The following is a 122,630-nucleotide window of genomic DNA, read 5'->3' as shown; positions in this document are numbered from 1 at the left end:
GGCCGAGTGGGACGACTGCTGTGGCGGATGCGATCATCCCCAACAGCCGCTGGACCAGAACCATCTCGACACGCGTGCCGAGACGGAAGTGGCGCAGGAGTGTTTGGATCCGTAGAACCCTCTCCGGGGACAGAGAGACCACCATGGTCACTGAATTGAGACACAGGCCGAGAAACCCTGTCTGTTGCCTGGGTTCGAGGTTGCTTTTCTTTAGGTTCACTCGGAAACCCAAGGACCGGACATGAGACAACACCTGCTCTGTGTCTGCCGCAACCTGGCTGCGAGACGGTGCGGCGATCAGCCAGTCGTCGAGATAAGGGAGGACCTTCATGCCTGAAAGCTGAAGAGGGTACAGAGCGGCCGCCACTACCCTTGTGAACACCCTCGGAGACAATGACAGCCCGAATGGGAGCACTCTGAACTGGTAGGCCTGCCCTTGAACGGCAAAGCGGAGAAAGGGCCTGTGACCCGGCCAAATGCGGACATGGAAGTACGCGTCTTTCAGGTCGAGAGTGGCGAACCACTCTCCCTGACCAATGGACTGGCGTATGTGTTTTGTCTGTAACATCTTGAAAGGTAGGACCTTCATGTACCTGTTTAGCCACCTGAGATCGAGGACGGGCCGAAACCCGCCGTCCTTTTTTGGCACCAGAAAATATGTTGAGTAAAAACCTGCTTTCTGATCGGTTGAACTCACCTTTGTAATTGCGCCTTTCTGCAGCAGGGTGGAAACTTCCTCCGCCAGCGCGCGTGCTTGGACAGGGTCCCTGACCAGAGTCATACGGACCCTTGAAAAGCGGGGGGGGACGCCGTCGAAATTGGAGTTTGTAGCCCCTGGCGACTGTCTCCAGTACCCAGGGGTCTGATGTACGCTCTACCCAGCTGTCCAAGCAAAGCCGGGAGAGACGTTCGACGGCCGGCCCCGAACTCTCATGCAGAGCCCCCTTGGCGCCCTGTGCCCTTGCGGGGGCGACGCCCTTGAGGGCCACCTCTGTTAGTGGCTCGGGATCTAGAACCTTGCTGCCAGTGAGGCTGCTGCCGGGCGGCCGAACTGGGGGCCCGAAACGCCTCATCCTGGTGCCTGCCACGCCCCCAGGACCCTTGGTGGGGCCCTGAGCCTTGATAGGAACGCCGTGGTCCGAGTCTGGAGGTAACAGACCGGCGAAACCGTTGAACGCTCTCCCGTGTCTGAGCACAGCGTTCAGTTCTGTCCAGCGTCTCCTGGAAGTCTGGATGGAACACATGGCCCGGCACAACTGCTTTCTCCCGCAGCTCTTTCTTGATGTTCTCAGGGAGACGCATCTGAGCCAGCCAGACCTGACGACGAGCCAACATGGCTGATGACATGGTGGCGCCAATGTCCCGCGTGAGCTGAGAATGAGCCAACACCGCGGAATCTATCAGGGACCGGGAGTCTGTGTCCTCCGCCCCCATTGTCTTACTTAGAGCAGCCAAGAGGAGGACCAATGCATTCCCCGAGCGAGCTGCACGGGTTGCTGAATTGTACGTGCGACACACCAGACGATCCGTCTTTTCGCACTGTTTACTGGGGCAACGTGGGACAGTGGTAACTCGGTCAGGGCCAAGATCGGTCAATGCGGCCATGCCCTGCTCGACCGGTGGCATGTCTCCCAAGCCGGACTCGGGAGGATAAGCCATCTTTGCTAGGCCCCTGCACCCAGCATTAAATAAGGAGTCACTATCAGGCTTCCCCCAGTTAGTCATTAGCATCCCAGAATACCCCTCTGCTTCTGGAACAGTAGGGGACAAGCGAGCCTGGGACACCGCACTGAAGACACCCACCGAAGAGGCAGACTTCGGGGCTGTAAGTGTCATACCCAATAGTTTAGCTGCCGATAACACATGCGACACCAGCGTCTCACTAGCCGAGACGTCTGGAGCGGACTCTGCCACCTCCTCCTCGTAGAGCGCAGATCTGGTGCTGCCTGAGACTGAAGCGTGGTCCGAACGTAGACCACTGCCAGTAAGGGAGCCAGGCGCATGGATGTAAAGCACATCTGGGTCATCCTCCGGGCCAGGCACCCCCCTGAAGGGAGATGCCTGCGAGGACACAGTCTCATGTGACACCGCAGTTGAGGAGCATTCAGTTTCAAACCTCCCCATCCGCTCACTGAGGGACTGAATAGCAGCCAAAATCTCCCTCTGAGTGGCACCCTGCGTCTCCCCGACCTCCTGGGGGTGAGCAGAACGCTTAGGGGCCCGAGAGGTGTGCTCACGAGACCTCCTATAATCATGGTCACCTGAGCGACGCCGATGGCGTTTTCTAGAAAGCCTGTCACTCCGGCCAAGCACCGGTTCCTGGGCAGGGGGAGCCAACTCCCCCCCCAGCGCTGCCCGCCGAGCCCTCTCGGCATAGGGCAAGTCGATGGCAGCATTACAGGGGTCCTCAACGTCCCGCCGCACATGGGCTCTGCCCAAACAAACGGGACATTCCCGGTGGCCATCACGGGGGTCCATGGCTGCCTGACAACAGCAGCAGACGTAGGATGCCATAGTAGCTCAATTACCGCCCTACTCACAGTACGCGAACGCACCCGAGGGATATGCAGGAACCCCACCAGCTGCGAACAGCGGTATCAGGGGCCGCAATATACAAGGAAAACAACCCTACTCACCGTACGCGCACGTACTTGAGGGAACAGAAAAACGCAAACCCCAACCCGCTGCGAACAGTGTGGTAACAGGGGTAATAATATGCGAAACTCAAAACACCCACTCACTACACATAAACGTATGAGAGGGGATTAGCATAACAAAAACAACCCTGCCAGCTGCGGACAGCGTAGCACCAGGGATAGCGAATAGCAGTATGCACAATGTATAACAGTATTAATCAAAAACATCCACTCACTATACACGAACGTATGAGAGGGAATAACTAACGCAACAAAAATAAACCCTGCCAGCTGCGGACAGCGTAGCACCAGGGGTAGTAAATAGCAGTAGGCCTATGCACAAAATAATAACAATGTTAATCAAAACGTCTACTCACTATACGCGAACGTATGAGAGGGAATAGCAGAATAGCAAGTAACAAAAACAAATCCCACCTGCTGCGCACAGCGGTCTGAGGGAACTCACGTGACTGAAGCAAACAGCTTCTTCTCACCTACTCACAATACACTCGGTATGGAGTTAAAGAAAAATATCACTTTGTGACTCTACTAGAAATACTAGTGTGGATAACTACATCGCATGCGAACCCACGCGGAGTTGACAGGACTACCACCAACTTGGATGGAGCCTCCACTTAACCCCCGCAGCTGTGGACAGCGCAACAACGGGTACAACAATAACAAAAAAATAAGTAGCCGTATCCCGGCCGTTCCGCAACAAACGGAACTCTTAAGGCAGCCTAACTGAAGGGAAAAACCCTGTAGGCCAAACAACACAAGTATACACAACAACAACGTGTTTAGCTTTAGCAAACAATCACAGTAGGCTATAAAGTCACACAACACTGCAACCCACAGGGACGCAAGGCGCCTGCACCGAAGTGTACGGGTTACCAAAGCAGTGAGTGTAGAAAAGACTACTAGCGAAAACCAAGCAGTCCGCATTAACAGTATATATATATATCTCAAAGATACGATACCATTCACCTACCGTACAGGTCTCATGAGGCGAGAGAGGCAAAGAGGCGGAGCCGCCCTCACCGGGCATAATTTATACGGTGAGACCGCCTCCCCGGGTCATGTGGGCATGACATTTTTGATATATTGGTCTCGAGAAGAGGAAGATGAGGGCATCATTCGTTGTTATGACCGTAGTGACGGTCAGAGTGAGGTCGATATAGATCCATTGGCGCACATGTTTATGATCATGTTTGTATGTCAGAAACTGAACAATGTGTGATGTCTGTGTGCATTATTTTTCTGATATTTAATTGTGTTGTGGGTCTGAAATAAAGATTGAATTCATATACATTGTGATCTTGTGGATCTGCTATTTTCACTAGTTTGGGTTCCGGGCAAACTTATTTCTCTTTTGGGATGAGCTAAAAAGTTTGGGAACCACTGCAATATAGACACGTTGTTTTGTTTTGTTTTGTTTTGTCTTGAAAATCCAGTTTATTTGTGTTGTGGGAACTTTGGGAAGATACAGTTACAGTAACTGAAACCATTTTTACCAGCTGCTTCGTAGTGTTTACCTGGGTAGACGGACACCGCTAGTCTTTCTGCTGAGTGTTGCCAAGTCTGCATATTTCCAGCCTAAAGTGGATTCATTCACAGTTGCTTGCCTGGTTTGGTTTTTGGAGGCTGCTTAGCTTATTTCTGTCACGACAGTTGCCACCACTGGCAACAACCCATAACATCCCATCGTCTGCACGGCATGGCTAGTCGAGCAGTTCTGATTGGCGGCCTCGTCTCCAGCCATGTTGCCTCAGAATTCCTTAGGGTCACTAATTTGAGCATAACAGCGGAGCACAGCTAAAAAGTGGCATAACGTCAGCAGCAGACCCACACAGATAATAATAATGCAGCTGGTAATTCATTGATTTAATCAATTTGGGTGACCAATGTTGGTATTGTGGGTGCTCAAAGTGCAGTCCCGGGTCCCATAGGGTTCCCTTAGGCAGCCTTAGGGAGTTCCAAATAGAAGCTTAGTGTCGCTTAAAGATCTAAATGGAACCAAATTCAATTGGGTCAATAATTAACTGTGGGTCCATTTAGTTGCTATAGTGTTTTTAATTTCGTAAACTGTATTCTCCTGATTGGATGAAATTGGCATCCCAACATGAACAAATACTTTCTGTTTATTAAAGAGCTGGAGAGCAGGAGACATTCATTTTAACAAAACAATTATGTGACTTCTAAAAAACATAAAAAGATCATACAGATTGGGGTTGCAGAGATTAAAACGGTATCAGATGGGGGGTCTGTGCTGTAATGCATATCAAACTGGGGGTCCTCAAAATGTAAAAGGTTGACGATCACTGCTCCAAAGTCATAATAAAAATAAAATAAAAACTATTCATTTTCAAAGGTCACCATTTTTCAAAATCTTTCTGCACACATGTACTCATGGATTTCATGATTTGTCATACGCCAAAAATGTATAGTTTTCCTAATCTCCCAAAAATGTCAACAAACCTTCCTATTTGGACATACTGTAGAACTGGACTATAGGGTTGGTAAGAGTGATTTGGTCATCTTTAGTCCGTATAGTGCTGGTGTCTCCAACAGCTTCTGAGTGTATGCTCAGTATTCACAGACAGTATGTGTCGGGCATCTGAGTCAGTAAATGACATCATCATCAGTGTCATAATGGACCCGGTCAGGTTCTCATCTAGCCCATTCAGGCCTGACCTCAAAATGTAAAAACATTATTCTAAATCCTCCAGTTTTCTGAAATAAATATTTTCACGATCTTTCTAAAATAGCAGACCTACAAGCTTGTAGATCTGCTATTTTTCAATAGCTAAATTATAACAATGTTTAAAACACCAAAAGGGGTTCCCGCCCAAAATGGGCTAGACAGAACCATTGGCGCACATGTTTATGATCATGTTTGTATGTCAGAAACTGAACAATGTGTGATGTCTGTGTGCATTATTTTTCTGATATTTAATTGTGTTGTGGGTCTGAAATAAAGATTGAATTCATATACATTGTGATCTTGTGGATCTGCTATTTTCACTAGTTTGGGTTCCGGGCAAACTTATTTCTCTTTTGGGATGAGCTAAAAAGTTTGGGAACCACTGCAATATAGACACGTTGTTTTGTCTTGTCTTGAAAATCCAGTTTATTTGTGTTGTGGGAACTTTGGGAAGATACAGTTACAGTAACTGAAACACCATTTTTACCAGCTGCTTCGTAGTGTTTACCTGGGAAACTTGCGACCGGTAGACGGACACCGCTAGTCTTTCTGCTGAGTGTTGCCAAGTCTGCATATTTCCAGCCTAAAGTGGATTCATTCACAGTTGCTTGCCTGGTTTGGTTTTTGGAGGCTGCTTAGCTTATTTCTGTCACGACAGTTGCCACCACTGGCAACAACCCATAACATCCCATCGTCTGCACGGCATGGCTAGTCGAGCAGTTCTGATTGGCGGCCTCGTCTCCAGCCATGTTGCCTCAGAATTCTTTAGGGTCACTAATTTGAGCATAACAGCGGAGCACAGCTAAAAAGTGGCATAACGTCAGCAGCAGACCCACAGATAATAATAATGCAGCTGGTAATTAATTGATTTAATCAATTTGGGCTTGTTTATTCACAGACAATTATTTGCAGGTGACCAATGTTGGTATTGTGGGTGCTCAAAGTGCAGTCCCGGGTCCCATATAGGGTTCCCTTAGGCTTAGGGAGTTCCAAATAGAAGCTTAGTGTCGCTTAAAGATCTAAATGGAACCAAATGTAATAATTCAATTGGGTCAATAATTAACTGTGGGTCCATTTAGTTGCTATAGTGTTTTTAATTTCGTAAACTGTATTCTCCTGATTGGATGAAATTGGCATCCCAAAATGAACAAATACTTTCTGTTTATTAAAGAGCTGGAGAGCAGGCGACATTCATTTTAACAAAACAATGATGTGACTTCTAAAAAACATAAAAAGATCATACAGATTGGGGTTGCAGAGATTAAAACGGTATCAGATGGGGGGTCTGTGCTGTAATGCATATCAAACTGGGGGTCCTCAAAATGTAAAAGGTTGACGATCACTGCTCCAAAGTCATAATAAAAAAAAAAAAAACTTGGAACCAATTGGGCTCATGAAAATATAAATACATACAAATAAATCAACCTCTTAATCCAATTCTCCATGCATCGATTCAGGACTGTCCATTTGTTTATTTTTTATTATATATATTTTTCGCCGCTGTACCATATATGGTCAGTGTGACATGTGACACCGGCTGGCGTGCAGCAGTCAGTGCATCATGGGGCCGACGTGGGCGGGGGTCTGTTTGGATGGGCGTGGCATCGTGGTGGGGGGCGGGGTATGTTTGGATGGGCGTGGTGGTGCGGTGGGTGGCGGGGTCTGTTTGGATGGGCGTGGTGGTGCGGTGGGGGGCGGGGTCTGTTTGGATGGGCGTGACGGCGCGTTGGGGGGAGGGGTCTGTTTGGAGGGGTGTGTCGGCACGGTAGGGGGAGGCGGCGGTCTGTGGCGTGACGACGACTGGACCCTCCCTTCCCCCCCCGTGCCGAGGATCATCTCCATGGCGACCGCCTCCACATGGGCGGGGCTGACGTCGAGCGCCTCGCTGAGCTCCATCTTGGTGGTACAAACAAACCGCCGGTCGTCGGCCAGCTCCGCCAGACCGCCATTTATCAGTGCCTGTTGGTGGTGGTAATAAATTCATTCAAGAGTCATTGTGGTATTGATTAATTTCATGTAGGCTACTTGTCGATTCTAAGTTGAGTAGCTTGCAAGCAACTCTCCAGGAGGTTGGGAACATGTACTTAAAACACCATTATACTGTGCCCACACAAACAAACAAACAATATAGGAACTGTGTAAAGTAACTAAGTGCTTTTACTACTGCACTTAACACATTGGATCCTAAGGACAGACTCGGACAATTTATAGGACTCGTCCTATAAATTAATTATGCGGGGAGCGCATAACGAGTATAGGCTCGTCTTAAGGCGTTTGATATCGCTATAATAAGAAAGCCCAGCCGTGTTTCATCTTTGGAATCGTTCCGGTTGCTACGGAGGCTTGCTAAGGCCTCGCCAGCACTGCTTCCGCGGGACGCCTTTGCAGTTGCACGCTCCTTTCTCGGAAACTACGGCACTGTCCGTCACTGTCACTCACCTCCCGGATGAGCCTGTCAGCTGCCCCCTGGCTCTCTCCCTGTTCCTGGGTTTGTCCCTGCATGGTGTGGGTCTGTCCCGGTCCCTGCAGGGTGTGGATGTGTAGCTGTCCTTCTGTGCTGACAGGATGCTGGGTGTCCAGTAATGCATGGGCAGAGCTGCAACTGCAAACGAGAAAACATGTACTGACAATTTGGTTCTGTATATATATGTCTCTGTCGGGTGGAAACCTCATTGGGTCCAACACTGTTACTTAATGACCCATTTTGGGTGGGAACCCCTTTTGGTGTTAGCATTATGTTATGTTTTAGCTATTGAAAAATACTAGATCTACAAGCTCATAGCGCCACCGAGTCAAAATGGGTTAAAGGAGTCGACAGACCTGTATGTTGTGTTCATGCTGTTGTTGTTGTTGTGGCTGTCATTCATCTGCAGGGGGCGGTGGTGGGTGGTGTGAGAGCTGTTCAGTTCATTCTCCGTGGAGAAGGGCTCCACGTGGTTCCCAAACAATCCACCCTGCCTCTAGAGGGCAGCAGAGACACCATGTTACCATAACATGTTACCATGTTACAATTTACAACTTAATCCATTGTGATTTACAGTAAGCAAGAACAAAAACATGGAAATATAACGTGAAAAAAAGTAAATCAGTGGGATCATGGGATTTTACTCCTGGTTAAATAAATAATTGTGTGCGTGCCGTTATCTCATCACCCTGTAGATGGCGTCCTCGTTGGCCTCATCCAGGCCTCTGTCCATCTCCCCGTCATTCATCAGGTCTCCTGAGATGGCTCTGTGAAGCATGTCCACGGCCTCCTCTTCTATGTTCCTTAGACCAGCCTGATAGAGAGAGAGACACCATGAATGAATGAATGAATGAATGAATGAATGAATGAATGATGGATGGAGAATTAATGGATAGATGGGTGGCATGTTCTATGTTCCTTAAACCAACCAGAGAGACACCAGCATGGAATGAGAGAGAGAGAGAGAGAGAGAGAGAGAGAGAGAGAGAGAGAGAGACAGGGCTGAACCTGGATCTCGTTGGTCTTCTTGGTTGCTCTGCAGCCGTAGTATTCCTCCTGTCTCTTCTTCATCTTCCTGAAGTAGTCCTGGATCAGGAAGGTTGCGTAGAACTTCCCCACCGTGACCTCATCGTCTACGCACGCACGCGCGCGCACGCACGCACGCACGCACGCACGCACGCACGCACGCACGCACGCACGCACGCACGCACGCACGCACGCACGCACGCACGCACACACGCACACACACACACACACACACACACACACACACACACACACACACACACACACACACACACACACACACACTGAATCTCCATGAATTCAAGGCTTCATGGGGTGTGTAATTGAAAATAAGTCATTCTTGGGGAAACTACTCCTTTGAGATGCATTTTACATGAAGTGAATTGTAAGATTACATTCTATGGTGTGAGTTGTAATAAAGCTCACCTCCTATTGGTGGAATGACCTGGTCCAATAGCTTCATGCTGGTTCGTTTCCAGATCTTCTTGATGATGGCCCGCAGCTCCTCATTGGCCTGTTCAAAATTGCCTGACCAATAGAGAGGGTGGATCTAGTCAGACATGAGCGATATTATGAACCACTATTCTAACTCAAACTACAGTAAATGGAATTACATGTAAAATCATCTTGGTTTAAGTTTTTTCACCATCATAATGGCATGTCATGCTTTCATCCAAAAAGAAATAAAGCTTCTATAAATCAAGACTTTCCTCATAATACCTGAAAAAGTAAAACTAAATATCCTGAAAGTAAAACAAAAACAAATTACACACACCTTCAGTTTTGATCTTCAGAGCGGTCCTGACCAGAGCGAACAGGGTGGCATTGAAGGTGACAGTTCCATCACTGTTGAGTGGCATGTTCATAGACACCAACCTCTGTGTAACACACACGCACGCACGCACGCACGCACGCACACACACACGCACGCACGCAGGCACGCACGCACGCACGCACGCACGCACGCACGCACGCACGCACGCACGCACGCACATGGGGGCACAATAAAATGGGTGTCCGTGGGCTAATGAGTGTCATTTTAGGGGTCCTTGACATGAAAATGTTTGGGAACCACTGCTATAAAGTATCAATGTCATTCAAGGGTGCCTTGAGCCAAAAGAGTGTGAGAAACACTGGTCTTCTAGCTCACCTTGCAGGCGATGCGATGTGGGCAGAATTTACCAAAACCCAACGGAGGAGCGATTCTGCGCAGGAGTGTCACCACATCCAGATGCTTAATACGCCCCCTGTAGGATGGGGAAGAGAAAAAACATTTATTCGTCCAAATTCGCTTAACCACTAAACCAGTTACATTTATATTAAAGTTATTAGTTAACCTGTTACATCGTAAAAAGTATTAGTTTACCACTTAAGGTGGTCTTACACTAGCCGATTTTTTCCAATATGAAATCTGATAGCACCACACACTACAGGATAATCGGAGCGGGCAGAGCAAATATCAAACATTCTTGATGTTGATCGGGCTGATCCCGATCGCACTTTGAGCGGCCCCGAGCAGATCGATTGAGTCGGGCACCCCCCGAGCGTCAAAAAATGCCCGATTATCGGCTAGTGTAAGGCCACCTTTACGTCATAAACAGTAGCTAGACACATCCACGTTATTTTACAGAAGAGTCCCTCACACATATTTTGCACCACATATCCTTCTATCTGCAGGATAGATGTGTCTGATACCAGTATTGTTTTCGTCGACTAAAACTAAAACGAAAAGCTTTCGTCGACTACCTTTTTCCACTGACGAAAACTAAATGAAAACTAAGCTAGGATGACTAAAACTAAGAGTAAATATACTGACAATTTCGTCAACAAATAAAAACTAGACTAAAATGTTAGGGAGGAACTAGTGGACAAGAGATCCAGTATAAGTCATTTTACACTTGGTTGCATGCTGAAAATAGCTGATCTACAAGCTCACAACACGGTGGGCTTGCAGATCAGCTATTTTCAGCAAGTGACAGCAAGTGATTTCAGCAAGTTATTTCAGCAAGTCATTACGACGGCATCAAGTCCCGCCAAAACACATTTTCTGCGACTAAATCAGCTGTAGATTTAGTCGACTACAATCATATGATATTTAGTTGACTAAAACTGGACTAACACTAAACATTCCAGGTGACTAAGATGTGACTAAAACTAAAGGAAAACTATTGAAAAGACTATGACTAAAACTAAAATAAAAAATTGCTGCCAAAAACAACACTGTCTGACACCAGTGCATGTTGATTCGGCGGCTTTGGGCACATCGCTGCTTGGTTATCTCCTCAGTGTCACTGGGGTGGTCTTGCCTGCTCTGTTCTCAGCAGCTGTTCTGGCCCTTAAAGCATGCATTCTGTCCACAGTAGTGCTATGTTGTGTCTGACATCAGTGCATGTTTATCTCCATTATAGTATACGGTATGCACATTTGACCTGATATTATGTGCATTTAACGGGGGCCTATATTGTATACTTTGCATTTGACTCCATATATGCATTTATGTGCATTTTGACTCCATATGTGCATTTTTTGGGGGGGGTGGGCTATGTGTCTATGTTATTAAAACCCATTTTGGGCGGGAACCCCTTTTGGTGTTAGCATTATGTTATGCTTTAGCTATTGAAAAATAGCAGATCTACAAGCTCATAGCGCGCCACTGAGTGGCGCGCTACGAGCTTGTAGGTCTGCTATTTTTGAAAAATCGAAGAACGACTGACAGAAACATAGCTTTTTCAGAAAACTGTCGGGATGTAGAAGACATTTTTAGAATCTGATCTCAGGTCAAAATGGGTTAAACTCCATTGTGTGCATCTGGATTATGTAGTGTGACTAGTGTCTCTGTGATTAGTGCATGTTGATCTCCATAATACGTGTCTTTGTGTATTTGACTCAACATACTTGCATTTGACGGCCGGGGGGCCACAGACCATCGATCTGTGGGGGCCACGGACCATCGACCGACCGACGGTCCACCCACGCATTAGGCAATTTTGACTGATGGAGAGTTGGCAACCAAATGGACCGCTATAGATTTTTAACTCTTGAGAGTGTCAAATGAAACCAAAAGTGGACCCGTACGGTTTCATTTTACGCTCTCAAGAGTTACATTATTGTTAAACACCTGCATTACTTCATTTACAAGAAGTCTACACAGGGCCTTTCTCGGCCCCACCTCTCTCCCTGTGTTTTAGGATCCAAGATGGCCGCAGCACCAGGAGGGGGTGGGGCAGAGGTGAGCGGGCGGGGTCGACATATGACCTTACTGGGCTGCATTCAAGACACTTGCCTTGTGTCTGACACCTGACTTGTGTCTGAACACAGCTTTGATGGATGTGTTCTGCGCCCCTCCCCCCCATCAAACAAAATGTTTGGTCAAACCATATGGGGTTCCATTGGAAATGCATTGGAGTGGCCATTAAACACAGACACAAGACAAACGCAAGACAGGTGTCTTGAATTTGTGAACGCAGCCCAGTAAGGCCACCACCTCCTGGTGCTGCGGCCATCTTGGATCCTAAAACACAGGGAGAGAGGTGGGGCCGAGAAAGGCCCTTCAGAATAATTGTTATTTTGATAAACGTTTGCCAAAAGCATGGAATTGTAGACAAAGTCCTATCCAACGACAACAAAATATTCTTTAGTTTAAAGGACCACTTCACCACTCTTCTCTTCCTATAATTGGTCCTCACTAATGATCATGATAAAATACCGCAATTTTTTTCTACTCGATCTGTGTCTCATAGGAGGGCTGTGGGCAGTTCAGAAACCTGTCCTTCAGTGACATCATCGATGGGGATTCCAAGCCAATAGAAACTACAGGCTTTCTTTTCCTGAAAAGTTGCAAAAAAATCTAAATATATCAACAAAAAATCTGCCTAACGATGATGTCACTGGTGGACGGATATCTGAACTGCCCACAGCCCTCCTATGAGACACAGACCTATGAGACACAGTGGTGTTTTATCATGAACATTAGTGAGGACCAATTATATGAAGAGATGTTGAAAAGTGGTGAAGTGGTCCTTCAATTGAAATGAAACAGGTTGAAAACCACTGCCCTACAACATGCTCATCAGCGCTAGCATGACGTGCGGCGACTCACGTAGCTTCGGGGTCGTACTCGGCCCAGATCTTCTTTAACTCGTCCAGGTGCTGGGGGCCCAGGATGGACCAATCAAGCGTCAGGTAGTCAAAGTTGTCCATGATGACAGCCACAAACAGGTTGATGATCTGATGGGAGACATTTATAAAAGAAAGACGACTGTGATTTGTTTGTAAGGACAGATTCATGCTGGGCTCTCCACAGTAAACTTCAGTTAAGGAGTTCCCAAACTTGCTCATTCCAAGGACCCCAAATATTTCAATTGAAATACATATGTGTATATAACAATATGCATCATCATCATCATCCTTCTGGCTCCAAAACTATGGAATGCACTTCCCATCACAATCAGAACTGCAGCCCAATCTTCCGCCGTAGTCTGAAAACCCACCTCTTCAGACTCCACCATGGCCCATAGCACTTGCCCTAGCCCCTTAGCTAGCACTTTATGTAGACTTAGATAGTATTTTAAACAGACTTATAGCTTGTTACGTAGACAGCACTAGAATGCATTTTATGTAGTCATAGCACTTTATAGTACACATGTATAATATATAATATAGTATAGTATGTATAGTTTACATAGATACTCCACTGTTACGTTCTTAGTTTACGCATGATTCATGATAACTACTTTTTATATATGTGATGTACTGTATGCCATGCTTTTGTTATTGCTTAATGTAAGTCGCTCTGGATTAAGAGCGTCTGCTAAATGCCTAAATTGTAAATTGTAAATTGTAAATCATCATCATCATCATCATCATATTTTTGAGGGGCGCTAGCCCCTCCTAGGTTTAATGTTTGTTTTTTTAACTTGCGCAAGCAGAGCGTGCAAGTAAAGTTGTTTGTCCGGTTCTCCGATGCGTATGCCGTGGCTGCATGATTTGAGAGTGACGTAACGAAGATATGTACCAATGCCAGGGTATAACTGGCTCTCAATGGTGACATAATAAAGGTAGGTTTTAGATTACATACATGTATACATAGAGGCATTACCTTTAATCCACCCGACACTGAAACATATCTTTATTACGTCACCATCGAGAGCTAGTTATACCCTGGCATTGGTACATATCTTCATTACGTCACTCTCAGAATCATGCAGCCACGGCATACGCATAAAACAACCCAAGTAACCACAGTATAACAATTTACAATTTAGGCATTTAGCAGACGCTCTTAATCCAGAGCGATTTACAATAAGCAAGAACAAAAAGCATGGGAATACATCACATATGTAAAAATGCATTTATCGCGAAACATGCGTAAGCTAAGAACGTGACTAGAACATATCTATATAATGACACTATACATATAAACTATAACTAGAACATATCTATATAATGACACTATACATATAAACTACACATATATGCTATACTATGCTGTACATATATACTATGAAGTGCTATGACTACATACAATGCACTTATTGTGCTGTCTACATGACATGCTATAAGTCTGTTTCAAATGCTATATAAGTCTAAGAAGTGCTGTCTAAGGGGGGTAGGGTAAGTGCTATGGGCCATGATGGAGTCTGAAAAGGTGGGTTTTCAGACTACGGCGGAAGATCGGGAGTGATGCTGCAGTTCTGATTGCAACGTGAGTATACTACTCATCAACTTACAAATTACATATACATATATACAATGTACATATACAATACATACATGTATATATGTAAGTAATACTGTTTATATGAAGATATGTACCAATGCCAGGGTATAACTGGCTCTCGATGGTGACGTAATAAAGGTAGGTTTCAGATTACATACATGTATACATAGAGACTCTCAGAATCATGCAGCCACGGCATACGCATAAAACAACTTATTTTCCTACTGAAATTTCTCGGATCCTTCTAAAGGCCCAATGCCCCATTGATTGGACAGACCTAGGATAGAAAAAAAAAAAAACTATGTCTACATGTGAATGGGCTCGAGGCATGTGCAATACTGTGGCTGTCTTGGTTTGCTTTCCTTTTTTGCTTGTTTTTCTTTCTGTTTTGCTTCTTATGGTGTGGATGATGGCATAGATGAACTGGAGGACCCCCCCCCCCCCCTGTCCCAATGTTTGTTTTGTCTGCCTGTAAAGTATGTCTTTTGTAAAGTAAGTAACTGTACGTGAATTTTTTTAAAAACAATCAAAATATTAAAACTAAAAAAACAACCCAAGTAACCACAGTATACAAGTAAGACGCGCGAACGCGGGAAGCGAACGCAGCTCGTAAATTGCAAAAACAACAATTAGAATAAATTACGTAATTTTTTAAGGTTTTTTTTAAGTTCTCTTTTTTTGTGTTTTTTAAGTTTTTTTTAAGTTAAGTTTTTTTTTAAGTTAAGTTTTTTTTAAGTTAAGTTTTGTGTGTGCGTGTGTGCGTGCGTGTTTTTCCTTTAAGTTTTTTTTTTAAGTTAGGTTTTTTTTTAAGTTACGTTTTTTTTAAGTTAAGTTTTGTGTGTGTGTGCGTGCGTGCGTGCGTGCGTGCGTGTGTGTGTGTGTGTGTGCGTGCATGTGTGTGTGTGTGTGTGTTTTTGTGTGTGATACAGCTGCGCCCTCTGGTGGTGGGCGGGTGGTGTTACAGCGTGACACACACACACACACACAGACGTGATCTGCTGGGTCTCATAGTAAATGCTCACTGCGTTCGCAATCACTGCGTTCGCAATCACTGCGTTCGCAACTACTCATCAACTTACAAATTACATATACATATAATACAACTTAAATTAAATTACATATACATACATGTATATATATGTAAGTTGTATGCTGTTTATATGAAGACAAAGTCTAAGTCTGACATCATAAACTATATCTGGGCGTGGTTGATCTAGACAGAGCTCCATATATGGAGCTATCAAGACATCTATTTTCTGACATCATGCTAATATAGAAATCCATGTAAGGATATAGCTGACTCATGACATCAGTGAAATGTCATGAGCATCCAGCCAAACACTCTAAAGGGAGACCGTCACCTCTCCATATGATTTAAAAAAAAAAAACCTGGGTACCGAGGCTATGTCATCACCAACGCCCCTGTCGGCAGCATGCAACACATTTTCCCTGTGTCTGTTCAAACAGCTGTCAGACGACAACAACACTGGCAACGTATGGAACAAGGAGGGACGATCCGGACACTCCAATACTAGAAAGCTTATGAGCCTCATCAGAGGAATGTTCAAAAAGGGAGGAATTAACCCTGGCAACGTGTTCTACTCTCCTCTCGGCATCTCCTCTGCTCTGGCCACGGTGCTGCTGGGGGCCCGCGGCTCCACAGCCACACAGATGGCAGAGGTCCTGCACTTTGAGGACGACGTCCACATGGACTTCTCTAAGCTCGTGGGTGACCTGAACAAGTCGGGGAAGTCCTACGCCCTCAGGCTGGCCAACCGCCTGTATGGAGAGCAGTCCTGCCAGTTTGTCGAGGAGTTCCTGAGTGCCACCAGAGAACACTGTGACGCACAGCTGGAGCCTGTGGACTTCATTGGCAACGCAGAAAAAGCCAGGCTGAACATGAACAGCTGGGTGGAGAAACAGACACAAGATAAAATCAAGGGCTTGCTTGCCCCGGGTGCGGTGGACGGACATACCAGACTGGTGTTGGTCAATGCCGTCTACTTCAATGCCAAGTGGAAGGAGCCATTCCAAACGTTCAGGAATGGTGCAAAGTTCAGACTTAGCAAGACTAAAAGCAAGCGGGTGAAGATGATGTACCAGTCTAATGAATTCCCCTTTGCCTCGATTCGGGAAGTCAGATGTGACATCCTGGAGCTGCCCTACATGGAGGAAGACCTCGGCATGCTCATCTTTCTGCCCAATGGGATGGAGGATGATACGACCGGCCTGGAGAAGCTAGAAAAGGAGCTAACCTATGAAAGGTTTATGGACTGGACCAATCCAGGCAAGATGAGGTGGACAACGGTTGAGCTGGGCATGCCTTGTTTCAAGATGGATGCGACATATGACATGAAAGACATCCTGATCAAGATGGGCATGGTGGACGCCTTTGACATCATAAAGAGTGACTTCTCCGGCATGTCTCCAGTAACCGACATGGTGCTTTCCAAGGTGGTGCACAAGGCTTTTGTGGAGGTGAACGAGGAGGGAACTGAGGCAGCTGCTGCCACTGAATTTGAAGGAGGGCAAATGTGTGATAATGATAGTGACAGTCCTGAGAGTCCTCCCATCTTCATTGCTGACCATCCCTTCCTCTTCTTCATTCGGCACAACCCCACCATGAACATCCTCTTTGCAGGCCGATACTGCTCCCCCCCTTGAATTGGACTCTGGTCCGGTTACCTGACCACAGTTTTTTAAAAGCTCATTCATACCAGCCTCAATACATTATCATCTCCAGGATTGAAGGCCGAAGGCCGCAGGATATGTTTTCTCTAATATTCATCCGTTTGTCAACAGCTAATCTCTCTCTCTCTCTGTTTCTGGCACAACAGCGCCCCTATGTACTTAAAGTCACATAGGTTAAAGTCACATAGGTTTACACGGACATTGCTAGCCTGTTCCTTGGAGTGGTTGCACCACTCAAAAAGAGAGGACAAAAACAAGACCTGAGAACTATTAGAGGACAGCGGATTTGGCCGTTGCGCGCAGTGCGTGACCCTCGAATGCAAATGCATGCCTTTCAGCCTGTGATTGTGCACGGGGGGGGGGGGGGGGGGATGACGGGGGACGACGACGACAATTAAAGGTGATTCCAGACCGAGGAAACTTGTCCAGACCAGTCAAAGACTACTTAAAACTCTCATATTGCAACAGACTAGCACTTTTTATCTACACAATAATCTGCCGACAAAAGATTATTTTCCACCATGCAAATTGCAGAAAGCGCTGGTTTGCAGTGTTGCCAGGTCTGCTTATTATAAGCGACTTTGGGCTAGTTGTCCTGTAACATAGCTTAATATTCATAGTTGCCTGTTGCTTTATAGTTTGTGCTTATCTCTGAAGTGTAGTTGCTTATTTGCGCTTGCTTTCATGATTCATTTAAAAAGTAGCTGATGTAAAAGGGCTCAAGTAGTGAAACTGGTTGCTTCTTTTGGATTTGTTTTCATCGACCTGGTCGCTTGTTAGTTCAATGTTTGTTTTAAAAACGCCATTGACAATGAAGGGAAAATTTACGTCATCTTGTCCCTAACACAAACATTAAATGCCATTAACAATAAAGAGAATTTAATGTTTGTTTTGTCACCATTTGTTTTACACCACCATTACATCACCTATAAGTTAGACTTTAATTAGTTTAATATATTAGCACCCCTCACTTCACACGGGTGTGATTTTTGTCTTAGGGCTCCATCTTGTGCCACGATACGATTTTTCACGATATTTTCAACACAATTATTTTCCAGACAAATGACCGAAAAATATATTTTTTTATTTTTTATTTTGATCTTTCCCCCAAGCTTTTTTCACAATTTTTATTTAACTACATTGCAAAAGTAGCATTACTTTTCATGTAAAATTACTTAATTTCTGTGCAACAACACTGTAAACATGCTTTCATGTTTAAACCTAGCTCGAGTTTCCTTGATGTAATAATGAGCATCAATAACGACCATTTTGCAACTCCTGTGGCGGTGGCTGTGTGTCAGGATATCACGTAAAGATGTACTCAGCGACGTAGTCTACTACCGGCGACCACGCTGCCTGACGGCCCCTCCCGTGAACAGGTGCCGGGAGGAGAGGCAGTGTGACCCGGTGACTTCCCTGCGGTGTGTCGGTCCGCCATCGGGGCAGCGGTGCCCATGAGAGCGGCTGTGGAGTGTGGAGGGCGCAGCGTCACCGGGAGAGACCCGGTGAGTCGGCAACTTTCCTACGGCGCATACGTCCGCTGTTGGAGCAGACGCGGAGGACGCCGCGTGTTGTCACCGGGCGGCGGCGTGCGACTGCTGGCTCCGTTCTCTCTATGGTCCAGCCTGGGACCATCAGAGAGATGGTCTGTCCACAGACAGTTGTGGGAGCGTTTCGAACTCTCGACAGCTTGGAGTGTCCAGAGGATGAGGCAGAAGGACTTGCGAGGTGTTGTACTGTCCCTGTTGTACTGTCTATGCCACCATATGAGACCAAGTCCTGAGCACCGTCGTGTGAACGAATATGGCTATCAGAGACACTGCTGAGTGACATTCTTGCTGTATCATGATTCCAAGACATGTGTTATAGGCTTGTGATTGTAACATAACGGCACCCATAATGTTTGTGTCCTTGTGCATTTTCCTTTGTGTGGACATAAATAAATTCTTAAAATGTGTGTGTGTGTGTGTGTGTGTGTGTGTGTGTGTGTGTGTGTGTGTGTGTGTGTGTGTGTGTGTGTGTGTGTGTGTGTGTGTGTGTGTGTGTGCGTACCAGGAAAGCACAGAGCATGTAGAAGCTCATGAAGTAGATGACGGCGAAGTTGGCTCCGCAGGTGAACTCCTCCCCAGGCAGGTAGTCTGACTTGGGGTCACATCTCTTCCCGTAACAACAAGCCAACATCACCTCATGCCACGCCTCTCCCGTTGCACACCTGTTGACCAGAGGAAGCGATCAGTCCAGGACAATAAAACACAACAATAACAATACTAAACACTTATTAACTAGATCAATCATAAACACCTGCCAAGGAACTTATAGAACAATCATAAAGCCAAATTCCAACACCCGAGATCTCTCGCTCACTCACACTCGGTCACTCCAGCATGGCGGTGCTATGGTGAAATGGGTGACCATCTTGTGGACTTCAAACAACTTACGTGCTAGCTTGAACTCTGCTAATAAACAAATTGCAACGGTTTACATTCGGACACTGACATTATGTGATTGTCCACATATTTCAGCAGGTCACCCATTTCACCCTAACACTGGAGTGAGCGAGTGGCCGGGATCTTGGGTATCCCGGCCACTAAAAAAAAAAAAAAAGGAATTAAATAAATAAAACACTTGATAATATTCCTAATCTGGGGTGAACATTCGCAGAAAGGCGGGAATCGCTTCTAATGAAGGGTGAGAGGGAATCGCTTCTAATGAAGGGTGAGAGGGAATCGCTTCTAATGAAGGGTGAAAGGGAATCGCTTCTAATGAAGGGTGAGAGGGAATCGCTTCTAATGAAGGGTGAGAGGGAATCGCTTCTAATGAAGGGTGAAAGGGAATCGCTTCTAATGAAGGGTGAGAGGGAATCGCTTCTAATGAAGGGTGAGAGGGAATCGCTTCTAATGAAGGGTGAAAGGGAATCGCTTCTAATGAAGGGTGAAAGGGAATCGCTTCTAATGAAGGGTGAGAGGGAATCGCTTCTAATGAAGGGTGAAAGGGAATCGCTTCTAATGAAGGGTGAAAGGGAATCACTTCTAATGAAGGGTGAAAGGGAATCGCTTCTAATGAAGGGTGAAAGGGAATCGCTTCTAATGAAGGGTGAAAGGGAATCACTTCTAATGAAGGGTGAGAGGGAGTGAATAAAGGAGAACATTTTGTGAAATAATGTGAGTGGTGCAGTCATTGTCGTCCATCAGTCACCTGAACAGCAGCAGCACAGCTTGTGGGAATGTCTGGAAGTTGTTGTTCCTGTTGATGTAGGTCCCATCTACCAGAGCTATTTTACCAAAGATCTGCAGGAGAACACATATACATTATGTTGATGTAGGTCCCATCTACCAGAGCTATTTTACCAAAGATCTACAGGAGAACACATATACATTATGTTGATGTAGGTCCCGTCTACCAGAGCTATTTTACCAAATATCTACAGGAGAACATATACATTATGTTCATGTAGGTCCCGTCTACCAGAGCTATTTTACCAAAGATCTACAGGAGAACATATACATTATGTTGATGTAGGTCCCGTCTACCAGAGCTATTTTACCAAAGATCTACAGGAGAACATATACATTATGTTGATGTAGGTCCCATCTACCAGAGCTATTTTACCAAAGATCTACAGGAGAACATATACATTATGTTGATGTAGGTCCCATCTACCAGAGCTATTTTACCAAAGATCTACAGGAGAACATATACATTATGTTGATGTAGGTCCCATCTACCAGAGCTATTTTACCAAAGATCTACAGGAGAACACATATACATTATGTTGATGTAGGTCCCATCTACCAGAGCTATTTTACCAAAGATCTACAGGAGAACACATATACATTATGTTGATGTAGGTCCCATCTACCAGAGCTATTTTACCAAAGATCTACAGGAGAACATGTACATTATGTTCATGTAGGTCCCATCTACCAGAGCTATTTTACCAAAGATCTACAGGAGAACATATACATTATGTTGATGTAGGTCCCGTCTACCAGAGCTATTTTACCAAAGATCTACAGGAGAACACATATACATTATGTTGATGTAGGTCCCGTCTACCAGAGCTATTTTACCAAAGATCTACAGGAGAACACATATACATTATGTTGATGTAGGTCCCATCTACCAGAGCTATTTTACCAAAGATCTACAGGAGAACACATATACATTATGTTGATGTAGGTCCCGTCTACCAGAGCTATTTTACCAAAGATCTACAGGAGAACACATACATTATGTTGATGTAGGTCCCGTCTACCAGAGCTATTTTACCAAAGATCTACAGGAGAACATATACATTATGTTGATGTAGGTCCCATCTACCAGAGCTATTTTACCAAAGATCTACAGGAGAACATATACATTATGTTGATGTAGGTCCCATCTACCAGAGCTATTTTACCAAAGATCTACAGGAGAACATATACATTATGTTGATGTAGGTCCCGTCTACCAGAGCTATTTTACCAAAGATCTACAGGAGAACATATACATTATGTTGATGTAGGTCCCGTCTACCAGAGCTATTTTACCAAAGATCTACAGGAGAACATATACATTATGTTGATGTAGGTCCCATCTACCAGAGCTATTTTACCAAAGATCTACAGGAGAACATGTACATTATGTTGATGTAGGTCCCGTCTACCAGAGCTATTTTACCAAAGATCTACAGGAGAACATATACATTATGTTGATGTAGGTCCCATCTACCAGAGCTATTTTACCAAAGATCTACAGGAGAACATATACATTATGTTGATGTAGGTCCCATCTACCAGAGCTATTTTACCAAAGATCTACAGGAGAACATATACATTATGTTGATGTAGGTCCCGTCTACCAGAGCTATTTTACCAAAGATCTACAGGAGAACATGTACATTATGTTGATGTAGGTCCCGTCTACCAGAGCTATTTTACCAAAGATCTACAGGAGAACATGTACATTATGTTGATGTAGGTCCCGTCTACCAGAGCTATTTTACCAAAGATCTACAGGAGAACACATATACATTATGTTGATGTAGGTCCCATCTACCAGAGCTATTTTACCAAAGATCTACAGGAGAACACATATACATTATGTTGATGTAGGTCCCGTCTACCAGAGCTATTTTACCAAAGATCTACAGGAGAACACATATACATTATGTTGATGTAGGTCCCATCTACCAGAGCTATTTTACCAAAGATCTACAGGAGAACATGTACATTATGTTCATGTAGGTCCCATCTACCAGAGCTATTTTACCAAAGATCTACAGGAGAACATATACATTATGTTGATGTAGGTCCCGTCTACCAGAGCTATTTTACCAAAGATCTACAGGAGAACACATATACATTATGTTGATGTAGGTCCCGTCTACCAGAGCTATTTTACCAAAGATCTACAGGAGAACATGTACATTATGTTGATGTAGGTCCCGTCTACCAGAGCTATTTTACCAAAGATCTACAGGAGAACATGTACATTATGTTGATGTAGGTCCCGTCTACCAGAGCTATTTTACCAAAGATCTACAGGAGAACACATATACATTATGTTGATGTAGGTCCCATCTACCAGAGCTATTTTACCAAAGATCTGCAGGAGAACATATACATTATGTTCATGTATGTTCTATCAGGGCTTTTCTATTAGATTAGAACAACACAATACTGCCTCATCAAAGTCAGTATGGTATACAGTACATTGTCAGATACTTGAGTTAGGATGTTTCATCAGCAGCACTTTTTAATACTTTGGCATTGGTTTAATATTTGTTAAACCCACACAGACGGTAAGGAGTGTTCAAAAGGCACTGATTCATTAAATAAAAAGTTGAAACCAAACCAAATTTTACCAAAGATCTGTACGAGAACAAATAATCTTAATGTCGGTTCTATAGCAGGGCTATTTTATTATAATGGAGGTTCTAGCAGGGCTTGTGTATTAGTGTGTGTGTGTGTGTGTGTGTGTGTGTGTGTGTGTGTGTGTGTGTGTGTGTGTGTGTGTGTGTGTGTGTGTGCGTGCGTGCGTGCGTGCGTGCGTGCGTGCGTGCGTGCGTGCGTGCGTGCGTGCGTGCGTGCGTGCGTGTGCATGCGTGCGTGTGTGTGTGCGTGCGTGCGTGTGCATGCGTGCGTGCGTGTGCATGCGTGTGTGTACAGTACCTGCATGCCAACCACAGCATAGATGAAGAAGAGCATCAGGATGAGCAGAGCTACGTATGGAAGAGCCTGAAGACACAACAACAAAAACGGATGTCATTGTCACATCAGCAGTAAAGGGAAAAGGCCATTACTGTATCAAAAGTACTGTTGGGCGTTTAAAAGGAACCGGGTGGCAAGAGCATCAAATTGTCTTCTAAATCTAGTCAACCAGGCCTGCAGTAAGCTATGCACTGACTGGACAAATTTGCATGACATTATTTAAATAAACTAGAAATACGAGGAAATGACAGAGGAAGAAATCGACTTTTAACGACCACCCGACAAGAGTTTTCATGTTGCACGGTAAGACTACGGCCATTAGTATTATTGCCATCACCTGGGTGGGTCAGTCGTGTAACTTTCTTGACGTTAAGCCGTGTAAATGTTCAACAACACAGCCATGCAAAATAACATTGACAGCTATGAGGTGGCGAAAGCTTGACCTGCATAGCAACAGTTGCTAAACTATTTGAATTGGCTTTTTGGGGTGGGATTTAGCATAGGGATAATTTGAGGCAGGGCTACTATTTGGAAATATATACGATAGTTTTTTCATACAGTAATGGTCTTTTTCTTTTCTTTCGTCTTTTTTTTGTATTAAAAGTCCTTAAAATGTCACTTCACTGTCACCAGGGACACCCCCCTTTTTTATAATAAATAAAATAAAAATGTGGGGACCCCCGGCCTGGGAGCCCCGTCGAGCCCAAGGGGCCAGTGAGGCTATTCAACGTTGAAGGTCTGGGCCCTAGTGGTAGGAGGAGGGACTACAGGCGGACCCGTGGATTCATGACCGGGAAACCCCGTGCAGCTGGGCTTTAACATTGAGCGCTCGGTTGCATACGTCACCCCGGACCTCAAATTTGAGGTCCGGAGGAGGTACTTCCGGCAGTCTTCCGGGTGCTTCAAAACGCCACTGAGCAACTTCATAGAAATGAATAGCTTGGGGGCGGGGCTAGTGCTCCAGTTCGGTCTCTATCCTTTATATACTCTATGGTCGAGCCACGAGCTAGACAGACAGCAGTGACCTATGACCTGGAAGGACTTGACGAAGGTCCACAGCAGGTTTTTGATGCCCTCGGAGCGGTTGAGCAGCTTGACCAGCCTCATGACGCGGAACAGTCTGAAGAATGTGATGGACACGCTCATGTTCTCTGCAGACTGAAGAGCAGAACAAAACGTTTTACATGTAGCAGAATGTGATGGACACGCTCGATGTTCTCGGAAGACTGAAGACCAGAAGTGTATGTAATTTCAAATGCACGTATACTTATATTAACTCTAACTTAAATACAAATACATTGGACATAAGACACATACAATATAATTCAATACAATGTAGGCTACTGTGGTAATTAAAACAGGTAAAATCAGTATTTGGATATTGACCTGTGAAGTTGGTGCCTCATGTATGATCTAGCATACTAGTACAAAGAAGACAAAAGAATATCATTTGATTTAAACTTACTGCAATCGCTTCCATGGGATCCACTTCCTGGAATAATGAAATGATAAAGATGTTATTTGTCGGCAATTTGTTTCCTGGTGTTAAAACCATAGCTTATATACTGTCACTTTTCATTACTGGCCAAGCAGTCAAACGTAACTGTAAGTTTGTGAGAGTCAACAGAGCATTATTATTATTATCATTAGTATTAGTCAACAGAGCATTTAGCAAACTACACATGTATATATCACATTACATTTCCATGCAATTAAAGTCTATCTACAACAATGCCAACTTAGTCTCGGTCAACCCCCGACGGTGGTCTGGGGAGGGTGTGTAGACAACCTCATGTCTCCTCTTCTTTTTTCTATAATTTTTATCCCACGATTTTGTAACCCATTTTTCACCCCTGTGTCAATTATCTAATGTTATCCTGGGCTCTACACACCCTCCGCCAACCTGGGGAGAGCAACGGACTTGAACTCATGCTTCTTTCATGCACGAGTGTCCAGGTTGCTCCTTTACAGCTGACAGGGGGGAGTTTCCCTGGTTGGACGTAGCGCGTGGAAGGAACACGTTATTCCAACCAGTTCCTTTCCCCTCCATCAGGCGCCCCGGCTGGCCAGGGGGAGGCAGTTTAGAGACCAGGATTACTGCATGTTTTTGTGAGGGTATACCACTACCTACCCTAGGGCCTAGGGGACACGGGGAGAACATGCAAACTCCACACAGAAATGCCATTTCGCCAAACCCCGCCTCGGGTTGTCTCCTCTTCTGACCTCCAGTTTGACTCGGGAATCGTTTGAGTTTCCCACCCAAATATTAATTTGCTTTTTTTGAAGGAGCCGAGAGTGAGGAGAGAGGAGAGAGGAGAGGAGGCTCCATGAGCCACTTAGAGCGAGGATCAGCGAGGAGACATTAAGTCAGAATGTGTGTGACATATACAGTCTCCTCGTCCACATGACAAGCCTCTGCAGGGATCTGGAGCAGCGGCAAGCTTTACATCTTGAGAACCACTGGTTTACAATCTTAGCCTGGCTCCAGCCCCTGAATCACTAGCCTTGCATTCAGGCTGTAGAAAAGGCAGGGTTTTCTCGATTGAAAATCTAACCGGCCCAATCGAGATCAGCAAGTAAGAACCAATCGCCAAAAAGTCCCACTTTTGCCACGCCTGCATCTCAGAGGGCTAAGAGGGCTTTCAGACTGAACATAATTAAAATATTGTCAAACTAACACAATCTACAAATCCTTTTGTGGTTAAGGGTGACAAACATGTTAACATTGAGCAAACCGTCATTCAGTTGCACTACATATAGTTACAGCGCATCCTTGCAGACAGTAGAGGCCGCCAGAGGACTCCAACGCCGCCTGTAAGAGAGGAGAAAAAGGACATTATGGTAAAGGAAGTGATGTCAGACAGGGAGTGACATCACAGACGTGAGGAGGAGGAGGGAGGGGAGGCCGCAGCCATGTAATGGTGTAGCGTCAAGTAGCAGCGGGGATGTTTACATGACTCCCATTTTGCTTTTAGAGCCCACTCGGGGTGGGAAACCCCCATAGACATATAAAGGTAGACGCCTCTTCCGGCTCTGGGGCGTCTGTATCTCAGGGGAAGGCAACATTGAGACAACGGGAGGCGATTTTGGCCACAGCTTTCCCGAGATTCCTTGCGAAGCATAGCGGAAAGAACGGAAGGGGACGTTCGGTAGGCCAATCAGAGGCGGAACTCCCTCTTTCCCAGCAGCACTTGCTTTGGCAATGTCCCGGGAAAAGACGCGCTGCGATTGGCCAGTAGTCACTTGAGAGGCAGCGCCGCAGCAGCGTGCCTTCGGGATTCCGCTTGACTTCCTCCTCCCGTTGCAGACAGGTCGCTCCAACGAACTGCAGCGACCAATGAGGCATCTATATATTTTTTTAAATCTATGGGAAACCCTGCCTGACTTCTAAGAGCAAAATGGCCGCCATGTGAACATGGTCAGTTGACAAGAACTTAAGACAGTGTAAAAGGAACACAAAGGAGACAAAACAAAAAGCCAAAAATACATACTAGTACAAACATGACGATTTCAGCTAGTAATACAAAATCAAGTTTGAATTTTGACCACTTTTCGGACCTGTGTACGCATTCTTCATGCTAAATCTGCTCATCACAAAATCACGAAAATGTTGAAACAATGATGGGGTGATGGGTTGAGATGGATGGAACATTTGGATTATTTTCTGCCCATATCTACCAATCTGTTATTCAAATTGGCAATTGATGTTTGCATACATACATTAGGTGTTCCGTAACAGTTTGTCAAGCAATAAAAAAAGAAAGGTGTCACTGTTTTACAGTTGAGCAACGTGATTCTACAGTAAAGAATACTTTGGTTATGATCTCACCTGGCGATGAGATCATGATTAATCTGTCACGGGCATAAAATAACCCATGGCTTGGCATTAGGGCTGGGCAATACATTGATATTATATCATATTATATCCATATTGTGGTATGAGACTAGACATCATCACGTAATATATAGTAATAGCCTAATAACAATAATAATGGATTTAATTTCATAGCGCTTTTCTATACAGAGAGTGCCAGTGGCGTGCACAGACATTTAGAGGGGCAGGTGCTCAAGTTAAAAAAGGGCACCTTGTGCAGCGCGTAGAACCGGCCGGTTGCCTTAATCCATTTTGGGCGGGAACCCCTTTTGGTGTTAGCATTATGTTATGCTTTAGCTATTGAAAAATAGCAGATCTACAAGCTCATAGCGCGCCACCGAGTGGCGCGCTACGAGCTTGTAGGTCTGCTATTTTTTTATTTTTTATTTTTTCAAAAGGGCACATTGCCAAAAGGGCAGGGGGTGCTCTAGCACCCCCTAGTGTCTATCTGTGCACGCCACTGGAGAGTGCTTACTCATAGCACTTACAATGGTCCATTCATTCATACATTTGGAGGTGAAGAAGCGGTGAACAGTCAACGCAGCGTCCTCACTTCCCACATTCACACCATGCGAGGCATCAACCGACTCATTGGAGGCAACGTGGGGTTCAGTGTCTTGCCCAAGGACACGTCGACATGTGGACAGGAGGAGCCGGGATTCGAACCGCCGACCCACTGATCATTGGACGACCTGCTGTACCTCCTGAGCCACAGCTGCCCCAAATAAAACAAATGCCCTTATTTGAAACATAAAAGAATGTAAAAACAAATCCATCCATCCATCCATCTTCAACCGCTTATCCATAGTCAGATCACGGGGACAACAGCTCCACCAGAGAGCTCCAGACTTCCCTCTCCAGAGCAACATTAGTGACTTCCTCCTTGGGATCACGAGACGTTCCAAGGCCAGTTAGTCGATGTGTTTCCTCCAACTGCGCCTTGGTCTGCCTCGGGGTCTCCTCCCAGTAGGACGTGCCTCGAGGACCTCCCTATAGGGAGACGCCCGAGAGGCATCCTAACCAGATGCCCGAACCACCTAAGCTGGCTCCTTTCCAGGCGAAGAAGCAGCGACTCTACTCTGTGAGTCTCTCTCGCGTGACTGAACTTCTCACCCTATCTCTAAGGTAGATGCCAGCCACCCTTCGAAGAAAACTCATTTAAAATGCTCATGTAAAAAAAATGAATTGATAATATCGTCGCAATGCAATATTATTGTCACATATCAGTATCGAGGTATTTGGTCAATAACTTGGTTCTTTCCATATCACCCAGCCCTACATGGTGTTCAAGGGCGTGGCAGAAGGGTGTGGTGGTGCTCTGGGACTGGGTAGCCTACAGGTTGTGGGTTTACGTACATCAAGACAATAACCGAGCCAAACGTTCAAGACCCACGTCTTCCCTTCTGACTCACCCTTGTGACACATCAACAACAAGCAGTGACGATGAGGAGGAAAGGCTGTGGCTGGCTTTAGGAAAGATGGAGGGTCTTTTTGAGGTATTGGTGCGGGAGAGGTTTATTAAAGCCCAATGCATATTACAGCTGAACAGCTGACATTGCTTTGTGTAGTTCATTCAGAGGTTCAAGTGGGCTGATTAGAAATGTATTTTGGGTGTTCGGTGCCTCCGTCATGTTGTGACTACCCAAATTAGTTTGGCTACTTTGTCCGAATTGTTTCGATATTCATTGTGAGCCCAGGCGGAGGGGTTGGTTCGGGGGAGCCCAGCCGAATCGAACTGACGTCGGTTGTTCTGGTGAAGTAAGTATGCATCAGGCTTTAGGCTGGAGGTTGGGTGGTGGTGCAGCCTGGAGGTTGGGTGGAGCAGCAGCAGCAGCAGTGGATCAGGTGGAGGTTTTTATCGTCATACTGACCGTGTCACCCAGGCTGCTACCTGCTGGAGCCAACAGTGAAGCGTGGCTTGTATGTTTCTACGCGGGGATCGTACAAGGTGCATCAGGTATGGGAACAATATAATGTTATTGAAGGAGCCCCCCAAAAAAATACTTACAAAAACAAAATCAATTACAAACCTTGAATTCATGGAGAGTTTTCGTATTTTATCGCTTTCTTGAGCAACGATTCGATGACCTGGTCATCTGAGCCATGTGGTGGCTGGTAAGTTGGAGACGTCTCCTACCTAGACTCAGTTGAATCTCCTCTGTTCATCAGCATCTCTGTAACGAAGACTCTCACTTCCTTCCATTCACATTATGGGATCTGGGAGAGTTTCTCATTGAATATTTAGTCTCCATACATGGGGATATCCGACTAGGACGTTGGGCTATATGTTTAGTATGATGATCCCTATATTTAGTCCGGGCTGACCTATAGTGCCGACATCAGATAGATGTGGTAGAACCTTAGAGTATATTATGAATAGAGACGGCACCCGGAGGAAACCCTGAGGAGAAATGGACATAGTTGCCGAATTTGGTATTGCAGCGCTGGGCCAATTCTGGTCCGTTGACTATCATTGCGCACGTTCATGATGACACGTGAACGCTCTTTCATACGTGAACGCGTGCAATGATAGTCAACGGACCAGCGCGTTCACGATTTGGCTCAATTCTTCCCAGAATGCACTCTGTTCCTAGCCGGAAGGAGGAGTGAAATCGCCTCATGCGCTTTTGAGGAACTTAATGCAAGTGGATGAGAGGAGAAATCCGGTGCCGTCTCTATTCATATATACTCTAAGGGTAGAACCCATATACGGGTAGATCTGATTGGATTAGTCATCGTGACAAAGCATAGTCGTATAATACTATATATATATTAAAAAAATATATATATATATTTGATTATATTGTGGCATATCCAATATCACCCAGCCCTACATGGTGTCCAAGGCGTGGCAGATGGCTGCAGCAGGGTGTGGTGGTGCTCTGGGTACTTGGGTAGCCCACATGTTGTGGGTTTTTGTACAAGACATGCCGCGCCAAACGTTGAAGAAGACCCTCGTTCCTCCCTTCTGACTTACCATTGTTGTGACACATCAACAACAGGCAGTGATGATGAGCAGTTAAAAGGCTATGGCTGGCTTTAGGAAACATAAGCCCAGAATGTGCTTTCTTTCCACCACATTGTTCACTCCTAGGCCTCACTCAGACCTTTACTGCATTGCTGTATGCTTGTTGGATGAATGTTGTGTAGTGTCATGGCCGCCCCAATGCATTTCCAATGGGAGTCACATGGTTTGACACAACATTGTGTTGTATGAGGGGGAGGGGCGCAGTCGAAACACAGCTGAAAGCCATACAACAGCTTGTAGTCCAAAATGTAGTCCAAAAACCATGTGACTCCCATTGGAAATGCATTGGGGCGGCCATGACACTCACAACATTGACAGCGGCCATGACACTCACAACATTCACAATGCAGTAAAGGTCTGAGTGAGGCCCTAGTCTGTAGATTACAGTTACTTTCTTGCCTGATGACAACGTCCGCAGAAAAAACACTGTTTCGTCTGCCAAGTCAGTCCTGGACTAAATTTGTATTCAGGCGTTTAAACGTGTTGCGTACCCCCAGATGGTGTGTGTACCGCAATCACAATAGGCCGGGCAATACTACTTCCTGCCATCTTGCCGAATGCTCTTGGTATGATCTACAGAGGTGGGTGATACCACCGCACCATGCATGATGGTTGCTTGTCTCCGATTATTATCTCCATGAATTCATGGCTTCATGGGGTGTGTAATTGATAGAAAATAAGTACTTTTTTGGGGTGAACTACTGCTCTAAAGACCTGCTCCTCAGAAAGAAAAGTATTTTTTTTCCCCTTTGGTTAATGTCTTCTTGAAGCTTACCTGTGAAAAGTCTGGAGGTTTATCTAGCGCTCTGCATAATATTTCCAAATCATTAACATCAAATTTTGACCAGAAAACTCTGGTCTTAAGACCAACAGTCACTGACATGCTCCGCTTGGGACACTATTGTGGGAGGGCTCTGCATGGCCTTTCCAAACTCCATGCTACTTTGCAGAGCCATTATTTGATACTTTCCTAGTATCAGTATCTGCAATTGTTTCCCCCATAGGCTATATTGGAAGTTACAAATATACTTCATTCACATTTTTTCTTTATTTGTGTTTATTTTGATTTCTTTAGTTTGCTTAATAAGTTAAATGTTCTCAAATAGGAACTTTAAATCAAGGTTTTTGAAATGTATTAGAAAACGTGACACCTTTTGCTAAAAGAAAATCATTCAATATGGGTGGGTAATGGATGGTCTGGGTCGTACGACCGTTTAAAGGGATCGTGACATTAAATAGTTTTTGTAGTTTTCTGAGCTGAATTGCACTAAAAAAACCTGAACTTTTAACATTCAGTAGAGTTTCTGTGGTCTGGGGTTTTCTGGCTCAAACAAGTGCTCTGATTCTCCCGTGGACTGTGATGTAAGAGTCCACAAATCCCATATATGACATAACAATTTGTCAGCAGATGTCACTGTTTTCACTGTTTTGCCTGTTTTCATTGCAGCTCAAAAAGGCTTCATAACACACAGGGAAAACCCCCAGACCACAGAAAATCCACTGAATGTTCAGAGTTCAGGTCGTGTGGGTGAAATTGAGGTCATGAAACCCAAAAGAAAAAGGTGCCAACAGGGTACTTACATTAACCTCGCTGAGCGTCACATCCACCACGCTGCCAATGACGATGACAAAGTCAAAGACGTTCCACGGATCTCCAAAGTAGCCCTGAACAAGTGGACAGGTGTTATTGAACAAGTTGACACGGGACAGGTGTTACTGAACAAGTTGACAGGGGACAGGTGTTATTGAACAAGTTGACACGGGACAGGTGTTATTGAACAAGTTGACACGGGACAGGTGTTATTGAACAAGTTGACACGGGACAGGTGTTACTGAACAAGTTGACAGGGGACAGGTGTTATTGAACAAGTTGACACGGGACAGGTGTTATTGAACAAGTTGACACGGGACAGGTGTTATTGAACAAGTTGACACGGGACAGGTGTTATTGAACAAGTTGACACGGGACAGGTGTTATTGAACAAGTTGACACGGGACAGGTGTTATTGAACAAGTTGACACGGGACAGGTGTTACTAAACAAGTTGACACGGGACAGGTGTTATTGAACAAGTTGACACGGGACAGGTGTTACTAAACAAGTTGACACGGGACAGGTGTTATTGAACAAGTTGACACGGGACAGGTGTTACTGAACAAGTTGACACGGGACAGGTGTTACTAAACAAGTTGACTAGGGACAGGTGTTACTGAACAAGTTGACACGGGACAGGTGTTACTGAACAAGTTGACACGGGACAGGTGTTACTGAACAAGTTGACACGGGACAGGTGTTATTGAACAAGTTGACACGGGACAGGTGTTACTAAACAAGTTGACACGGGACAGGTGTTACTAAACAAGTTGACACGGGACAGGTGTTACTGAACAAGTTGACACGGGACAGGTGTTATTGAACAAGTTGACACGGGACAGGTGTTACTAAACAAGTTGACACGGGACAGGTGTTATTGAACAAGTTGACACGGGACAGGTGTTACTGAACAAGTTGACACGGGACAGGTGTTATTGAACAAGTTGACACGGGACAGGTGTTACTGAACAAGTTGACACGGGACAGGTGTTATTGAACAAGTTGACACGGGACAGGTGTTACTAAACAAGTTGACACGGGACAGGTGTTACTAAACAAGTTGACACGGGACAGCTGTTACTGAACAAGTTGACACGGGACAGGTGTTATTGAACAAGTTGACACGGGACAGGTGTTATTGAACAAGTTGACACGGGACAGGTGTTACTGAACAAGTTGACACGGGACAGGTGTTACTAAACAAGTTGACACGGGACAGGTGTTACTGAACAAGTTGACACGGGACAGGTGTTACTGAACAAGTTGACACGGGACAGGTGTTACTAAACAAGTTGACACGGGACAGGTGTTACTGAACAAGTTGACACGGGACAGGTGTTACTGAACAAGTTGACACGGGACAGGTGTTACTAAACAAGTTGACACGGGACAGGTGTTATTGAACAAGTTGACAGGGGACAGGTGTTATTGAACAAGTTGACACGGGACAGGTGTTACTGAACAAGTTGACACGGGACAGGTGTTACTAAACAAGTTGACACGGGACAGGTGTTATTGAACAAGTTGACACGGGACAGGTGTTACTGAACAAGTTGACACGGGACAGGTGTTACTAAACAAGTTGACACGGGACAGGTGTTATTGAACAAGTTGACACGGGACAGGTGTTATTGAACAAGTTGACACGGGACAGGTGTTATTGAACAAGTTGACACGGGACAGGTGTTACTGAACAAGTTGACACGGGACAGGTGTTACTGAACAAGTTGACACGGGACAGGTGTTACTGAACAAGTTGACACGGGACAGGTGTTATTGAACAAGTTGACACGGGACAGGTGTTACTGAACAAGTTGACACGGGACAGGTGTTACTAAACAAGTTGACACGGGACAGGTGTTATTGAACAAGTTGACACGGGACAGGTGTTACTAAACAAGTTGACACGGGACAGGTGTTACTAAACAAGTTGACACGGGACAGGTGTTACTAAACAAGTTGACACGGGACAGGTGTTACTAAACAAGTTGACACGGGACAGGAGTTACTAAACAAGTTGACACGGGACAGGTGTTATTGAACAAGTTGACACGGGACAGGTGTTACTAAACAAGTTGACACGGGACAGGTGTTACTAAACAAGTTGACACGGGACAGGTGTTATTGAACAAGTTGACACGGGACAGGTGTTACTGAACAAGTTGACACGGGACAGGTGTTATTGAACAAGTTGACACGGGACAGGTGTTACTAAACAAGTTGACACGGGACAGGTGTTACTGAACAAGTTGACACGGGACAGGTGTTACTGAACAAGTTGACACGGGACAGGTGTTACTAAACAAGTTGACACGGGACAGGTGTTACTGAACAAGTTGACACGGGACAGGTGTTACTAAACAAGTTGACACGGGACAGGTGTTATTGAACAAGTTGACACGGGACAGGTGTTACTAAACAAGTTGACACGGGACAGGTGTTATTGAACAAGTTGACACGGGACAGGTGTTATTGAACAAGTTGACACGGGACAGGTGTTACTGAACAAGTTGACACGGGACAGGTGTTACTGAACAAGTTGACACGGGACAGGTGTTACTAAACAAGTTGACACGGGACAGGTGTTACTAAACAAGTTGACACGGGACAGGTGTTACTAAACAAGTTGACACGGGACAGGTGTTATTGAACAAGTTGACACGGGACAGGTGTTACTAAACAAGTTGACACGGGACAGGTGTTATTGAACAAGTTGACACGGGACAGGTGTTATTGAACAAGTTGACACGGGACAGGTGTTACTGAACAAGTTGACACGGGACAGGTGTTATTGAACAAGTTGACACGGGACAGGTGTTACTAAACAAGTTGACACGGGACAGGTGTTACTGAACAAGTTGACACGGGACAGGTGTTACTAAACAAGTTGACACGGGACAGGTGTTACTAAACAAGTTGACACGGGACAGGTGTTACTGAACAAGTTGACACGGGACAGGTGTTACTAAACAAGTTGACACGGGACAGGTGTTACTAAACAAGTTGACACGGGACAGGTGTTACTAAACAAGTTGACACGGGACAGGTGTTACTAAACAAGTTGACACGGGACAGGTGTTACTAAACAAGTTGACACGGGACAGGTGTTACTAAACAAGTTGACACGGGACAGGTGTTACTAAACAAGTTGACACGGGACAGGTGTTACTAAACAAGTTGACACGGGACAGGTGTTACTGAACAAGTTGACACGGGACAGGTGTTACTGAACAAGTTGACACGGGACAGGTGTTACTGAACAAGTTGACACGGGACAGGTGTTACTGAACAAGTTGACACGGGACAGGTGTTACTAAACAAGTTGACACGGGACAGGTGTTACTGAACAAGTTGACACGGGACAGGTGTTATTGAACAAGTTGACACGGGACAGGTGTTACTGAACAAGTTGACACGGGACAGGTGTTACTGAACAAGTTGACACGGGACAGGTGTTATTGAACAAGTTGACACGGGACAGGTGTTATTGAACAAGTTGACACGGGACAGGTGTTACTAAACAAGTTGACACGGGACAGGTGTTACTGAACAAGTTGACACGGGACAGGTGTTACTAAACAAGTTGACACGGGACAGGTGTTACTGAACAAGTTGACACGGGACAGGTGTTACTCAACAAGTTGACACGGGACAGGTGTTACTGAACAAGTTGACACGGGACAGGTGTTACTGAACAAGTTGACACGGGACAGGTGTTACTGAACAAGTTGACACGGGACAGGTGTTACTGAACAAGTTGACACGGGACAGGTGTTACTGAACAAGTTGACACGGGACAGGTGTTATTGAACAAGTTGACACGGGACAGGTGTTACTGAACAAGTTGACAGGGGACAGGTGTTACTGAACAAGTTGACACGGGACAGGTGTTATTGAACAAGTTGACACGGGACAGGTGTTACTGAACAAGTTGACACGGGACAGGTGTTACTGAACAAGTTGACACGGGACAGGTGTTATTGAACAAGTTGACACGGGACAGGTGTTACTGAACAAGTTGACACGGGACAGGTGTTACTGAACAAGTTGACACGGGACAGGTGTTATTGTATGCATACGGTAGTTATTTGTTTGTGTCCAGCATGCTTATCCAGAAAGGACCAATCACAAACACATTTTTAAATATGTAGAAATGTAGAAAGTATATATAAGGCTGAAAGGGTTTATGTAAAGGCCTACTAGTAACTAAAGACGCCAAATAATTGCAGTAGAGTAAAAAGTACAATATTGTCTCTGAGATGTATAGTGGAGTAGAAGTAAGTACTGATATTTGGAAATAAATACTCCAGTAAAGTAAAAAAAAAAGAAAATATCTCAAAATTGTACCACACTGTTTAAAATCAGGTACGTGTGAAGAGGTCGGCTGTCTTCTCTATCGTAATTTATAATTTTCAACAAAGATCTCATATTACCCACAATACCACAATACAATTGATGCTAAATTGTGGTTAAAAAGAAACCTGTATGTGCCCCGACTATATAGTATGGTTGTCAGCTATATGCTTCCATATAATACGGTTCAAACTGGAAAACAATTTAAAAAATGTTGACATAATTGGGTTCCCTGCAGAACCAGATATTCTCAAGCCAAATAATCAGTGGCGGGGGTCCATGCAGCTCTGTGGAGGCGTGCGTCACAAGCCCCCAGTAAGGCTATCCAACGTTGAAGCTGTCACTACCTACTGGCGAAATGTGGAATTGCAGCCCGTTCATGGAGGTGGACGGACGTTCATGATGTCACGTGCGTAAGCCCGGACCTCAAATGTGAGGTCCGGGGCTAGGCTAGGCTAAACTTCCGCTCTCTCGAGCCATTGAGTTATAATTATTATACTTCCGGCAGTCTTCCGGGTGCTTCAAAACACCACTGAGCAACTTCTATTGAAAGGAATAGCGGGGGGCGGGGCTAACGCTCCGGTTCGGTCGCTATGCTTTTATTACTCTATGGTACGTCACCTTGGCTTTGAAGGCCATCAGTTTGAGGAGCATCTCCACGGTGAAGAGCACGGTGAAGATGATGTTCAGCATGTCAGAGAGTTGGGTGACGTGGTCCGACTGGTTACAATGCTGGACAGCAGCACAGGTCAGAGGTCAGCCAGGAGAGAGGATACACACGTGTTAGGTCAGCTACATTCTCAGTGATTCCCAAAGTGGGGTCCGGGGACCCCCAGGGGTCCTTGAGGGAGTTCCAGGGGGTCCCCAGCTAATTGATAGTTTGTAACCAAATGGACCCTTATGGGTCTGTAACTCTGAGAGTGTGTTTGTACACTCTCAGAGTTAAATTAACATTGATTTTACAATACAAATTGGGGTCCCAGAGATAGAAATGCCATTACATGGGGGGGGGGGGGGGGGGGGTTCCGTAGCCTAAAATCATGTAAAACTGGGGGTCTTTTTAATTAAACTGGTTGAGAATCACTGCTAGAGCCGTACAAATATTCTCTTATGGGGGTCCCTGGCATATCTTTTCAAGTCGGGGTCTGATTAGTGTCAATTTGGGGGTCCTTGACATAAAAAAGTTTGGGAACAACTTGCCCAACACTGCAGGATGAATCATAGCTAATAGGCATATTAATTAACTTTAATAGACCTATTGCTTACTCCACCATACGTGCAGGTATTCGAGCCTCAATTCTTACTGAAAAAAACCCATCAAATTTATAATTAAATAACTAAAAGGAATAATTAAAACCAGTGTTGGGCAAGTTAAGCTACATAGACCATGTGGTTCTCAACCAATTCAGGCTGCGATCAGAGTGCTGCTATTGTGCGTGTTGGCTCACTGGAAACACTCTACGCCAGGGGTTCTCAACATTTTTGGCCGGGGACCCCCGGAAATGCTTTGGCAATGTCTCGGGACCCCCGCCCCGCCCCCTCCCGACCCCCAATATAAATTGACTGCTACAATAACCTTAAAGCATTTTGGGCGGGAACCCCTTTTGGTGTTTTAACTTGCATTGTTATAATTTAGCTATTGAAAAATAGCAGATCTACAAGCTCATAGCGCGCCACCGAGTGGCGCGCTATGAGCTTGTAGGTCTGCTATTTTTGAAAAATCGTGAAAATAAAATTTTAAAATAATTCTTTTTTTTTTTTGAAAATAATTTGGGGGCCCCCTAAAATAATTTGGCGACCCCCCGAGGGGTCGCGACCCACGGGTTGAGAACCCCTGCTCTACGCTACATCAGTGGGTCTCAAAGTGTCACTTGAGAGTATACAAATGGAATCGATTTGGTTCCATTTGTACACACTCAGAGTTATGGTGGTCTTTGAAATAAATAAATACAACGTTTGAGAACCACTGTACACTAAATGGAACAGAGCCTTAATTAGTATCATCAGTAACACCTGCATGTGAAGGAAGTCGGAAGATGGCCCAGAAGTAGGAAGAGTTGTTTCCAAAAAAAAATGGCGTATAAGTGCGTAGAGCCTATTGTGGAGGTGTGGTGGTGTATATACTAGTACCTGCATTCCCAGACACATGGTGTTCAGCATGATGAGCAGGAACATGAGGTACTCAAAGTAGCAGGAAGTGACGATGTACCACACCTGGTACTGGTACGGGTTCTTAGGAATGTAGCAGCGCAGCGGCCGCGCCTTCAGAGCGTACTGCACACACTGGCGCTGGAAGGGTTACGTGGACATGTTTTGTTTGTTTAAATAGAAGACATTGATACAGATGAGAAACAAAAGCTTCTGAAACTCATGTAACACTGTCTTCTGAATACACACACGCATGCACGCAAATTTCCTCCGTTAAATGCACACTTTAACCCATTTTGGGATCTACAAGCTCGTAGCGCGCCACCGAGTGGCGCGCTACGAGTTTGTAGATCTGCTATTTTTGAAAAAATCGTGAAATGTATTTATTTATTTATTTCAGAAAGCTGGAGGATTTAGAATTTTAAAATTTTGAGGTCAGGTCTAAATGGTTTAACTGGTCATATTCAACACATTGCTGGCCAGGCCTGGAATAGAACCTGGGTCAACTGGGGACTCCTGCCCGTAACTACAATGGTGCTTTAAACAGGTGGAAACGCCAAGCCGGTTCACGGCTGCTTCCGTGACAGCACCTTAAAGGGACACTTCACCCTTTTTGCAAAAAAATATATATCAATGACCTTTATAAGATTTAGAACACTTTCCTGGCGTTATTTTTTGTTTAATCTCTGATTTTAGATATTTTAGGTTAACGCAATACGGAAGAGTGTCTCTGACGTCAGAGCCACTCTTCCGTATTGCTACCGGACTACATTGTCTCATCACACTGCAGCTATAGACCAGCCCCACGGACACTGTTCCACCTACCTACATTCCTACAACCTTCGTTGACTCCACCCCCACATGCGCATTTGTTATTGTGTTTGTGTCATGTCGCCGTCGTCAGCAGAGCAGCACCAGAGTATACAGAAAAAAACAACTCAGAGGAGACGCGCTGTGTAGTGTTGCCACGAATCCCCCCCCCCCCCCCCCCCCCCCAGGGCTGCCGAAACAATGTGTACCAGTAACTTCACAATTACAACGCAGCTTTGGACGCACATATAGACAGATGTCTGGAAACAGACGAAATGTTTTTATAATCGTCATGGGGATCCGATTATTTTCGTTTCACACTAAACCCAAGCGTTTAGGTTCTAAACACTTACTTGTAACACTTTTTAAACGTGTCACAGTGTTTAGATTATAAACAGAAGAGCATGTTTAAATGCCATGATTGCAGGCTAGTCCTGTAGAACTGTCGCTGGGACGGCGGAAGGTTTCAACGGCAGGCTGGCATCGCTGTTGCCAGCCAGGGTGTAGCCAGCCTAAATGCATGCATACAGTACTGTATGCATGCATACCCATACCTGGTAGGTGAAAACAAGCACCCAGATTAGCATTGCAATGCCTGATCTGCATGTGTACAAGGGACAGGCAACGCGGTCCACCCCCACCCCGTCATTCTAATGCACTGGCTTTTAGAGAACATTCTTGTGGAAGTAGAAAGAAAATAAACGTACTGCATTACTGTGTCCTTTTCCATTGTAAGATGCAACCAATGTTATTTGTCAAGGGTTCCCAACCGTCCCGTAAAATACGGGATCGTACCGTATTAACTAAAAGACCTGTCCCGTAATGAACCGATACGGGACGCACTTAATCCCGTATTTTGGGCTCGTGGAAAAATTACAGCGCGTTATAGTGATTCTCAGTCACTCGCTCCCATGCAGACACACAGACAAGTAATAAGAAGGGGCAGCCGACTGAGCTATAGGAACAGGAAAGCAAGACACTGAAACCTGGTGTCTGGAAGGGCGCTAGGCTCAGCTCATTGGTCAGTACTCTTCATAGGCATGCAGCAGAGCCAATCACTATGCAGTATCGTATCTTAGCAACTATTTCACCACGCTCCGGTCCACAACATTGAAAAAACAAATGGATGCTGTTGACAGCCAAAAATCTTATCTACCTCAGAGTCAGAAAGTTCTAGTAGTGAGATAGAACTAAAAAAGAAGAAAAAGTGGGAAAAAGATTCGGTGGATTTTTATGAAACAAAAGCTTTGCAGTTTGAAAGTAGATATTCAAGCTTTCCCTACAGCTGCAATGTTGGTGAGTTTAATGTTGTTTAATACAAGCAGATGCAAATTGGACGAATGGGGAGTTAATGGATGGTTTATGGCAAGTCACTTCATATCATTATAATAAATCTAGAGTTGGGGGGGGGGGGGGGGGGTTCGTGGCAACATAGCGCGTCTCTCTGGTGCTGCTCTGCTGACGACGGCGACATGACACAAACACAATAACAAATGTGCATGTTGGGGTGGAGTCAACGAAGGTTGTAGGAATGTAGGTAGGTGGAACAGTGTCCGTGGGGCTGGTCTATAGCTGCAGTGTGAGGAGACAATGTAGTCCGGTAGCAATACGGAAGAGTGGCTCTGACGTCAGAGACACTCTTCCGTATTGCAGAGATTAGAGATTACACAAAAAACTAGAAAAAGTGCCCTTCTGGGCACAGGTCTCCACCAGGGCAGGTCAGGTTGTGGCCTCCTGGTGGCGCTATAATAGGCCAATGTGAAAAGGGTGCAATTTCTTCATACACCTTTGATGGTAATTGGATGATTTGAGGCATTTTGTTCCAAAAATGTGTTATATAACATTCCAATGTGAAAAGGGTGGGATATATTCCTCAGCCTAGTAAGAAAATGTGTGAAAGATTTCACGTAAAATGCATGCTGCGTTCATGATTTGAGGCTTTTGTTCAAAACGGGGCAATCTTGCAAACTGTGAAAGCCAATTATAGCCAATTAGGATGGAATATGAAATATCGGACAGATCCGACTTGAGCACATGTCCATAGAGATACTGCATGTGTAACGATTTGTGAGATTTTTGGACAGAATCTGGAGGAGTAATATCAAAAAATTTGTTTTACAAAAGTCGGCCTCCTGGTGGCGCTATAAAAGGCAGATGCGGAAAATGCAGGTCAAAGGTTTGCACACTCCCTCTAGGGAGTGTGCATGCAACGTTTCAGGCAGATCGGTGCAGTTTTAGGTAAAAAATGTGAAAAGCTGCCTCATGGTGGCGCTATAACAGGCCGTTCTAGAAAATGTGGGGCAGAGGTTCATCGTTGGCATCCAGGGAGTGTGTGTGCAAAGTTTGGCATCGACCGGGTTAACGGTGCCGGAGATTAGCTGTTCACAGACGGACGGAAGGACGGACACACGGACGGAGTGCAAAACATACTCTCTCCCCATGCCTTCGGCCTGGTGGAGACAATAACGCCAGGAAAGTGTTCTAAATCTTATAAAGGTCATTGATATATATTTTTGCAAAAAGGGTGAAGTGTCCCTTTAAGGTTCCAAAGATCTAGAAACGGAACCAGTTCTAGAACCGCCGGGTACAGGCTTTAGTTCCGAAATACTATTTGTCCGACTGTCATTAGACATACGGATTAGACACGCTACCCAAAACCCTAACCTAACCCTAAGCGCAAGCACGGACGAACGCATGTCGGACCAACGCATTGTCAGGAGTGACAGGTCAGACCTTTGGTGGGTCGGATTTGTGTGTGCATCCCCTCGAAGTCTCGAACCAAAGTTATTTTGGTGTAAGAGAGACCATGCACCCGGTCTCACCTGGTTCTTGTCCAGCTCACAGTTCTTGTACTCCTGCTCGCCCTGCTCCTGGAAGGTGACGATGACGAAGCCCACGAAGATGTTCATCATGAAGAAGGCGACGAGGATGAGGTAGGCGATGAAGAAGATGGAGATGGCCACGCGGTTGTTGTACACGGGGCCCATGTCCTCCATGTTGGAGTCTATGGCTTTGTACAGTAACCTGCGCACGCACGCACGCACGCACGCACGCACGCACGCACGCACGCACGCACACACACACACACACACACTATGAATGGAATGAATCACCTTAATATAATCTATAATCGTTCCTCCTAAAATATTTAAAAATATCCTTATTGTAAAATAAAATAAAAAGGCATGGTTAATGAATACATGAACCATAACACATGTGTGGGATTTTGGAAAATAGAGCACAACGCGATTATGGTTACCAATTGTCCCTTAACCCATTAATACCCGGGGCAGATTCTACAAATGCCTTCTAAAACAGTAGTTCTCGCAGTGCGGCACACGGACACACTGTGAGCTTATATCTGCTGTTTTTGAGAACCACTGTTCTAAATCCTAAGAGTTATGACACTGAACCATTTTGGGCGGGAACCCCTTTTGGTGTTTTAACTAAGCATTATGTAATAATTTAGCTATTGAAAAATAGCAGATCTACAAGCTCATAGCGCGCCACCGAGTGGCGCGCTACGAGCTTGTAGGTCTGCTATTTTTGAAAAATCGTGAAAATGCGGCACAAATATTTGAATATATATTCTTTCAGAAGACTTTTCGACGTCAGGCCTAAATGGGTTAAACTAAAAGCCGTGTCCCTTATTGAATTAACTGTACTGCCGGCATCTTCAAAGACAAAGTAGTCTCTGGAGACAGTCTGACAGTATACGTTTTAACAGCGGGAGACCTAGAGACCAACGGCGAGCGTCGCTCGCCCAATTGCCCACTATCGCCGGGCGACGTCGCCCAAAAGATTAATTATTTTTATCTTTTCGACTATCGCCTGTTCGCCTGCTATCGCCTCTATCGCCAGTAGTTGCCAGGTCCCATTGACAAATAACGCACTTCCGGAAAATTCGTCTGGCTGTCGCCCGCTGTTAAAACGTACTGTGAGCGGTCTCTGTTTTTCTTTGTTTTGCCAATGGGTTCCCAGATTGAAGACACAGTGGCACATCCAGCATGCATAACAACACAACACAACTCAAGGCTCCAGTCACACATAAAATACGCATGCAGCTCTTTCGCTGTTCTGGGGGGAGAGAGGGGGCCGAGCAGCTCGCAATTTATTTTCAATGGGAGTCACGTGGACGGTTTTGACGAGACAACCTTGCTCCATGGGGGGGAGGAGGGCGGAAGACAGCCATGGAGCAAGGTTGGCTCGTCAAAACCACGTGACTCCCATTGAAAATGAATTGCGAGCTGCTCTGCACCCCCCTCTCCCCCCAGAACAGCGAGAGAGCTGCATGCCTTGTCTTTTATGTGTGACTGGAGCACAACACAACACAACACAACACAACACAACACAACACAACACAACACAACACAACACAACACAACACAACACAACACAACACAGTGTGTGTGTATTACGTACTTGGGCCATCCTTCGAAGGTAGATATGGTGAACAGCGCCAGCATGCCGTTCAGGATGTTGTCAAAGTTGAGCTCAGCGTTGATCCACTCTCTCCTCCTGAGAACCATCTCGTGTAGCTCCCCCTCCTGGTACCTTATATACCAACCTCTGAGAGACGCACGCACGCACACACACACACACACACACACACACACACACACACACACACACACACACACACACACACACACACACACACACACACACACAGAAAAATAAAACCCTTTATATGTACTTACCCGCTATCTTCTTCCCTTTCTTTGCTTTTCTTGGAAAAATTACACAACTATGATGTGACAACGTTGAAGCTGATTCATTAGAATTACGCTGAAATAAGTGTGTTGTAACTTGATTGATATGAATACGAGTTCTACAGTGGGCCTGTATCTGTTCGTACTTGCATGTTTCCTCGGTCATCTGGTCGGGATCGGTGCATGCATAGAACTTGCCCTATGGAGAAGAGGAGAACAGCGCCACACAGTGTTAGTCCTTCAGCACTGCATGGATATGCAATATCACCTCACTATTTGACTATTTGTTTCATTTGTGGTCACTTGTGCTCAATTCATCAGTAATACATACGTATATACTGTACTGTATAATACAAAAAATACAAAATATACCACATTTTAGCATCGTGGAATAAAGCTTGGTAGGTATTTACAGAGAAAGTAGCGGAGGGGCCAGGGATCAGGGGATTCTACTAGTCCTGAGGCCGTTCCGAATGGGAATGGACAAGGCCGGGGCACGGTTGTAAACCCCCCCCCCCAAAAAAAATAAACGACAGCGAACGGGAGGACGACAGGCCAACCGAAGCCCACCCACCGGTGGCCGGCACAACATCACCTTAAAGAGCTGGACACATCTGACCTTAAAGAGCTGGACTCCGATGCAGGAGAACATGAAGTCCAGCAAGCAGGTGACCAGCACGATGTTCCCTATGGTCTTTATGGCCACAAACACACACTGGACCACGTGCTGCACAGAGAGGAAGAATCACATCGTTAGTCAGGTAAGGTTGCATTCATGTTATATGAATATTATATGAATGCGTGAGTTTTGAGATCTGATTCAGAGTCAACTCACCTTCAGTCCCTTGGCTCTGTTGATGGCCCTGAGTGGCCTGAGAACCCTCAATACCCTGAGAATCTTCACCACCGAAATGGAACTGGACCTATGAACACACAGGACACAACATTTATAATGGAACTGGACCTATGAACACACAGGACACAACATTTATAATGGAACTGGACCTAGGAACACAGGACACAACATTTATAATGGAACTGGACCTAGGAACACAGGACACAACATTTATAATGGAACTGGACCTATGAACACACAGGACACAACATTTATAATGGAACTGGGCCTATGAACACACAGGACACAACATTTATAATGGAACTGGACCTATGAACACACAGGACACAACATTTATAATGGAACTGGACCTATGAACACACAGGACACAACATTTATAATGGAACTGGATCTATGAACACACAGGACACAACATTCATAATGGAACTGGACCTATGAACACACAGGACACAACATTTATAATGGAACTGGACCTATGAACACACAGGACACAACATTTATAATGGAACTGGACCTATATGAACACACAGGACACAACATTTATAATGGAACTGGACCTATGAACACACAGGACACAACATTTATAATGGAACTGGACCTAGGAACACACAGGACACAACATTTATAATGGAACTGGACCTATGAACACACAGGACACAACATTTATAATGGAACTGGACCTAGGGACACAGGACACAACATTTATAATGGAACTGGACCTATGAACACACAGGACACAACATTTATAATGGAACTGGACCTATGAACACAGGACACAACATTTATAATGGAACTGGACCTATGAACACACAGGACACAACATTCATAATGGAACTGGACCTAGGAACACACAGGACACAACATTTATAATGGAACTGGACCTATGAACACACAGGACACAACATTTATAATGGAACTGGACCTATGAACACACAGGACACAACATTTATAATGGAACTGGACCTAGGAACACAGGACACAACATTTATAATGGAACTGGACCTATGAACACACAGGACACAACATTTATAATGGAACTGGACCTATGAACACACAGGACACAACATTTATAATGGAACTGGACCTATGAACACACAGGACACAACATTCATAATGGAACTGGACCTATGAACACACAGGACACAACATTCATAATGGAACTGGACCTATGAACACACAGGACACAACATTTATAATGGAACTGGACCTATGAACACACAGGACACAACATTCATAATGGAACTGGACCTAGGAACACAGGACACAACATTCATAATGGAACTGGACCTATGAACACACAGGACACAACATTCATAATGGAACTGGACCTAGGAACACAGGGCACAACATTTATAATGGAACTGGACCTATGAACACACAGGACACAACATTCATAATGGAACTGGACCTATATGAACACACAGGACACAACATTCATAATGGAACTGGACCTAGGAACACACAGGACACAACATTCATAATGGAACTGGACCTATATGAACACACAGGACACAACATTCATAATGGAACTGGACCTATATGAACACACAGGACACAACATTTATAATGGAACTGGACCTATGAACACACAGGACACAACATTTATAATGGAACTGGACCTATATGAACACACAGGACACAACATTCATAATGGAACTGGACCTATATGAACACACAGGACACAACATTTATAATGGAACTGGACCTATGAACACACAGGACACAACATTCATAATGGAACTGGACCTATATGAACACACAGGACACAACATTCATAATGGAACTGGACCTATAGGAAAACACAGGACACAACATTCATAATGGAACTGGACCTATATGAACACACAGGACACAACATTCATAATGGAACTGGACCTATATGAACACACAGGACACAACATTCATAATGGAATTGGACCTAAACTGCAGACTGTGTGTGTGTGTGTGTGTGTGCGCGTGCGTGCGTGCGGTGCACGCTCCAGTACTTACTCCATGCCCATGGAGAGCAGAGACACACTGACCACCAACAGGTCCAGGATGTTGAAGGAGTTCCGACAGAAGGAGCCCGTGTGCATAAAGGCTCCATAAGTGGTCATCTGGAAGCAGAAAGAGGCAAAGTACCACATGGGCTCTGAGCGTAACCAGTACTGATAGACAGTGTATGCTATAGAGCGTCGCAGTCCCGCCCCCTACCATGGACCAGGAAATGAATCCCAATGCATTTTTCCCATAGACATTTCAAAAAGTATTTATTTAAAGACGGTTACGCCGCGGACAAAGCCAACTGGAGTCGTAACAACTCATGACAACACAAACAATATTTTGGACCAAACAAATAATTACAAAGAAGAAAAACAACAAAAAAAGTGTTGTAACCTGCCGTTTTTTTCTTCTTTCTAATTATTTGTTCGGCCCAAAAAATTGTGTTTGTTGTCATGATTTGTCACGACTCGAGTTGGCTTTGTCCGTGGCGTAAACGTCTTTAAATAAATACTTTCTGAAATGTCTATGAGGAAAATGAACGGAGAATCATTTCCTGGGCCATGGTAGGGGGCGGGACTGCGACGCTCTATACAAGTATACAGTCAGTGGTTGAAAGTAACTAAGAACATGTACTCACGTACTGTACTTAAGTACGATTGTGGTATTTGTTTTACTTTACTGCAGGAGAACTTCCAATTTTCAGTACTTTTACTTCTACTCCACTACATCTCAGAGGCAAATATTGCACGTTAACTCCACTACAATAATTTAAAACATCAACTGTGGATTTAGTCGACCAAAATCTATGATGTTTAGTCGACTAAAACTAGACCAAAACTAAAACATTTCAGATGACTGAAAACATGACTGAAACTAAATAAAAAATGATTCAAAAGAAAATGACTAACTAACTCAATTTTGCTGTCAAAATGAACACTGGAAAATGGCCTGTTCTTACCTTGAGCACAATCTCTGCTGTGAAGACTGAAGTAAACACTATATCCGCAGAGGCCAGGATCTACATGTATGCATATTCATTAAGACATGAACTGAATTACAAAGATGTAAAGATAGACTAAACATTGGAATCCTATAAATGAATGAATGAATGAATAAATGGAGGAATGGATGAATGAATGAATACATGAATTTAACCTCTTAACCCACTTGTTAAGAGGTATACTGTACACTGTTGTATGACGCTGAAATCTACAAGCCCACAACGTGTCACGATGCTATGCGTTGTGAGCTTGTGGATTGGCTATTTTCATCTTAAAGATGGAGTGCCACAATTTCCAGTTTTTCATGTGTCTATGAGGTGACAGTACTTCATTAGACACCTTGGGGTCGTTTTTATGTGCAACGGTGTATTAACTTTGTATTTAGGGTTTCTTCCTGGAGGCTGAACCCTTGACAGTCAAACGGGCCAATGAAATAAACAGTAATATAGTGACATCACACTATCAGCCCCTCCCCTAACCCCTCCCCCTTTATCATACAACTACAGCTGTGGGTGCGGCTTCAGTTCAGGTGGATCACCACCCATCACTACCCACCAGGCAAACCAGGCATACTTAATGAACTGGTGGGCGTGCCCACATAAAAACAACATTTTAACAAATACTGTACACTTTTTTGAAAAAATGATACCTCCTTATGTAACAATAAGACCTGATGATCATGTTTTAGGGTGGAAAAAGATCACGGCACTCTAAGCATACAGGCCAAGGCTATTTTTGAGCCCAAAAACACGGGACAGGGCATAAATGCGATCGGGCAGATGGCTGGTCACCTGGTTGCGGAAGGACATGGGGTCGATGGGGTCCTCAGCGGCCAGAGAGATGGAGGACAGGAGGATGAAGAGGAGGATGATGTTGGTGAAGGCGGTGGCGTGGATGATGCGGTGGCACAGCTTGCGGAATCTGCATGGGGAGAGAGTTTTCTGTTCAAACTGAGACTGTATATAGGCACTCCCCTTCATACATTTTGGTTTTGTTTTTTTTGGTTTACACTTAAACTAGCTCTGGTCCATAGCTCTAATGCGTTGCATTTAGAGCTATGTTAGAGATGGACCAGAGCTAAACTATGTTTTTCCTTGTTCTCCAGCCCAACCGGCGCCCTGCTCACTTGTTCTGCGGGCCGAAGATGTAGAAGGAGGAGGCGTCCGGCATAGGCACCGCCTCCTCCTTCAGCTGCAGGTCTGCCATTGGACGAGGTCTGGGGCTGTCCGGGATCTCCGGGTCCTCCTCCTCATCGTCCCCTGCAGAGCAGTGGTGGACAGTAACAAAAAGTACATTTGCCTGAGAGCTGTCTGTACTTAAGTCACGTTTGAAAACTCACTTGTACTCCCTAGGATCCAGCACGAGAGCTGCTGACATCGCAAATACATGTTCGTTCATGTTGCAAAATTGTAACCAATCGGAATTTAGAAGTGATAGTGACAAAATTGGAACTGGAACCTTCTCCTGGTTTGTGTACTGTATATGTTCTGTTTATTTAAAGAGCTGGAAAGACCTGTTACTGAACAAACATGGAATATAGATAGAGCTTTGAATTAACCAAAGAATTATCACTTACACTTGCCTTTAATAGATACTCTGTATGAAGGTGTCGCACCAGCCAATCTACAATATCGGTTGACCAGCAACCAAGGTAGTATAGGTGATATTGTTTTTTGTTAAAAAAAAGGTGGGGTCCGGGGACCCCCAGGGGTCCTTGAGGGAGTTCCAGGGGGTCCCCAGCTAAATGATAGTTTGGCACCAAATGGACCCTTATGGGTCTGTAACTCTGAGTGCACTCTCAGAGTTAAACTAACAGTGATTTTATCATATAAATTGGGGGTCCCAGAGATAGAAATGCAAATGTCTTCTACATCCTGACAGTTTTCTGAAAAAGCTATATTTCTATGTCAGTCGTTCTTCGATTTTTCAAAAATAGCAGATCTACAAGCTCATAGCGCGCCACTCGTTGGCGCGCTATGAGCTTGTAGATCTGCTATTTTTCAATAGCTAAAGCATAACATAATGCTAACACCAAAAGGTGTTCCCGCCCCAAAATGGGTTAAATGGGGGTCCGTAGACTAATGCATGCCAAACAGGTGGTCCTTGAAATTAAACGGGTTGAGAATCTCTGCTAGAGCCATGAAAATCTTCTCTTATGGTGGGTCCCTGCATGGCATATCTTTTCAAATGGGGGTCCGCAGGGCTAATAAGTGTCAATTTGGGGGTCCTTGACATGAAAAAGTTTGGGAACCACTTTTCTACATAATATAGCATGACAGGCTTCAGGGTTTAGCAACAATGGATGCAGGTCTTTACCGGGGAAATCGTCAGGAGGGAAGGGGTCTTTGATCTCATTCACGTGGGACTCAAACTCGTCGATCTTCAGCTGCGGAGACGAAAGTGAAACATGTGGTTTGACGAAGCAGCAGTGCAGACGTGTGCATTGGTGTGCATTGGTGTGTGTGTGTGTGTGTGTGTGTGTGTGTGTGTGTGTGTGTCTCTGTCTGTCTGTCTGTCTGTCTGTCTGTCTGTCTGTCTGTCTGTCTGTCTGTCTGTCTGTCTGTCTGTCTGTCTGTCTGTCTGTCTGTCTGTCTGTCTGTCTGTCTGTCTGTCTGTCTGTCTGTCTGTGTGTGTGTGTGTGTGTGTGTGTACCTTGGCGGTGGTGGGCATGACTTCGATCCCCTTGGCCCGTTGCTCAGCTAACTTCTTGGTCAGCATGGCTTTCTCCTCGGCTGCCTTGTCTGGCATATTGGCCCTGGTGGGTGACACACAAAGTAATGAATGAATGAATGAATGAATGAATAAATAAATGAATGAATGAATGAATGAATGAATGAATGAATGAATGAATGAATGAATGATACAAACAAGACAACATAAAGGCATTCGATTTCTAGATATTTTTTTGATTTATCGTTAAAGGTGTAGTTCCCCCAAACATTTATTTTCCATCAACTATTTTGTTTTGTCGCATGATCCTGAGCTGTCTGATCATCGAAGGACTAAGGAGACTCAGTAGGAGATGCCAGTCATCACACACACACACACACACACACACACACACACACACACACACACACACACACACACACACACACACACACACACACACACACACTACACACACAGTTTTTTGTGAACTGCTCTTTTAAGGGTTGTCAAGTGTGACTTAACCCGGTAAGACCCAACGATGCTTCTCGGTAACATTTTTATTTTAATTAATCACTTAATTATTATTATTTTTGTTCTATTCTTTTTTCACCTAAACATCATCATTGATGTTCATTGTTTAGTCTTGCAATGCCATTGGTCATGATATTTGCATATAAATACCCCCCACAGAGGCACAAACTTCAAAATCTCTGGACTCTAATCAAAATTGACCTATGACCTTTAATCTTTAACCCTGATAAAAGTAACTAAAATGCATGTAATACATATATTTGTGTGATCATTAGAATGTCTAGAACATGTATCATGTATTATTGTGAAAGATATCCACCGAATGTAAATTATTAATTTATTATTATTATTTTAATAATTATTTTAAATGTGCATAACATTTTCATTAAACTTTTTTTTTTTTTTTTTAACATAAGTCCTATGTAGTAAGTAAGGTTGAAATCTCTTTTTTGCAAGTAGAAATGTATCCGGGCCTAACAGGCCTAACAGGCCCGGATGGTATATACTTTTTCACAAAACATTCGCGACACATTGTGAGCTTGTAGGTCGGCTATTTTCTGCGTGTGACACTGACATACATAGCATAGATTAGGCTATATATAAGATAGGGAGTCAAAGGAAATATGCAGTGGTGGAGTACACAAGTACATTTACTCAAGTACTGTACTTACATATATATATATTTTAAAGTGAACATTTTGAACTCAAATCTTTGCTTCTGGGGGTCCCTGGTCGTTAACTACGGTATACCAAAGCCAGAAATCACACAAACCTCACCAACATTTAATTCAATGCAAAATGCCAATGTGGCAGCCAGTAAATGTTAAAAATATAGTCAAAACATCCCATAATGCCAGAAAGGTGAGCAACTGTTCCAATCAATGCTGATCATGAACAGCTGGGGGACAAGCAGCAAGCCTTAAAATCTCTGCTGAGGGCCAGCCAGTCACTTCTTCCTTTTCACCTGTGATGGCAGCAATATGGGATGGCATGTTCAATCTTGTTCTTGTTGCGCTGACTATTTGGTTTGCTCAAAGGTAAAAGCTTTTTGGTTTTTGTTTACAATGTGCATTTATTAAATTGTATGTTGCAGATTCATAGGAAGAAACTCATTTCAATATATAATTGGATAATTTCTTTCCAATGTGACGATGATTAGCTTAAATGGACATTGAAGCTAATCATCCTCACCTGCAGCAGTCTTCTGGTTCTTTACTTTACATGCTTTGGGTCAGAGATATTAACACATAACACAAATTGGATGGCTCTAACTGAAATGTAAATGTGGTAATTCTCCTGTGTAGAAAAGAGCTTCAAGTTATTAGTTGTACAGTATTAACCCATTTTGGGCGGGAACCCCTTTTGGTGTTAGCATTATGTTATGCTTTAGCTATTGAAAAATAGCAGATCTACAAGCTCATAGCGTGCCACCGAGTGGAGCTCTACGAGCTTGTAGGTCTGCTATTTTTGAAAAATCGAAGAACCACTGACATCGAAACATAGCTTTTTCAGAAAACTGTCAGGATGTAGAAGACATTTTTAGAATCTGATCTCAGGTCAAAATGGGTAAAAACCTCAATGTCTTGTGCCAACAATGTCTACAGAATTCTGTTTCCCGCCTGACAACCCCATGATGAGTTGGAACGACAACGCCATGAACAAAAGGCATGACCGGCATGATGAACGACAAGATGAGCTGCGGGCCGACGGCAGAATTAAGGACCTTATTGCTTGTACATGAGAGGGTCAATGTGGACAGAGGGGGCTATAACTATAATCGGGGCCATGGAAGGAACGACTGGTATCTTTCTTTCCTGGACGTCTCAATATGACAGCAACTTGATCAGGATGTGGGCAATAATACTTCTGTCTTTTAATTAAAGTTTTTAAAACCTATCATTGCGTCTGACTTCTTTCTAACCTGACTCTTTCCCTATGTTGACTAAACTTGCGACAATTTACCAAATGTGAGTTCAAGCTGTAACACTTGGATATTTGAGGTTGAGTAAATGCCATCTTAAAACGTGCACGCACTTAACCACTTAACCACTTAGCCTGTCATTGAGTGAGGTGAGGTCTTATTTGGTTATTTCTCTTCAATCTGATTATCCTCAACTGTTTGCAGGATATATGGTGAGATACTGTACAGAATGAGAATAGGATTTAAGGCAGTGGTTCTTTACCCATTTTGACCTGAGATCAGATTCTAAAAATGTCTTCTACATCCTGCCAGTTTTCTGAAAAAGCTATGTTTCTATGTCAGTCGTTCTTCGATTTTTCAAAAATGGCAGACCTACAAGCTCGTAGCACGCCACTCGGTGGCGCGCTATGAGCTTGTAGATCTGCTATTTTTCAATAGCTAAAGCATAACATAATGCTAACACCAAAGGGTCTGGGAATCTCCTGGAGTCCTTCAGGAGGTCCAAGCAACTTGGATGCTATGATGTCAAGGGTTGCAACTTAGATGCATGCATATAGCATCCAAGTTCCTTGTGGCTATAAAGACACTCCAGATTAATGAGCATAAAAGTTTGTTATATTTAATTGAATATCAAATGTGTTGAAATATATATATTTGTTAGACATAATTGCATATGTTCCATTACTTTTGGTACTTTATATTTTGATGCCGATACTTTTGTACCTTTTGAATATGGGACTTCTAACATAGTATATAGATTGCAGACTTGATATGTTAAAAGTATAGAGGGTATGCGCATGCTTAAAGTGAATGGCACATAGAGTGTCAAAGCAACATGCAAAGTGAGTTTAACATTGTTTAATGTTGTTTAATGCAATCAGATAGGACCTTTCTGTTTGGATGCATGGGTTCATTGTCAAGGCCTGAAAGCAGTTTTTTGCCACTCAGTAGGCATTCCTGCATAACTTCCGGGTTTGATTATGATGTTTTTGATTGATTGATTGAAAAATGTATTAACAGTTTGCAGAATTACAGTACATTTCAAGCACAAACTCAATACAAAGGCTGTTAACTGTGAGTGGACGACCAAATTAAGCATTACACTTGTTTCCAATAGGGTCCACAATGTTCAATTCATCAAATGTCACGTGCATACCCTCTATAGAGACACACAGGGACTACAAATTTCACGCCCCCAAATGAGACAGCGGCCCCACTTCTGGTCCGTTTCAACTGTGTACTGCAGCTGCCAATGCAATCCCTATGAGAGGCATCATAAAATACCCTAATTTCACAGGTTCATTACTGAGGCTATAGCGATTTTTTTTATGTTCTAATAAAGTGTCCCATATGTTTGATTTGTCCTTTTCAATGTCACATACCTGCCATCTCAATATACATCCTACAATGTACTATAATATACTCCATCAGTTTGTGAAAAGTGCTAGCATTGTAAATCTCAAGTCAAAGTGGTCGCACGGATATATTTGTTGTATTTCGTTTTATATGCTATGTATTTGTTGAAAATGATCTAAACAGCATCTTGCAAGACTATTATTAATACTCATCTGGAGAATTCACTAGGTAGTTGAAAATGTCAACTACCTAGTTGCAGGATGTCACTCCTCCATTTAGCTGGGTTATTTTCCCATGCAACTATTCAGCAAAGTTAATTATACAACAAGTTGACAGCGGTAAAACACACCGTCGGAGCTCCGTGGTAGGTAGAACATATATAGTAAGCCTGTGACATGTTCAAAATATATATATAGACGTGAATAACAAAGTCGGGATCGGGATGTATATTGAGAATTCCACTCTTCAAAGTCGGCGCTCGTAGCCTCGTAAAGGCGGTGACGTCCCTTAAAAGCGGTTCTCTGTATGCCGTCTCCCCTCTGCTCCGTTAACATTATGGGTAACTCATTCAAGTGGTAAATTAAATGTGAAATACATCCTCTATTGAGAAAACAACAATATATGTTGACAAAGACACTTCATACATTTGGAAACATATTTGTATTCAAATCAATATAGTCTTCAGTTCATTTCATATTATTTTAAAAGTAGGCTAACTACAGTTGAATTTCAATGGACTTCTATGGGCTGGCCTGCAGTATCCGTGCCAACGGACCAGAAGTGGGGACGCTGTCTCATTTGGGGGTGTGACATTTGTAGTCCCCGTGTGTCTCTATAGTCAAAACTTCCCATCCAAATAATGCCAGACAGGTGAGCAACTCTTCCACGGGGGGAGTTGGAGTAGTCCGAGAAGGACGGACGTGATGGCGGAGAACGCCGATGGGAGCGAGATTCAAATCGATGAGGATACAAGTGGAAATGGAAATAAAAGGAAAAGGACAAAGGGAAATAGCACAGCAAGTGATGGAAAGCCGGAAGAAACATATGTGTTTGGAATAAAGACGGTGACACAAGTTGATGGGATATTCAGGGACCAACACAGTGTGGGAAAGTTTGTTGGAAAGGTGATTGGAGAGGTTAGATCCTTCAGGGTGGCTAGAAGTGGCATTGTAGTTGTTGAATGTTTCTCAGGTCAAAGAGTGTGGGGGTTATAAGTGGGGTGCCAGTGACAATGAGTCTTGAGCCATTTCTAGATCAAGTTATAATTGACAAAGCTAGAAGAATGCACCGATTCAGAGATGGAAAAAAGGAGCCCACACAATCAGTTTGTGTAACCTTTTTGGAGACCTCCCTGAAAGGATATATGCCGAGTATGTCACATACAGGATCAGGCCATATGAGAGGGGACCCCTCAGATGTTTTTGTTGCCAGGAATATGGTCATGCTGCGGCAGTCTGCAGAGGAGTTAGGAAGTGTGGGAGATGTGGAGAGGTAAACTGTAACGGTGCCTGCGGTAGCTCACAGGAGCCAGAGTGTATTCATTGTAAGGGAGAACATCATGCAGGGGCACCAGAGTGTCCTAGAATGATAAAGGAAGTCAAAACAAAGAGGAGTAGGGAAAATAAGGGAACATATGCTCAGGTAGTGAAGGGAATGGACTCGGAGGGAAGTGAGGAAAGGGCAACAAAACACACAATGGAGAAGGAAACAAACGGAGATGGACAAAACACGATATGTATGGACAAAAGAAAGTTCCTGGCGTTTATCGCAATGGTGATTAACTGTGCGGTGGGGATGGAGGGGAAATCCGAAAGGATTAAGATGGTGTTGGACGCGGCAAGGAGATTTTTGGACATTGATGACATAAGCGGAGAGGATCTTGACAATACACTTAGGGAAGGATTTGCACCCACTCAGACCGCTGGGTCTGGGTAGAGTGGAATATGTAGCATGAGAAGGGGATCACTTTGGGTGGAATGTAAATAGTAGTAGTTTTTTTCCAGTATAGAGTATGGACAAAGAAACCAGTAGGTGGCGGTAATGCACAGTTTTGTTGCCAACCGCCAATAAACCCCATTAGAAGAAGAAGAAGAAGCAACTCTTCCACTCAATGCTGATCATGAACAGCTGGGGGACCAGCAGAGGGCCAGCCAGTCACTTCTTCCTCAGCACTAACTTCAGTGGCAGCAATATGGGAAGCATGTTCAATATTGTTCTTCTTGTGCTGACTATTTGTTTTGCCCAAGGTAAAAGCGTTTTGGTTTTTGTTGATGATGTGCATTTATTAAATTGTCTGTTGCAGATTCATACGAAGAAACGCATTTCAACTCTGAAATGTTATAATTCTGTCCTGATAGTTTGGGGGAGCATTAATTCTATGATGGCATTCTATGATTCTATCATGGCACCTGCTCCAGAGAATTTCATTTGAAGCATTTCCAGTCTATGATGACCCAGGATGAGTTGGTGTTTCTGTATCTTAATAGTCTAAATTGGGCCTCTTCCTTGCTTGCTTCACAGGTCTTGCCAAGTAAATTATACTAATTAAAGGTTGGTTCCATTCTGGTCAGGGTGCTGATATTGTTTTTGCTCACTCCAAGTACCCTCATGGTTCCTTGAGGGGGTTCCAAATAATAACCCCAAGGCTTATGGTGAACTCAAATGGACCTATAATATATGTTTGGTTCCATTTGTACTTTCCATGGGGGTCCTTGAAATGTAAAGGTTTGAGAACCACTGTGCTATACTAAATAGAAATGAGCCTTAAAGCTGCACTGTCCAACTTTCCTCTTCTACCCCAGATTTGAACCTGGGTTGTGCAAGTACTGACATTTTTACTTGAGCTAATGGAGCCTGCGTGCTTGCACAGGAGATGAAGTGAATCTTGACCATCAGGTCAAGTCGATGACAAAACCACTGAACAAACTTGCATTTTAATCTCTAAAACAAAGTTACATGGTGCTGCTTATCTGGTATAATTGGATTTAATTTCTTTCCGATGTGGCTGCTGTGCATAGCCTATACTTGCACTTAAATGGAAGCTAATCATTCTCACTGCAGCAGTCTTGGTTCTTTGGGTCAGAGCTATAAACACAAATTGGATGGCTCTAATTTGGTAATTCCCGCCCGTGACGAAATGAGCTTCAAGTCATATAGCTGTATTAAAACTCGGAATGTCTTGTGCCAACAATGTCTACAGGATTCTGTTTCCCGCCTGACAACCCCATGATGAGTTGGAACGACAACGCCATGACCAACAATATGACCAGCAGCATGACGGGCATGATGAGTGGCGGCGGGCCCAACGGAACTCAAACCGACGGCAGAAGGAGCTTCTTCTTATGGCTCATACAGACACAGCATCTGAATTTTCCAGGTTTTCCAGGTTTTCCAGGTTTTCCAGGTTGACCACCGAACTACAACATGACTTCACGAGCCGCGGTGAAGAGAAAATCACCGCCACCGCTCCAGCCCTTCTCTCTGTTTTTACTCACCACCGCTCAACATTATTTCAGCTCCGGTGGTCAGCTCACCACCGGAGCAGTGGTCACCTCACCACCGAAAATCCAGACTATGAATAGGCCTTTAGACATTTTGACTAATGTTTCTGGACTAATGAAAAAGGGGTAATAATTGAAGGAAATGGAGGGGTCTATAGAGGGGGCTATAATGGAAAGAACCGATGGAACAATGACTGAGCAATATGACAGCAACTTGATCAGGATGTGAGCATTGGGCAGTAATACTTCTGTCTGTGCTTCTGTCTATTGGCTCTAATTAAAGTTTTTAAACGTATCATTGGCTCCTCCTTCTTTCCCTATGTTGACTAAACTTGAGACAATTTACCAAATGTGGGTTCAAGCTGTAACACTTGAATATTTGAGGTTTTTTTTTTAAAGGGGTTTCTTGTTAGGCTATAGGTGTGTCAAACATGCTAATGAAAACCTCACAAAGTCCTCTGTCAGTACAATTTTGAGGTACTTTTACTTTACTGGTGTATTTCCAATTTCTGATACTTTACTTCTACTCCACCATCTCAGAGGCAAATATTGTACTTTATGCCACTACAATTATATGAAAACTGTAGTTTGTAGATTTTGATTATTACAAAACACATAACCACTTCAGCCCTATAGGCCTACTGCAAATATTCTGGCCAATTGAAAATAGCAGATCTCCAAGCTCACAATACGTCACGATGTGACGCATTGTGAGCTTGTAGATTGGCTTTTTAAAACAAAATCTGACATTTTGAGAAATGGGACATTATTCTGCATTTTTGATGCCGATACTTTTTGTACCTTTTTGAATACGGGACTTCTACTAGTAACAGTATATAAGACACACACACACACACACACACACACACACACACACACACACACACACACACACACACACACACACACACACACACACACACACACACACACAACTTAACTTAAAAAAAACTTAACTTAAAAAAAACTTAACTTAAAAAAAAAACTTTCAAAAAACTTAAAAATAAAAAACGTACAAAAAAAACGTACAAAAAAAAACTTTCAATAAAAACTTAATAAAAACTTACAAAAAAACTTAAAGAAAACTTACAAAAATAAAAAACACGCACGCACACATACACACTAAAAAAATAACTTAAAAAACACTTGAACTAGAACTTAAAAAAAACCTTAAAGTACGTAATTTATTCTAATTGTTGTTATTGCAATTTACGAGCTGCGTTCGCTTCCCACGTTCACGCGTCTTACTTGTACTATAAAGTAAAACATGTGAGTACTTCCATCACTCCCTAGATAGGGAGTCAAAGGACATGTGGGGAAGCAGGGTTAACAGGGTTCAGGGCCTGCACTTCAACTTTATGGACATACAGTAACTGTATTAACCCATTTAGGCCTGATGTCGAAATTTAAAAAAATGTCCCACGTGGGTAGTACACCTAAACCTAACCTTAACCCATGTCTAACCAATGACTAGTCTAAACTAAGTATGCACCCCGTCTGCAATACCTATGTTTCTATATTAGTGGTGCTCAATATTTCATGTCAAAGACCCCCAAAAATGATATGTAATTAATTGGCCACCGACCCCCATCTGAAAATATGTTATTCCAGGAACCCCTCAGAAGCAAAGAGTTGAGTTAAAAACGTTCGCTCTGAAAGAATAATTATATACATTGAAAGATTTGCGCCACATTTTCCAGATGTTTTTCAAAAATAGCAGATCTACAAAGCTCGTAGCGCGGCACTCGGTGCCGCGCTATGAGCTTGTAGATCTGCTATTTTTCAATAGCTAAAGTATAACATAATGCTTCAAACACCAAAAGGGGGTTGTTCCTGCCCAGAATGGGCATCATACCTGAGTGCCTTCTTGCGTTCCTTCTCTTCCGCTTTCTCCTTCTGGGCTGCGGTCAGATACTCTGCCTCGGCCAAGTTATCCACAGCAATGGCAAGGAACACATTGAGCAGGATGACTGATGAACAGTTAAAGTTGAACAACTTATAAACAGTGGCCTTGTGGTTAGAGTGTCCGCCCTGAAACTGGGAGGTCGGGGGGTTCGATCCCCGGCCGGGGTCATACCAAAGACTGTAAAAATGAGACCCTGCTTGGCACTCAGCATCAATGGGTTGGATTGGGGGGTCAAATCAACTAATCAAATGATGGCCTGGGCCATGGCTCAGTGGTCCAGGCACCTTGGCTGGTAATCCAGTCTGGCAGTGTGCCGCGGGTTCGACTCCCGATCCCGACGGCCTTTACTGCATGTCCTCCCCCCCATCTCTCTCCCCATTTCCTGTCAGCCTACTGTCTGTCCCTCCATAAAATATATAAAATAAAGGCGAAAGCCACAAAAAAAAACATTTGAATTAATCAAATGATTCCCAAGCGTGGCACGGCTGCAGCTCACCGCTCCTTGGCTGCGGCTCACCGCTCCAAGAGATGGGTCAAATGCGGAGAACAAATTTCACTGCGGTAATGTCACGTGTGTGACAAATCGTACGACTTTGACTTTGAGTATATTGAACTATTAAAGTTTAACAACTTATAAAATAGATATTTACAATCTATGTAAAGTGCTTTGGATAAAAGCTCTACATAAATGCACCATGTACCATTCAGTAGGGCGACGTTGTAGTTAATATTAGCCAACTGAAAAAAGAAAAGAAAAAAAAAAACATCGAACAATATGAACTAAACACACTGGATATTGACAGAAAAACTAAACTAAACATACAAAGAGAGAGAGAGAGAGAGAGAAACAAAAATGAAAAATGGAAACAAATGAAAAGCACAGATAGTAGTATAACACATGTGGGCTGTTGGAAGGATACAGTTTCCACACACAAAGGCGATGATGAAGTAGATGCTGACCAGGATGCCAGGCATGCTGGGTCCTCCGTGAGCCATGATGCCGTCATACATGACTATGTTCCAGTCCTCCCCTGTCAGGATCTGACGCACGCACGCACGCACGCACGCACGCACGCACGCACGCACGCACGCACGCACGCGTCGCACGCACGCACGCGTCGCACGCACGCACGCACGCACGCACGCACGCACGCACGCACATGGCACATGGCACACACGCACACACATTCAGACAAAATGCCCAATCAGTACAGGGGTGTCCGCAGAGAACGCCTTTGAGTTGGCAGTATACAGTCTTCCACGTATTTCTATAGTGCCAGAGCAGTCGATTTGCATGGAGAGCGTACCTGGAAGACACTGATGAGGGCCTGGGGGAAGCTGTCAAATGTGCTGCGAGGTTTGAGCTTGTCGGGGAAGTTGAACTTTCCTCCAAACACCTGCAATGCATGCATGTCCCGCAGAAAGACAGACGACCATGAACACATGCACATATTACAGTATATGCAGTCTGCCCGTATGTATACATATACATGTATATAATAATAATAATAATAAACTTTATTTGTATAGCACCTTTCATACATAAATGCAGCTCAAAGTGCTTCACAGGGCAGGACACAAAAATAGAATACAATAAAACACAGTCAAGTAGTTAAAATGATAGAACAATGGCAAAGAACAAAATAAAAGTATAAAAACATAGAGAAAAAATAAATAAAAACACAACATGCAGCAAATCAGTCAGGACAGAGTAGGAACGCAGATATTAAAACTCAACTAAAAGCAAGAGTGAAGAGGTGAGTCTTGAGTTGAGATTTAAAAATGTCTACAGAGGGTGCGTGTCTGAGCTGGAATGGTAATTTATTCCAGGCTGTTGGGCCGTAGAAGCAAAAAGCTGCCTCACCATATTTTTTTGTGCACATTTTTTTAGGCACTTCAAGCAGGCCAGCAGTGGAGGACCTGAGGGGGCGGTTAGGGACATATCTAGGTAGGCAGTCACGGAGGTACGAAGGTGCAAGACCATTTAGGGATTTATAAACGAGTAAAATCATTTTAAAATCTATTCTAATATGTACTGTATGCTCTGTATATGTGCAGGTGTAGGCCTATACATGTATGTGTATATATGTGCAGGTGTAGGCCTATACATGTATGTGTATATATGTGCAGGTGTAGACCTATACATGCATGTGTATATATGTGCAGGTGTAGGCCTATACATGTATGTGTATATATGTGCAGGTGTAGGCCTATACATGTATGTGTATATATGTGCAGGTGTAGGCCTATACATGTATGTGTATATATGTGCAGGTGTAGGCCTATACATGCATGTGTATATATGTGCAGGTGTAGGCCTATACATGTATGTGTATATATGTGCAGATGTAGGCCTATATATACATGTATGTGTATATATGTGCAGGTGTAGGCCTATACATGTATGTGTATATATGTGCAGATGTAGGCCTATATATACATGTATGTGTATATATGTGCAGGTGTAGGCCTATATGTATGTGCAGGTGTAGGCCTATACATGTATGTGTATATATGTGCAGATGTAGGCCTATATATACATGTATGTGTATATATGTGCAGGTGTAGGCCTATACATGTATGTGTATATATGTGCAGGTGTAGGCCTATACATGTATGTGTATATATGTGCAGGTGTAGGCCTATATATGTATTTGTATATATGTGCAGGTGTAGGCCTATACATGTATGTGTATATATGTGCAGATGTAGGCCTATATATACATGTATGTGTATATATGTGCAGGTGTAGGCCTATATATACATGTATGTGTATATATGTGCAGGTGTAGGCCTATATATACATGTATGTGTATATATGTGCAGGTGTAGGCCTATACATGTATGTGTATATATGTGCAGGTGTAGGCCTATACATGTATGTCTATATATATGTGCAGGTGTAGGCCTATATATGTATTTGTATATATGTGCAGGTGTAGGCCTATACATGTATGTGTATATATGTGCAGGTGTAGGCCTATACATGTATGTGTATATATGTGCAGGTGTAGGCCTATACATGTATGTGTATATATGTGCAGGTGTAGGCCTATACATGTATGTCTATATATATGTGCAGGTGTATACAGTACACATCACACCTGCATGCCCAGCAGCGAGAAGATGACGATGAACAGGAAGAGCAGCAGCAGCAGGCAGGCGATGGAACGCACCGAGTTGAGCAACGACGCCACCAGGTTACTGAGAGACGTCCAGTATCTATAACATATATATCCACCAGGTTACTGAGAGACGTCCAGTATCTATAACATATATATCCACCAGGTTACTGAGAGAGGTGCAGTATCTATAACATATATATCCACCCGGTTACTGAGAGACGTCCAGTATCTATAACATATATATCCACCAGGTTACTGAGAGACGTCCAGTATCTATAACATATATATCCACCAGGTTACTGAGAGAGGTGCAGTATCTATAACATATATATCCACCAGGTCACTGAGAGAGGTGCAGTATCTATAACATATATATCCACCAGGTTACTGAGAGACGTCCAGTATCTATAACATATATATCCACCAGGTTACTGAGAGAGGTGCAGTATCTATAACATATATATCCACCCGGTTACTGAGAGACGTCCAGTATCTATAACATATATATCCACCAGGTTACTGAGAGAGGTGCAGTATCTATAACATATATATCCACCCGGTTACTGAGAGACGTCCAGTATCTATAACATATATATCCACCAGGTTACTGAGAGAGGTGCAGTATCTATAACATATATATCCACCAGGTTACTGAGAGAGGTGCAGTATCTATAACATATATATCCACCAGGTTACTGAGAGAGGTGCAGTATCTATAACATATATATCCACCAGGTTACTGAGAGAGGTGCAGTATCTATAACATATATATCCACCAGGTTACTGAGAGAGGTGCAGTATCTATAACATATATATCCACCAGGTCACTGAGAGAGGTGCAGTATCTATAACATATATATCCACCAGGTCACTGAGAGAGGTGCAGTATCTATAACATATATATCCACCAGGTCACTGAGAGAGGTGCAGTATCTATCTGTCCAGATGCCCGAACCACCTAATATAAGCTGGCTCCTTTGCAGGCGAAGAATTAAGCAGCGACTCTACTCCGAGTCTCTCTCTCGTGACTGAACTTCTCACCCTATCTCTAAGGGAGACGCCAGCCACCCGTCGGAGAAAACTCATTTTGGGCCGCTTGTATTCGCGACCTTATTCTTTCGGTCATCATGACCCATTTATATTAGGATAAATGGCCTGGGCCATGGCTCAGTGGTCCAGGCACCTTGGCTGGTAATCCAGTCTGGCAGTGTGCCGCGGGTTCGACTCCTGATCCCGATGGCCTTTACTGCATGTGTGATACTCTCACAAAGTGTGAAATCGTTTTTATTTTCTTTGGAAATGAGAATGCATTTTGGTTAAAAGTATTGTCTAGTACGTTTATTATTTGTATTATTCAAATGGTCACAAGCCAAAAGATATCAGTAGTTTATTGCTGTAGTTCACTAGGTTGAGGAACGGAACCTTTCTGTCGCGGAAGTTGTTTCCTGACGCTCCTTCTTAAGGTTAGAGGAAAAATGGAAGCAAAGACAACAGTTCTGTGCCTTCATTCCTGTGACTATTTACACTGTTTTTCAGGTTAGTACAACGTGAAAACAATATTAACTTATCCCTTAAGGTTCGAGTGCTTATGTGGAGGTACTGTGAGACTTTTGAGGAAGAATTTGAGTGCTTTAGAGTGAGTTTAAAGACGGAAAAAACTTTTGGAGGGTTGTTGTAGCACGCTGTTGTTGTAGCACGCTGTTGCATAATGGCGTCGCCCGGTTGTTACATAACCACTGTGAAGATGGCGTCTGCCTCGTGTACTGAACACAGAGAAATGTTTGTTTATATGTGACCGGGTCTGGCAAATAGGCCCTCATCTCGACCAGAGTAATTTGTCAGTTTTTTACAGATTATTAAAGTACAGAATGTAAGCTTTCATATGATGTATCATTCAATGAAATTGGAAAATATTTGAAGAAGATATGACCATTTTAAAATGATTGTGCCGTTTTACCCAAAGCTGAGAAAAACCCCTTTGAATGTTCACAACATTCACAAGATTCACAAAACAAGCCTACTTTGACTTATAAATGTATACATTTAATTTGCCCAAATCAATAATCTGTTGGAATGAAAACCTTCTTCAACATTCAAACTGTGTTAATATGAAAAAAACGAAAATCACAAAAAAAAGAAATCTAGTTTATTTTAGATTTTCATTATAGGCGAGATGAGGACCATTTTGCAAGACCTGGTCACATATTTATCCACGACATTATTAATACTGGTTACCTGATTACTTGACAAATGTATTATTGGTTGGAAGGTTTTGTGAACTTTGTGAACAGCTAACTTTCGTTTTATTCATTAATAGCTGCAGAACAGTTATGTGCATTTCTACTACTTTTATATTTCTACTCTATTTACATTTTCGGATTATTTGGGTGCTAAGAGGATTTGTTATTGATAACTGTTTATTGCAAAAGTGCCTTTAGTGAGGTTATTGTGATTGGAGTGTATTTGATATGCTCAACCTTTTCTATTATTCCCTATCTATATGATGTCAGTATGTTTTGAAAAGACAACAGTCGATTACTAAGAGCAGCTTAAAGCTATGAGTGTGAATTCATACTGCACTATGGTTGTGTTTGGTAGCATTATGGAACTATCTGCGCTGTGATTAACAGTATTACTTGCACCATATAATGGCAGCTAATATGGAACCAGTATCAGTACTGAAGAGATGCACTTGGATGTATTTATGTGATAACTTTGAGGTTTATTGAGATTGATGAAGCCAAAGAGTTATTGTCTCCACCAGGCCGAAGGCATGGGGAGAGAGTATGTTTTGCACTCAGTCCGTGTGTGTGTGTGTGTGTGTGTGTGTCCGTCCTTCCTTCCGTCCGTCCGTTACCAGCTAATCTCCGGCACCGTTAACCCGGTCGCTGCCAAACTTTGCACACACACTCCCTGGATGCCAACGATGAACCTCTGCCCCACATTTTCCAGAACGGCCTGTTATAGCGCCACCATGAGGCAGCTTTTCACATGTTTTACCTAAAACTGCACCGATCTGCGTGAAACGTTGCACGCACACTCCCTAGAGGCCAAGGACAAACCTTTGACCTGCATTTTCCGTATCTGCCTTTTATAGCGCCACCAGGAGGCCGACTTTTGTAAAACACATTTTTTGATATTACTCCTCCAGATTCTGTCCAAAAATCTCACAAATCGTTACACAGTATCTCTATGGTCATGTGCTCAAGTCGGATATGTCCGATATTTCATATTCCATCCTAATTGGCTATAATTGGCTTTCAAAGATTGCGCCGTTTTGAACAAAAGCCTCAAATCATGAACGCAGCATGCAATTTACGTGAAATCTTTCACACATTTTCTTACTAGGCTGAGGAATATATCCCACCCTTTTCACATTGGCCTGTTATAGCGCCACCAACAGGTTGATTTTTGCAAAACACATTTTTGGAACAAAATGCCTCAAATCATCCAATTGCCATCAAAGGCGTATGAAGAAATGGCACCCTTTTCACATTGGCCTATTATAGCGCCACCAGGAGGCCACAACCTGACCTGGCTTGGTGGAGACCTGTGCCCCGAGGGGCACTTTTTCTTGTATTGAACATGAAAAGAGTTTTATTGTAAATGCTGAAAATGGAAATATGCTAATGTACATTTATGGGACAACAGCCATTATACCACAACATTCTATACTCACCTGTTTAACACATCTATGGACAAATACACATTCATTCACCTACACAGAGACAACACACACACGCAACCTGAAAAAAGAACAATAATTGTACACACACATATTCCATACTCACCTTGAACCTAACAGAGGACTTGAAAAAAAGAGACATTGCAGTTTTGGGAAATATTGTATTGATTGTTATAATTGATTGATGTATTGTGAATAAATTAGAGAGGAAAAATGGAAGCGAAAGAGAACAGTTCTGTGTCTTCATTCCTGTGACTATTTACACTGTTTTTCAGACCAATATTCATCCAATCTTGTAAATGTGGTACCCGGCCTGGCTTGGGACCCGTTACACATGTCTTCCCCCCATCTCCCTCCCCATTTCCTGTCAGCCTACTGTCTGTCCCTCCATATAAAATAAAGGCGAAAGCCAAAAAAAAAGAAGAAAAAAAAGTATATTAGGATAAATGTGTGCGACTGTACAGATGAAACGGAATTAAGCGCGGCGGAGGCGTCACATCCGCTTTATCGCTTATACACTCATGATCAGAGCTTCCGTGTTCCTCCATGACTTGTACAGTCATGTATGACGGGAGCATTTGAAAATTGCCGGAGGCAACAGTCTGGCCACGGCGAGACTACACTTACTTGGTGACTTTGAGCAGCCGTAGCAGGCGGATGCAGCGCAGCACGGAGATGCCCATGACGGACATGATGTCCATGTGCACCAGGATGAGCTCCAGGATGCCGGTGGTCACCACGAAGCAGTCGAAGCGGTTGAACAGAGACATGAAGTAGGAGGGCAGGCCCAGCGCGTACATCTTCATGAACATCTCAATGGCAAACATGGAGAGCAGCACCTCGTTGGTGTTGTCTGCATGGGAGGGTGGGATGGAGGGGGACAAACGCACAAGTTAAGAGTTACAGATCCGTAAGGGTCCATTCATTTGGCTCCATTTGTACATGAACATTGAGCAATTTACATTGTTTTTGAACACATAGACAACAAATGTACAGGGTTCTGACCTTGCCAGTTATAGGCCCCATTTAGACCGCAGTCACATCCAGTCAAATCTGATTTATTTCTCAAATCTGATCTTTTGGCCCGACCGTTCCCACTGCATGGATTTGCAAGCGACCAGATCGGGTCTGTCAGTCATAGATCTGTGTGTTCAGACTGGCAGCCTGAATCAGATCTGTGCCACATCTAGATTGGAATCTGATTTGTTTAAAGTTTAACAAGTCAGAGTCTCATTTGTAAAAATCAGATTCCTTGTCACTTCTTTGTGCTTAGTGTGGCTAACTTACGAGTGTGTGGTCCTACCCTGCCAGTGTGTGCCTACCTTGCCAGTTGGTGAGGCCCTGGGACTGCTGGTGGGTGTTCGGTGCCTACCTTGCCAGTTGGTGACATAGATATATATAAACTCTAGATAGCTCACCCGCGTTGTTGGCCAATGGAGAGCGACGTCGTTACGTGGCGGCCATCTTACCTCGGGACACATAACATTGGGTCTATGGGGCATGTACTCTTAAATGACCATAACTTGCTCAATTTTCAACCGATTTTCAAACGGGTTGGTTTGTTATAAACGTCAGAGACGTCCGCATACTTATATGCTTTTATACGACGTTCATATAAAAAAATAAATTAAGCAGATAAGCGTCCTGAATCATAGCCACGTTGACAACGTTTGTAATAAACCAACCCGTTTGTAAATCCGTCAAGATTTGAGCGAGTTATGACTGTTTCTGTTTGAGCTGCCATTGAACATACTGTACTGTATCCCCGATGTAAGATGGCTGCCGGGTGAACGACGTCAGAAACTCCGCCTTGAGCCATCTAGTGTTTATATATATCTATGGTTGGTGAGGCCCTGGGACTGATGGTGGGTGTTCGGTGCCTACCTTGCCAGTTGGTGAGGCTTTGGGACTGATGGTGGGTGTTCGGTGCCTACCTTGCCAGTCGGTGAGGCTTTAGGACTGATGGTGGGTGTTCGGTGCCTACCTTGCCAGTTGGTAAGGCTTTGGGACTGATGGTGGTGTTCGGTGCCTACCTTGCCAGTTGGTAAGGCTTTGGGACTGATGGTGGGTGTTCGGTGCCTACCTTGCCAGTTGGTAAGGCTTTGGGACTGATGGTGGTGTTCGGTGCCTACCTTGCCAGTTGGTAAGGCTTTGGGACTGATGGTGGGTGTTCGGTGCCTACCTTGCCAGTTGGTGAGGCTTTGGGACTGATGGTGGGTGTTCGGTGCCTACCTTGCCAGTTGGTGACGCTTTTCTGAGTACCCAAAGACGCTTTACATGGGGGGGGCTTTACAGAGGTAACAACAAAATAAAAACAACTTTATTGGAAAAACACTAAAAGCTAAGAACATTAAAAGACAAAGAAAAATGTAGCTTTTTTTTAAGTTTACCTTGCCAGTTGGTGAGGCCCTGGGACTGCTGGTGGTGTTCGGTGGAGATGGCCAGTGTGTTGAGGAACACCAGCAGGATGACCCACCAGTAGAACATGCTGGACTTGACGTACACGCAACACTTACGCCTGCAGAAGCGGTTCCACATACGAGCCTTTTTACTGCGCAGAGAGGACAGAGTTTTGATCGAGGAATTACATACTGTATCGTACATGTAGTGCAGTCAAAAGTTATGCTAAGAGGATAACGCATGTTACCATCGTGGTCCATTCATTGTACTCAATTCATCAGGAAGACATACAATACATGTCGGTAAAAGCTCCAGTATAGCAGAAACCTTGTGTAGCAGAAACCTTTTATGTCCATTTTCCATGTTTTTCCGTAACATGATGATCGAACTTGATCCTATACTACAGCGTCACACAAAATCACCAAAAGTAGCAGATCTACAAGCTTGAAAACGCTGCACGAAGCGACGTTTTTTTTTTATTTTATTTATTTGTTTCGATCTTGTAAATGTGCTATTTTTGCTCAATTTTGTATTTGAATGTTGAAAAGTCGTTTCAGGATTCAGTTTTGGACATGTAATAATAATAATCTAAATCTACAAAGTAACTCGTAACTAAAGTTTTCAAATAATTGCAGTGGCGGAAATAAAAAGTACAACATTTCCCTCTGAGATGTACAGTATAGAGCGTCGCAGTCCCGCCATGAAAGGGGGCGGAACTGCGACGCTACTGGAGTAGAAGTACAAAGTATACTAACTAGTAGTAGATGATGAGCTGCACGGTGGACATCGTACTGACACTGAGCTCCTCTGAACCTCCATCCTCCAAGGGAAGCAGGCCTACACACGCACGCAGGCACGCAGGCACGCACGCACGCACGCACGCCACACACGCCACACACGCACGCACACACAATTATGACAACATCCCCTGAGGGTCAGAATTAGCTTTTTTTGTCACATCACAGTTTTACAAGTAAAAAAGTGGGGGAAATTTGTTTTTGTGCATAGTGTCATTTTTCCAAGAACAGAGAGAAAGGGAAGAAGGGGGGGGGGGGGGGGGTACCAAAGTATACCCGATGCTGTATATCATATATTGATGCTGAGTGCCAAGCAGGGCAGCATTGGGTCCCATTTGTACAGTCTTTGGTATGACCCGGACGGGGATCGAACCCCGACCTCCCAGTTTCAGGGCAGACACTCTAACCACAAGGCCACTGTTTATAAGTTGTTAAACTGCTCATCAAACTATAATAATGAATGGTTCACCTTGTCCCTCCTGGTCGTTGTCCATCACCTCAGCCTGGGTGATCCACTCCATGTAGCCCTTCAGGTCCTCATCCAGCTGCTGGGTCTCTCTGAGCTCCTGGTACTCTCCACGAGACTTAGCCTTCTCTCTCTCCTTGGTGAACTCACTGATGTTATAGACACAACACAGAGAGACTAAGGGCCGATTCATACTCCTATTTTAGAGCCGAATAAAAGTCGGTTCGGCTCATTTGAGGTTCGGGGGGGCGGGTACCGTCCTAAAGTCGGCTCTTCGGTGCTACTGAAAATTTCTGACGAGCCGAAATCATTTTGGCACTACAGCGTAAAATAGGAGTATGAATCGGCCCTTAGGGCTCTTTCTCTCCTTATAGTGAACTCACTGATGTTAGACACAAAACCACCGTTTTGGTGAAGAGGTAGGTGACCACCGAAAAGGTGGCCACCTCTTCACCTAAAACTGGAGTATGAATAGGCCTTTAGCCTTCTCTCTCTCCTCATTTAACTCACTGACGTTAGACACAACACAGAAAGAGACTAAAGGGGACTACATGCTAACCTTACTCCGCCAGATGGGGCAGCAGAGAGTACAAAACGGCCTGGCCAATCAGTAGCAGCTATCCCGCCTCTAGCTGCTGCTGATTGGCCAGGCCGTTTTGTGGCCGGGCATCAAGTCTGCCTGAGAGTTCCCAGATCGGAGCAGGAGGGGGGAACCCAGTGTACTCTCTGCTGCCCCATCTGGCGGAGTCAGGTTAACTACATGCTACAACGTCACAACTTTCTTATGATCCAAAATACTCTCTATACCCACCGCATTAGCATACCCATGACCAGGTGTTATGAATCAATGTGTTCCCATACCCGCTGAGCACACCCAGGACCAGGTGTTATGAATCAATGTGTTCCCATACCCGCTGAGCACACCCAGGACCAGGTTGAGCACGAAGAAGGAACCGACCAGGATGAGAGTAGTGAAGAAGATCCACGGCCACTCCATTCCTATGGCGTCATTCACCTGAGACAGACGCACGCACGCACGTACGCACGCACGCACACACGCACACGCACGCACGCACACACGCACGCACGCATGCACGCACGCACGCACGCACGCACGCACGCACGCACGCATGCACACACACGCACACGCACACACACTATATTTATACTATATACTATATACTATAAGATCCATGCACCTACCCAGTAGACCGGTATAAACACAGTAGACTGCTATAAACACCTACCCAGTAGACTGGAATAAACACATTAGACTGCTATAAACACCTACAGTACCCAGTATAGGACATCGGTCCAGTAGACTGTCCAATAAACACCTACCCAGTAGAGGACATCGGTCCAGCAGACTGCTATAAACACCTACCCAGTAGAGCACATCGGTCCAGCAGACTGCTATATATAATAAACACAGTAGACTGCTATAAACACCTACCCAGTAGAGCACATCGGTCCAGCAGACTGCTATATATAATAAACACAGTAGACTGCTATAAACACCTACCCAGTAGAGCACATCGGTCCAGCAGACTGCTATATATAATAAACACAGTAGACTGCTATAAACACCTACCCAGTAGAGCACATCGGTCCAGCAGACTGCTATATATAATAAACACAGTAGACTGCTATAAACACCTACCCAGTAGAGCACATCGGTCCAGCAGACTGCTATAAACACAGCAGACTGCTATAAACACCTACCCAGTAGAGCACATCGGTCCAGCAGACTGCTATATATAATAAACACAGTAGACTGCTATAAACACCTACCCAGTAGAGGACATCGGTCCAGCAGACTGCTATAAACACAGCAGACTGCTATAAACACCTACCCAGTAGAGCACATCGGTCCAGCAGACTGCTATAAACACAGTAGACTGCTATAAACACCTACCCAGTAGAGGACATCGGTCCAGCAGACTGCTATAAACACAGTAGACTGCTATAAACACCTACCCAGTAGAGCACATCGGTCCAGCAGACTGCTATAAAGACCTACCCAGTAGAGCACATCGGTCCAGCAGACTGCTATAAAGACCTACCCAGTAGAGCACATCGGTCCAGCAGACTGCTATAAACACCTACCCAGTAGAGGACATCGGTCCAGCCCTGTGTGGTGATGCACTGGTACACGGTGAGCATGGAGAAGCCCAGGTTGTCGAAGTGCGTGATGCCGAGGTTAGGACCGGGCCAGCCGAGGCGACACTCGGTGCCGTTGATGGTGCAGCGACGGCCGTTCCCCGCCTGGGCACACGGAGACGGCTTTTCATTCTCCACCGTGGCGATGATGTCTGAGGTCCAATAGGGGAAACCACAACGGTTAGGCCAGACATCCGAGTATGCAACTATGCACACACCAAACTAAAAAACATTTTGGATAATTATATTGTGTTTACAAAACTAAAACTAAAATCTGAGAAAATGTTCTTAGATTTAGTTTTAGCCAATTGATTCCTCCCAACACTTTTCTGTGAGACTATAGTGAGACTATAGTGCTATAGTGCTATAGTGCTTTCTGTGAGACTATAGTGCGACCTTAGCTGGAGCCCTCATACTGCCCATTTTTTACTATGCTTGTACGTCCTGGTTCTCTAACATCTCAATGGCACAGAAAACCAAGCTTCAAACTTCCCAAAACAAACTAATCCGACTTCTTATTCACCTAGGGCCCATGACCCACCTATATGCGGAGCATTTTGACAGCATAGGCTGGCTCAGGGTGGAAGACAGAGTCAAGCAGTTGAAGATGAGCCTGACATTCAAAATTGTAAATGCAACTTTACCCTCCATGCCCTCAGTACCCACTTACTTGACTAATTACTTTAAAAAAGTGAGCAATACCCACAGCCATAATACTAGAGGGAGCGTGAACAACGATCTGGTGCCACCCATTTATAAAACAAATATGGGCAAATTCACCTTTCAAAGCACTGCTACCCAGGTGTGGAATGCCCTCCCCCCATCTCTCAAAACAAACAAATTTCTGGCTTCCTTCAAGACAGGCCTAAAAATTCACCTATCAGCAGGTCAAAGAGAGAGGAGGTGATCGCCCCAGCCTCTTTATACTAATAATCCCCTTCCGATTAACTTCAGCCCCAATCTATGCATACTGTATATTTCATGTTTAGAGGAAATTGATATGCTGTTATATCAACTGTTGTTACTGTGTTAAATTATTATTCATGTCATGTGTGAGTGGATGGGACCCGAATGGAAACAAGGCCGCAAGGTCTTTCTTCGGTGTAATCCTTTTTCGAACAAAAAAAATGCCTGACTGTACATTGTGCTGTTTGCATTTATATGTTGCCTAATAAAATATTCAATCAAAAAAAAAAAAAACATCCTACTGACTCACCTGCCAGTGAGAAGCCCCAACCGGGAGGACGTAGAGCCTCCATCCTATACCCAACACTCCGCCCCCAGCCCACATGAGTATGTGCAGTGACAAATATCCCCCTCCCTGCCCGGTTTCCCGCCCCAGAACATGGGACAGTGTTTGTATAGATGCTTGACGAAGCCAGATGCACCACGATGGATTCGAACCCCCAGACTCCGCGGTGGTGGGCAGACACTTGCGTCTAACGCTACCACTGCGCCACCCGAGTGCCGACAGTACATACTGGTTTAAAAGAGGAGAAAAACGAGTGCTCTCAGTCTAACTATATGAAGATTATACCGGGTGCACGGCTCACGAACATTCACAGTGACAAAGAATAGCCAGCACTCCGAAGTCCTTCATTTAATTCATCTTTCAGCACGGACAAATAGACAACACTGACGCGTTGTGGCGTGACTTCAAGCCTTCATCAGTGTGTATGATACTGGTTCCTACATGGTAGCAGATCTTACATACTATAGAGCATGTGTGAAATAAATGTCAGAGCTGAAATCGACATGTAAATATGAAATAAATGCTTAAACATGTATACAGCTAGGTGTAATGTTAGAGACCACAGAAGTGAACCTTTCAAGCCTGTTTTCTCAACTCGCTGTTTTCTGCAAGACATTTCTCTATAAGCCACAGCTCCAAAACTGGTGGGTCAAACTGAAAAACCAATATGTCAATTTGAAGCTATGATTCCCTGCTTTCATATGACATGACAAAGCAAAAATGTAAAAAAATAAATCCAATGGCAGTCCGTCAGTCAAATTTGGTCACACTTGTTGCTGTATACATACTTGTCAGGTAGTACATACTAGGTAGTGTACATACTTGTCCCTATATGGTAGCAGGTTTTGTGCATCTTGCACTTGAACAGCTCGAGGCCCATGATGGAATAGATGGTGACCATGAAGAAGACCAACAGGGCGATGTGGAACAGAGGCAGCATGGACTTCAAGATGGAGTTCATCACCACCTGCAGGCCTAGAGTGGAACAACAACAACAACATCATGAATCGTCGGCATAGAATCAATCATCTTGTATATTTCCTGGCTGTGAACTGATACAGATCAAATTCAACAAAATAAACTCCAGGACCTCTAAGGACCACTTCACCACTTTTCAACATCTCTTCGTATAATTGGTCATCACTAATGTTCATGATAAAACACCACCATTTTTTCCCTACTCAGTCTGTGTCTCATAGGAGGGCTTTGGGCAGTTCGGACACCCGTCCACCAGTGACATCATCATTAGGCAGATTTTTTTTTAAACAAGATTTGTTTTAAAATATATTTAGATTATCGTGAGAACTTTTGCATTGCAACTTTTCAGGAAAAGAAAGCCTGCCGTTTCTATTAGTTTGGATTCACCATCGATGATGTCACTGGTGGACGGGTTTCTGAACTGCCCACAGCCTTCCTATATGAGACACAGACTGAGTAGGAAAAAATGGTGGTATTTTATCATGAACATTAGTTAGGACTAATTATAGGAAGAGAAGTTGAAAAGTGGTGAAGTGGTCCTTTAAGCCAATCTGGCATGAATCCCAAACCATCTTTTTTCTGAACAGGAATAGCAAAAATGCAAATGGTTTTACTCTGGGCTGACTACTATTCATGATTACTTATTATATTTCGGGAATGTATAGTCTGCATGAGCAATATGTCTAAAATGGACAAAAAGGATCAAAGGCCATACTGGGGACCCCAGAGACCAGTCGCAGGGGTCTCAGCACTCTGAAGGCTCGCAGGGCCTTCATGTCAAAGCCTCCTCCGGACGATTCCACCGGCGTCTCCACTTCACTGATGTGGATGATGGCGTCTCCGATCACTCCGAACAGACTGAACACATACAGGAGATATAATAAGACTTTATTGATCCACGATCGGAAACAAAATTGAAAAGGGGAGTGGTTAACCACTATCCTATAGCCTCGCGTAGCCAGTCTTCATCTGCCTTTGCAATGCATATTGCCTCACTCGGTGATATTAGTATCGTTACGCGAGGCTACTACGAAAATCTTTGACATTGTTTTGTTTTTGTTTTTTCAGGAGTGGATAGAGTGGAGGGTTGCCACCCTGACCCTGCCATTAACTTAACCCATTTAGGCCTGAGATCAGATTCTAAAAATGTCTTCTACATCCTGACAGTTTTCTGAAAAAGCTACGTTTCTATGTCAGTCGTTCTTCGATTTTTCAAAAATAGCAGACCTACAAGCTCGTAGCACGCCACTCGGTGGCGTGCTATGAGCTTGTAGAAAGCATAACATAATGCTAACACCAAAAGGGGTTCCCGCCCAAAATGGGTTTTAATGGCAAGATGACCACCATGTGAATGTTAGTTAGTTAGTTTAATTTATTGTCCACAATGTGGAAATTTGTCTTCGGTCTCCAACAACAGTAACAACAAACAGCAACAGTAACAACACTTACACAATTATCTTCATGGTAAAAATGCAGGACAACAGTGGCAAATAGCCAAGAACAATACAAGAATGGTCTATGGGGAACACTTACTTAATTAAGAGTTCTAGTGCTTAAACAACAATAAAGCAACGACTTCACTCACCCGACCGATACGCATACAAAGTCTAGAATGTTCCAGCAGTTGCGTAGGTAGGCGTCAGTGTGGAAGAGAAAGCCATACGCCACTATCTTCAGAAAACACTCCACACTGAAGATAATGAGGAAAATGTACTCCAGACTCTCCTGAAAGACAACATGATGAGAAACATCTTTAATCACAGATGGTGCCTTTGACAAGTGATTTATCGGATGGTTAAAATGCTTTGCAATGTCCCTTGTGCCACTCAGGTGGAAGAGCTGTCTGGCTGACATCTCACCGTGGATGTCTCACAGACAAGTCATGCAGAGTTTCTTCCTAATTTGTTTTTATAGTAGTTTGTTGATTACTTTTGATGCAGTAATGGTCTTTTTTCTTTTTTTGTCTTATTTAAAAGTTCTTAAATTGTCACTTCACTGTCAAACTTCAGACTCAACTTTAGGCCCTAGCACTAGACCTAGCCTTGAGGACCATGCAGTCTTAAATGTTAAAATGCAATTTAGATGATATTTAGAGTAGACAGATGCTAGTTTCACCCAATGGTAAAAATCGTAAATTGGCGCCCATGATGATATCACTACTATGATGTCCCTGCCTCGCTCCTCAAATTAAACTAATCAAAATATTAGAATCAGCTGTGTTGCAGAGCTCGGCAAAGCGGAGCCGGATATGTGGCTATAGCTAGCAATTTGCATGGGACGTTTGCAGATGTAGTAGCAGCTAACTATATGCCTATGTGGCTATAGGCTAGCAATTTGCATGGGACGTTTGCAGATGTAGTAGCTAGCTAACCCCTGGTTTAGTAATTGAGTTTCTTCATGAACAGGTAAACCCTGGAGTCCACCTCGAACCCGTGCAGGTTGTTGGCGTCTCCCTGCAGCCTCATGAGCAGGCCGCCGTAGGACACGTACGCGGCGAGGCGCGTGGCCGCCTCCGTGGACGTCTCGTCCCCCTCGATGCGGTACACCTTCCCGTACATCACGTAGTCGAACTGGTCGGCGCGGGACGCCCGCCGCTCGTCCTGTTGGGGCTTGTACTCGCCGTCGTCGGGCGTGCCGTCCGTGTACAGCGTGCTGGCGATGACCAGGCGGAACTTGCCGCCGAGCTCCACGGGGTATATCTGCGTGTTCACGTCCAACACCAGGTCCATCTTGAAGGACTCGCTCTCGCAGTGCAGGCGGGACACACGGGTGAACTTATTGCCGTCGGGGTCGATGTCCTTCACGTCGAAAAGATCTTCGAACAATATCCCAGCCATGTCTGTCCGGGGCTATGATGAGTCGCACTTATGGGTATTTGTAGCAGTATTCAGATGGATATGATTTGCGTATGTCTATGTATGTTCGTGTATGTTCTTAAACCTGTGGTTTCTCTTTGCACCCACACTCCAACAAAAATAATTGATCTCACACACAAATCAACTTCACCCACTGTTTTACACCCATAAAGCTTCTGGTACTTTGTGTTAAAAATATGATATTCCCTTTATGATGCCCCACCATTTATTCATTATTCTCCCCAAAAACGGTGATGTCATATCAGTGTGACGCCTCACGCCATATTGATTTCCAAATATGGAGGTATTCGCCGCTCCATTGAGTGCTGGTATGGTATAAAGAGGTTTAAAAAGTGAACTATCAAAAAGCCTAAAACATCCAGTCCTTGGGATTCTGAATGCTAGAATAGATCATCCAATGGTTTACATGTGGTGTAAAACAGTGGTTCCCAAACTTTTTCATGTCAAGGACCCCCAAATTGACACTGATGAGCCTGCGGACCCCCATTTGAAAAAGATATGCCAGGGACCCCCATTAGAGAAGATTTTGACGGCAGTTAGCAATGGTTCTCAACCCGTTTAATTTCAAGGACCCCCAGTTTGACATGCATTAGTCTACAGACCCCCATTTAATGTAATTTCTATCTCTGGGACCCCTGATTTATATTGTAAAATCAATGTTAATGTAACTCTGAGAGTTACAGACGGGTCCATTTGGTTCCAAACTATCATTTAGCTGGGTACCCCCTGGAACTCCCGCAAGGACCCCTGGGGGTCCCCGGACCCCACTTTGGGAACCACTGGTGTAAAATGCAGGACGCAAATGCATTCAGGGTGCGAAGCTCAGCGCTGGGAGCAGGGTGTTGTATTAAAGTCTCTGTATTTTGGGCACAACATAAGACCAAACAGAGTGCCTTCTCCCATTCTAGGTTGTTTGAGATCTTAATGCGCTCCGAGCTGCTGGGCTTGCTTGCTTTCTATTTAAATGACACAGAATTGGAAAATACACTCACAATTTTCTACAGAGGAAAGGGGAAAGTGTCAAGTGTGTGTTTCATCAACTACCTTGTTTTCACTGCATGCTAAAACTATAATTGAAAACTAAATAAAGCAAATTAAAAATCACTGTGCTGCACTAAATTGAACAGAGCCTTCATTAGTGCCATTGGTAACACCTGAAGGAAGTATGGAAGAGGCCTAATTTCATTCCAACATGACTGCTGTGCATATACAGTTGGGTGCCACCGATATTGTCCCTTATCATTTGACATTTAGGCCTGACCTCAAAATTTTAAAAAATCCTTCTAAATCCTCCAGTTTTCTGAAATAAATATTTTCACGATTTTTCAAAAATAGCAGACCTACAAGCTCGTAGCGCGCCACTCGGTGGCGCGCTATGAGCTTGTAGATCTGCTATTTTTCAATAGCTAAATTATAACATAATGTTTAAAACACCAAAAGGGGTTCCCGCCCAAAATGGGTTAACTGTCCTTTTGCGCAGATCACGCAAACCTCAGCAAAAAGAAAAGGACAATATCGATGGCCTCCAACTGTAGAGCCTACTGAGAGAGTCCTCCTGTCCTATCTACTGAACTTGGAACAAGTCGGAACAAATTAAGAAAGCCAAGCTACAGTAGAATATACAGTACATTCTTACATGAAGAGAGGCATCAGCCATAAAGTGTATATGCACTCTCCGGCTACCACGTCCACCTGCCGGTTTTTATGGCTGTGGTCACTGCTCACATTGCTCTAGCTCCTCATTTTTTTCTATCACCCACTCAAGGGTACCAAATATGAAATTAAAGACTACATTGTCAGTCCACCCACGTCATACAGTATACAGTATATGCTAGGGCATTCACTTCTAGTCATTTTTACTAGTTGACTAGTTGCCTAGTTTACTAGTCGACTAGTTGTTAAACCACCTTTTATGTTGTTTTTTTTGGAAATAATATTTGTACATTTAAAAACTGTGTACATTGGTGACTATAACTATAATCTACCTGATATTGAGGCCTACAAAATCGGTAAAAAAAAAAAAGAAAAAAAGAAAATGAACTTTTTTTTTTTTTTTTTTCTTATCAACTAGTCGACTAGTACCAGCAAGGTCGACTAGTGGATTTACTAGTCGACTAGTAAACTAGTCGACTAGTTGCTTAATGCCCTAGTATATGCCCTTGTGACCAAGTATATGTGGGTCAAACCAAGCGAGCACGAAAAGGCAGACTATGCCATGGCTCGTCATTATGTGGATGCAAACCATCGCTCAGTTGTTCACTCGAGTCACTACAATGCAATGACATCAATGCAGTGGCGTGCACAGACATTTAGAGGGGCAGGTGCTCAAGTTAAAAAAGGGCACCTTGTGCAGCGTGTGGAACCGGCCGGTTGCCTTAATCCATTTTGGGGCGGGAACCCCTTTTGGTGTTAGCATTATGTTATGCTTTAGCTATTGAAAAATAGCAGATCTACAAGCTCATAGCGCGCCACCGAGTGGCGCGCTACGAGCTTGTAGGTCTACAAGCTCGTAGGTCTACAAGCTCATAGCGCGCCACCGAGTGGCGCGCTACGAGCTTGTAGGTCTTTTTTTCAAAAGGGCACATTGCCAAAAGGGCAGGGGGTGCTCTAGCACCCCCTAGTGTCTATCTGTGCACGCCACTGCATCAATGTATTATACTCATATTATGAGGAGCCCACACACACACACACGCACGCACACGCACACGCACACGCACACGCACACACACACACACACACACACACACACACACACACACACACACACACACACACACACACACACACTGTCCTGTGCTGTCCCATTTCCAGAAGCATCCCAGGAATGGGAACAGCTGGGATCGAGACACAGAGACCCATGTGGGACCATGTCCCCTAAGACCATGTCCCCTAAGACCACTGACCACACACACACACACACACACACACACACACACACACACACACACACACACACACACACACACACACACACACACACACACACACACATATTATTATTATACACACAGTGCTCATACAGTAAGTGGGCAGGGGGGGTTCTAAATATAAGTCATAGATCTATACACACCTGTTCCCCTCTATCACCTGAGCTCAAGGACACCATACACACTGTGTGTGTGTGTGTGTGTGTGTGTGTGTGCGTGTGCGTGTGCGTGTGCGTGTGTGTGTGTGTGTGTGTGTGTGTGATTGTTGTGGGCCGGTTCTTGGCTGAGGGACACTGGCGTCTGTCTATCACTCTTTCACAAACATTGGGTCGGGTCCAATGTTATGAGAGTCATGACTATAGAGTAGAAACCCCTTTTCCAACATTTAGAAGTATATATATATTTTTAATAATAAGCTTGTAGATTTGTCACTACTAATAAACATTTGTTTTCTAATTTATGGAATTTTCTTTTCTTTCTTCATGAAATTACTGCAAACCCTCTTTGAATCTGTTTTGAATTCATGCAAATGTTTGCTTATTTTTAAAAGTAGGAAACAAAAAAATATATCAACCCAACCCAAATGTGTCCGGCGCGAACTACAAATGGGTCACTCACGACCCAGTGTTTTGGCTTATAGTGTTTGAGTGCTGCGGTGTCAAACAAGGCCCCACATATGAGATGCTTGGGTGACAGTGGTCACGGCACAGGCATGTTGTCCATTCAGGTTGTCGTCACCTCAGTAAGCCGAACTACAGGCCATGCAAGTTGTCCTAACTGTTGTTTTAGGCTGTGTAGCAGAGTGGCTCAGAGCCTCTGCCTGATGGCCTCAAAAGTCTAATATCTCCCCTGGTCCAGAGGGATATCCCTTTGGTCTAATGGTTAAGATGTTGGACTTTCACACGGGAGGCCCGAGTTCGAATCCCGGGCGTTACACTTGATTAAGACCAGCAAGAGAAATTAGATATTTGCCCGAGATTCCCAAACTCGTGAAAATAGCAGATCTACACGTCACTTATAGATGTACTATTCTATGTATGTAATTAAAAAGACTATAGCCAAATCCCTATACCTAAAATCTCGGCCACTCACACTCGGTCACTCCAGCATGGTGGAATTGGTGACCTGCCGAAATATGTGACCATCTTCTGGACTTCACACAACTTACATGGAGGTCTTTAAATACGAGGCCTATAAATACAGCAAAGTTGAACTCTGCTAATAAACAAACTGCAACAATTTACATCCGGACACTGACATTGGGTGCGTTCGGAAATGCGCACCGGGAATGTGGTCAGTTTGTTGAGTGTGGTGGTCACAGAGTGCGTTCAGTGTGCCTTATTTACGTACGACCACAGCTGTGACGCATTCACACTGTATAAACGAACGACAAGAGAGCACACCAGTGCGTTCAGGGTGCATTTCCGAACGCACCCTTAATGTGGTGATTGTCTACACGATTGTCACATATTTCAGCAGGTCACCAATTTCACCAATAACACTAGCCTGGCTAATAAGCCAGACTAATATCACACAACACTGTCGCGGTATATTAGTATGGGCTGGCTCCACTTGGATTTCATTTCCCGGGGGGCGGGTTCAAACATTTTCTCTTTGACGCAATTGGTCAGAGCTACTGTCAGTCAAAGGTCTCAAGCATTGAACGTCACTGTACCAAAGCCCGCCCATATTGCATACCGTGTCCCGATTGGTCCGACCTGTTCTCGGTTGTAGGAAAGAGGCGTGCTACTGAGCCTCGCCAGACCGTAATCCGCTGGTAGGCAAATTTTTTTGCCAACGGCTGATTCGGTCTGGTTTATTAACCAGGCTACAATAACACCACCATGCTGGAGTGACCAAGTGTGAGTGAGTGAGCGAGTGGCCGAGATTTGGGGTATTGGAATTTGGCATATTATGACTGAAACTATATCAAAAGAATGAACACGCTTGGTATTAAGCCACACTGCTGTACCTCCGTAAGACATCAGTGTCATCATAACAGGTGGTGACAGGCATGGATATATAGTGACATGACACCTTTGAAGCCAGATCGTAGTGGGTTTATTTTTACCGGACACATGCGATGGAGTGCCTTTGGCCACCGGCGTGAACCAGTGACCTGCTGACCCCAGTGTGACACAAACCCCTCAGTGTCACATACTGTAGCTAGATGTTTGTTTGTGTGTGAGACTGTGAATGAGAGGACCTTCACATGGGACCCGTGTGACATTTGCACACACGCATTCCTAAAGACTTTGGGCAGTATTATGCGCGTCTTAAGTACCAGGTCTTATTACTTAACTTAAGACCTGGAGGCGTGATCAATGCCATTTGGCCACTCAGAATAGCCAAATGGCATTGACCACGCCTCCAGGTCTTAAGTTAAGTCACAAGACCTGGTACTTAAGACACGCATAATACTGCCCTAAAGTTGTACTAACTAGAGAGAGATGAAAATATGATATATAATGTCTGTCTTATTCCAGTGTTTACAAAACGTTGGTATAGTGTAAAGAAGCCTATTATGGCTCAAAAATGTAGCCGAAGCGGTTTAGAATAATTATTCATCTGTGATATTTCTTCGTCGAGACCAGTGGTTCACAAAGTGCCGTCCGGGGAACCCCCAGGGGTCCTTGAGAGAGAATACTAATTTGTCAGCGAAATTGGTTAATACAGCAGCAAAATCCGTTGAACCACTTTAAACATTGGCTCGCAACGTGTCGCAAATGGAGCTCACAGCTGAAGCTCAGGAGCAGGACCACACCTCCAATCCGGCCACATCCACCTCCTATCAAGCCACCTCCAATCAGGTCACCTCCAGCCACATATAAAAGCCCTCCTAACCACTGTTCTCCCTCCCGTTCTCATTTTCGTCACCCTTCCCCCCCACCCCACTGCTCATCCTACTTCCTCTCTAACCTCTCCCTCTCCTTTACAGGTCCCTGACGGGGGTCCGCCGTGCCCGGGCGCATGCCGGACCCCCGAGGCCTCCCCATCTCGGCTTAAAGTTCGTCGTCGGTGGCCGTCGCCACCCTCAATGTCATGTTTTCCCATGTTGTGTAACTTGTGTTCATGATCTGTTTCATCCCCTGCCAGCAATAAAATCTGTTAAACTTCATTGGGGGTGTGGTCCTTGCTAGTGAATGTGACATATGTTTTGTGTCTATGTGTGCACATGATGTCCACGTGTGCACGTGACTGCTCCGGATGACCTTGCATATGGTTTCCTCCCCCGTCGGTGTGTGGATGAGTGAATGCAAAGCGATTTGGATAAAAGGCGCTGTATAAATGCACCATTTACCTTTCGGAATAAGGCATTGAGGCATTGACAATTTGCAGGGCCAATTGGGACCCTCATAATCTGCCCATTTCAAGCCCATGCCCACTTGGTACCAATGCCATGTAGCCCGCATTGCAACCACATGGGTCCCACTGGCTGGGAAGCTACAGCAGGACTACCAGTCAGTGTGTATTGTATTGGTGTTGTTGCTGTCCTCCTCAGGCATGGGATGATACTGTCAGTGTGTATGGTGAACTCACCAGGTTGCTGTTGGTGTTGTTGCTGTCCTCCTCAGGCATGGGAAGGTACACGGCCAGCGCCACACAGTTAGCAAAGATAGCTAGTAGGATGATGATCTCAAACGGTCTGGAGGTATATCATAGGAAACACAGCAGCCAATGGAATGAAGGCTGTCAATATAGGGCACACATCAGCTACCAATGGAATGAAGGCTACTGTCATCGCTTCTTAGTTAGACCTGAGGACGATTCTACAAAATGTCTAAATCATGACAGTTTTCTGAAAACGTCATGTCATGTCATTCTCAAACATTTCCAAAAATACATGTAATTGTCAGCCGACCCCCATCTGAAAATCCAGGGACAGAAACAAAGATTTGAGTTAAAAACGTTCGCTCTGAAAGAATATATATTCAAAGATTTGCGCCACATTTTCAAGATGTTTCAAAAATAGCAGATCTACAAGCTCGTAGAGAACCTTTTTGATAGATATATTTTGGAGAGAGATGAGAAACATGGAGAGAGATTAGGGGAGTGACAATTATGCATCAAGTAGGCATTCCTATAACTTCCGGTCACACGCATACCCTCTATTGGGGGAGAAACAACGGTAAGATTTGTGTTGTTGAACTTGTTGTGGAATGAAAATCATTAGCTGCCAAAAACAAAACAGGTATAGGCCTATTCAAGTTAAGTACAGATAGTCAAAACATGTACTCAAGTACATTACTGAATAACTGAATTAAATGCATACTTTTTTTGTATTGTCCAGCACTGAGAAGCAGCCCTGCACCTGTCTTGCATCATTGTGTTCCAGTGACCTACATTCACATGGTCCAACATTAGATGACCTGTCCAACTGTGAACCCGGCCTGCAATAGAGAGTATGCGCATGCTTAAAGTGAATGGCACATCGAGTGGCAAATCGAGTGGCAAAGCAACATGCAAAGTGAGCTTAACATTGTTTAACGTTGTTTAATGCAATCAGATAGGACTTTTCTGTGTGGATGTATGGGCTGTCAAAGCCAGAAAGTAGTTTTTTGCCACTCAGTAGGCCTTCCTGCATAACTTCCTGGTTTGATGATGATGTCACGCGCATACCCTCTATAGTCATTCCCATATAGACGTCAGCCTTACTAGATTATTAGTACATATATGTGGTCCAGTTCCAATTATATCTGCCCAGTGGTCATTTCTTTGTGTCATCACCTCCAATTTCACTTTTGCCTACTGGATTGAATGTGTCTATATAGTGTCTACTGTCAATTTCCTGAGTGTTATTAACTTCAAATGAAAAGGAAGGGATGTCGGCACACTGTTTCACTGCTCCCAGGAAAGTTATTTATTGGTACTGTACCAATAAATAACTTTCCTGGGAGCAGTGAAACAGTGTGCCGACATCCCTTCCTTTTCATTGTACGTATATTTTTGACCAGCACCTGTAGAATTTCTGGAGATGTGCGTGCTTCCTTCTGGATCATATCATTAACTTCAAATGGGTCTTATATATTTGTAGACTCTTTGAGTTGCACAAGTACAATTCCCTTCACAGGTGTTACCAATGATTATAATTAAGGCTCTGTTCCATTTAATGTAGGGCAGTCGCAAACCTTTTTGAGGGTTGCTAGTGATGGATAATTTTGAGTTATTGTAGATCTGTTATTTTGTGGATGGAAGATGTTATATAAATTCTGACATGTTGTTTACACGTCATGTCAAGTTGGCCACTCCATCATATTCTGTTGGTCAACTCAGATAGAACTTTGGCCCAGACCGTGTTCCTTATAGGTCATATTTTGTCATCTTGCCCTTTTATCATCATTTTACTCATAGCCTACTGCCTGTTTACTCCGGGTTATTCTCCTTATCCTATTTATGTCATGTCACCATCCACGTGCCTAATCATCTCAGACCTATATTATCCTTTATATTATTTTATCATACTTATATTATGGGTTGCCTGACGCCAAGTTCAGATTCACTGTCTCTATTAGACTTTCCCCAGTCAAGTTAACTCGCATACTGAGAGGCCTATTTTGATTTGAGACATGTATTTGACCTTGGTGCCTAGTGAGAAAGTAGATAGGAGTATTTCTCTCTGTCGAGAGTTCACAGCTAGCAGGGAAAGAATGTTATCTTCAGGTTGCCATAGCAACGCCAGCCTCTGTGCTTTCCCGGTCTATGGCCCTCAATGACTGAACCAAGGAAGATGTCACGATACCAGTCTCATCATCCATGTGCTGGTCCAATGAGTGCTCGACAACCAGCACCACCGTGGGATATTGCGGAAATGAACTATCTATTCAGCCAATGAACGTTTATCAACAACTGACGTGATCTACAGTATTAATGCCTGGGACATGATGTGTCAGGCAGAGACAACCATAGATATATATAAACACTAGATGGCTCAAGGCGGAGTTTCTGACGTCGTTCACCCGGCAGCCATCTTACTTCGGGGCTACAGTACAGTATGTTCAATGGCAGCTCAAACAGAAACAGTCATAACTCACTCAAATCTTGACGGATTTACAAACGGGTTCTGCTTAATTTATGTTTTTTATATGAACGTCGTATAAAAGCATATAAGTAAATATATTTCCAACAGCTAGCCCCTCCTATGCCCAGCTTTGTGAGTGCGACTGTGCGTCACTGCGTGTGTGTACCCCATAGCAATGATTTGATTGGCTGAGCACGGAATTGACAATAAAAAATGAGGATAGAAAATTGAGGACGCCACAAGTGATTAGCCGGATTGGACTGGAAAATCACACCCGTGTGAAGTGAGGGGCACTCTTATCAATTGTAATATCAAGTACAACATAATGTTGGTTTAAGCAACGGGTGCTAATGTTTGTTTAAGTCCTCAAAACAAACATTAGATTTCTCTTTATTGTCTGTGGGGTTTTCCTAAACAAACATCGTTGAAAAAGAATAGGCTATAGGAGGGCAGAAAAGTGAGGACGCTTATTGTGATTGGCCACTGAGAAGTGAGGACGGCAATTGTGATTGGCCGGAATGTGATGATGTATAAGAGCGCCCCTCACTTCACACGGGTGTGATTTTTGCAGCTTGCAGAGCTGATCAATGATCAGACTTCCTAGTCTAGTCACGTGATCTAGTAGCGATGTACAGTTGTGGCGAGACTTTCATGATTGGCTGGCCTCTAAGCCAATTGGAGACAGACTGGCCCTATATGGCCAATGGGACAATAAGCCCCACGGCCAATGGGACACCGCTCTCGTCCCCACCGCACCATGACTAGAGAGTGCAAACGCGACTACAGAAAGCCCCATAAGATACAATATAAGATAATAAGACATTACTTGAGTCATTACTTATTTAATTTCAAGGGCCCCATATCTCTGGACCCGTAACCCTTAGGGGTCCACTTTGTTCCACCTTATCACCCTCAGAGTTACAGACGTGTAATGGATCTTTTGGAAGCCCCTCAAGGAACCATGGCGGTCCCTGGGCCACACTTTGAGACCCCCTCTCCTCGCTATTCATTTCAGTGGAAGTTGCTCAGTGGCGTTTTGAAGCACCCGGAAGACTGCCGGAAGTATAATTATAACTCAATGGCTCGAGCGAGCGTAAGTTTAGCCTATAGCCTAGCCAGGTCCGGGCTTACGCACGTGACGTCATGAACGTCCGTCCACCTCCATGAAAGTGCTGCAATTCCACATTTCGCCAGTAGGTAGTGGCAGCTTCAAAGTTGGATAGCCAGCTGGGGGCTTAATTGGTTTGACCATAAGGGAACAGAGCCTTCATTAGTGTCATTGATAACACCTGTGAAGGAAGTAAGGAAGAGGCCCACTTCCAAGAACACATTCATAGAGGTTATGACTACAGTATATTTCTGCTGACTGTTGAAATATGAAACGTCTTGGCTGGGTTTAAGTATAGTGAAGTTCACATAACAGGATATTGTTAGTCTGCTTACAGTAAGTAGGCTGTTGGCCAGAAGCTATAACATTATTATTATTATTGTATGTCCACAGACAATATAAATATAATATACATTTAAAACACATCACATGCTAGGTATGGCGCAGTAACATTGTTTTAACTGTTGGTTTTGGGCTGTGAGTCAGCATTCCTGATAGCTTAGCATGTCTGTTTTTAGCGAGTGACCGGGGAGGACAGCTGTCCATCCTCTAGAAAGACCTTCAGCCTATACCAAAACCCCTTACACAATGCTGCCAAGTGACAAAGTACATCTAAAACCCCGGCTTATACATAAGGGGTCTTCAAGGACCCCTTAGCTGAGCGAGAGAGAGAGAGAGAGAGAGAGAGAGAGAGAGAGAGAGAGAGAGAGAGAGAGAGCCGTAGTCTGAAAACCCACCTCTTCAGACTCCACCATGGCCCGTAGCACTTGCCCTAGCCCCTTAGATAGCACTTTACGTAGACTTAGATAGTATTTTAAACAGACTTATAGCTTGTTACGTAGACGGCACTAGAAATTAGAGAGAGAGAGAGAGAGAGAGAGAGAGAGAGAGGATTCATGTTCATGTGTATTGTCAGAATTTGAACCACTTAAACTGTCAATACTTAGTAAACTTGACCTTTCACTCTGTACTAGACACTAGTCTGCTCTTTTCCCCCTCTGCATCAAAGACTCTTTGCCAGAAATAGCCGATCTACAAACTCACAGCGTAAGGCTTCATTTGTAAGCTTAGGGAATCTTTGGCTAAAGCTCTGCAGAATAGGGTCTGGGTAGGGTCATAATAGGGTTCAAGACAAGTGGTTAATGAAAAAACTAAAACTCACAAAGATTTTGCAGCTACTTATATTACACAATACTGGCAAGTAATGAAGTATCTACTCAAGTACAATTTTGAGGTACTTACTTTTTACGGCTAATACCAATGTTGCATTGTTTTAAGGCCGATATTTCCGATACCGATATGATGTCATGTATTAATGTCTTAATAAATGATGTCCTCTGTTAACCCATTTTGGGGCGGGAACGCCTTTTGGTGTTTCAAGCATTCCGTTATACTTTAGCTATTGGAAAATAGCAGATCTACAAGCTCATAGCGCGCCACCAAGTGGCGCGCTAGGAGCTTGTAGGTCTGCTATTTTTGAAAAATCGTGAAAATGCGGCACAAATCTTTGAATATATATTCTTTCAGAAGACTTTTTCTTTATTTCGATGTCAGGTCTAAATTCTGCCCTCTGTTAACACTTTGACTGCACTGACACTTTTGACTTTGAAGGATACTTCCATTCCACGATGCTGATGGCGGCCCGGCGGAAGGGGTTCTTCAGCGTGAGGATGAAGAGGGAGCGGGCCGGCCGCGGGTTTCCTCCCGTGGCCATCAGCTTCTTCAGCTTCTCCTTCTGCTTCCGCTTCAGCGTCTCCTCGTCCATGATGTAGGAGGACAGCGGCGGGTTGCTGGCGTCCGCCATGTTGGAGAGGTCGCACACGTGTCACTGTCACTTCGGTGTCGAAAGTCACAGGGAATGCGTCGAAACGAGGCGTCCCGTAAATGGTTCCGTTCCGACCCGTCGGATAGCAGCGGGCTGGCGGAGAGGGGACAGAGATAACTTCATAATATAAAGGTCTGTAAAGTCCAGCTGAAGCAAAAGGTATTCTAATGTAGGTTTCACCATCGCATAGAGCACCGAAGTCTGACGTCAATATCGGTAGAGGGCCCAAATCCACAGGTTCATGTACTTTTTATTTGCATTGTAATCTCCATAGGGGGGTTTTAGATCGCCAAATATAAGGGTAATAAACATATCATCCAGGCCACTTCACTCATATGTATATGAAGAATCAACTGACTGAGAGAAAACGCTATTGTTACTGCTACTGAATTAGTTAGATTTTCGCTAGAAACAGACTGTATCATATATGAGCGACTGACTGTTGTAAACAACACAGAGACACCTCCCCGACAATAACGCTGAGACAGCTTGTTTATTTTTCGACCACAATGCTTATATGAAACGATTTTAAGATGACCCCATGTTATTCTCCATAGAGAAATTACTTACGTGAACCAGGGGAACTGAGGGGATGAGCGAGTGACGTCAGGACTTCGGCACTCTATTTCTACAGTACAACTAAGTTGGGCTGTAAAGGCTCACGCATACTCGCATACAGTTTTGGGTGATAAGGATAAGGTGACCACCACGGTGGTTGGGAAAAACTACAACATGGCGTCACGCCGCGGTGATAAGCGACTCGGCACTCACCCGAACACATCTCTCTGTTTTTACTAACCACCGTTTCGGTGGTCACCTTATCACCTAAAATTGGAGTATGCGTGGGCCTCAAAGCCCCCTGTCGGTTTATCAAATTACTTGTTAAGCATGTGGCATTGCATGGCATGTTCATGTGTTTTTTTTGTGAGAACATATAGGTTATTTTTGAGGGCTCCTATCACACAAGTGTGATTTTTTAGCACCATAGTAGCCGACTGTTGATGGTGTGGATAGTTGTTTCACATATTTTAACGCCTGCAGACATCATTTTCTAATGCTAGTAATCCTGATAAAAGTATCAAAAAATTCACCAGAACACGGGTGGGGGGGGGGGGGGGGGGGGGGGGGATCATAAAAAGGGAAAAGAATAAATGCTTGATTCTCACAGTTGGATGTTGGCATGTCATATATTATATGATTGAAAACTAACACTAAAACAAATACAACATTATCTAAGATAGCAAATTAAAAAATAAATTTAAAATTAAAAAAACATAATAACCTTTCTCTTCGGCGGAAGGTGTTTCCAACCAGGTTATGGTACTGCGTTCTGAGCTGCTGAAAGACCAGTCTCACCTCTGGAACCTTCTATTGTGTGAGGATTCCCCTCACAGCGTATAAGAAAATATACGAAAAGTATTCCAAAAAGTTATAGTTAGTCCCGGGCCGATTCACTTGAGATCCTTCATCCTTCAGGAGACATCTCCCAAGAGTAGGCGCTTTGTCCCATAGCAGCTCTTTCAGTGGTCAACACTGTATGTGACTCCCCCATACTCTCTGGTTCTCCGTCCCGCTCGAAATGACTGGGACCCCCCTCCCCCTGTGTGTGTGTGTGCGTGCGTGCGTGCGTGCGTGCGTGCGTGCGTGCGTGCGTTTGTGTCTGTTTGTGTGTGGTACTAAACTATACTATACTATACTATACTATACTATACTATACTATACTATACTATACTATACTATACTATACTATACTATACTATACTATACTATACTATACTATAAGGTCAGAATAGACGGACCATGTTGAATGGTGTAGAGTTTGTGTACAATTAGGAAAATATTGAGGTTGGTGTTAGAAATGTAGCAGTTAGGTTTAAGGCTGGAGATTTCTCTTAGTTTTCCTTAGTCGTGCAACAATGTCACACACTGGAAAACAGCATGTACAAACTTAACAATTACTGTAATGCATCGCTTTTTTCCACACTTTTCTGCATTGTTCTATATCTATGCTGTTCTAAAATGTTGATGAAGTACAGCAATACAAACGTCTGCGTGCATGCGTGCGTGCGTGTGTCTGTGTGTGTGTGTCATTTCCCTCTGTCTCTGTCCCTCCCTGCATGTGTGAAGCATGCCGTTCGGGACAGAGAATAAATATAGACAATGAGCCTGTATGGCTCCCATGGGGCGCGGGGGGGACGGGGGGGGGGGGGGGGCAGGGCACAGAGGGGACATTTGAGACGACATATTTGAGCTGCTGGTCCGCTGTGGTTCGAGGAAGCATTTGTCTGGCCCTGTGGAGACTCTTTATTGGCCCGCTGGAATTCCTGCCATGCCTTTTGGAGCTGTGAAGGCTCCGGGACGCACTTATAGACTCGTGTTTTCATCACCTTAATGTCGAACTCTTTGAGTCAAAGGGTGTCACTTTGAAACACTTCTGGCACGGCTTTAACGTCTTACACCAGGGGTCTTCAACAGGTACGGGACGACCCCTTATTGGGGGTCCTCAGAGATACTACATGGGGGCCGCCAAATCTTTGTTTGATAGGGACTTACAATAGCAGATCTACAAGCTCACAGCGTTGATGTGATCTAGATCGGCTATTTCCGGCAAAGAGCTTTGGTGTACAGGGGAAAAGAGCAGACAAAGTATTGAGCCAAAGGTCACGTTTACAAAGTATTGAGGGTTTAAGTCGTTAAATGTCTGAAAATACACATTAACTTGAATCCAATACTGTATGTAGTGGGGGTTCCCATGTAATGGGGGTCCCTGGCTGCTTCATACTGTATGTATGGGGGTTCCCATGTAATAAGGGGTCCCTAGCTGCTTCATCTCTCTATCAGCAAAGAGGTCCTTGGCCTGAAAAACGTTGAGCACCCCCATGGTCTGTGCTGACATCTGTGTGCATGCCAAGTGTTTAAATAGCTTGATTCAATGTATTTCATTATCTTTTGATCAGACAGGCCCCTGCCCCTCAAACTTCAAACTCCATGTTAACCATGTTAGACTTATTGAAAACACACGTCCCTGCTTCTGGTGACTGATATTGTCCTTCTAATCATGAATGTTAGACTCATTGAAAACACACATCCTCAACATTTTATACCACCACCAACAACAACAACAAATCCGTCATACAAAAAAACAGTTTATTAGTTCACATATCACTTCAATTTATACAATTTAATTAATTGATACCAGTTAATCAATTAATACCAATTTAATTCATTATCACATCAGACAGTACTCACAACTAGAGACCATACTCAGCCATTAGTTGCATTAACAAAGTAACAATTAATTATGTGATCCTCTGACAGTATATGAAATCGTTTCTACCTTCAGAGAGGAAAGGGACTTTTACACATTTTTACACAAATCCAAAAGTGTCTCTGTAACTCTGTTTGTACACTCTCAGAAATAATACATGATAGTATTATAGTATAGGGGCAACAGCTACGGCAACTTCAGATATCTTTTTATGTGTGATTTATTACAGAGTATTAACCATACACAACGACAAGCGTGCAGGTTAAAACAACTGATATATACAACTCAATAAAGTCCAGGACTTGTCTGTCTGTCTCCTGTTGTGACGTTCCACATAAAATCAACATGACAGACACATACAACTAAGTTCATTAAATAAACACTAAAGACATCACAGATGATGTCGGAAAACAAAAACAACCCTTTCTCAAAGTCAACAGTAATCTTTTCCATCATCAGCCATAATTTTGTGTTGACTTCTCACTGCTTAAAAGTTCACAGGTTTGTCAAGTCAGTTTGACTGCAGTGTCAAGACTGTTCCACTGGGTGGCGCCAATGTAAGTTAAAAGTCCACCTTTCCTACCAGAGTCCTGAATTCATACAGGCACACATTATTAGCCATGCTGGATCTATAGATTAGTGGTTCTGGTTCTCAAGTTCTTGGCTCAGGTCATCCCTGTGAATAACCTTTTCATCCATGTTGTCACCCCTGAATCACATGGTCACTTTATTAGCACCTTACATTATGTCATATTATTTAGTACAGTACATAAATATGTAAATCTTTTCCCCCATAAAACACAGTAGTAGGCTACTGTATGTCACGAGGAAGACTTGAAGAGGATATAAGTTTCTATTGGGGCCGATTGAAAATAACTTGATACTAATTACTACTTACTTAAATAGATGATCTACAAGCTCACAGTGTTCAAACTCTCAGGCTTCATTCACACATACCACACACCAATCAAGCAATGTTTGGTCGTTTTTTTGGGCCACCACAATGCTTTTCCAATGGGAGTCACATGGTTTGATCAAACATTTGTGTTTGATGGCTGATTGCTGATTGCTCCCCCCTCATCAAACAAAAATGTTTGGTCAAACCATGTGACTCCCATTGAAAATGAATTGGAGCAGCAATCAAACAGCAATCAGACATCGCACACGGACCGAACATTTGTTGTGTAGGTGTGTACGAAGCCTCAGAGTTACCAGTCATTTATCTGGGAACCCCCTCGGAACCCACATTAAATGCATAATTCGATGATGATTGACATCACACAACAATAATTTACCGGTGATTTCTGAATGCCGGGGGGGGATTTAGTTGTCCAAACACCAATTTCCACAGTTTATGCAACACATGTATTGTTTATGAGAATGCCAAATTATAACATAGTGTGCTGATGTTTTATTATTATTATTAAATTATGACAGAACATTTCACATTATTAGAACTTCCAGGAAATCAGGTTTTCATGTCAAGGACCCCCGAATAACCCCCCCCCCCCCCCCCCCCCCTAAAATTGTGGCAGTTTTAATTATTTATTATTTATTATTTTGTATTGGAGACAAATAAATAGCATATGGCAAAGGTCATTGCACATGCCACCCATTTTCTTTGTTTGTTTTTTACACTATACGTACAACTACGTACCCCCCCCCCCCCCTCAAAAAGAAACAACGAGTAAACAGGATATTAATATTATTACCTTCTAACATCCAGAGCTTTGAGTAAACGGGACTCCCTTTTTTGCTGAGCCTGAGAGTCGATGGGCGCTCGTTTATATATAACTCTATGCCGTCTCAAGCGAACTCGAACCTCGTGAGACACCACAGAGCGAGCTAAAGCCAGCGAGTTGCCGTGTCGAACGTTGCGAAGTTCGAGTTGCGACCGGATAGGGAGAGAATAGTAAATAATGTTCTGGCGAGAGCGTTTTCTCCCATAACCCCGCCCTACTAGTAGTAGCCAGCACTGTAAAACAAGCGTCCTATCAGCGCCCATCGACTCCCAGGCTCCGCAAATAAGGGAGCCCCTTGAGTAAACAGCATATTATTATTAATATTATCTTCTAGCTTGCAGAGCTTTGGGATTCTCCGCCCGGCGACGAAGACGACGGCGACGACAACGACGAGTAGAGGGCGGAGCTTATCGGCGACGCTCCTCCTCCACCTCCGTCGCGGCCGACGGTCTCCACCCTCAGTCCCGCCTCCTCCTGCTTTGGCCCCGCCCCCTGCTTCCCCCCCGCGTCGATCAGGCCCTGCAGGTAGTTGATGTAGCGTATGGCGGCGCGCAGCGTCTCCACCTTGCTGAGGCGCTTGTCGCCGGCGCCGCCCGGCAGGTGCTCCCGCAGCTTGGAGTAGCCCTGGTTCACGCACTTGACGCGCTGCCGCTCGCGCTCGTTGCGCTTCTGAATGAACGCCGGCTCGAACGGGCACTCGTAGACGCCGAAGCGCCCGGCGTGGTGGAAGGGCGACAGGTAGGGGAGGAGGTTGGGGTGGAGGTGGTGGTGGTGGTGGGGGCCGCCGCCTGCACCCACGGCCCCCCGGAAGGGCCCCCCGCCTCCCTCGTAGAGGCTGAGGGCGGCCGAGGGGTCCATGCCCGACGGGTACAGGATGAAGGGCACGGCGCTGGCGAGGGAATCGGACGCCGTCGGGTGGTGGTGGGGGTGGTGGGGGTGCTGGGGGTGGGGGTGGGAGGAGTGGTCGTCCAGGTGACCGCAAGAGGAGGCGGACAGGCCGTACGTCAGGCCGCCCGCCCGGCCCAGGTACGTGGGGTGCTGGTGTTCCCCGAACGAGTGGGAAAAGGTGACGCTCATAGTTCTATAAATGGATTGATCTATCGATGAAAAAACAATATTGTACTGTATGTGAATTCCAGGAATGTGTGTGTGTGAGCGTGCGCACACTCGCGTGTGTCTCTCTCTCTGTCGTTATGCCCACAAATTATGGAGGCGGCTGACGTCACACCTCTTCTGACATCATAGGAAAATGGCTGACGTCTTATTGGCTGACGTCTTAAGCCGGCCTCCTACAACCTCTGAGGAGGAGGTGGACGACACTCGTTAGTTAACCATGCCAATCACAGCTTCTACTGCTGCACTAGTTGGACACAAGGTGGCGCTACTTCTTCATCTGCTGAAAACCATGATCTGTATACTTGACTTGTACTGTAGTCCTCTAGCAGGCAGGCAGGCAGGCAGGCAGGCAGACAGGTTGGCAGACAGGCATGCGGATAAGACAGGCAGGCAGGCAGGCCGGCAGGCAGGCAGGCAGGCAGGCAGGTAGGCAGCCGGTCTAGGGCAACAGAACCAGGAGTGGTGACCTCAGCATCACCTTTGTCACTGTGGGGGTTAATCTGTGGATGTGTGGGAAACAGACATAAAAGCGAAGATTTAGAAAGAGACACCATCCCAACTGTAGCCACTAGAGGCGAAATGGTACACATAATGGCATGCAAAATGGTCTGCTGAGTGCAGACCGGCAGATCGTGCGAACGTCCTATGTTCACTGTTGACATACGTCCTGCAGGAGTGTGTCGCTGTGACAGAGAAAGGTTGATAATATAGTACATTTGATTTGTGTATCTGAAAAAAGCCTTTTTAGTTTCAAATTCAGTGACCATGATAGAGTTAAAGAATGGTTCAGAATCTGTGTTCAGGTCCACTTCTCCCATTGGAATGTGGAATGGAATATTTGCCTCTCTGAGATGTAGTGCAGTAGAAGTAAAACAGTACTTAAGTACTTTGAGTACATGTACTTAGTTACTTTACAACACTGGGTGCTATAAAACACCACATACAGGAATAGACCGTGCTGTGTAGTGCCAAGCTTCCTCAATTATGATTATGAGCCAATTAACCCATTCTGGGCGAGAACCCCTTTTGGTGTTTTAAGCATCATGTTATACTTTATAAAAATCTTGAAAAATCTTTGAATATATATTATTTAATTTTCATTCCATTTTTAACTCAAATCTTCTGGGGGAACAACATATTTTCAGATGGGGGTCTGCCTGCGGCCAATTACATATAATTCTGGGGGTCCTTGACATGAAAAAGGTTGAGAACCACTGATATAGAAACACAGTTTTTTCAGAAAAGTGTTAGGATTAAGAAGACATTTGTAGATTATATTCTCAGGTCTAAATGGGTTAAGAAACCTCTGTTTGGTATTTATTTTCTTTCTAGCGTATATATTCAGTAAAATCCTGAATGTTAATTTAACAAAATGAATCCGTAAAGGCATTTGTACGCTCTCCTTATTAGCAACATGCACAAATGAACACTGAGGATTTGACAGTGTTAAGATGTCAGATCCTTTTAGTGTGGGTTTAGGTTTGAAGAGCTGGGATTTAAAAGATTTAAATGAGACCGTTTTGAGCTCAATGATGAAAGGATTGAAAGGAAAGGAAAAGATTAAAGAAGATGCATGTACGTCTGTGATGGCTCTGTCAAATCCCTGCTCTTATTTGAACTCTTCAAGGCGGTGTAGAGACGGACCCGTAAGTGTCCCCGTAAGTCTGTGGTTCTCAAACTGTGGGGCGTAGACCACTGGTGGGCCGAGAGTATGTTTCTGAAGTGCCCTCCATCCCACCCCAAACTACTCTGCAAATTGGTATTTAAATTGTTGAAATGAGAGAAAATTGTTATTTAAATTGTTGAAATGTTTAATTATTATTTTCAGCTCTAGTGTAGATTCTTGTCCAAACACAAACATTGAATGCCATTGACAATGAATGGAACATTTACTTTACGTCATATGTGTCTGAGCAAATCCGCTATGTCTGCGTTAACACAAACATTAAATGCTATTGACAATGAATTTATGATGTACGATGATAAGAGCAACTTTGAAAAAAATGAGTTTTCAATGTGATGCAGATAAATAGGAACTTAATGTTAGTTTTAATCCGGAAACAAAACTAAACATGCTCTGAAAATGCACTGAAAATGCACGTAGCCCAAACTGTGAGTCGGGACCCCAGAGGGGTCCCCAAATGATTTTAGGGTCTAGTAAACAATGGACAAACGTTTCGGCTATCCAGCCTTCATCAGTCCGATCTGATGAAGGCTGGATAGCCGAAACGTTTGTCCATTGTTTCAAATATGAAATAAACTATTTGAACTGCAGTCTTGGTGTGTGCGACCCTCTACCCTTGATTGTCTCCACCAGGCCGAAGGCATGGGGAGAGAGTATGTTTTGCACTCCGTCCGTCCGTGTGTGTGTCCTTCCTTCCTTCCTTCCTTCCGTCCTTCCGTCCGTCCGTTATCAGCTAATCTCCGGTACCGTTGGCCCGATCCATGCCAAACTTTGCACACACACTCCATGGATGCCAACAACGAACCTCTGCCCCAAATATTCCTCAACGGCCTGTTATAGCGCCACCATGAGGCCGATTTAGGCAAAACACATTTCTGTAGATTACTCGTACACATTTTATCCATACATCACACAATTCGGTATACACTATCTCCATAGTCATGTGATCAACAAAGACCTGCACAATTTCCCATCTTCCATCCTGGTTGGCTAATATTGGCTTCCAAAGCTCACATGATTGGTCCGTTTCGAACAAAATGCCACACATCACAAACAGTGTGCAATTTCCGTGAAATTATACACACACATTTCCACTAGGCTAAGGACGACATACCACTCATTATTTTCCAAATCAGCCTCATGGTGGCGCTATAACAGGCCAATTCCTGTTTTTAGCTATAACTTCATCAATCTGTATACAACTTATGTATGCGCACTCCCTAGAGGCCATGGAAAAACATTGTCCCTGCATCCCTCCACATCTGCCGGTTATAGCGCCACCATGAGGCCGATTTCTGCTAAACACATTGCTTACAGTATGTTAGTCGCACAGATTTCATCCAGATCTCACGCAAATCGGTACACATGATCTCTGTAGTCATGTGATCAAGACGAGTCTGTTGGATTTATCAGATTATACACTGATTGGCTAACATTGCCTTCTAAAGTTTTCAGGAGTGGCCCGTTTCGTTCAAAATGCTGCACATGTCCTGCTCATCCAGAATTCTATCCTCAGAGATTCAATGAGTGATCTGGCTCTGCATTTCCTCAACAAAATGAAGAAAATTGTTGCAAAAAACAAACAAACAAAAAAACATGTTTATATTACATTTTGCCAAACATCTCACACACTCCTATCCTCCTGGTGGAGACCTGTGCCCAGAAGGGCACTTTTTCTAGTTTTGATATGTTTTGAACGGGTAGCGCACCTAGGGCTCCATTTTCGTCACTATTTTGCAAAACATTTTTGAATAGTTAAAATGGCCAGTCTACAAGCTCACAACGTGTCAATGTAGATTGGCTAGTTGAACTATTCAAAAATGTTTTTCAAAATAGTAAAAAAAGGCAAAGAAGTTTAGGGATAAGGGCTTTAGCGGTTACGAAAATGGAGCCCCTATAGTCAGAGCGCGGTGGTCATATGAAGAGGGTCTAGTAAACAACAGCAAACAAACAAACCCACATACAGTAAAAAGTGTATTCAGGGTCTCTGCACAATTCTAAAGTGACTATATAAAACAGGTCTAAACCTTTTTATACCTCAAAGTAATACCATAACATAATAATAAGACCATTACTGCATCAAAAGTAATCAGAAAACTACTATAAAAATGGTCAGACATTGGCCAAAAACTGAAGAAAGAAGGCAAACATTCATTGTAATACAATACAACCAAATGTTGACTCAACTCAACAACTCAACAAGTGCTTGTCAGGGTGGGGGGTCCCCAGGTCAAATATGATGATTTTGGGGGGGTTGTGGCCTCAAACATTTGAGAGGAGGATGATCCAAGCGGCTCTGGCACACACAGAGCAGAGGAATTCCCCCCCGTTAGAAGGATCCTGTTTCATAAAGGAGTTAAAAAGCCTGTGTGAAGCACCCGGCTTTAGCAGCACATCACTAAACTAAACCTCATGTTTGAACAACTATTACATGATTTACATATCCGCGCTGTCGGGTGGAAACCTTGTATGTCCAAAACTTCATTATATCCACTGTTACAGTATGTTCTTAGCTTACGTATGATTCCCGATAACTACTTTTTTATATATGTATTGCCATGTTTTCCGTTCTTGCCTAATGCCTAAATTTGTAAATTGTAATTGTAAAGCGATTTGGTGAAAAAATAGCTCTTGTAGATCGGCTATTTTCACTACTTTGGTGTGACACCCACACACAGCCACAATTCCGGAGGGAGCACCCGCACGATCTGGTATACCCCAAATTTAGCTCAAACATGGAAATAATTCCATGTTCTACTACTCTGCCACCGTGATGTGGAATGCCCTGACATCATCTGTTGGTTCCCAAACCTTTCAGGCCGAGACCCAAAAGAGAGATTAGACATGTATTTTCACGACTTCTTTCTTTAAACATTTGTTTTATGGAATTCCGTTGATGTTTCTTTTATTTCATTTCATGTTAATAATATGCTCCGTTGATCAATTGAATACATATATGGAATGCACTTCCCATTGCAATCAATACATAATGGAATGCACTTCCCATTGCAATCAGAACTGCAGACTCACTCCCTTAATCGTCCGCCTAGTCTAAAAACCCACCTCTTCAGACTCCATCTTTGCCCGTAGCACTTGCCGTAGCCCTTTTATTTTATGTAGCCTAGACATAGCACTCTATAGTGTAATTTAGATAGCATTTTTATGTAGACATATACGCTCTATATAGCATATACAGATAGTTTCATTATATAGATATTCCACTGGTTCTTAGCTTATATGTATTATTTATATCTATTTCTTATGTATTTGATGTATTACCATGTGTTGTTCTTGCTTATTGTAAGTCACTCTGGATCAGGAGCGTCTGCTAATTGCCTAAATTGTAAATTGTATCTATAGGACCACAACGAAACGTCCCCAGGACGTTTTTGTGTTATCCTAAATGTTAGCCTAAATGTTTTTTTACTGTACCTCTCCGGTGCTGTTTACGTTGCTTGACTAATATAGTATTGAATCAATTAAAAGCTCTTGTATGATGAAAAAAGCATATGAATGTGAAACGTGGAGATGTGAGGTTTCTATACTGATACGCAACGATATTCTCTGAATTGACTGCATTAGATACAGAACTTTAACCCATTTAGGCCTACAAAAAAAGTATTCTGAAAGAATATATATTCAAAGATTTTTCAAAAATAGCAGACCTACAAGCTCGTAGCGCGCCACTCGGTGACGCGCTATGAGCTTGTAGATCTGCTATTTTCCAATAGCTAAAGTATAACATAATGCTTAGTTATAACACCAAAAGGGGTTCCCGCCCAGAATGTGTTATGGTGGTAAAACGTTTTGTTGTACTCAAGTTCTGTGCATAAGTAAAACATATTTTTTTACTTCACTGGAGTACTTCCAATTTTCAAAACTTTTAGGTCCACTCCACAACCTCTACACCTCGGAGGAAAATATTGTACTTTTATTCCACTATGATTATTTGAAAACTTTAGGTAGTATAGTTTATTATATTTTGATTATTATTACAAAACATACCATAACAACTTCAGCCCTATAGATACTTCGGCCCTTTGAAAAGCCGATCTACGAGCTCAATATAACACCTTGTGAGCTCGGGGATTTTCAAAGAATTTTTATACATTTTGGGGGGGAAATTGACATTCTGCATAATACCTACTGTATTATTAATTTTGGTATTTTAAGTATATTTTGATGCCAAAACTTCTGTAACTTCTGTAACGCCTCACTGACATGTTGGTTTGTGTATTTTGGGGACTACGGGCTCCATTTTCGTCACCGCTAAAGCCCTTATCCCTAAACTTCTTTGCCTTTTTTTTTTACTATTTTGCAAAACATTTTTGAATAGTTCAACTAGCCAATCTACAATGACACGTTGTGAGCTTGCAGACTGGCCAACATTCAAAAATGTTTTGCAAAATAGTAAATAAAGGCAAAGAAGTTTAGGGATAAGGGCTTTAGCGGTGACGAAAATGGAGCCCTACATGTCTTTATGTTGTTTGCATGTTGTGTTTTCTGTTCTGTGACATGGACAATAAAACTGGTTATGATTATTATTATTATTATGAATGAACCGATTGCATCAACGTCAAAACAAAAAGAAAATACAAAATGTACATTTTAAAACAAAATGTAATCCTGAAGTGTACAGTATGAATCGTGGGTGTTTTAGTTGGTTATTTGTTTGACCATTCTTTGTGAATTGTCATGTCGGTTCATTTTCTATGGCAAATGAAATGTAAAAGTGTCCTGTTAAGTCCATATGAGCTGGGCTTTCTTGGAAGCATGACACTTTAATAAAAACAAATGAATCATCAATGTACTTATATCATGTACTTCATGTTAAAGGTGAAGCAATATACGGGTAATCACTGCTTCAGGTTTTACAGTGTTGACGTACATTAGCTTGCATGCCAGACATATTAGATTGTATTGTGGCAAGCAAAGCTGCAACAACTGAACATCTGATGAAGACCAGCCCTGATGAAGACCATATAGGTCGAAACATGTTGGTTGAATAAAGTTTTCCTCCTTTTTAAACGTTAAGTGTGCCCGGATCTCCGCTTTTTTTTTTAACTGAACATCTGTAGCCTAGTACTCTATACCTACTGAATGACTATAAAGACATAAACAGTTCATATACATAGTTTAATATACAATTTACAATTTAGGCATTTAAGCAGACGCTCTTAATCCAGAGCGATTTACAGTAAGCAAGAACAAAAAAAAACATGGTAATACATCATAATACATACAAAATAAATAGTCATCATGAATCATACGTAAGTATATATGCCTCACCTATTATCCAGTTGGTTACATTTGTAAAGCGGTTCTGATTAAATGTCTACTTGTAAAATGTGCGGTGTTAAACTTACCTTCAGATGGAGGACAGGTTCAAACAGTGGAGCTCCATGTAGTCAAGGCCAGCTTGAGAGACACTCATACTGTATGGTTCCAGTCTTCTGGAGATGCTACATAATATGTCAGAGTGTGTCAGTCAGTCAGTCAGTCCGTTTGTGTGTGTGTGTGTGTGTGTGTGTGTGTGTGTGTGTGTGTGTGTGTGTGTGTGTGTGTGTGTGTGTGTCAGTCAGCTTGGAGGTGTGAGGTCTCTTTACCTGCCTCCTGTGCATTGCTCCACCTCTCTCTCTCTCTCTCTCTCTCTCTCTCTCTCTCTCTCTCTCTCTCTCAGGTGAGGCAGGGTGCATGATGGGAGTCTGCCGTTGGTCGTTGACAGGTGTGTCCCTCCCTCCTGTTAGAACTCCCCTTAAGGACGCCACTTTTGAGAACCTTTTTAATGTCAAATCCAAGGACTATAAGAGCAGTGGGATGCAACATAATCATATCAAATGGGTTCAGATTTGAGCCAATAAGTCTCCTGCAGGCCAGGGGACCCGTCCGAAGCCTGTCCTGGACATGAGGTATACAGTTGGGTGCCACCGATATTGTCCCTCATCATTTGACCCATTTAGGCCTGACCTCAACATTTAAAAAAATCCTTCTAAATCCTCCAGTTTTCTGAAATAAATATTTTCACGATTTTTCAAAAATAGCAGACCTACAAGCTCGTAGCGCGCCACTCGGTGGCGCGCTATGAGCTTGTAGATCTGCTATTTTTCAATAGCTAAATTATAACAATGTTTAAAACACCAAAAGGGGTTCCCGCCCAAAATGGGTTAACTGTCCTTTTGCGCAGATCACGCAAACCTCAGCAAAAAGAAAAGGACAATATCGATGGCCTCCAACTGTAGGTTCACATAGCAGCAGGTATGAGGTATTGAGGTTAGACATGAGGTATAGGTTCACATAGCAGCAGGTATGAGGTATTGAGGTTAGACATAAGGTCCACATGGGGTGCATACATGGTTAGACATACTAACAGTCCGAGAGGCATTGGTCCGACAACACCGTTGCTCCTGACATGGCAGCGGTGGCCGAACGGATAGCCGAACGGATAGCGGCGCGGTCTAGATACCGGAAGGTTCCCAGTTCGAACCAGCCGTCCGACACGTTAAAATTACCACCGCTGAAATGCCCTTGAACAAGGCATCAACCACTACGATGAAATGTGTTCTATGAGCAGGGCCTGGCTGGAAACAAGTTCTTGAGCTTAGCCCAGATACCCTGGGTAAATATAGATTTCATTTCATTTCATTTCATTTCATTTCACATGCGCGGCCAGTTACAACTCACCTGTGGCAGCAGGTATGTGTACATGAGGTTACGTTGAAAGGACCTGCCCATGTGCTGTTGTATATAATACGCCTAAATAAATACAAATCCTGGGAGCAGATACACAGTGTGCGGACAACCCTTCCTTTTCATTGTACGTATATTTTTGTCCAGCACCTGTAGAATTTCTGGAGATGTGCGTCAGCGTGCTTCCTTTTGGATCCTATATGTACATGAGGTTAGACATTAAAGGAGTAATTCCTGAGCCAATAATGTAATGACTCCGCTGGTCATGGAGTTATTGTGATCATCATAGGAATGTGATTAAGAAAAAAATCTCCATGAATTCAAGGATCATGGCCAGTGGCGTGCACAGATAGACACTAGGGGGTGCTAGAGCACCCCCTGCCCTTTTGGCAATGTGCCCGTTTGGGAAAAAAAGAAACTGTACAAAAAACTGTTTTTGTACAGTGTACACTGCAGTATGTGGACCATGGTGACATTGACCAATTCTTGATAAAATCTTCTAATATATTATTTATGCCCCAAAATCTATAAATCTCACACTATTAAGGCAACCGGCCGGTTCCACGCGCTGCACAAGGTGCCCTTTTTTCACTTTGAGCACCTGCCCCTCTAAATGTCTGTGCACGCCACTGATCATGGCGGGGTGTGTAATTGATAGAAAATAAATTCATAAATTATAATTTAGGTGAAAGCGTGTCAGCCTATACATGAGATAAAGTTCAAACAGAGTCTGAACCCACTGAATAAAACCAGACATCTCTCTCTTGTCCACTCCTCTGATGTTATACAGTAGCACTGCGATGGCAAGGAGAGGCAGGATGAGTCTTTTTTCAGCACCATATCATCAGTTTGAGTTAGTCCACACACACACACACACACACACACACACACACACACACACACACACACACACACACACACACACACACACACACACACACACACGTGCGCACAGTGCCTTGATGAAGCTGCTTGCGTTTTAATAGCACGGTGCGGTGCATATCAAAGAGCTGGCGTCCTACAATGACTGTTTGTCTCTCTTCCTCTCCTCCTAATCCTCCATTTCCACATGAAACAGTGTTCCGGGGTGTTGAGCCTCCCGTCTTCACAGGAGCAGACAGCCTTCCTCCTCCGCTGAACCATCATCAAAACACACACGCACACGCGCGCACGCACGCACACACAAACACACAATATTCATTACAGGTTGTGTCTTTGCATTGTTTTTTGGGTTAGGGTTACCTGTCCCCCTCCTGTCTGAAAAGTGTTTGGGTTTCCAGACTGTATAGCCTGTGTACACAAACCAATGGAGGGGTGCCCTGTTCACCAGCAGTAGCTAATCAGTGCTGATTACACCTCAGTAATGGCTGCGCCCATGCAGGGCACCCCTCTGTGGATTTGTCTATAGACTAGACTCGTACCTACTATCACTAGATTTTACGTATACAAGCTATGACACACACACACATAAACACACACACGCACATGTACACACTAACGCGTGTGCGCATGTGTGTAGCATTGGGGGGATTGAACCCGGGCCTCCCACTCACCAGACCAACGCACAACCTGTCGTGCCAATAGGGCTGAACCCGATTGCCATGGGCTGTTGTGGGCTGGGTCTTGGCTGGGGGCTAAAATCACCCCCCAGTCTTTGAAGCACGTCCTCGCACTTCTCACTTCACACCGCGGACCGCCGCACACAATGTCCCTCATGTCCCTCACGCGAGGATATGACGCTCCACGTCCTGCAGACTACGCCAGATTGTAGCATTGTGCGAAAGCGGGGATTGAACCCGGGGCCTCCCACTCGCCAGACCAACGCCCTGACATTTGGCTTAGAACAGCCCACCACAACCGGCACGCACATAGCAGATATGCAGATAGATTCTGTCCCGCTTCTGTCGAGGCAACACAAACAAACAAGCCCTAATACCACCACTTTTACTGAAAAACATCCCTCCATGTTCTGATAATGCCGTAATGATGAATAAAACGGGGAAATTCATTGGTCGGCCCACCAGTGTCTCATGTGAACACGCACGCACGCACGCACGCACGCACACATGTAGTTCCATCCAGTTGTGTCATAAAGACTGTGCAAGTCAACGCAGTGACTGAATGTAAATGTGAGAGATTTCAGGTCTGAGCCTGTTGGCATGTTGTCTGATCAAAGTGCTGTGTGTCAGTCTGCCTGTCAACACGCACGCACGCACGCACGCACGCACAGGTTGCTATAAAGCAGGCTATCCCACTTAGCCATGACTGTAGTTTGGTGGGGTGTTAATGTGGCCTGCATGCTACACTATAACCTTAAACCAATTCCTTAATTCATGTTAAGTTAATTAAGTTGTTGATCAGAGTTCCCCAGGTCTCTGTACTAGGCCCTCTCTCTGTTTTTGCTGAGAACTGTACCCTCTACCCTCCCCTGTCGGCGGGCCTGCCTGTAGTTTAGTCGGCCTATCCTTATGAATTTTACTGAAGTATTACCAATTTTCTATACGTTTACTTCTACTCCACTACATCTCAGAGTCAAATATTGTACCTTTACTCGGCCACAATTATTTGAAAGTGTTAATGACTAATTACTTACTTACAGAGTATCACTACAAAACAAACATACAACCCATTCTGGACGGGAACCCCTTTTGGTGTTAGCATTATGTTATGCTTTAGCTATTGAAAAATAGCAGATCTACAAGCTCATAGCGCGCCACCGAGTGGCGCGCTACGAGCTTGTAGATCTGCTATTTTTGAAAAAATCGAAGAACGACTGACATAGAAACATAGCTTTTTCCGAAAACTGTCAGGATGTAGAAGACATTTTTTGAATCTGATCTCAGGTCAAAATGGGTTAAACACGTCAGCCCCATACAGTATATAGGCCTACTGGAGAACGATATTGGACGCAGCAGAATGTGTGAGAGGAGCTGAGGAGGAGGAAGCACAGCTCTGCTTTCTTTGAACAGAGACGTTGATGTCTGATGTGAGGTTTGTCTATCAGCGCCACACGGATATGAAAACACCCATGTGCTCATATAGCACGCACGCACGCACGCACGCACGCGCACGCACACGCGCGCACACACACACACACACACACACACACACACACACACACACACACACACACACACAAACAATTCAGAGTAAAGTTCCACGTTGAAACACAGCCGTGTTTTTACATTTTCCGAATTAAACTGAAAGCATTTCATATAATTTATCATAAGAAGTGACAATAAACAGCTTATTACATCATGTTTTACATGTAAGAGGGAAGGCAATTAAAAAGAAGGTGCGGTCATCTATACGTCACTTTCTTTCGCTGTTCAGTAATTCCAGCTGACAGATTCGACGCACTGGGTGGCAAACTGCAGCCGGGGTGTTGAGCCTCCCGTCTTCAGACAGCGTTCCTGCACTGAAGCATCATCAAAACATGCACGCACGCAAGTGTGTGCTTGTAAAAAACAGTGCTGCCATCTAGTGTTACTAGTACTACTACAATAATGCCATCACACGGGCTAGCACTCTCAATATCACGTGACACTGATCATCCCCTGTATCGCTTCTTCAATCTCATCCCATCAGGACAAAGATACAGAACCTTACCCTGGAAAAAGGTTCGTTTCAGTAGGAGTTTTGTCCCCTCAGCCATCGCGGCATTAAACAAACTGCCCCGCCGATAGGATGGTTCTGTATACAGTGGGGAACTCATGTTTGTTTGTCTTGGTGTTATGTTTTTCTGTGCTATGTGTTGTTTTTGTTGTTGTTGTTGGTGTTGAACAGACCTGTGAAGATGAATATCCTTCGGGACAATAAAGATTATTATTATTATTATTACATCATGAACAACTAAACCATTGAAGTATTATTAGTTTGAGGTAGGTTATTTTGTACATGTTTTTAAATAAAACAATACCTTATAATGACATTCAATAAAAATAAAATAATGTCTTGGTTAACCTTGTTAACTCTTTTAGCTTGTAAGATGGGTTTTCCACCTGGGTTACACCCTCCCCTCCTTAACTAACATGAGTACCTTCATGTTCTTCCTTCAAGATATTGCTTTCAAAGGTTTCAACTAGTGCTCTATTGAAACCATCAAATACGGTTTGAATAAAAGAAACAAAAGGATTTCCTAACTGAGGGTAAGTGAATTTCCCAGTAGGCTTTCTCTGACGTTCTGACCTACGTACAGATTGTATGGGATCTTGTTCACTAACAGTATCTTCAGTTGTTTCTGCAGGTGACTGGTAGTCTTCCTGAGGATTATCTGCTGGTAATTCTTCTTCCAATAGATCTCTTGCTTGCTTTTATCCACTTTCCATTTCCTCTTGTCCTATTTCGGTTATTTCCTCTCTATCCGTTGCAGCTAAGTCTGTTTCAGTTTGTTGGTTTTCCATGTCCATTATATCATTGTCTTTCTCCACAGGTTCATCCGTATTTGTTTCAGTTTCCAAAGGTAAGTTTGAATTGTCTCCTTCCACAGATGAGTTTAGAACTTCAGCTTCAGTGGATTCAGGTAAGTTTGGTTGCTCCATTTCAGGTAGGTGTTTTGTCTCCCTTCCAGTTGCTGCGACATCCTCCGATGGAGACACACTGAAGGGTTTTGACGACTCTCTGGCTTCAGTCTCAATCTCTAAGGGATAGAATAATGGGATTTCATCTTCATCCTCGTCCGAGAACTGATGATTGTCATCCATTTGGGTGGTCTGTTCTCTGTCTTGTCCTACGCTTAGTAGGTGTCTTTGATTTAACAGGCTCTTCCTCCATTTCAGAGAGAAATCCGCATGGAAGCAGTAGATCTCGGTGCAAAGTACAAAGGACATACTGTATAGACTGGTAGGTCGCCTGCTCTCTTTTGCACTACATAAACAGTAGACTCCCACCGATCAGCGAGTGTATTCTTGCCACGGAGGCAGACATTACGCACCAGCACTCTATCTCCTATCTCCAGAGTAGATTCTCTCACTCGCACGTCAAATCTTTGTTTGTTCTTGTCAGCCACTTTATTTGCATTTGTTGTAGCTAGCTGGTAACTTGCTTTCAGGTAAGACTTCAGGTTTTTCACATATTGCGTGTGAGTTGTGGCTGAGCCTTCCTTGACTGGCAATCCAAATGCTATGTCAATCGGTAGTCGAGGCTGTCGTCCAAACATGAGCTCGTGGGGCGAAAAACCTGTGACTTCGTTCTTCGTGCAGTTGTATGCATGAGTTAAAGGCTTAACATATTCACGCCACTTCGTCTTTTGTTTTTCCTGTAGAGTACCCAGCATGCTCAGTAGCGTACGGTTGTACCGTTCTACTGGGTTCCCTCGAGGGTGGTATGGACTTGTTCTGATTTTCTTTATCCCCACCAAGGCACAGAGTTCTTTGATGAGCAGGGATTCAAAGTCACGCCCCTGATCGCTATGGAGATGTTCTGGGAATCCATAATGAACAAAATACTGCTCCCAAAGACATCGAGCGACTGTGGTGGCTTTCTGGTCTCTAGTCGGTATGGCCACAGCATATTTGGTGAAGTGGTCAGTTATGACCAGGATATTCTTTGTGTTGTGACTATCCGTCTCTAGTGACAGGAAATCCATACAGACTAATTCCATAGGCCGACTGGTTCTGATATTGACCAGAGGTGCGGCCTTGTCTGGTTGTTTTTTCCTTTTGACACATCTCCCACAGGTTTTGATCTTGGACTCCACTTCAGATGTCATCTTCGGCCAATAAAATCGAGATCTGGCCAAATCGAGAGTGCGTTCTATTCCGAGATGACCCATCTCATTGTGAAGACTGGTGAGTACAGACGATCTTAACACACGTGGAAGAACGAGTTGGTACACAGTTGTGTTGTCACACTGTCGTTTCCTGTATAACAGGCTATTCTTCAGTTCTAGCCGACTTATCTCTCTGAGCATAAGAGGAATCTCTGGCAGCTCTAGCTTTAAGCTGTCAGGTACAGGTTCTCCTGATTCAAGGAATTTAATGATAGTACAGATTACAGGATCGGCTTGCTGTAATCTCGCCAACTCAGCATCACTGTACTATGGAACTGTGCAAATGGCGTCAGAGGACCCATCCTCCTCTACATATGCAGCTGTAATAGCATCCGGATGGATGGCTAATGACTCTATGAGACAAGGAGATTGGAACTGTTCCTCTTCTTGTACCACAATGTGATACTGACAGGTTGCCTTGACTACATCCACAGGAGCTAAGTGGTGTGATGTGAAATCATGGATTCTCATGCTTTCCTCTTGAGAAAAGAGATCGTTGGTCAATTCTCCATGTGGTCTTCTTGATAGACCATCCGCGTCTTGGTTCTGCTTACCGGCACAGTATTTGATGTCAAAAGAGTAAGTGGACAGGTTGGCCAACCAACGGTAGCTGGTGGCATCCATCTTAGCAGTGGTGAGTATATATCTGAGTGGATTGTTGTCGGTTATTACAGTAAAGGTGTTCCCATACAGATAATCATGGAATTTTTCAGTGACAGACCATTTTAAGGCTAGGAATTCCAGCTTATAGGCTGGGTATCGTGCTTCACTTCTTGGTAGGCCTCTACTTGCATAGGCAATAACCCGACTCTTTCCATCCTGCTCCTGATACAATGCCGCTCCCAGTCCTGTTGTACTTGCATCCGTATGGATGATGTATGGTATCTCAGGATTTGCAAACCCTAGGACTGGGGATGATGTTAGTTTCTCAATGATTTCCTCAAATGATTTTTGACATGCTTGTGTCCATCTTTCTCCGAAGGGTTCCTTGGGATTGTGGTATTTGGTACCATCTTTGGATACTTTTGTCATTTTCCGGGTTGGTGGATAGCCTGCCGTGAGACTTGTTAAGGGCTTTGCAATCTTTGAGTACCCTTCAACGTACCGACGATAGTATCCAGAAAAACCTAGAAACGATCTTAGTTCCTTCAAAGTCTGAGGTTTCGGCCAGGTCTTTAAGGCTTCGATCTTCTTGGGATCGGTTTCCACTCCACTTCGAGACACGATATGTCCCAGATACGAAACTTCTCTGGAGACAATTTCAGACCATTCTCTCTCAAACGACTCAGGACTTTGGCTAAACAAGTCTCATGTTCCTCCAAGGTTTTTGAAAAGACGATGTCATCAAGAAAGACTAGGACTTCACGCAGGTTGATATCGCCCATGCACTTCTCCATTAAGCGCTGGAATGTGATTGGTGCGTTAGTTATCCCTTGTGGCATTCTATTTGAAAGTGCATCTTCTCAACTCAACTCAACTCAAATCCCGTTTTTGTGCAGTTAGTACAATAACAGTAAAATAATATATTTCCCACAATACTAGTAAGTTACAGCAACAACATTTCATTTCATTTGAACACTGTGCCAACGTGAAAGAGGAAGTGTAGACGTGGTGACGTCACTTTCAGCTGCGCTGTTGTGATGTGTTCAAGTGTGTGCTTGTAAAAAACAGTGCTGCCCTCTAGTGTTACTAGTATACCTCATGAACAACTAAACCATTGAAGTATTATTAGTTTGAGGTAGGTTCTTTTGTAAAAAAAATTAAAATAAAACAATACCTTATAATGACATTCAATAATGTTAGCAGAGCTATCATTGCAGTGTAGGAAGAATCTAGACAGCCTAGGAGCTAGTCTGACATATGGAGGAAATAAATAAGACGAGTAGGCAGCAGCTAACATCCACTCCTTCAGTGTCAACACAACTGAAGCCAGCCGTTTATTCAGCAGTTTTATACACATGTTAACAGGCATTTCCTGTTGAGCATTTGGCGCTTCAGAATAAGAGTTTCATATAAATACAATACAGATCACATCTCAACAAATAAAAATAAAATAATGTCTTGGTTAACCTTGTTAACTCTTTTAGCTTGTAAGCTGGGTTTTCCACCTGGGTTACACCCTCAACATATGCTGTTTTATTATTATTGTTTAATTGTATGTGTTATATTCTTGTGTTTCTGTGCAGTCATGATTATTTTTGTTTGTATCTTTGTTTTACACACTGATCGGAGAAGTTCTGTGTATACTCGGTAGAATCATAATTGTGTCCAGCAGATGTCGCCATAGCTCAAGTTAACTACACGTTTTCGCATTCATGGGTAATTCAAGGCATTGACAATTAGGAACATTTTATTCTATTGCATCTATTGCAGAATTGGACCAGATAGCAGATAGGTGATAATTGTCAAGTCTATTTAGCTTTTCATGTGGTATCTTGTACGTACAAGATATTATCTCATACATACAAGATATTATCTTGTACGTATGAGATAATATCTTGTACGGACGAGATATTATCTTGTACGGACGAGATATTATCTTGTACGTACAAGATAAAATATATTTTTAATGCATGGCCATTCAGGGGCTCCATAGCCTACAAATGCATTCCCGTTTCCCCCAACATTTCTCTTCAACCATTGAAATCAATGAAATCATGACCTGCTACACTTTGCTTTGGACAAAACACGCCACAGCTTAATATCATATTATTTTGCAGTGGTGGAAAGAGTACTCACACTTTGTACTTGTAAAAGTAGGCTATCAATACTGCAATATTGAAATATTCTGTTACAAGTCCGGCATTCAAAATGTACTTGAGTAAAGGTACAAATAAGTATTGGCATCAAAATGTACATACAGTACAAAAAGTAAAGGTCCAATGTTCAAGGTTGTAGGCTACTTTATTGTTATCATCTTGTGTACAGGTACTTAAGAGTAAAACAATGTTTTTGTTTTGGTCAGACAATAACAGTAAAGTGAGAAAAGGAAAAACATAAAAATATTAAAGAAAGGAATTGAGAGTACAAAAAAGAGCAAGGAGAGAAAAAAAGCATTCAAGCAGAAACATTCATCAAATCACATGTGCATATAGTCTTGGTATGTTGTACATATCATCATCAAATCTTAACAGATGTACAGTAGACTATGTGCAAATAGTTCTTGGTGTGTTGTTGTTGGATCCTGTTTAATTGGATTCTTCACACGTAAAAGTACTCATTATTATTATGCAGTCATCCTAGCGAGCAGCAACAACCCTCCCCCTGGCCGATTCCATGTGGACCCACCCACCTCACATGCTGTCACACCCTCTCAATCAGTAATCTCACCTGCTCTCACTCACACCTCAATCAGTGGCCAGCTATATATACTGCCTGAGTGCCTGTCCATGCAGTCATTGTTTGTCAGCAGCAGCAACAACTCCACCACCACCTGAGAGCCCTCTGTCCTGGAGCCTCAGGCCTTGGTTATGCGTTATTGAAGTGAGTTCAGTTTGTTCAAGTTCATTTGTATATTGCATTTTATTTGTGTTAAATGTAATCTTTATCTGTTTTCTTTGTAATGGTTTCTTTGTATCTGTATTCTTTGAAATGCAGTAAATCAGTAACTTAATAACTTATATTGAATATTTGTATTTCCCATGTTGTGTACTCTACCAATCCCCCCCCCCCCCCCCCCCCCCCCCCCTTTGAGTGTAATTGTCTTGGGTACCTAACTGTCTATTGTTTATGCACTGTTGAATTGTATAATAATTATGTTTCTCTTGTCTTTTAGTAAAAACCATAACCGACAAGCCTCACCACCTCCTTGCTCAACTGAAATGTGTGTCTGTGCAACGGAAAATAAAGGCTTAAATGGAACTCTCCTTGTCTGTATATTCTGACCGATGTACCATGGTGATCTATTAGTCCATGAGCCGGTCTGTATATTCTGACCGATGTACCATGGTGATCTAATAGTCCATGAGCCAGTCTCAACCTAAACCTACCCTACAGAAAGACTATTCCGTAAACAGTCAGTCATAATTCAACTATATAGTCAATAAAATGTTCTTCAACATAGCTGATGCTGCTGTCATTTTGTTTGAATGTCAATTTTGTTTGTATACAGAAGAATACACAATTAAATACCTTAACCACTGTATTAATGGCAAGTATTTTCTACAGCTTTAAGTAAAACAAAAAATCAGAACACCCTTTAATGTCTCTATGAATAGGCTACACAGGTCAGGACCTAAATGGCAAAGTGAACTCAATAGTGTGACATCTATGTTGAATACAAAAAAGAGTTCAAATTAGAAAAATACCTTCGATGTGAAAACCTTAAGTACAGGCTATTTGCAACTTTAGGCTAAACAACACAATAATTCCAAAGGTCATCGGTAGATATAAAGGACTGGAAAGAAGTCAGAGGATTTGTAACCTATGTAATAGAGCCAGAATTGGAGACGAGTAACATGTTCTGTTGGAATGTAAGCATACTAGCATTATTAATTTCAGGCAAAAATACCTGCCAATTTATTTTTTTTACCCAACCTTCTGTTTAAATTAATTGCATTACTAAAATCTGAAAAACAAAAAGTAATCTATAAATTGGGTGCTTTCTGAAAAATGTTCTTCCACTGTACAAATAGGGAAAGCCTTCCGATATGTCGTCGTATATCATGTGATGTATTGTATACTGTTGATTGTATACTTTTATGAATCTGTGCTCCAAACCATGTGATCATGGTTGTGGGTTAAATAAATGATGAGGAGGAAACAGGCAATGGGCTTTTTCGGGTTATCCTTTCAGCATCCTTTTGTATAAATCTGTATTCTGTACTGCCTACTGTGCCTTTTATGCAAACTGTTATTTAAGTATTCAATCAATCAATACAATGTCTTGATAGTTTAGGCTCTAAACTATGGGCAAGCATAATTCTAATTTGGATATAATTTAAAAACTTTACTTTTCAAACGTGATTAGATTACATGCTTTCCTGAGTACATGCATGATGAGAAAATAAAATAATACAAAATTAGAATAATTGCTTCTCAACATGGACTACATTTCCCATTTAGCTGAAGTATAGAGGGTATGCGCGTGACATCATCGTACCTGGAAGTTATGCGGGAACACCCACTGAGTGGCAAAAAACTACTTTCTGGCCTTGACAGCCCATACATCCAATCAGAAAAGTCCTGTCTGATTGCATTAAACAATGTTAAACTCACCAACATTGCAGCTGAACGAAAAGCTTGAATTATCCTCTTTCTATCTGCAAAGTTTTTGTTCATGAAAATCCACCATAGAAATGTTATGAGCTACTTTCTGTCAAGAAATGCCCTGCATTTGATTATGTTTCATTAAGTGTCATAGTTTGGAAGTGCTTGTTTTCAATAACACAACATTTTGCTGCCTCCTGCATTATGTGACATTTAGAAACAGGTGGTACGCAGGACGGTTGAGTGATTTCCAACGAGCGCTTCCAAACTCCAACACTCCATGCTGCTCAATGTTTTGCCACTCAGTCTAGATGAGGGGGGCGTGTCCTGATGGGACAATCATGCATGTGCATACTCTCTATTGGCGATTGAATATGATGTCATCTCTTATAAATACCGCCCTCTCCCTCTGTCACTTCCTCATTCAGCTGCTCTCCTTGCCCTGAGGTAAGGTTGTATTTTTGGCACGAACTGAATCTACACATTTTCCAAACCATCCACTGTATTTAATAATATTTTCTCATTTCTCTTTCATAGACCCGTCTCCACAAGATGAGACTTAAGGTGAGTAAAGGAGATCATTTGATTTTTACACACACTTCCCCTTCAATCCACAAATAAACAATGCAACTGTGCATTTTGGTAGCGTCAGCTAGCCTAGCCTCTGAATGCAACAAGTTCACCACCTCATTATACTGTATTTGAACCACCTGTACAAGTATATTACGAGTATTATGCTATTCGTATCGAACTTGGCCACTGTTATACCGTTCTACTTATACCGTGTTGTGCACATGCAGGCCTGCGCCGCTGCGCTAGCCCTTGCACCAAATCTTAGTTGAAAATGGTTAACGGCGTGACTTAAACAAGATGGAAAATGCTTGTTAACAAGTTTGACTAATATTTATGATTACCTATGTGTCCCCTGAAAGCCTTGCGGGAGCAACTTAACATACCGCTAATGCCATAAGCTGTGTATTTGTGTGCAATAATTCACTTTATTTTTTCTTCTTGCAGTGGAAGAAGAAGCGTATGCGTAGGTAAGAAATATGTTGTTTATTATTGGGGCTGGTCTGGCCATTTAGAAAAGCCACAACACTTGGACCCGTTCCTTTAGTTCTACTTGGAACATATTCATAAGGACGTTTTGATGGGCAAATTCTTGTCTGTCTTTGTACCGCCTGCATGGGCAGCTTCTGTAGTTGTCTTAATGCCGCCACACAGTAATGTCTAAATGAAACTCAACTATTTTCACTTCAACATGTTTTAATTTAACATTACTCAGGCGTTTGTGTGCACCCTGGCAGTTTAAGTTGTGTGATTCAGTATTTGATTTTCAATTTATCCAATTTTATGACCCTAATGTAGCTTAATTTTATATTGGCCATGTTGGCTTCACTGCAAACACCCATCCTTGGTTCTGGATTCAGAATATTGTCCTGTGAGAAGCTGTATTCAATTACTTATATTTTCGTGAGAAGCTGTATTCAATTCCTTATATTTTCGTGAGAAGCTGTATTCAATTCCTTATATTTTCGTGAGAAGCTGTATTCAATTCCTTATATTTTCTGGCCCCCCTCACAGGACTATCTGTAACCACAACCCGACAATGGTTTAAAGATTTGTTCTAAATGCACATGGCCATTCTGTACAGTTGGGGTACTGCACATGGCCATTCTGTACAGTTGGGGTACTGCACATGGCCATTCTGTACAGTTGGGGTACTACATTAGATGTGATTTGACTGTTGAATCTACTTCCCCAGACTAGTGTTGGCTTGATTTTTCTCCGGGGTGGTCATGCACCACCCTATTTCAAAGCTATTCCATCCAGGGACGTGGTGGGCCCATAATTCAGCCCAGGAAGTAGAGTTGCGGAGGCCCTCTAGGCGCGCGGCCAAAGACAAAAAAACAAACAGCTGGCCCAAACCGGCCTGGACTGGACCGGCCGTTCGGGAGTTGTCCCGCATTTCCCAATGGCCAGCACGTCCCTGATTCCATCCAAGTTTACATGCACCTGCCCTTTAAATTGTCTCACAGTGAAATGGCACATAAATCTGATTCTAGAATATTGGCCTAGCTCCAGTACAGAATGTAAATGCAACTTCTTGCCTACAATCTTGGGGGTGGGCAATATGGAAACATATAATGTCATGCAGTATGATATTTTTCATGCAGTTTTTAGGGTTATTCAAGTTACTTAACGGTACACCTACAAGGTAACAAAAAAAAGGGAGTAGAGCGTCTAATACTTTAACGAAACAAGGCAGAGGCAAGGTGGCAACCAGGTGCTCAGGAGGTGTGCAGGTATAAAAATAGTAAAGGTGCTCCTGGGATCAATCGGGATAACACATCGATATAGAGCAGAGAGGAGATCCGGGCACACTTAATGTTAAAAGGAGGAAAACTTTATTGAACCGACATGTTTAGACCTATACAGTCTTCATCATGGCTGCCAGCCCTGATGAAGACCGTAACATTGATTGAACCGAAACATGTCTGTTCAATAAAGTTTTCCTCCTTTTAACATTAAGTGTGCCCGGATCTCCTCTTTGCTCTATACTTTAACGAAACAGTTGTTCTACAAAAGTATAATATATACGATATTTCTGAATATCTTATCACGACGATATTTATCACCCAACCCTACTTTGAAGTGTCACTTAATTTCTCATCCGAGCTAACCAACACTTATTAGCTGAATTTATTTAATGAACCTGGCTTAAGTCAAGGTCACTTTCTCTGACTCATGTCCTTTGTATGCTTTGTCCACAGGCTGAAGCGTAAAAGGAGAAAGATGAGGCAGAGGTCCAAGTAGACTATCGTCTCACTTCACCTGCAGCTGTGATCCTGTCTGAACCTTCAATGATGGCCGACGCTTGCAGCCCATTAATGTTCCAAGCACTGAAGTGGATTCTGTAGAGCTGTCCTCATTGAAGGCACGAAGGCTGAATCCTGGTTCTAACTTCTGAGTACACAATGCTTCCCATGGCAACCAGCTATGGATGTCTCACTGGAACATTGCAAAATTACTCTTGAGGATTGATCTCTTGTTCATAACATCAGAACGGCTGTCTTTGTCAACGGAACGTAATAAACCTGTTTTACAAACTGAATGATTGTGGTATATTTTCCAACTATTGTGATGGATCTAATTGTGAAGTTAAGGGTAGAAGTTAAATACTTAAAAAAAATATGGGGCATGTCTAATATTATTATAATACCATGATGGTTAGTGAGATTACAAGGTTTGTATTTGGTGTGGTCAGAATATTAACATCTAAAGCAATAGGTCAATAAGGTGATTAAGTAGGCACTTAATCACCTTATTGAATGTTTGAAAACTGACTTGGTGACTGCATTGTTTCAGTGGTTTAACAGCTGTGCTACAGCTTCTGTTAGTGTTATCATGCAACAGGCATGGTAACATTCTTAACAATTTGTTATACACAATTGTTCAATACTATGTGTAGCATTGCGGGGATTGAACCCGGGCCTCCCACTTGCCAGACCAACGCGCAACCTGTCGTGCCAATAGGGCTGAGCCCTGAAACGCAGGGCTGTTGCGGGCTGGGTCTTGGCTGGGGGCTACAATATTGTAGCCCCCAGCCAAGACCCACCCCGCAACAGCCCTGCCAATCGGGCTCAGCCCTATTGGCACGACAGGTTGCGCGTTGGTCTGGCGAGTGGGAGGCCCGGGTTCAATCCCCGCTTTCCGCGCAATGCTACAATCTGGCGTATCGGCAGGATGTGAAGCGTGATATCCTTGCATGAGGAACATCGTGTGCGGCGGTGTGAAGTGAGAAGCGCGAGGACACGCTTCAAAGATCGGGGGGGTGATTGTAGCCCCCAGCCAAGACCCAGCCCGCAACAGCCCTGCCAATCGGGCTCAGCCCTATTGGCACGACAGGTTGCGCGTTGGTCTGGCAAGTGGGAGGCCCGGGTTCAATCCCCGCTTTCCGCGCAATGCTACATATGCATATGGCAATTAATACATTTGGCTTTGTGCAACAGTAGTTGCTGTAATTTAGTATAATCAAATCCTGGCTAAAGTGGCATGCCATGTGAGCATGTATAAGGGTAAGAGTCAAAAGTCTACCATTACTGTTTTCAGATGTCTATGCTAGAACAGGGATTGGATCTTCAGTGAGTAGATGTATGGCTCATAGCTCAGTCAGTGTGCTATTTTAACCACCACCCACTGTAAAAGCGTCTCCTAAATTGGTCGTTCTTAAACTTGGTTTCAAAGGACCCCACTTTTTTCTTCCACTGTACAAATAGGGAAAGCCTTCCGATATGTCATATCATGTAATGTATTGTATACTGTTGATTGTATACTTTTATGAATCTGTGCTCCAAACCATGTGATCATGGTCGTGAGTTAAATAAATGATGAGGAGGAAACAGGCCATGGGTTTTTTCGGGTTATCCTTTCAGCATCCTTTTGTATAAATCTGTATTCTGTACTAGCCTACTGTGCCTTTTATGCAAACTGTTATTTAAGTATTCAATCAATCAATACAATGTCTTGATAGTTTAGGCTCTAAACTATGGGCAAGCATAATTCTAATTTGGATATAATTGAAAAACTTTACTTTTCAAACGTGATTAGATTACATGCTTTCCTGAGTACATGCATGATGAGAAAATAAAATAATACGAAATTAGAATAAATGCTTCTCAACATGGACTACATTTCCCATTTAGCTGAAGTATAGCGGGTATGCGCGTGACATCATCGTACCTGGAAGTTATGCGGGAACACCCACTGAGTGGCAAACTACTTTCTGGCCTTGACAGCCCATACATCCAATCAGAAAAGTCCTGTCTGATTGCATTAAACAATGTTAAACTCACCAACATTGCAGCTGAACGAAAAGCTTGAATTATCCTCTTTCTATCTGCAAAGTTTTTGTTCATGAAAATCCACCATAGAAACGTTATGAGCTACTTTCTGTCAAGAAATGCCCTGCATTTGATTATGTTTCTAAGTGTCAGAGTTTGGAAGTGCTTGTTTTCAATAACACAACATTTTGCTGCCTCCTGCATTATGTGACATTTAGAAACAGGTGGTACGCAGGACGGTTGAGTGATTTCCAACGAGCGCTTCCAAACTCCAACACTCCATGCTGCTCAATGTTTTGCCACTCAGTCTAGATGAGGGGGGCGTGTCCTGATGGGAAAATCATGCATGTGCATACTCTCTATTGGCGATTGAATATGATGTCATCTCTTATAAATACCGCCCTCTCCCTCTGTCACTTCCTCATTCAGCTGCTCTCCTTGCCCTGAGGTAAGGTTGGATTTTTGGCACGAACTGAATCTACACATTTTCCAAACCATCGACTGTATTTAATAATATTATCTCGTTTCTCTTTCATAGACCCGTCTCCACAAGATGAGACTTAAGGTGAGTAAAGGAGAATTTGATTTTACACACACTTCACCTTCAATCCACAAATAAACAATGCAACTATGCATTTTGGTAGTGTCAGCTAGCCTAGCCTCTGAATGCAACGAGTTCACCACCTCATTATACTGTATTTGAACCACCTGTACAAGTATATTGTGAGTTATGCTATTCATATCGAATTTGACTTGGCCACTGTTCTACCGTTATACTTATACCGTGTTGTGCACATGCAGGCCTGCTCTGCCGCGCTAGCCCTTGCACCAAATCTTAGTTGAAAATGGCTAACGGCGTGACTTGAACAAGTTTGACTAATATTTATGATTACCTACATGTGTCCCCTGAAAGCCTTGCGGGAGCAACTTAACATACCGCTAATGCCATAAGCTGTGTATTTGTGTGCAATAATTCACTTTTCTTTTTTCTCCTTGCAGTGGAAGAAGAAGCGTATGCGTAGGTAAGAAATATTTTATTTATTATTGGGGCTGGTTTTATTATTGGGGCTGGTCTGGCCATTTAGAAAAGCCACAACACTTGGGACCCGTTCCTTTAGTTCTACTTAGAACATATTCATAAGGATGTTTTGATGGGCAAATTCTTGAATTTCCATTAGTCTTACTTTGTACCTCCTGCATGGGCAGCTTCTGTAGTTATTCCTAATGCTGCCACACAGTAATGTCTAAATTAAACTCAACTGGGCTATTTTCACTTAATGTTTAATTTAACATTACTCGGGTGTTTGTGTGCACCCCGGCAGTTTAAGTTGTGTGATTCAGTATTTGATTTTCAATGTATCCAATGTTATGACCCTAATGTAGCTTAATTTTATATTGGCCATGTTGGCTTCACTGCAATCACCCATCCTTGGTTCTGGATTCAGATCTTGTCCTTTGAGAAGCTGTATTCATTTCCTTATATTTTCTGGCCCCCCTCACAGGACTATCTGTAACCACAACCCAACAATGGTTTAAAGATTTGTTCTAAATGCACATGGCCATTCTGTACAGTTGGGGGTACTGCATTAGATGTGATTTGACTGTTGAATCTACTTCCCCAGACTAGTGTTGGCTGGCTATGATTTTTCTCCTGGGTGGCCATGCACCACCCTATTTCAAAGCTATTCCATCCAAGTTTACATGCACCTGCCCTTTAAAACTCATTCACCGCCACCAGGGGGTGCCAAAAGTCCCAGACCGCCACCATATATATATATATTTTTTTCTCCCAGTGTTAAAAAGGCGTTAAAGACGTCCTTGGCGCTCCAGGACATCACGAAAAATAAGTTAAATAAGTCCTTTCTGAATATCTTATCACGACGATATTTATCACCCAACCCTACTTTGAAGTGTCACTTCATTTCTCATCCGAGCTAACCAACACTTATTAGCTGAATTTAGTTAATGAACCTGGCTTAAGTCAAGGTCACTATTTTTCTCTGGCTCATGTCCTTTGTATGCTTTGTCCACAGGCTGAAGCGTAAAAGGAGAAAGATGAGACAGAGGTCCAAATAGACTATCGTCTCACTTCACCTGCAGCTGTGATCCTGTCTGAACCTTCAATGATGACCGACGCTTGCAGCCCATTAATGTTCCAAGCACTAAGTGGATTCTGTAGAGCTGTCCTCATTGCAGGCACGAAGGCTGAATCCTGGTTCTAACTTCTGAGTACACAATGCTTCCCATGGCAACCAGCTATGGATGTCTCACTGGAACATTGCAAAATGACTCTTGAGGATTGATCTCTTGTTCATAACATCAGAACGGCTGTCTTTGTCAACGGAACGTAATAAACCTGTTTTACAAACTTAATGATTGTGGTATATTTTCCAACTATTGTGATGGATCTAATTGTGAACTTAAGGGTAGAAGTTAAATGCCCCATACTAAAAATATGGGGCATGTCTAATATTATTATAATACCATGATGGTTAGTGAGATTACAAGGTTTGTATTTGACAATTTGGTGTGGTCAGAATATTAACATCTAAAGCAATAGGTCAATAAGGTGATTAAGTAGGCACTTAATCACCTTATTGACTGGTTGAATGTTTGAAAACTGACTTGGTGACTGCATTGTTTCAGTGGTTTAACAGCTGTGCTACAGCTTCTGTTAGTGTTATCATGCAACAGGCATGGTAACATTCTTAACAATTTGTTATACACAATTGTTCAATACTATGTGTAGCATTGCGTGGATTGAACCCGGGCCTCCCACTCGCCAGACCAACGTGCAACCTGTCGTGCCAATAGGGCTGAGCCCTGAAACGCAGGGCTGTTGCGGGCTGGGTCTTGGCTGGGGGCTACAATATTGTAGCCCCCAGCCAAGACCCAGCCCGCAACAGCCCTGCCAATCGGGCTCAGCCCTATTGGCACGACAGGTTGCGCGTTGGTCTGGCGAGTGGGAGGCCCGGGTTCAATCCACGCTTTCCGCGCAATGCTACAATCTGGCGTAGTCGGCAGGATGTGAAGCGTGA

The 122,630-nt window shown here is 43.7% G+C and overlaps 3 protein-coding genes and 4 long non-coding RNA genes across 7 annotated transcripts; 5 read left to right on the top strand and 2 right to left on the bottom strand.

The window, feature by feature from the left end:
- Nucleotides 1-6,530: 6,530 nt before the first annotated feature.
- On the bottom strand, nucleotides 6,531-90,802 carry LOC306929507 (dihydropyridine-sensitive L-type skeletal muscle calcium channel subunit alpha-1-like). Its single transcript, XM_079510055.1, has 45 exons — nucleotides 90,630-90,802; nucleotides 89,065-89,366; nucleotides 83,862-83,967; nucleotides 76,104-76,243; nucleotides 75,234-75,376; nucleotides 74,363-74,515; nucleotides 72,235-72,440; nucleotides 71,040-71,143; nucleotides 70,132-70,277; nucleotides 69,621-69,702; nucleotides 68,856-69,016; nucleotides 67,093-67,318; nucleotides 62,760-62,877; nucleotides 60,963-61,052; nucleotides 60,576-60,696; nucleotides 59,605-59,719; nucleotides 50,442-50,544; nucleotides 50,106-50,175; nucleotides 48,916-49,048; nucleotides 48,581-48,710; nucleotides 47,747-47,806; nucleotides 46,795-46,901; nucleotides 44,785-44,872; nucleotides 44,569-44,676; nucleotides 44,096-44,148; nucleotides 43,660-43,806; nucleotides 42,060-42,261; nucleotides 38,410-38,568; nucleotides 36,901-37,011; nucleotides 31,915-31,998; nucleotides 26,196-26,243; nucleotides 24,897-24,923; nucleotides 24,464-24,589; nucleotides 23,393-23,458; nucleotides 20,436-20,527; nucleotides 19,293-19,452; nucleotides 12,930-13,057; nucleotides 9,981-10,077; nucleotides 9,606-9,708; nucleotides 9,257-9,358; nucleotides 8,813-8,937; nucleotides 8,493-8,618; nucleotides 8,161-8,300; nucleotides 7,780-7,942; nucleotides 6,531-7,299 (listed from the first exon to the last, which is right to left on the bottom strand). The coding sequence occupies exons 2-45, from the start codon at nucleotides 89,250-89,252 to the stop codon at nucleotides 6,892-6,894; spliced, it is 5,565 nt and encodes a 1,854-aa protein (XP_079366181.1). The 5' UTR covers nucleotides 89,253-89,366; nucleotides 90,630-90,802; the 3' UTR covers nucleotides 6,531-6,891.
- Nucleotides 15,954-17,213, top strand: LOC306929221 (leukocyte elastase inhibitor-like; the record flags this gene model as incomplete). The annotated part of the gene is made up of 1 exon (XM_079509662.1): nucleotides 15,954-17,213. One exon carries the CDS (start codon nucleotides 15,954-15,956, stop codon nucleotides 17,211-17,213), a length of 1,260 nt encoding a protein of 419 aa, XP_079365788.1.
- LOC306929531 lies at nucleotides 51,876-52,868 on the top strand. Its single transcript, XR_013790801.1, has 2 exons — nucleotides 51,876-52,009; nucleotides 52,577-52,868. It is a non-coding gene; the product is annotated as an uncharacterized lncRNA (long non-coding RNA).
- LOC306929530 lies at nucleotides 56,356-58,044 on the top strand. The gene is made up of 2 exons (XR_013790800.1): nucleotides 56,356-56,495; nucleotides 57,449-58,044. It is a non-coding gene; the product is annotated as an uncharacterized lncRNA (long non-coding RNA).
- On the bottom strand, nucleotides 76,897-77,355 carry LOC306929220 (DNA-directed RNA polymerases I, II, and III subunit RPABC3-like; the record flags this gene model as incomplete). The annotated part of the gene is made up of 1 exon (XM_079509661.1): nucleotides 76,897-77,355. One exon carries the CDS (start codon nucleotides 77,353-77,355, stop codon nucleotides 76,897-76,899), a length of 459 nt encoding a protein of 152 aa, XP_079365787.1.
- Nucleotides 90,803-115,100: 24,298 nt separating the features above from the next.
- LOC306928966 lies at nucleotides 115,101-117,863 on the top strand. The gene is made up of 4 exons (XR_013790732.1): nucleotides 115,101-115,195; nucleotides 115,286-115,312; nucleotides 115,766-115,788; nucleotides 117,523-117,863. It is a non-coding gene; the product is annotated as an uncharacterized lncRNA (long non-coding RNA).
- A 2,099-nt stretch (nucleotides 117,864-119,962) lies between these two features.
- Nucleotides 119,963-121,965, top strand: LOC306928967. Its single transcript, XR_013790733.1, has 4 exons — nucleotides 119,963-120,040; nucleotides 120,131-120,157; nucleotides 120,592-120,614; nucleotides 121,626-121,965. It is a non-coding gene; the product is annotated as an uncharacterized lncRNA (long non-coding RNA).
- The last annotated feature ends 665 nt before the right edge of the window (nucleotides 121,966-122,630 follow it).

The sequence above is a fragment of the Electrona antarctica genome (assembly GCF_951216825.1).
Source record: "Electrona antarctica genome assembly, chromosome: 9".
Classification (NCBI taxonomy): Eukaryota; Metazoa; Chordata; class Actinopteri; order Myctophiformes; family Myctophidae; genus Electrona; species Electrona antarctica.
This window is presented reverse-complemented; position numbering and strand designations above follow the sequence as displayed.

Coding starts and splice junctions, on each gene's coding strand:
- LOC306929507 (XM_079510055.1), bottom strand. CDS start 89,252: ATGGCGGACGCCAGCAACCCGCCGCTGTCCTCCTACATCATGGACGAG. Junction 24,590..24,896: donor ATCCCATGGAAGCGATTGCA/GTAAGTTTAAAT, acceptor TCTGCTCTTCAG/TCTGCAGAGAACATGAGCGT. Junction 7,300..7,779: donor CTGACAGGCTCATCCGGGAG/GTGAGTGACAGT, acceptor CACCACCAACAG/GCACTGATAAATGGCGGTCT.